Here is a 130484-nt window from a genome sequence, read left to right on the forward strand (position 1 = left end):
CAGGTGCGATCATACCAGCACTAATGCACCGGATCCCATCAGAACTCCGCAGTTAAGCGTGCTTGGGCGAGAGTAGTACTAGGATGGGTTATCTCCTGGGAAGTCCATGTGTTGCACCTCTTTTTTCGATTTTTTTTATTTCGTTTAGTTTTCACCGTGTTATAAATTTTATCGTTCAACTTTTGGCGAGATTATTGAAAAATATCGTGTTTTATTCTAGTTTCTCGGATTTCTCCAAAATTTGGCCTGAAAGATGGAAGACATATATACAATTAAACCGTATTATATATCAGGTGCGATCATACCTGCACTAATGCACCGAATCCCATCAGAACTCCGCTGTTAAGCGTGCTTGGGCGAGAGTAGTACTAGGATGGGTGACCTCCTGGGAAGTCCTTGTGTTGCACCTCTTTTTTCGATTTTTTTTTTCGTTTTGTTTTCACCGTGTTATAAATTTTAACGTTCAATTTTTGGCGAGATTAATGAAAAATATCGTGTTTTATTCTAGTTTCTCGGATTTCTCCAAAATTTGGCCTGAAAGATGGAAGACATATATACAATTAAACCGTATTATATATCTGGTGCGATCATACCAGCACTAATGCACCGGATCCCATCAGAACTCCGCAGTTAAGCGTGCTTGGGGGAGAGTAGTACTAGGATGGGTGACCTCCTGGGAAGTCCTTGTGTTGCACCTCTTTTTTCGATTTTTTTTTTTCGTTTTGTTTTCACCGTGTTATAAATTTTAACGTTCAATTTTTGGCGAGATTAATGAAAAATATCGTGTTTTATTCTAGTTTCTCGGATTTCTCCAAAATTTGGCCTGAAAGATGGAAGACATATATACAATTAAACCGTATTATATATCAAAAGTGCGATCATACCAGCACTAATGCACCGGATCCCATCAGAACTCCTCAGTTAAGCGTGATTGGGCGAGAGTAGTACTAGGATGGGTGATCTCCTGGGAAGTCCATGTGTTGCACCTCTTTTTTCGATTTTTTTTATTTCGTTTAGTTTTCACCGTGTTATAAATTTTATCGTTCAATTTTTGGCGAGATTAATGAAAAATATCGTGTTTTATTCTAGTTTCTCGGATTTCTCCAAAATTTGGCCTGAAAGATGGAAGACATATATACAATTAAACCGTATTATATATCAGGTGCGATCATACCAGCACTAATGCACCGGATCCCATCTGAACTCCGCAGTTAAGCGTGATTGGGCGAGAGTAGTAGGGAAGTCCCTATGTTGCACCTCTTTTTCGATTTTTTTTTATTTCGTTTAGTTTTCACCGTGTTATAAATTTTATCGTTCAATTTTTGGCGATATTAATGAAAAATATCGTGTTTTATTCTAGTTTCTCGGATTTCTCCAAAATTTGGCCTGAAAGATGGAAGACATATATACAATTAAACCGTATTATATATCAGGTGCGATCATACCAGCACTAATGCACCGGATCCCATCAGAACTCCGCAGTTAAGCGTGCTTGGGCGAGAGTAGTACTAGGATGGGTGATCTCCTGGGAAGTCCATGTGTTGCACCTCTTTTTTCGATTTTTTTTATTTCGTTTAGTTTTCACCGTGTTATAAATTTTATCGTTCAATTTTTGGCGATATTAATGAAAAATATCGTGTTTTATTCTAGTTTCTCGGATTTCTCCAAAATTTGGCCTGAAAGATGGAAGACATATATACAATTAAACCGTATTATATATCAGGTGCGATCATACCAGCACTAATGCACCGGATCCCATCAGAACTCCGCAGTTAAGCGTGCTTGGGCGAGAGTAGTACTAGGATGGGTTATCTCCTGGGAAGTCCATGTGTTGCACCTCTTTTTTCGATTTTTTTTATTTCGTTTAGTTTTCACCGTGTTATAAATTTTATCGTTCAACTTTTGGCGAGATTATTGAAAAATATCGTGTTTTATTCTAGTTTCTCGGATTTCTCCAAAATTTGGCCTGAAAGATGGAAGACATATATACAATTAAACCGTATTATATATCAGGTGCGATCATACCTGCACTAATGCACCGAATCCCATCAGAACTCCGCTGTTAAGCGTGCTTGGGCGAGAGTAGTACTAGGATGGGTGACCTCCTGGGAAGTCCTTGTGTTGCACCTCTTTTTTCGATTTTTTTTTTCGTTTTGTTTTCACCGTGTTATAAATTTTAACGTTCAATTTTTGGCGAGATTAATGAAAAATATCGTGTTTTATTCTAGTTTCTCGGATTTCTCCAAAATTTGGCCTGAAAGATGGAAGACATATATACAATTAAACCGTATTATATATCTGGTGCGATCATACCAGCACTAATGCACCGGATCCCATCAGAACTCCGCAGTTAAGCGTGCTTGGGGGAGAGTAGTACTAGGATGGGTGACCTCCTGGGAAGTCCTTGTGTTGCACCTCTTTTTTCGATTTTTTTTTTTTCGTTTTGTTTTCACCGTGTTATAAATTTTAACGTTCAATTTTTGGCGAGATTAATGAAAAATATCGTGTTTTATTCTAGTTTCTCGGATTTCTCCAAAATTTGGCCTGAAAGATGGAAGACATATATACAATTAAACCGTATTATATATCAAAAGTGCGATCATACCAGCACTAATGCACCGGATCCCATCAGAACTCCTCAGTTAAGCGTGATTGGGCGAGAGTAGTACTAGGATGGGTGATCTCCTGGGAAGTCCATGTGTTGCACCTCTTTTTTCGATTTTTTTTATTTCGTTTAGTTTTCACCGTGTTATAAATTTTATCGTTCAATTTTTGGTGAGATTAATGAAAAATATCGTGTTTTATTCTAGTTTCTCGGATTTCTCCAAAATTTGGCCTGAAAGATGGAAGACATATATACAATTAAACCGTATTATATATCAGGTGCGATCATACCAGCACTAATGCACCGGATCCCATCTGAACTCCGCAGTTAAGCGTGATTGGGCGAGAGTAGTAGGGAAGTCCCTATGTTGCACCTCTTTTTCGATTTTTTTTTATTTCGTTTAGTTTTCACCGTGTTATAAATTTTATCGTTCAATTTTTGGCGATATTAATGAAAAATATCGTGTTTTATTCTAGTTTCTCGGATTTCTCCAAAATTTGGCCTGAAAGATGGAAGACATATATACAATTAAACCGTATTATATATCAGGTGCGATCATACCAGCACTAATGCACCGGATCCCATCAGAACTCCGCAGTTAAGCGTGCTTGGGCGAGAGTAGTACTAGGATGGGTGATCTCCTGGGAAGTCCATGTGTTGCACCTCTTTTTTTGATTTTTTTTTTATTTCGTTTAGTTTTCACCGTGTTATAAATTTTATCGTTCAATTTTTGGCGAGATTAATGAAAAATATCGTGTTTTATTCTAGTTTCTCGGATTTCTCCAAATTTTGGCCTGAAAGATGGAAGACACATATACAATTAAACCTTGTTATATATCAGGTGCGATCATACCAACACTAATGCACCGGATCCCATCAAAACTCCGCAGTTAAGCGTGCTTGGGCGAGAGTAGTACTAGGATGGGTGATCTCCTGGGAAGTCCATGTGTTGCACCTCTTTTTTCGATTTTTTTTATTTCGTTTAGTTTTCACCGTGTTATAAATTTTATCGTTCAACTTTTGGCGAGATTATTGAAAAATATCGTGTTTTATTCTAGTTTCTCGGATTTCTCCAAAATTTGGCCTGAAAGATGGAAGACATATATACAATTAAACCGTATTATATATCAGGTGCGATCATACCAGCACTAATGCACCGAATCCCATCAGAACTCCGCTGTTAAGCGTGCTTGGGCGAGAGTAGTACTAGGATTGGTGACCTCCTGGGAAGTCCTTGTGTTGCACCTCTTTTTTTGATTTTTTTTATTTCGTTTAGTTTTCATCGTGTTATAAATTTTATCGTTCAATTTTTGGCGAGATTAATGAAAAATATCGTGTTTTATTCTAGTTTCTCGGATTTCTCCAAATTTTGGCCTGAAAGATGGAAGACATATATACAATTAAACCTTGTTATATATCAGGTGCGATCATACCAACACTAATGCACCGGATCCCATCAAAACTCCGCAGTTAAGCGTGCTTGGGCGAGAGTAGTACTAGGATGCGTGACCTCCTGGGAAGTCCTTGTGTTGCACCTCTTTTTTCGATTTTTTTTTCGTTTTGTTTTCACCGTGTTATAAATTTTAACGTTCAATTTTTGGCGAGATTAATGAAAAATATCGTGTTTTATTCTAGTTTCTCGGATTTCTCCAAAATTTGGCCTGAAAGATGGAAGACATATATACAATTAAACCGTATTATATATCTGGTGCGATCATACCAGCACTAATGCACCGGATCCCATCAGAACTCCACAGTTAAGCGTGCTTGGGCGAGAGTAGTACTAGGATGGGTGACCTCCTGGGAAGTCCTTGTGTTGCACCTCTTTTTTCGATTTTTTTTTTTCGTTTTGTTTTCACCGTGTTATAAATTTTAACGTTCAATTTTTGGCGAGATTAATGAAAAATATCGTGTTTTATTCTAGATTCTCGGATTTCTCCAAAATTTGGCCTGAAAGATGGAAGACATATATACAATTAAACCGTATTATATATCAAAAGTGCGATCATACCAGCACTAATGCACCGGATCCCATCAGAACTCCTCAGTTAAGCGTGCTTGGGCGAGAGTAGTACTAGGATGGGTGATCTCCTGGGAAGTCCATGTGTTGCACCTCTTTTTTCGATTTTTTTTATTTCGTTTAGTTTTCACCGTGTTATAAATTTTATCGTTCAATTTTTGGCGATATTAATGAAAAATATCATGTTTTATTCTAGTTTCTCGGATTTCTCCAAAATTTGGCCTGAAAGATGGAAGACATATATACAATTAAACCGTATTATATATCAGGTGCGATCATACCAGCACTAATGCACCGGATCCCATCAGAACTCCGCAGTTAAGCGTGCTTGGGCGAGAGTAGTACTAGGATGGGTGACCTCCTGGGAAGTCCTTGTGTTGCACCTCTTTTTTCGATTTTTTTTTATTTCGTTTAGTTTTCACCGTTTAATAAATTTTATCGTTCAATTTTTGGCGAGATTAATGAAAAATATCGTGTTTTATTCTAGTTTCTCGGATTTCTCCAAAATTTGGCCTGAAAGATGGAAGACATATATACAATTAAACCGTATTATATATCTGGTGCGATCATACCAGCACTAATGCACCGGATCCCATCAGAACTCCGCAGTTAAGCGTGCTTGGGCGAGAGTAGTTCTAGGATGGGTGACCTCCTGGGAAGTCCTTGTGTTGCACCTCTTTTTTCGATTTTTTTTTTTATTTCGTTTAGTTTTCACCGTTTAATAAATTTTATCGTTCAATTTTTGGTGAGATTAATGAAAAATATCGTGTTTTATTCTAGTTTCTCGGATTTCTCCAAAATTTGGCCTGAAAGATGGAAGACATATATACAATTAAACCGTATTATATATCTGGTGCGATCATACCAGCACTAATGCACCGGATCCCATCAGAACTCCGCAGTTAAGCGTGCTTGGGCGAGAGTAGTAGGGAAGTCCTTGTGTTGCACCACTTTTTTCGATTTTTTTTTATTTCGTTTAGTTTTCACCGTGTTATAAATTTTATCGTTCAATTTTTGGCGATATTAATGAAAAATATCGTGTTTTATTCTAGTTTCCCGGATTTCTCCAAAATTTGGCCTGAAAGATGGAAGACATATATACAATTAAACCGTATTATAAATCAGGTGCAATCATACCAGCACTAATGCACCGGATCCCATCAGAACTCTGCAGTTAAGCGTGCTTGGGCGAGAGTAGTACTAGGATGGGTGACCTCCTGGGAAGTCCTTGTGTTGCACCTCTTTTTTCGATTTTTTTTATTTCGTTTAGTTTTCACCGTTTAATAAATTTTATCGTTCAATTTTTGGCGAGATTAATGAAAAATATCGTGTTTTATTCTAGTTTCTCGGATTTCTCCAAAATTTGGCCTGAAAGATGGAAGACATATATACAATTAAACCGTATTATATATCAGGTGAGATCATACCAGCACTAATGCACCGGATCCCATCAGAACTCCGCAGTTAAGCGTGCTTGGGCGAGAGTAGTAGGGAAGTCCTTGTGTTGCACCACTTTTTTCGATTTTTTTTTATTTCGTTTAGTTTTCACCGTGTTATAAATTTTATCGTTCAATTTTTAGCGATATTAATGAAAAATATCGTGTTTTATTCTAGTTTCCCGGATTTCTCCAAAATTTGGCCTGAAAGATGGAAGACATATATACAATTAAACCGTATTATATATCAGGTGCGATCATACCAGCACTAATGCATCGGATCCCATCAGAACTCCGCAGTTAAGCGTGCTTGGGCGAGAGTAGTAGGGAAGTCCTTGTGTTAAACCTCTTTTTTCGATTTTTTTTATTTCGTTTAATTTTCACTGTGTTATAAATTTTATCGTTCAATTTTTGGCGATATTAATGAAAAATATCATGTTTTATTCTAGTTTCCCGGATTTCTCCAAAATTTGGCCTGAAAGATGGAAGACATATATACAATTAAACCGTATTATATATCAGGTGCGATCATACCAGCACTAATGCACCGGATCCCATCAGAACTCCGCAGTTAAGCGTGCTTGGGCGAGAGTAGTACTAGGATGGGTGACCTCCTGGGAAGTCCTTCTGTTGCACCTCTTTTTTCGATTTTTTTTATTTCGTTTAGTTTTCACCGTTTAATAAATTTTATCGTTCAATTTTTGGCGAGATTAATGAAAAATATCGTGTTTTATTCTAGTTTCTCGGATTTCTCCAAAATTTGGCCTGAAAGATGGAAGACATATATACAATTAAACCGTATTATATATCTGGTGCGATCATACCAGCACTAATGCACCGGATCCCATCAGAACTCCGCAGTTAAGCGTGCTTGGGCGAGAGTAGTATGGAAGTCCTTGTGTTGCACCACTTTTTTCGATTTTTTTTTGTTTCGTTTAGTTTTCACCGTGTTATAAATTTTATCGTTCAATTTTTGGCGAAATTAATGAAAAATATCGTGTTTTATTCAAGTTTCCCGGATTTCTCCAAAATTTGGCCTGAAAGATGGAAGACATATATACAATTAAACCGTATTATAAATCAGGTGCAATCATACCAGCACTAATGCACCGGATCCCATCAGAACTCCGCAGTTAAGCGTGCTTGGGCGAGAGTAGTACTAGGATGGGTGACCTCCTGGGAAGTCCTTGTGTTGCACCTCTTTTTTCGATTTTTTTTATTTCGTTTAGTTTTCACCGTTTAATAAATTTTATCGTTCAATTTTTGGCGAGATTAATGAAAAATATCGTGTTTTATTCTAGTTTCTAGGATTTCTCCAAAATTTGGCCTGAAAGATGGAAGACATATATACAATTAAACCGTATTATATATCTGGTGCGATCATACCAGCACTAATGCACCGGATCCCATCAGAACTCCGCAGTTAAGCGTGCTTGGGCGAGAGTAGTACTAGGATGGGTGACCTCCTGGGAAGTCCTTGTGTTGCACCTCTTTTTTCGATTTTTTTTTTATTTCGTTTAGTTTTCACCGTTTAATAAATTTTATCGTTCAATTTTTGGCGAGATTAATGAAAAATATCGTGTTTTATTCTAGTTTCTCGGATTTCTCCAAAATTTGGCCTGAAAGATGGAAGACATATATACAATTAAACCGTATTATATATCTGGTGCGATCATACCAGCACTAATGCACCGGATCCCATCAGAACTCCGCAGTTAAGCGTGCTTGGGCGAGAGTAGTATGGAAGTCCTTGTGTTGCACCACTTTTTTCGATTTTTTTTTGTTTCGTTTAGTTTTCACCGTGTTATAAATTTTATCGTTCAATTTTTGGCGATATTAATGAAAAATATCGTGTTTTATTCAAGTTTCCCGGATTTCTCCAAAATTTGGCCTGAAAGATGGAAGACATATATACAATTAAACCGTATTATAAATCAGGTGCAATCATACCAGCACTAATGCACCGGATCCCATCAGAACTCCGCAGTTAAGCGTGCTTGGGCGAGAGTAGTACTAGGATGGGTGACCTCCTGGGAAGTCCTTGTGTTGCACCTCTTTTTTCGATTTTTTTTATTTCGTTTAGTTTTCACCGTTTAATAAATTTTATCGTTCAATTTTTGGCGAGATTAATGAAAAATATCGTGTTTTATTCTAGTTTCTCGGATTTCTCCAAAATTTGGCCTGAAAGATGGAAGACATATATACAATTAAACCGTATTATATATCTGGTGCGATCATACCAGCACTAATGCACCGGATCCCATCAGAACTCCGCAGTTAAGCGTGCTTGGGCGAGAGTAGTACTAGGATGGGTGACCTCCTGGGAAGTCCATGTGTTGCACCTCTTTTTTCGATTTTTTTATTTCGTTTAGTTTTCACCGTGTTATAAATTTTATCGTTCAATTTTTGGCGAGATTATTGAAAAATATCGTGTTTTATTCTAGTTTCTCGGATTTCTCCAAAATTTGGCCTGAAAGATGGAAGACATTTATACAATTAAACCGTATTATATATCTAGTGCGTTCATACCAGCACTAATGCACCGGATCCCATCAGAACTCCGCAGTTAAGCGTGCTTCGGAGAGAGTAGTACTAGGATGGGTGACCTCCTGGGAAGTCCATGTGTTGCACCTCTTTTTCGATTTTTTTTATTTCGTTTAGTTTTCACCGTGTTATAAATTTTATCGTTCAATTTTTGGCGAGATTATTGAAAAATATCGTGTTTTATTCTAGTTTCTCGGATTTCTCCAAAATTTGGCCTGAAAGATGGAAGACATATATACAATTAAACCGTATTATATATCAGGTGAGATCATACCAGCACTAATGCACCGGATCCCATCAGAACTCCGCAGTTAAGCGTGCTTGGGCGAGAGTAGTAGGGAAGTCCTTGTGTTGCACCACTTTTTTTGATTTTTTTTTTATTTCGTTTAGTTTTCACCGTGTTATAAATTTTATCGTTCAATTTTTGGCGATATTAATGAAAAATATCGTGTTTTATTCTAGTTTCCCGGATTTCTCCAAAATTTGGCCTGAAAGATGGAAGACATATATACAATTAAACCGTATTATATATCAGGTGCGATCATACCAGCACTAATGCACCGGATCCCATCAGAACTCCGCAGTTAAGCGTGCTTGGGCGAGAGTAGTAGGGAAGTCCTTGTGTTAAACCTCTTTTTTCGATTTTTTTTATTTCGTTTAATATTCACTGTGTTATAAATTTTATCGTTCAATTTTTGGCGATATTAATGAAAAATATCATGTTTTATTCTAGTTTCCCGGATTTCTCCAAAATTTGGCCTGAAAGATGGAAGACGTATATACAATTAAACCGTATTATATATCAGGTGCGATCATACCAGCACTAATGCACCGGATCCCATCAGAACTCCGCAGTTAAGCGTGCTTGGGCGAGAGTAGTACTAGGATGGGTGACCTCCTGGGAAGTCCTTGTGTTGCACCTCTTTTTTCGATTTTTTTTTATTTCGTTTAGTTTTCACCGTTTAATAAATTTTATCGTTCAATTTTTGGCGAGATTAATGAAAAATATCGTGTTTTATTCTAGTTTCTCGGATTTCTCCAAAATTTGGCCTGAAAGATGGAAGACATATATACAATTAAACCGTATTATATATCTGGTGCGATCATACCAGCACTAATGCACCGGATCCCATCAGAACTCCGCAGTTAAGCGTGCTTGGGCGAGAGTAGTACTAGGATGGGTGACCTCCTGGGAAGTCCATGTGTTGCACCTCTTTTTTCGATTTTTTTATTTCGTTTAGTTTTCACCGTGTTATAAATTTTATCGTTCAATTTTTGGCGAGATTATTGAAAAATATCGTGTTTTATTCTAGTTTCTCGGATTTCTCCAAAATTTGGCCTGAAAGATGGAAGACATTTATACAATTAAACCGTATTATATATCTAGTGCGTTCATACCAGCACTAATGCACCGGATCCCATCAGAACTCCGCAGTTAAGCGTGCTTCGGAGAGAGTAGTACTAGGATGGGTGACCTCCTGGGAAGTCCATGTGTTGCACCTCTTTTTCGATTTTTTTTATTTCGTTTAGTTTTCACCGTGTTATAAATTTTATCGTTCAATTTTTGGCGAGATTATTGAAAAATATCGTGTTTTATTCTAGTTTCTCGGATTTCTCCAAAATTTGGCCTGAAAGATGGAAGACATATATACAATTAAACCGTATTATATATCAGGTGAGATCATACCAGCACTAATGCACCGGATCCCATCAGAACTCCGCAGTTAAGCGTGCTTGGGCGAGAGTAGTAGGGAAGTCCTTGTGTTGCACCACTTTTTTCGATTTTTTTTTAATTTCGTTTAGTTTTCACCGTGTTATAAATTTTATCGTTCAATTTTTGGCGATATTAATGAAAAATATCGTGTTTTATTCTAGTTTCCCGGATTTCTCCAAAATTTGGCCTGAAAGATGGAAGACATATATACAATTAAACCGTATTATATATCAGGTGCGATCATACCAGCACTAATGCACCGGATCCCATCAGAACTCCGCAGTTAAGCGTGCTTGGGCGAGAGTAGTAGGGAAGTCCTTGTGTTAAACCTCTTTTTTCGATTTTTTTTATTTCGTTTAATATTCACTGTGTTATAAATTTTATCGTTCAATTTTTGGCGATATTAATGAAAAATATCATGTTTTATTCTAGTTTCCCGGATTTCTCCAAAATTTGGCCTGAAAGATGGAAGACGTATATACAATTAAACCGTATTATATATCAGGTGCGATCATACCAGCACTAATGCACCGGATCCCATCAGAACTCCGCAGTTAAGCGTGCTTGGGCGAGAGTAGTACTAGGATGGGTGACCTCCTGGGAAGTCCTTGTGTTGCACCTCTTTTTTCGATTTTTTTTTATTTCGTTTAGTTTTCACCGTTTAATAAATTTTATCGTTCAATTTTTGGCGAGATTAATGAAAAATATCGTGTTTTATTCTAGTTTCTCGGATTTCTCCAAAATTTGGCCTGAAAGATGGAAGACATATATACAATTAAACCGTATTATATATCTGGTGCGATCATACCAGCACTAATGCACCGGATCCCATCAGAACTCCGCAGTTAAGCGTGCTTGGGCGAGAGTAGTACTAGGATGGGTGACCTCCTGGGAAGTCCATGTGTTGCACCTCTTTTTTCGATTTTTTTTTATTTCGTTTAGTTTTCACCGTTTAATAAATTTTATCGTTCAATTTTTGGCGAGATTAATGAAAAATATCGTGTTTTATTCTAGTTTCTCGGATTTCTCCAAAATTTGGCCTGAAAGATGGAAGACATATATACAATTAAACCGTATTATATATCTGGTGCGATCATACCAGCACTAATGCACCGGATCCCATCAGAACTCCGCAGTTAAGCGTGCTTGGGCGAGAGTAGTACTAGGATGGGTGACCTCCTGGGAAGTCCTTGTGTTGCACCTCTTTTTTCGATTTTTTTTTTATTTCGTTTAGTTTTCACCGTTTAATAAATTTTATCGTTCAATTTTTGGCGAGATTAATGAAAAATATCGTGTTTTATTCTAGTTTCTCGGATTTCTCCAAAATTTGGCCTGAAAGATGGAAGACCTATATACAATTAAACCGTATTATATATCTGGTGCGATCATACCAGCACTAATGCACCGGATCCCATCAGAACTCCGCAGTTAAGCGTGCTTGGGCGAGAGTAGTAGGGAAGTCCTTGTGTTGCACCACTTTTTTCTATTTTTTTTTATTTCGTTTAGTTTTCACCGTGTTATAAATTTTATCGTTCAATTTTTGGCGATATTAATGAAAAATATCGTGTTTTATTCTAGTTTCCCGGATTTCTCCAAAATTTGGCCTGAAAGATGGAAGACATATATACAATTAAACCGTATTATAAATCAGGTGCAATCATACCATCACTAATGCACCGGATCCCATCAGAACTCTGCAGTTAAGCGTGCTTGGGCGAGAGTAGTACTAGGATGGGTGACCTCCTGGGAAGTCCTTGTGTTGCACCTCTTTTTTCGATTTTTTTTATTTCGTTTAGTTTTCACCGTTTAATAAATTTTATCGTTCAATTTTTGGCGAGATTAATGAAAAATATCGTGTTTTATTCTAGTTTCTCGGATTTCTCCAAAATTTGGCCTGAAAGATGGAAGACATATATACAATTAAACCGTATTATATATCAGGTGAGATCATACCAGCACTAATGCACCGGATCCCATCAGAACTCCGCAGTTAAGCGTGCTTGGGCGAGAGTAGTAGGGAAGTCCTTGTGTTGCACCACTTTTTTCGATTTTTTTTATTTCGTTTAGTTTTCACCGTTTAATAAATTTTATCGTTCAATTTTTGGCGAGATTAATGAAAAATATCGTGTTTTATTCTAGTTTCTCGGATTTCTCCAAAATTTGGCCTGAAAGATGGAAGACATATATACAATTAAACCGTATTATATATCTGGTGCGATCATACCAGCACTAATGCACCGGATCCCATCAGAACTCCGCAGTTAAGCGTGCTTGGGCGAGAGTAGTACTAGGATGGGTGACCTCCTGGGAAGTCCTTGTGTTGCACCTCTTTTTTCGATTTTTTTTTTATTTCGTTTAGTTTTCACCGTTTAATAAATTTTATCGTTCAATTTTTGGCGAGATTAATGAAAAATATCGTGTTTTATTCTAGTTTCTCGGATTTCTCCAAAATTTGGCCTGAAAGATGGAAGACATATATACAATTAAACCGTATTATATATCAGGTGCGATCATACCAGCACTAATGCATCGGATCCCATCAGAACTCCGCAGTTAAGCGTGCTTGGGCGAGAGTAGTAGGGAAGTCCTTGTGTTAAACCTCTTTTTTCGATTTTTTTTATTTCGTTTAATTTTCACTGTGTTATAAATTTTATCGTTCAATTTTTGGCGATATTAATGAAAAATATCATGTTTTATTCTAGTTTCCCGGATTTCTCCAAAATTTGGCCTGAAAGATGGAAGACATATATACAATTAAACCGTATTATATATCAGGTGCGATCATACCAGCACTAATGCACCGGATCCCATCAGAACTCCGTAGTTAAGCGTGCTTGGGCGAGAGTAGTACTAGGATGGGTGACCTCCTGGGAAGTCCTTCTGTTGCACCTCTTTTTTCGATTTTTTTTATTTCGTTTACTTTTCACCGTTTAATAAATTTTATCGTTCAATTTTTGGCGAGATTAATGAAAAATATCGTGTTTTATTCTAGTTTCTCGGATTTCTCCAAAATTTGGCCTGAAAGATGGAAGACATATATACAATTAAACCGTATTATATATCTGGTGCGATCATACCAGCACTAATGCACCGGATCCCATCAGAACTCCGCAGTTAAGCGTGCTTGGGCGAGAGTAGTACTAGGATGGGTGACCTCCTGGGAAGTCCTTGTGTTGCACCTCTTTTTTCGATTTTTTTTTTATTTCGTTTAGTTTTCACCGTTTAATAAATTTTATCGTTCAATTTTTGGCGAGATTAATGAAAAATATCGTGTTTTATTCTAGTTTCTCGGATTTCTCCAAAATTTGGCCTGAAAGATGGAAGACATATATACAATTAAACCGTATTATATATCTGGTGCGATCATACCAGCACTAATGCACCGGATCCCATCAGAACTCCGCAGTTAAGCGTGCTTGGGCGAGAGTAGTATGGAAGTCCTTGTGTTGCACCACTTTTTTCGATTTTTTTTTGTTTCGTTTAGTTTTCACCGTGTTATAAATTTTATCGTTCAATTTTTGGCGATATTAATGAAAAATATCGTGTTTTATTCAAGTTTCCCGGATTTCTCCAAAATTTGGCCTGAAAGATGGAAGACATATATACAATTAAACCGTATTATAAATCAGGTGCAATCATACCAGCACTAATGCACCGGATCCCATCAGAACTCCGCAGTTAAGCGTGCTTGGGCGAGAGTAGTACTAGGATGGGTGACCTCCTGGGAAGTCCTTGTGTTGCACCTCTTTTTTCGATTTTTTTTATTTCGTTTAGTTTTCACCGTTTAATAAATTTTATCGTTCAATTTTTGGCGAGATTAATGAAAAATATCGTGTTTTATTCTAGTTTCTCGGATTTCTCCAAAATTTGGCCTGAAAGATGGAAGACATATATACAATTAAACCGTATTATATATCTGGTGCGATCATACCAGCACTAATGCACCGGATCCCATCAGAACTCCGCAGTTAAGCGTGCTTGGGCGAGAGTAGTACTAGGATGGGTGACCTCCTGGGAAGTCCATGTGTTGCACCTCTTTTTTCGATTTTTTTATTTCGTTTAGTTTTCACCGTGTTATAAATTTTATCGTTCAATTTTTGGCGAGATTATTGAAAAATATCGTGTTTTATTCTAGTTTCTCGGATTTCTCCAAAATTTGGCCTGAAAGATGGAAGACATATATACAATTAAACCGTATTATATATCAGGTGCGATCATAACAGCACTAATGCATCGGATCCCATCAGAACTCCGCAGTAAAGCGTGCTTGGGCGAGAGTAGTAGGGAAGTCCTTGTGTTAAACCTCTTTTTTCGATTTTTTTTATTTCGTTTAATTTTCACTGTGTTATAAATTTTATCGTTCAATTTTTGGCGATATTAATGAAAAATATCATGTTTTATTCTAGTTTCCCGGATTTCTCCAAAATTTGGCCTAAAAGATGGAAGACATATATACAATTAAACCGTATTATATATCAGGTGCGATCATACCAGCACTAATGCACCGGATCCCATCAGAACTCCGCAGTTAAGCGTGCTTGGGCGAGAGTACTACTAGGATGGGTGACCTCTTGGGAAGTCCTTGTGTTGCACCTCTTTTTTCGATTTTTTTTTTATTTCGTTTAGTTTTCACCGTTTAATAAATTTTATCGTTCAATTTTTGGTGAGATTAATGAAAAATATCGTGTTTTATTCTAGTTTCTCGGATTTCTCCAAAATTTGGCCTGAAAGATGGAAGACATATATACAATTAAACCGTATTATATATCTGGTGCGATCATACCAGCACTAATGCACCGGATCCCATCAGAACTCCGCAGTTAAGCGTGCTTGGGCGAGAGTAGTACTAGGATGGGTGACCTCCTGGGAAGTCCATGTGTTGCACCTCTTTTTTCGATTTTTTTATTTCGTTTAGTTTTCACCGTGTTATAAATTTTATCGTTCAATTTTTGGCGAGATTATTGAAAAATATCGTGTTTTATTCTAGTTTCTCGGATTTCTCCAAAATTTGGCCTGAAAGATGGAAGACATTTATACAATTAAACCGTATTATATATCTAGTGCGTTCATACCAGCACTAATGCACCGGATCCCATCAGAACTCCGCAGTTAAGCGTGCTTCGGAGAGAGTAGTACTAGGATGGGTGACCTCCTGGGAAGTCCATGTGTTGCACCTCTTTTTCGATTTTTTTTATTTCGTTTAGTTTTCACCGTGTTATAAATTTTATCGTTCAATTTTTGGCGAGATTATTGAAAAATATCGTGTTTTATTCTAGTTTCTCGGATTTCTCCAAAATTTGGCCTGAAAGATGGAAGACATATATACAATTAAACCGTATTATATATCAGGTGAGATCATACCAGCACTAATGCACCGGATCCCATCAGAACTCCGCAGTTAAGCGTGCTTGGGCGAGAGTAGTAGGGAAGTCCTTGTGTTGCACCACTTTTTTTGATTTTTTTTTTATTTCGTTTAGTTTTCACCGTGTTATAAATTTTATCGTTCAATTTTTGGCGATATTAATGAAAAATATCGTGTTTTATTCTAGTTTCCCGGATTTCTCCAAAATTTGGCCTGAAAGATGGAAGACATATATACAATTAAACCGTATTATATATCAGGTGCGATCATACCAGCACTAATGCACCGGATCCCATCAGAACTCCGCAGTTAAGCGTGCTTGGGCGAGAGTAGTAGGGAAGTCCTTGTGTTAAACCTCTTTTTTCGATTTTTTTTATTTCGTTTAATATTCACTGTGTTATAAATTTTATCGTTCAATTTTTGGCGATATTAATGAAAAATATCATGTTTTATTCTAGTTTCCCGGATTTCTCCAAAATTTGGCCTGAAAGATGGAAGACGTATATACAATTAAACCGTATTATATATCAGGTGCGATCATACCAGCACTAATGCACCGGATCCCATCAGAACTCCGCAGTTAAGCGTGCTTGGGCGAGAGTAGTACTAGGATGGGTGACCTCCTGGGAAGTCCTTGTGTTGCACCTCTTTTTTCGATTTTTTTTTATTTCGTTTAGTTTTCACCGTTTAATAAATTTTATCGTTCAATTTTTGGCGAGATTAATGAAAAATATCGTGTTTTATTCTAGTTTCTCGGATTTCTCCAAAATTTGGCCTGAAAGATGGAAGACATATATACAATTAAACCGTATTATATATCTGGTGCGATCATACCAGCACTAATGCACCGGATCCCATCAGAACTCCGCAGTTAAGCGTGCTTGGGCGAGAGTAGTACTAGGATGGGTGACCTCCTGGGAAGTCCATGTGTTGCACCTCTTTTTTCGATTTTTTTATTTCGTTTAGTTTTCACCGTGTTATAAATTTTATCGTTCAATTTTTGGCGAGATTATTGAAAAATATCGTGTTTTATTCTAGTTTCTCGGATTTCTCCAAAATTTGGCCTGAAAGATGGAAGACATTTATACAATTAAACCGTATTATATATCTAGTGCGTTCATACCAGCACTAATGCACCGGATCCCATCAGAACTCCGCAGTTAAGCGTGCTTCGGAGAGAGTAGTACTAGGATGGGTGACCTCCTGGGAAGTCCATGTGTTGCACCTCTTTTTCGATTTTTTTTATTTCGTTTAGTTTTCACCGTGTTATAAATTTTATCGTTCAATTTTTGGCGAGATTATTGAAAAATATCGTGTTTTATTCTAGTTTCTCGGATTTCTCCAAAATTTGGCCTGAAAGATGGAAGACATATATACAATTAAACCGTATTATATATCAGGTGAGATCATACCAGCACTAATGCACCGGATCCCATCAGAACTCCGCAGTTAAGCGTGCTTGGGCGAGAGTAGTAGGGAAGTCCTTGTGTTGCACCACTTTTTTCGATTTTTTTTTATTTCGTTTAGTTTTCACCGTGTTATAAATTTTATCGTTCAATTTTTGGCGATATTAATGAAAAATATCGTGTTTTATTCTAGTTTCCCGGATTTCTCCAAAATTTGGCCTGAAAGATGGAAGACATATATACAATTAAACCGTATTATATATCAGGTGCGATCATACCAGCACTAATGCACCGGATCCCATCAGAACTCCGCAGTTAAGCGTGCTTGGGCGAGAGTAGTAGGGAAGTCCTTGTGTTAAACCTCTTTTTTCGATTTTTTTTATTTTGTTTAATATTCACTGTGTTATAAATTTTATCGTTCAATTTTTGGCGATATTAATGAAAAATATCATGTTTTATTCTAGTTTCCCGGATTTCTCCAAAATTTGGCCTGAAAGATGGAAGATGTATATACAATTAAACCGTATTATATATCAGGTGCGATCATACCAGCACTAATGCACCGGATCCCATCAGAACTCCGCAGTTAAGCGTGCTTGGGCGAGAGTAGTACTAGGATGGGTGACCTCCTGGGAAGTCCTTGTGTTGCACCTCTTTTTTCGATTTTTTTTTATTTCGTTTAGTTTTCACCGTTTAATAAATTTTATCGTTCAATTTTTGGCGAGATTAATGAAAAATATCGTGTTTTATTCTAGTTTCTCGGATTTCTCCAAAATTTGGCCTGAAAGATGGAAGACATATATACAATTAAACCGTATTATATATCTGGTGCGATCATACCAGCACTAATGCACCGGATCCCATCAGAACTCCGCAGTTAAGCGTGCTTGGGCGAGAGTAGTACTAGGATGGGTGACCTCCTGGGAAGTCCATGTGTTGCACCTCTTTTTTCGATTTTTTTATTTCGTTTAGTTTTCACCGTGTTATAAATTTTATCGTTCAATTTTTGGCGAGATTATTGAAAAATATCGTGTTTTATTCTAGTTTCTCGGATTTCTCCAAAATTTGGCCTGAAAGATGGAAGACATATATACAATTAAAACGTATTATATATCTGGTGCGATCATACCAGCACTAATGCACCGGATCCCATCAGAACTCCGCATTTAAGCGTGCTTGGGCGAGAGTAGTACAAGGATGGGTGACCTCCTGGGAAGTCCATGTGTTGCACCTCTTTTTCGATTTTTTTTATTTCGTTTAGTTTTCACCGTGTTATAAATTTTATCGTTCAATTTTTGGCGAGATTATTGAAAAATATCGTGTTTTATTCTAGTTTCTCGGATTTCTCCAAAATTTGGCCTGAAAGATGGAAGACATATATACAATTAAACCGTATTATATATCAGGTGCGATCATACCAGCACTAATGCACCGGATCCCATCAGAACTCCGCAGTTAAGCGTGCTTGGGCGAGAGTAGTAGGGAAGTCCTTGTGTTGCACCACTTTTTTCGATTTTTTTTTATTTCGTTTAGTTTTCACCGTGTTATAAATTTTATCGTTCAATTTTTGGCGATATTAATGAAAAATATCGTGTTTTATTCTAGTTTCCCGGATTTCTCCAAAATTTGGCCTGAAAGATGGAAGACATATATACAATTAAACCGTATTATATATCAGGTGCGATCATACCAGCACTAATGCAACGGATCCCATCAGAACTCCGCAGTTAAGCGTGCTTAGGCGAGAGTAGTAGGGAAGTCCTTGTGTTAAACCTCTTTTTTCGATTTTTTTTATTTCGTTTAATTTTCACTGTGTTATAAATTTTATCGTTCAATTTTTGGCGATATTAATGAAAAATATCATGTTTTATTCTAGTTTCCAGGATTTCTCCAAAATTTGGCCTGAAAGATGGAAGACATATATACAATTTGTTGGATATTTGAATTGGCTTAATTTTGCTAAAACAAATATACTAACAAGATGTTGGAAAACATGTTACAACATCATATTTATTCAAGGAAATCTCGCGCATTTATGAGAGCATCTGCTATTTATGGAAATCCACTTAAAGAGCACGATCAATGGAGATTTGATCTGATCAGGAGCTTTAAGGATAAGACAAACTTAATGGAATAGCTGGATGACTTATCCTATCATATAAAGTCCTTTAAACACTTTTGGAAAGTCTTGATATATCCTTAATGAAGATTGAAAAAGTATCAGATCATCCTTTATGATTCTCAAGGAGCGTCTGAGCATTTGTGAAGAAAGAGGAGCGTGCCTAATCATTATATATACGAAGACCAAGCTCAAGAATATACATCTGATTGAAAAATATCAGTTACACATATTGAGTCTTTGTTGAGTCTTTGTTGAGTCTTTTATTATTTGATTGTAATTCTTGCTTGTGGATTCTATAACACGAGCTAAGAAGTAAGTTTATTAGTTTAAGGTTACTCCTAAGCTTTGAAGTACGGAGTTTACCGTGTGTGATTCACTTGAAGCTTTTAAGCAAAAGTGAAGTGTTGTCTTGGCAAGTTGTCGCCACATCTTTCCCAACATTGTATAATCAACACAGGTTGTGTTGTGTGAGTGGAAGTGAGATGGGATCTCATGTCTAGGAGTTCCTAGGCAGAAGTTGCATGAGTAGTGTCGAGGTTATAAGGCGTAAACCAGGGGTTTGCTGGAGGTCTTAGTTTAAAGGCGTAAATCCTAGGGTTTGCTGGAGGTCTTAGTAACTAGAGCTATTAGTGGATTTCCTTCCTGGATTGGTATCCCCCAGAGTAGGCAGTTGGCTGAACTGGGTTAACAATTACTTGTGTCATTTATTTATTTCCTGTCAGTTTTTATATGTTATATAAGATGTGCCAACAATAGAAACAACGTTAATCACAAAGTAGTTGTTGGGACATCTTAGGCAACATCATTCTAGTGATACCAGAATTTCAATTGGCATCAGAGCAGGCACCCTGTTCTGTTATTTTGGGTGAGCTCCAGGGAGAGTACTTTCTGGTACAATGGATAAAGAAGGAGGGTCAGTGTCTAAACGCCCCTTACTGACAGGTCCTGAGAACTATGATTATTGGAAATCTAAAATGGAGGCTTTCATAAAATCAATTGACAGCAGGACATGGAAGGCTGTGTTACGTGGATGGGAACCACCAATGGTTCTTGACAAAGATGGCAATAAAACTAATGTCAAGAAGCCACATGATGAATGGACTAAAGATGAGGATGATCTGGCACTTGGCAACTCCAAAGCCTTGTATGCAATTTTCAATGGTGTGGATGCTAACATGTTCAGGCTTGTTAAGAGATGTATTACTGCTAAGCATGCCTGGGAAATTCTGAGAAAAGCTCATGAAGGAACATCAAAAGTTAAGCTATCTAAGCTTCAGATGCTCAAAACCAATTTTGAGAATCTCAGAATGAAGGAGGAAGAAACCATTCATGACTTTCAGATGAATGTGCTTGACTTTGCAAATTCGTTTGATGCACTTGGAAAACCTATCTCAGATGAGGAGCTAGTTGGAAAAATACTCAGATCTTTGCCTAAAAGATTTGATATGAAGGTGACAGCCATTGAGGAGGCTCATGATCTCTCAAGCCTAAATTTAGATGAACTCATAGGATCACTTTAGACCTATGAAATTGGTTTGAACAGAAGGAATGAAAAGAAAGATAAGAATCTAGCCTTTGCTTCAAAAAGTGCTGCTGATGATTTACAAATTGAATCTGAAGGTGAAGAAAGCTTAGCTGAGTCTATGGCTATGCTTGGGAGACAGTTCAACAAGTTGATGAAGAAAGTGGATCAAAGGCACAAGCCAAATGGTCGATTCAACAACAACAAACAGTCCAGCTTTCAGAAAAAAACAAATGAAGATGAAAGAGGAGTGAAATGCCATGAATGTGAAGGTTTTGGCCATATCAGACCTGAATGTCCAACCTTTCTAAAAAGGCAAAAGAAAAGTCTTGTGGTTTCATGGTCTGATACAGATTCAGAGGAGGATGAATCTGCCAAATTTGTTAATGCTTTAACAGGAGTTTGTGTATCTGACTCAGAATCATGTGATGAGGAGGTAACTTATGAGGAACTAGCTGCTACTTACAAAGATCTTCACAATAGAAGTATAGAAGTTTGCAAAGCATTGGAGAAACAAAAAAAGATCAATGGCAAACTGCAAGCTGAGAGAAATGACTTACTCATGAACATTAATAATCTCAACATTAAGGTTGAAGATCAGAGTAGTCAAATTCAACAGTTGGAAATGGAGAAGTCTAACCTCCTGTGTAAAGTTGCTGAACAAGGTGAAGAAGTGACCAAGTTAAATGCTGACTTGGATCAAGTCACAAAAGTGGCTAAAATGATGACCAAAGGTACTGATGCCTTTGAGGAAATGTTACAAAGACAAAACTACGGGAAACCTAAGCCCATTGGTTTTGAACATGAAAGAGTAAAGCAACAGATGAAGTTCAACAATGCCACTATACATACTCCAATCAACAACACGTTTGTGTCAGGAGGATTGTCGCAACATCTTATGGAACATCCTGTGCCCAGGTTCTATAACTGGACATGTCATCATTGTGGAAGGAAAGGACATATTAGGCCTTTCTGCTATAGGCTGCACGGATATCCAAGGAGAGTTCATCAAGAATTCTACACTCCTGTCTTTCCTAATGTTACAACAAGACAGGAATGGAGAGAAAAGAAGAAGATCACAGGTCTAATAGCTCATACATCCTTAAGAGCTTCTTCAAGAGAAACATGGTACTTTGATAGTGGTTGTTCTAGACACATGACAGGTGTTGAACACTATCTTGAAGACTTGAAGTCATATGCTACCAGTTTTGTTACCTTTGGAGATGGAGCCAAAGGAGAGATCAAGGGAGTTGGTAAACTTGCAAACCATGGTCTACCAAAGCTAGATAATGTGCTGCTTGTAAAAGGGCTTAAAGCTAATCTAATCAGCATAAGCCAACTTTGTGATCAAGGCATGAAAGTTAACTTCACAAAAGCTGAATGCCTAGTTACAAACGAGCAAGGAGAGCTGTTGATGAAAGGAGTAAGGTCAAGAGACAACTGCTATCTCTGGATCCCTAGAGAAGAAGATGTACCAACATGTCTTATTAGTAAAGAAGATGAGGTAAGGTTGTGGCACCAAAAACTTGGCCACCTGCACCTCAAAGGCATGAAGAAGGCAATAGCTAAAGAGGCAATCAGAGGTCTTCCAAAACTCAAAATTGAGGAAGGAAGTATATGTGGAGAATGTCAAATAGGGAAGCAGACAAAGATGTCGCATCCAAAGTTACAACATCTTACCACAACAAGGGTTCTAGAATTACTACACATAGACCTGATGGGGCCAATGCAAGTGGAGAGCCTTGGAGGAAAAAGGTATGCGTTTGTCATGGTAGATGACTTTTCAAGGTTCACATGGATTGAATTTCTAAAAGACAAATCTGAAAGTTTTGATGCATTCAAAGAACTTTGTCTTCAACTCCAAAGAGAAAAGAACTCTGCTATTGTTAGGATACGAAGTGATCATGGTAAAGAGTTTGAGAATGCAAGCTTTCTTGAATTCTGCATCTCTGAAGGAATCAAGCATGAATTCTCAGCTCCAATCACACCTCAACAAAATGGTGTTGTTGAGAGAAAGAACAGGACAATACAAGAGTCAGCCAGAGTGATGTTGCATGCAAAACATCTTCCATATCAATTCTGGGCTGAGGCTATGCATACTGCTTGTTATATTCACAATCGTGTCACACTTAGAACTGGAACTTCTACTACACTATATGAACTGTGGAAAGGCAGAAAACCAACTGTCAAACACTTTCATGTGTTTGGAAGTAAGTGCTATATCCTATCTGATAGAGAGCACAGAAGAAAAATGGATCCTAAAAGTGAAGAAGGATTGTTTCTTGGATATTCAACAAACAGCAGGGCCTATAGAGTTTACAACCAGAGAACCAAGGTAATAGTAGAATCTATCAATGTTGCAATAGATGATTTGACATCTACTAAAACATCTGACACTGAAGATGATGTTGCAACAACTTTGCCAACATCTGAAGAAGCTGTTGCAGAAAAAGAATCAGATTCAGATGATGAATCAACTATTCCTACACCTCGTCCTGTGAGTAAAGTTCCTTCAATAAGAATACAGAAGAACCATCCCAAGGATCTCATCATAGGAAATCCTAACCAGGGAATCGCTACAAGAAGGACAAATGAAGTGGTTACTAATTCATGTTTTGTTTCAAAAGTTGAGCCCAAAAATGTAAAAGAGGCTCTCACTGATGAGTTTTGGATAGAAGCCATGCAAGAGGAACTAACTCAGTTTAGAAGAAGTGATGTGTGGGATCTTGTTCCTAGACCCAATGGTGTTAATGTCATAGGCACAAAATGGGTGTTCAAAAACAAGTCAGATGAAAATGGTGTTGTAACAAGAAACAAGGCAAGGTTAGTGGCTCAAGGGTACACTCAGGTTGAAGGACTTGACTTTGATGAAACATTTGCGCCAGTTGCAAGATTGGAATCTATTAGGCTACTTCTTGGTATAGCATGCATCTTCAAATTTAAGCTGTACCAAATGGATGTCAAGAGTGCCTTTCTTAATGGGTACCTACATGAAGAGGTTTATGTGGAGCAGCCAAAAGGTTTTGTAGATCCTGCTAATCCTGATCATGTGTACAAGCTGAAGAAGGCTCTTTATGGACTGAAACAGGCTCCAAGGGCTTGGTATGAGAGGCTGACAAATTTTCTTGTTAGTCAAGGATACAGAAAAGGAGGCCATGACAAAACCTTGTTTGTTAAAGAACAGGAAGAGAAGCTAATGATTGCCCAAATTTATGTTGATGACATAGTATTTGGAGGTATGTCTGAAAAGATGGTGCAACATTTTGTACAACAGATGCAATCAGAGTTTGAAATGAGTTTGGTAGGTGAGCTAACATACTTCCTTGGTCTGCAAGTCAAACAAATGGAAGACACCATATTTGTCTCTCAAAGCAAGTATGCGAAAAATATGATCAAGAAGTTTGGAATGGATACTGCAGCACACAAGAGAACACCAGCTGCTACACATCTGAAGCTAACCAAAGATGAGAATGGCATTGATGTTGACCAAAGCCTATACAGGAGCATGATTGGCAGTCTCTTGTATCTTACAGCTAGTAGACCAGACATCACCTTTGCTGTGGGTGTTTGTGCAAGATATCAAGCCAAGCCAAAGATGAGCCATCTTGTACAAGTCAAAAGGATTCTGAAGTATATAAAGGGCACCAGTGATTATGGGATTCTGTACTCCCAGACAAAGAATTCTACTTTGATAGGTTATTGTGATGTAGATTGGGCTGGAAGTGCTGATGATAGGAAGAGTACCTCAGGAGGATGTTTCTTTTTGGGTGACAATTTAATCTCATGGTTCAGCAAGAAGCAGAATTGTGTGTCTCTATCTACTGCAGAGGCTGAATACATAGCTGCAGGTAGCAGTTGTTCCCAGCTGATGTGGATGAAACAGATGCTGAAAGAATATAATGTCAACCAAGATGTCATGACATTATATTGTGACAACTTGAGTGCAATCAATATATCAAAGAATCCAGTTCAACACTCAAGAACCAAACACATAGACATCAGGCATCATTTCATCAGAGACCTTGTTGAAGAAAATTGTGTGGAACTCAAGCACATTGGTATAAGTGAACAGCTAGCTGACATTTTTACAAAAGCGCTTGATGCTAATCAGTTTGAATTTTTAAGGGGCAAATTGGGAATTTGCCTGCATGAAGAAGCATAGCAGTTACAGCAGTTGAGGCGTGCAAAAGGAAACCGTTTTCTCTCCCATCAATCAATGCACGCTAATTTAGGGAAATCATTATACACTTCCCTTAAATATGTCATCACACGCATTCAATTACTTTTCTCCCAAAATATAGTTTTTGTCCGAAAACCCTATTCTCACACTTCTCTCATCAAACTCCATCTATTCATCTTCTCAAACCTCAGAAAACTTCAACTAAACATGTCTGAATCATCACAAACTACAAAGTCTGGCCGTTCTACTCGATCAAAGGCAAAAATAGAATCCTCGAAGATCATTAAGGACGCCGTCCCTGTTACAACTGTTCGTGTTTCCAAACCCAAAGCTCAATCAAATGTCGCTGAAAAGAAAGGGAAAGGAAAATCTGTTGAAAAGAAGGAAACCCCAAAAGTAAGTGATGATATCTCTCTTTCTACTGTTAAATCTAGTAAAGGAAGTTCTAAAAAGAAGAGAAGAGATTACAAGTCTAGGATTCCTCTAAATATGTCTGATTTGGTTTTTGAATCAAATGTTAACACATCCGAGAAAACAACTGAAGTAGAATCTCAGAACCCTAAATCTGTGTCTGAAGTTGTTGAAACACTTATTTCAATTGCTGGTAACCCTAATCAAGATAATTTGGGATCTGATGCTGAGAAGAGAGATCTGAATGATGTGCCTGTTGATGCAACGACCCAAATTTATTATTCACTGTTTAAGTGTTTAATTATTTGGTGATGTGGTTTTTAAGTAAGATAGTAACTTTAAGTTATTTATCGAGAGTTTAGTTAACGCGCGAGTTAGTGAGAGTTAACGCGAGTTGGGCCAAGTTAGTGGGCTTGAGGCCCAATGGGCCTTGCTTCATGGTGGGGGGCGCCCATATGGCCAAGGATAGGGAGAGAAATATCATTATTTCTCTTTTGTTCTTGAAGTGTAGAGAGAAGGGAGAGCAAGAGGAGCTAGGGCAAGAGCTTGAAGGAGAGATTCGAGGAGCAATCTTCGTGAGTTCGTCGATCTAAGGTAAGAGAGTAGATTTCATATTCGTGGGTGACTCGAGGAAGGGGAGAATGTCGATTTCTCCTCACCCGAACTTCCTCCACCCCATTTTCGTTTTAGCTTAGAACGGATTTTCTTGATGGAAATCGTTCCTAAGGTTCTTAATATGCTTAACATGCTTTTAACATGATTAATGAACGAAAATTATGGTAAAAACGAGTTGTATGAAAGATTAAACTCAAGAACTTAGTGTTCTTGAGAGTTTTGATGAAAAAGTGTTTAATCTCTACTTTTTCGATGTTTATGATGTAGATCTGAGAAATGAACTGTCCTTTTGTGTTTATCTATGTTTGTTATGCTTGAATACAAACTCTTTTGGGATTTATAACATGAAAAATGGGATTTTTGGGTGATTTGGTGTAGAAATCGCAAGGTTTGAACTGTCCTGACAGGAGGCCTTCGCTAGGCCTTCGCTCAGCGAATTGAGTGGCGAATGACTCGCCACAAGCTCGCTACCTGTTCGCCATGTACCTGTAGTCCTCAGACTTAGTTCGCTGCAGCGAACTGAGATTCGCTTAGCGAATGGTTCGCTGATTGCTCGCTGCTGGTTCGCCACGAGCAGGTGTCCTCTGGTGAGGTTCGCTGAGGGCTCGCTACTGCTTCGCTTAGCGAACAGTACTGTGACAGCAACTTTTTTATAATTGTTTTAAGTGCAATTAAGCACTTGTAACATGGATTTAAGGTATCCTAACATGCAATTAGGTGTTTATAACCATGATTAATTGTATTGTGATGATAATTGTTGATTATATGTGTGGAATATAATTGTTGTTGATTGTGTTGATGATGTTTGTTAAAATGTCAAAGAAGTATATTAAGGTGTTAATCAACTTAATAAAGAAGGATATTAGAGTATGTTATTCTAATAAAGAAGTATATCGAATTATGTTATTCGATAAAGACGGATATTAAGGTATTGATTATCTTAATAAAGACGGACGTTGGATAGTGTTCCACGTTATTGTTGATGGGCTATATGCCAAAATTGTTGATAAAAATATTCATGAGTTTTGAGTGCATGCATCATGAATATTTAGGGATATTGGCTTGTCCAATAAAGAAGGATATCGAACTATATTTGTTTGATAAAGAAGGATATCGGAGGTGAGATACTCTGATAAAGACGATGGTACCACATGCATTAGAGGTGTCTAGAGGACATAACATGAATGTGAAGCATTAGATTGCATTTAGGGATTATGTGTGCATTTTATAATAAATGATGTTTGACACATACTTGGTAAATGTTGATTGTTAATCCGTATGTGAGGAGCAGAGTCCGTCATGACTATAAAATGAACAACGCAGGGTCCGTCATGACCATAATCTGAACAATGTATTTGTGGTGTTAGATTACATTAGGAACCTTATGTATATCCCTATTTGTAATTGAGTTATGTGATATTTGTTGATGTTTTGGTATTGTCCGAGACGACGTGAAACTATATGTTTGGTGTATTTTGTGAATGATTGATTATGTGATAAATGAAGTATATGCATGATATATGAATATGCATGAATGATCGTGATGTATATGTATAATGTATGATTATGCATGTTTTTATGAAGAAGTGTTTAAGTACCATTTACTTACACTTATATTTTGAGTATGTTGTCTAACTCTCTTTTATGTGTTATGTGCTGGACCGTTGGGGGTCCAGATTTACAGGTTTTGTGGTATTCGATGTCGAGTCGTCGGTGAAGCTCTGCTCTGATTTGTGACACGGGAAAGGGTTTTATATTGTATATAAAGTCTATTGTCTAGGTTGTTTTGTATAATCAATAAATACATTATTTGATTCAAAGATTTGTATAAACACTATTTTTACTAATTAATTACATTAGTATTATTTTGATAGAGGAGTGTAATACTCGAACCGATATTCAATAAATTAAATGTGATTTTCCGTTGCATATTTTGAAAAAGATTTTACTAAAGGTAGAAATATATAAATAATGGGTTTGGGTGTTACAATTGGTATCAGAGCCCCGTTGTCCTCGGACTGTGTGGGTTATGTGTCGATCAGAGCAGGTCTGTGCAGTCAGACCAAGTGAGTATTGTGTGTCAGTCGTGTTTGTCTAACAATTTTGTTGTGTTTGTTTTGTGAAATCACTTATGTTGTTCATTTAGGAACTATGAGTGGTGTGAATTGGATTAATCGATCCATTCTTTTGTTGAGTAGTGGTGTGGGTGCTATACTTCTATGTTTATAATAGTTATATATGCTTAGAGTTTAACCTTTGTGTAGTTTAAACTTGATTGATTGATGCTTATTTGCTAATTGTTGACGATCCGGCATGATATAAAACTGCATGTGATAATCCGGCATGATATAAAACTGCATGTAACGATCCGGCATGATATAAAACTGCATGTGGTAATGATTTGAAATAATTTTAAAAAAAAAAATAATATTATTTCTTGAAGATTTTGGTGAAAATATAGAGTTATTTTCTTTTGGGCAAGTGAAAACTAAAATTTTTCATGAAAATGAGAAGAGTAGGATGTTAGTGAATCCTTGTGTGTGTTTGTTATATGTTTTGTTTATAACATGTGCTAGATGATTACTAGGAACTTGAATTGCTATGTGTTTTATGAGTAAAAACATGGAGATCTCATAATTCTATGTTGTAATTGTGATGCATGATTCTAATTGTGCTTTCAAGTCTATAATGATGTTATATGCTTGATGTTTTGGATTTTGTGGATTAGTGAGTCGAGAAAACGAGAGTTTAGTGAGCGTAAGTTCAAAACCGTAGCAGAGCACCCAGATTTTTGGATGTGCTCGCTAGGCGAAGAATGAACCTCGCTGAGTCTCGCTAAGTCTTGCTAAGTCCTGTGAATGTTTTTGACTTGTCTCGCCGGGAGCTCGCTAGCTTTTGCTAAGCGAGGGAGCCAGACAAGAAATTTATTTTGTTGACGTCTTGTTCCGAGTTGATTGAATGTGAATATGAATTATTGCTATGCAATGTTCATTTTTCTTGTGTTGTTTTGATTTCCTAACTTTGAGAAGTGAGGGAAGTATAGGTTACTTGAATGCTTGCATGAATTTGTGTTAGTGTTTAGGTATCGTGGGTTAGGTTTTGTCCCTTGTATGTGACATGCGTGTAAACGATGCCGATACTAGTTTCTTCTTAGGAAGAATATGTTTAGAGGCGATAGAACCGTTAGGTGTGAGCACCAGAAGTTCTAATGGAAGAGTGTAGGTGGGTTTGAGATAAGTGGGGGAGAAGGTTATATCCCTCCGAGATGATTCGAACGTGAGAAGATGAGATGAGTAGAGATGTTCTTGAAGCGGAATATTCAGGAATTGGCGACGTTGTTCGAAGTGGAATGAATGGGAGCAACAAGTTATGAGAAACTACTAGAAGAAAAGTTGTCAGACCAAGTGTTTCCCCGTGGGGCGTTAGTGAGATTGGTTAAGTGAGATGAAGAGCATTCGGGATGATTGGAAATCGTGTGTTGCACTAAAAGTATGGAGGCGTGTTTTGTGGACCAAAGTTGAAGTACCTGTTTGATCGAAATGAGTCGAATATGAAGAAGAGGGAGTGATTAAGATTCTTGGGAGGTGATGATTTTGAAGTAAGTTGTCATCCAAGTGGATCGGATGTTGTAGCGGATTCTTGAGTAAGAAGATTTACGTGAGTCGTACATATGGTAGTATGTTGAATTGGTTGGACAATTTGGAATTCTAAGTCTAGTGTGTGAAGTGATTTTCATAAGAGATTTGAGAAGCTTAGAGAAAGAGATGTGAAGATTAGTGAACCGTTGGTGTTAATTAATCGAGGAAATTAAAGGAAGTAGGCTTTAAAGTAGATGAGAATGGAATTGAGAAATATCATAATAGGATTAGTAAGTTTGTTGAATCATTGGAAGTAAGGATTGTATGAATAATCGAGTTTATTCGAAGATGGAAGTGGGATAACGATTCGAAGGATTTTGGGAGAGGCATGTTGAAGAAAGAGTAATTGGATCTGGATAATGACCGGACAATTGGTGTCACATGTTGAACGAGAACGTAGAGTCTTGGAAGTTGAGATGAGGCTAAAAGAGAGGTATCATTTTTGAATGATGAAGAATAAGGAAGTTAGCCGTTGAGGAACGTGAGGAGAAGGAGTATATGAGGTCATGTTGGAAGTGACTTGTGTTAAGTGAGAATTTGCGAAAAGGATTATCGCACATGTGAGTAGATGTCGTGTTTTAGCACTTATAGTAAGGAGTTGAAGGCGATGCCTAAGGTAAGTGTCGGAGAGCATTTAGTAGTGCCCACAAGATAAGAGTAAGTAAATATTTACTAGGAAATTTGGATTTATGGAATAGGAAAGTCAGTGGAGACTAGTGTTGTTAGATGCATCGTGGATGTTGATGTGGTATGGTCACAATCAGTGACAATGAAGTAAAGGATTTTAAATTGTTTCAGCATGGATGATGGAACGGTAGTGACTTGGTGCATAACTTAAAATGTATTTGGACGAGAATTTTGGAAATTTTCTAGAAATGTCATATTGGGATTAGACAAGGAGTCATGAGTAAGAATACTAAGACAAAGGTTGATTAGAATTTAATGGATAGAATTAGATTGTATGACGAATATTTGGAGCTTTGTAGATTAAATACAAGAGTTTGATTTTGGTATCGAATGTACTAAGGGAGAGTTTAAAGATAGCTGTCCATAGAGAGATGATGATTGGTAGAGGTCGGAGGTGAATAAGAATTCGATGAGTGAATAAACGGAGAAGATTATGCTTGTTGCAATGCAAGATGATGAGGATCATTGATAGATGGATTATGGGCAAATTGAAGATGTCGTTTGGAATCAACGAGGTAGAGGTTATGATTGTTCGGAGAACCAATTTTAGGCGGTAGCCTAATTTTGAAGTGGCGAATTACTAAAAGATTAAGAAGTGGTATTGGAAATTGTTTGTGTTAAGGAATGCAAAGGTTGGTTAAGAGATTACTTGGGAATAGAATAGTCGTAACGAGATTCGACTCAATGATTGGAGATATGTTAGAAAAGGAATTTGACGGTTAGAGACGGTAGTTTTTAGCATGTGTCGAGGAAGATTTGAGAATGTGGGTCATCAAGTGATCGTTGGAATTGAATTATCGAGTGATATGTTTGGAATGAGATACGATATGAATAGATGATGTAACACGGTTAAGTGATCCATGAGGGAATCAGAGACTTATAGGATTTATGAGAATTATGGAGTTGTGGAAGTATTCCACGGAAGTATCTTTCGGAGAGTTCGATTGTTTGTACTTGTTTTGGGGTAGAGTTGTGAGTACCGTAGAATGTGAGTCTGTGGATGTTTCGTGCGAAGTTGAGGTTTTAGCAGTTTGATAAAAATGATTTATGCCGATATCATGATTGTTGACTATCTATCGACAAATTGAGGAACTGGCCGTCCTTGATCTCTTGTTGATAAATGGACAAAGATTGTGTTGGATGGGATAAACTAATTTTGTCAAACTTGGTAATGTGTAGTGTTTTGAGCGTTTCGTTGGAGGGTCGGATACAGGAGTTATCCGGAGTTGTTTAGACGCGTAATTTTCGAGGGCGAAAATCTTTTAAGTGAGGGAGAGTTGTAACGACCCAAATTTATTATTCACTGTTTAAGTGTTTAATTATTTGGTGATGTGGTTTTTAAGTAAGATAGTAACTTTAAGTTATTTATCGAGAGTTTAGTTAACGCGCGAGTTAGTGAGAGTTAACGCGAGTTGGGCCAAGTTAGTGGGCTTGAGGCCCAATGGGCCTTGCTTCATGGTGGGGGGCGCCCATATGGCCAAGGATAGGGAGAGAAATATCATTATTTCTCTTTTGTTCTTGAAGTGTAGAGAGAAGGGAGAGCAAGAGGAGCTAGGGCAAGAGCTTGAAGGAGAGATTCGAGGAGCAATCTTCGTGAGTTCGTCGATCTAAGGTAAGAGAGTAGATTTCATATTCGTGGGTGACTCGAGGAAGGGGAGAATGTCGATTTCTCCTCACCCGAACTTCCTCCACCCCATTTTCGTTTTAGCTTAGAACGGATTTTCTTGATGGAAATCGTTCCTAAGGTTCTTAATATGCTTAACATGCTTTTAACATGATTAATGAACGAAAATTATGGTAAAAACGAGTTGTATGAAAGATTAAACTCAAGAACTTAGTGTTCTTGAGAGTTTTGATGAAAAAGTGTTTAATCTCTACTTTTTCGATGTTTATTGAAATCTGGCACGCAGTGAACACAATGCTGCACAAGATGCTATAGCACACGTTGCAGCAAGACAGTCGCAGAACACAGTAAATAAATAAATAAATTGCAGAACAATAAATAAGACAGGTAATTGTTAACCCAGTTCAGTGCAACGTCACCTACTCTGGGGGATACCAATCCAGGAATGAATCCACTATAATAGCTCTAGTTCAAAGCCCTCGACCAACACCCGGTACTTGACTTCTCGCCTAGACAATACCCGTGCAATCCTACCTAAGAACCTCTTAGATAATGAGACCCCGTCCCAAATTCCCTCTAACAACACATACCATGTTGCTGTCAATAATAACGATCAAGATGGAGACACTCTCCTAGAAACTAGACCACACTCTTGCTTAAAAGCTCTTGAGTGAATCACACACACTAACTCCGTGCTTCAAAGCTTAGGAGTAGTTTACAATTAACAACCAAAACACAGTCCTAAACTTGCATCAAAGTGACACAAGAAAGGCTGACAAAAGACACAAACTCTAAACCCTAAAAACTCACACTTTGTAAAGAACACGGTTTAGAATACATGAGTAGAATAGCTTGAGGCTTCACATATTTATAGTCTTTAATTGTCTTGATGGGCAAGCTAGGTCTTCAGACAAATACAGCTGTAGAAATTTCGGCCCAACCCTAAATTAATTTCAAAAATATAATTTGTTTGTTTCATGTTGTACCAAACAAAAAAAAACACCAAAAATATAATATAATTATATTTTTGTTTTAAATCACTTTCCTTTGACCGACTTCAATAAAACTTGCTGAGTAAGTCTCGTCTTGCCTAGACGCACGTGCCTGAATATATAATTGAAGCAAATCTTGACTCAGATTTGAAATAAAAATTCTGCACGAAAACAGAGCTTCAGTATGCTGTACTATAATGCTACAGCATCTCAGTTCAGCATCTGGCTGGTTGGCTTTTGCAAAATGTAGCCAATCAAAACACCAACAATCTCCCCCTTTGGCAAATTTTGGCTAAAACAACCTTAGGCCAGTGCATAGAGAGATACAGTCTAAACTTTCCTTCGAGTCAACATAAGCACACAACTAGGAAAGAAAGTAGAACGATGCTAAGCTATTTGAACTTTCCTTCGAGTCAACATACGCACACAACTAGGAAAGAAAGTAAAAGAATTCATCAGATGAATAGATAGCTAGCACGTAAGCATCAGAGGCATGCAACAGCGGAACATAACACATCTTAGCCTCAAAGTACAGACAGAGAGAAATAAACTCTCACATAGTGGATTCAAGATCAGAGAAATAAACTCCTTAAAATTTAAGCAACGCCACAGAGAATAGGAAAAATAAATTCCTATATAAGCATGCATATTAAAAGTAGTAGAAAAATAAATTCTACCTACTCCCCCTCAATTTATGCATAAACATTCACTCCCCCTCAAAACATGCATATCACATAAAACATGCTATACTAGATGCTATAGCATTTTTCATCACATCATGCACACAAACACTTTTACTCCCCCTTTTTAGCCATAAATTCTGACAAATAAAGTCAGTACCACACAGTAGGAGCAGAACTTCCACAGAGTTATCAGATCATAGAGAAACATAGAGTGCAGAGAGAATCAGAGCATAGGAACTCATAAAGTGCATATGACAGACCATCAGGGCATAGAAAACCTGGAGTATCGGAGCCAAAAGACATGGATTGTACGTGTTACAACCCAGAGAGTCATCAGGGCGTAGCCCTACAAATTAAAATCCAAAAGGACATGCAAATAAAGCATAAGCAGGTCACATAGAAGGACTTGCGTCAGAGTCCTCCTCCTCTACCTCAGTATCACCACCTGCAATATCATTAAGAACACCAGGATTGACATTGAAAAAAACACCTTGAAGTCAACAATCATTTGCTTCCTAGGCAAAACATCAGTTGACTGATTGACAGATGATGCAGCACAGTCTGCAGCATGTGTACCCTCAACCAGTCTAAAATCAAAAGACAAATCACAACCTCTCTTTCTAGGCACATCAGCCTCAGTACAAATGCCAGGATGTTGAGCTAGAATAAAATCACACATCAGTGTAGGAAAGACTATAGGCATCTTCACAGTACATGACTTACCATGCAGAACAGTTTCATCAAAAATATAAGAACCAAAGGCAAAAGGTGATCTGGTCCCTACAACATATATAAACCGAGCCAAACCTGTGGCCAGAGTATTGGAATGAGTAGTTAGAGCCCAGTTGCAGTTTTCATCAATCCGGCTGCATTAATCAAATCAACAAGCTTTTGGCATTGTAAAAAATCTTCACTTAAATTCCTCTCCACAGCAAGCCTTCTTTTCATCACAAATTTCCACCTGTCAACATTTTTTAACATGATGAAAGGAAATGTTGTCAATGGGTACAGGGGATACATCTTGAGGGATCCTCTTTTTCTTCACAGACTTCTTTGAGGATGATGCAGGAGATGTTGTAGCATGTTGGTCTTCCTCAAACTCTGAATCACTAGAGGAAATAGTCTTCCTCTTAAAAAGCTTCTTCTTTGGCTCAGAGGACCCAGTAACCTTACTCCACTGTCTTTTAAGACCATATATTTTCTTTTCCTTGGTAGTCTTGACAGGAACACTATAAACAGGCACACTCTTACCAGCATTGCATCTTAACCTCCTAGTACTAGGAGCAGGAGTCCTCTCTGTAAGGGTGAGATTGTCCACATCAATAGCATTGGAATCTGCATTATTATCTTTCTTAGCAGATTCATCATGCACAGACAAAGTATTCAAACTCTTATCAGACTGAGAGATCACAGCAGTGTTACTATCAGAATACTTCCCTTTATCAGGGATAATAACATTATCTGGAGATTGAGGTACAACTATGTTCTCCAAATTTTCCTGTGCTGCAGATGCTGTAGCATCATGTGCAGCATCCTTCTCAGGAACAATCTTCTTGACATGTTCCAACATAAAGTCAATATCATCACCAATAGTAACATCTTCTTCTTTTCCATCTCCTTCCTTAGAATTTGTTAAATACAGCAGGGGAGAACACCACATAACTTCTACTAACAAATACTTTCTCTCCACACGAAACATCCTTATCATCAACAAACACACAATTCTTACCAAATCTTCAGATGTTTCAACATTACCCATAACAGCGTGCATTACTAAATAAGTTGAAGAGAAAACTGCACGCCACACTTGCAATAATTGCTATAACTCTTCAGATAGGCAAATCCCAAGTTTGCCTCGCAATTTTTCAAATTGGACCGCATCTAGAGCCTTAGTAAAAATATCAGCCAATTGTTCTTCAGTTGAAATATGCTCAAGAGTCACAATACCTTCTTCAACTAGGTCTCTAATAAAGTGGTGCCTAATATCAATATGCTTCGTCCTGCAATGTTGGATAGGATTCTTTGAAATATTGATGGCACTAAGATTGTCACAGTACAATGCCATAGCATCTTGTACCACATTGTACTCCAGCAACATTTGTTTCATCCATAATAGCTGAGAGCAGCTGCTACCGGCAGCTATGTACTCTGCTTCAGCTGTAGATAAGGATACACAATTCTGTTTCTTGCTGAACCAAGATATAAGGTTGTTGCCCAAAAAGAAACAAGCTCCTGAGGTGCTTTTTCTATCATCTGCACAACCTGCCCAATCAGCATCACAATACCCTACTAGCATAGAGTTCTCACCATGAGTATACAAGATCCCATAATCACATGTACCATTCACATACTTCAAAATTCTTTTCACTTGAGCAAGATGACTCATCTTTGGCTCAGCTTGGTACCTAGCAAATACTCCTACAGCAAAAGTAATATCAGGCCTGCTGGCTGTAAGATATAATAAGCTTCCTATCATGCTTCTATAAAGACTTTGATCTACATCAACTCCCTTTTCATCTTTGGTAAGCTTTAAATGGGTTGCTGCAGGTGTTCTTTTATGAGCAGCACTTTCCATACCAAACTTTTTCACTATATTTCTTGCATACTTGCTTTGGGAGATAAAAATAGTATCTTCCATCTGCTTTACTTGGAGCCCAAGAAAGTAGGTTAGTTCACCTACAAGACTCATCTCAAACTCAGACTGCATTTGCTGCACGAAATGCTGTACCATCTCACTAGACATTCCTCCAAAGACAATGTCATCAACATAGATTTGTGCTATTAGAAATTTGCCTTGATCTTCTTTCACAAATAGAGTCTTGTCATTTCCTCCTTTCCTGTAGCCTTGACTAATAAGGAACTCAGTCAATCTTTCATACCATGCTCGAGGTGCTTGTTTTAATCCATATAGAGCTTTCTTTAATTTGTAAACATGATTTGGAAAGCTTGGATCAACAAACCCCTTTGGTTGTTCCACATACACTTCTTCATTTAAGTACCCATTGAGGAAGGCACTTTTCACATCCATTTGGAATAACTTGAATTTTAGAATGCATGCCACTCCTAGAAGTAATCTAATGGATTCAAGACGAGCAACCGGAGCAAAAGTCTCATCAAAATCTATCCCTTCAATCTGTGAGTATCCTTGTGCAACCAGCCTTGCCTTGTTTCTGGTCACAGTTTCACTTTCATCAGACTTGTTCTTGTAGACCCATTTGGTACCAATTACATTTGCATTTTCAGGTCTAGGAACCAAGTCCCAAACTTCATTCCTCTTGAACTGATTTAGCTCTTCTTGCATAGCATTTATCCAGAACTCATCAGTCAGAGCTTCCTTCACAATTTTTGGCTCAAATTTAGACACAAAACAAGCATTAGTAACTAAGTCAAGCGTCCTTCTAGTAGTAATTCCTTGATTGGGATTACCAATAATCAGGTCTGTAGGGTGATTCTTTTGAGTACGAGTAGAAGGTCCTTTCTTTGGAGTAGCAGAGATTTGTTCAGGTGCAGTAACCTCTGTATCATTCTTGGATTCATTAGTAATTTCACAATCTACACCACCTGTTATAGATGCTGTAGCATCTTCTGTATCATCTTCAGCAGTTTCACTTGAGGTGTCATCTATTACCACATTTATAGACTCCATCATGGTTTTGGTTCTATTATTATATACTCTGTAGGCTCTACTATTTGTTGAGTATCCCAAGAATATGCCCTCATCACTTTTAGGGTCCATTTTGGTTCTTGGTTCTCTATCAGACAAGATGTAGCATTTACTACCAAACACATGGAAGTGCTTAACAGTAGGTTTCCTCTCTTTCCATAATTCGTACAGAGTAGTTGTAGTTCCAGATCTCAGGGTGACACGATTATGAATATAGCAGGCAGTATTCATAGCTTCTGCCCAAAAATCATGTGAAAGCTTCTTTGCATGTAACATTACCCTTGCAGACTCTTGTATAGTTCTATTTTTCCTTTCTACTACACCATTTTGTTGTGGTGTAATGGGAGATGAGAATTCATGTATGATGCCTTCAGAGGCACAGAAGTCAGAGAACCTGGAGTTTTCAAACTCCTTACCATGATCACTTCTGATCCTTAATACAACATTGTTTTTCTCCCTTTGAAGTTGAATACATAGATCTTTGAACACATCAAAGGTTTCTGATTTCTTTCTAATAAAATTTATCCAGGTGTATCTAGAAAAGTCATCAACAACAACATATGCGTACCTTTTACCTCCCAAGCTTTCAGTTTGCATAGGACCCATCAAGTCCATGTGTAGAAGTTCAAGAACTCTGGTGGTGGTAAGATGCTGCAGCTTTGGATGTGGCATCTTGGTTTGTTTCCCAATCTGACAGTCTCCACATATGCTACCTTCTTCAATTTTGAGATTTGGCAGTCCTCTGATGGCTTCTTTAGATATTGCTTTCTTCATGCTTCTTAGATTAAGATGACCAAGCTTTTGGTGCCATAGTTTTACTTGATCTTCTTTAGTGATTAAGCATGTTGACATATTTGCTTCTTCTTGGGGAACCCATAGATAGCAGTTGTCTTTTGATCTGACACCTTTCATCAAAATCTCACCTTCGTTATTTGTAACCAAACATTCAGACTTGGTGAAGTTTACTTTCATTCCTTGGTCGCATAGTTGACTAATACTTATCAAATTTGCAGTCAATCCTCTTACTAACAGCACATTGTTTAGTTTAGGCAAGCTATTACTTCTGAGCTCCCCTATCCCAACAATTTCTCCTTTTGCACCATCACCAAAGGTTACAAAGCTGGTTGAAAAAGACTTTATACCAACAAGAAATTTACTTATTCCGGTCATGTGTCTTGAACAGCCACTATCAAAGTACCAGTCTTCCCTTGATGAAGCTCTAAGTGATGTGTGAGCAATCAGAGCAGTAGTCTCTTTTTCAGGTTGAGTTGTATCACTTTTCTTCTCATTTTCACCTTTAGGTTTCCATTCTTGTTGAGTAGAGGCAGTTGTGGAAACAGGTTTATGTTGAGGACGTCTGTTAGGGTACCCATATAGTTTGTAGCAGTAAGGCCTTATGTGCCCTTTTCTACCACAGTAATGACATCTCCACGCATGGTGTTTTCTTCTATTTCTTGACATGGAATGCTGCTGATGATGCTGCGGCTTTTGATAAGGCATCCTTTGCTTTTGAGTTTCTCTAGGATCCATGTACATGAGGTCAGGACTATATTTTTTGAATTTGTTGACATTCTCATAGCTAAGCCCAATATTTCTAGGCTTTTGAACATTTTTCTCTAAGATTTCCTCCAGTTGACCATCAGCCTTATGAAGTTTGTCAAGATGCTCATCATCTTTATACAACATGTCAGAGAATTTTCTCAACCGCCAAATGTCAGCATTTAATTTTTCAATGACTTCCTTAGCTTCTTCAAGATCAGAGGACAGATAATTTACCTTCTTTTGAAGTTCCTCCATCTTTGAGATATTCTCAAATTTTTCTACTTTTAACTCATTGATGGTTACCTTTTGTTTCTCAATAACCCTGCAGATTTCAAGATCAGAGGATAGATAATTTACCTTCTTTTGAAGTTCCTCCATCTTTGAGATATTCTCAGATTTTTCTGCTTTTAACTCATTGATGGTTATCTTTTGTTTCTCAATAACCCTGCAGATTTCTTCACTCTTAAGACAAAGTTCCTTGTAGGATTCAGCAAGCTCTTCATAGGTTACCTCTCCATCATCAGATTCTGTATCAGATGTAACAATACCTGTTAAGACTGAGATATGTTTAGCAGTTACAGATGCTGTATCATCTTCTGAGTCATCATCCTCAGACCAACTGACAGTTAGCCCTTTCTTTGTTCTCTTCTGATATGTTGGACACTCAGGTCTGATGTGGCCATATCCTTCACATTCATGACATCGAATGTTTCTGTTTAAGCTTGATTTTTCTTCACCTTTTGGTTTTCCTTGATTTTCATTGCTGCGCATAGTGCCTGGAGCATTGTTTTTGAAATTTGATCTGGGTCTCTTATCCATTCGTTTCAGAACTTTGTTGAATTGTTTTCCCAATAACACCATGGCCTCAGAGATACTCTCATTAGATTCTTCTTCATCCTCCAGTTCTTCTTCATTATTTTTAGATGAGAAGGCAATGCTCTTATTTTTCTTTTCACTTCTTCCATTTGCAACACTTTCATAAGTTTGGAGTGATCCAACCAGTTCATCCAGCTTCATCTGAGATATGTTTTTGGCTTCTTCCATAGCTGTGACTTTCATATCAAATTTCTTTGGAAGTGATCTAAGCATTTTTCTTACTAACTTTTCTTCGGGAATTTTCTCACCCAAAGCATCAAATTGATTATCATAGTCTAGAATAGTCATATGAAAATCTTGAATTGTTTCCTCCTCCTTCATACGTAAATTTTCAAACTGAGTAGTAAGAATCTGTAATTTAGACATTTTTACCTGAGGAGTACCTTCATGAACAGTTTCAAGAATCTTCCAAGCTTCCTTTGCTGAGACACATTTTTTGATCAGTTTGAAGATGTGTTTGTCTACCCCATTGTATAATGCATATAATGCTTTTGAGTTTCCCAAAGCAAGCTCATCCTCTTCTTTAGACCAGTCCTCCTCAGCTTTTAGTTCAAGTGTTGGCTTTCCATCCTTGTCCATGACCACAGGGGGGTCCCATCCTTTCAGAACAGCCTTCCAAGTTTTGCTATCCATAGATTTTAGGAAAGCAATCATGCGTGATTTCCAATAATCATAGTTGGAGACACCAACTAGAAGCGGTGGTCTGCTTACAAGCCCTCCTTCTTTTTCCATGTTGCCAGACATTCTCCCTGGAGCTCACCCTATAACCAGAAAGGGTGCCTGCTCTGATGCCAATTGAAATCTGGCACGCAGTGAACACAATGCTGCACAAGATGCTATAGCACACGTTGCAGCAAGACAGTCGCAGAACACAGTAAATAAATAAATAAATTGCAGAACAATAAATAAGACAGGTAATTGTTAACCCAGTTCAGTGCAACGTCACCTACTCTGGGGGATACCAATCCAGGAATGAATCCACTATAATAGCTCTAGTTCAAAGCCCTCGACCAACACCCGGTACTTGACTTCTCGCCTAGACACTACCCGTGCAATCCTACCTAAGAACCTCTTAGATAATGAGACCCCGTCCCAAATTCCCTCTAACAACACATACCATGTTGCTGTCAATAATAACGATCAAGATGGAGACACTCTCCTAGAAACTAGACCACACTCTTGCTTAAAAGCTCTTGAGTGAATCACACACACTAACTCCGTGCTTCAAAGCTTAGGAGTAGTTTACAATTAACAACCAAAACACAGTCCTAAACTTGCATCAAAGTGACACAAGAAAGGCTGACAAAAGACACAAACTCTAAACCCTAAAAACTCACACTTTGTAAAGAACACGGTTTAGAATACATGAGTAGAATAGCTTGAGGCTTCACATATTTATAGTCTTCAATTGTCTTGATGGGCAAGCTAGGTCTTCAGACAAATACAGCTGTAGAAATTTCGGCCCAACCCTAAATTAATTTCAAAAATATAATTTGTTTGTTTCATGTTGTACCAAACAAAAAAAAAACACCAAAAATATAATATAATTATATTTTTGTTTTAAATCACTTTCCTTTGACCGACTTCAATAAAACTTGCTGAGTAAGTCTCGTCTTGCCTAGACGCACGTGCCTGAATATATAATTGAAGCAAATCTTGACTCAGATTTGAAATAAAAATTCTGCACGAAAACAGAGCTTCAGTATGCTGTACTATAATGCTACAGCATCTCAGTTCAGCATCTGGCTGGTTGGCTTTTGCAAAATGTAGCCAATCAAAACACCAACATTTATGATGTAGATCTGAGAAATGAACTGTCCTTTTGTGTTTATCTATGTTTGTTATGCTTGAATACAAACTCTTTTGGGATTTATAACATGAAAAATGGGATTTTTGGGTGATTTGGTGTAGAAATCGCAAGGTTTGAACTGTCCTGACAAGAGGCCTTCGCTAGGCCTTCGCTCAGCGAATTGAGTGGCGAATGACTCGCCACAAGCTCGCTACCTGTTCGCCATGTACCTGTAGTCCTCAGACTTAGTTCGCTGCAGCGAACTGAGATTCGCTTAGCGAATGGTTCGCTGATTGCTCGCTGCTGGTTCGCCACGAGCAGGTGTCCTCTGGTGAGGTTCGCTGAGGGCTCGCTACTGCTTCGCTTAGCGAACAGTACTGTGACAGCAACTTTTTTATAATTGTTTTAAGTGCAATTAAGCACTTGTAACATGGATTTAAGGTATCCTAACATGCAATTAGGTGTTTATAACCATGATTAATTGTATTGTGATGATAATTGTTGATTATATGTGTGGAATATAATTGTTGTTGATTGTGTTGATGATGTTTGTTAAAATGTCAAAGAAGTATATTAAGGTGTTAATCAACTTAATAAAGAAGGATATTAGAGTATGTTATTCTAATAAAGAAGTATATCGAATTATGTTATTCGATAAAGACGGATATTAAGGTATTGATTATCTTAATAAAGACGGACGTTGGATAGTGTTCCACGTTATTGTTGATGGGCTATATGCCAAAATTGTTGATAAAAATATTCATGAGTTTTGAGTGCATGCATCATGAATATTTAGGGATATTGGCTTGTCCAATAAAGAAGGATATCGAACTATATTTGTTTGATAAAGAAGGATATCGGAGGTGAGATACTCTGATAAAGACGATGGTACCACATGCATTAGAGGTGTCTAGAGGACATAACATGAATGTGAAGCATTAGATTGCATTTAGGGATTATGTGTGCATTTTATAATAAATGATGTTTGACACATACTTGGTAAATGTTGATTGTTAATCCGTATGTGAGGAGCAGAGTCCGTCATGACTATAAAATGAACAACGCAGGGTCCGTCATGACCATAATCTGAACAATGTATTTGTGGTGTTAGATTACATTAGGAACCTTATGTATATCCCTATTTGTAATTGAGTTATGTGATATTTGTTGATGTTTTGGTATTGTCCGAGACGACGTGAAACTATATGTTTGGTGTATTTTGTGAATGATTGATTATGTGATAAATGAAGTATATGCATGATATATGAATATGCATGAATGATCGTGATGTATATGTATAATGTATGATTATGCATGTTTTTATGAAGAAGTGTTTAAGTACCATTTACTTACACTTATATTTTGAGTATGTTGTCTAACTCTCTTTTATGTGTTATGTGCTGGACCGTTGGGGGTCCAGATTTACAGGTTTTGTGGTATTCGATGTCGAGTCGTCGGTGAAGCTCTGCTCTGATTTGTGACACGGGAAAGGGTTTTATATTGTATATAAAGTCTATTGTCTAGGTTGTTTTGTATAATCAATAAATACATTATTTGATTCAAAGATTTGTATAAACACTATTTTTACTAATTAATTACATTAGTATTATTTTGATAGAGGAGTGTAATACTCGAACCGATATTCAATAAATTAAATGTGATTTTCCGTTGCATATTTTGAAAAAGATTTTACTAAAGGTAGAAATATATAAATAATGGGTTTGGGTGTTACAGTTGATACTGAGATGGAAGACACTCCTACAGAGGTTGAGCCTAATATTGCTGATAAATCACCAACAATTGCTGAGATGGTGGCTGAAAAATCAACCCCTGCTGTTACTGAAGAAGTTGTTATGAAGGATGTTGAAACATCCTTGAATGTGAATGAAGAAGTTGAAACTGCAACTGCTGAGGAAGAACCTGTGAAGGAAACTGTTGCTGAAAAGGATGTTGAGACAACTGCCACAACATCTGAGTCCACAGATGAAGAAACTAGAACTGCTGATGAGGGTACTTCTGATAATGAAGGGGACACTCAATCTGAAGAAAGCAACCAGTCCATCCCTACAGATGAGCAAGAGGTTGAAGCTGACAAGCCTGCAGAAGCTGAGAAAGAAAAGGATGTAGTAGATGTTGATGATTATGTCACCACCAAGACTGCTGTAAAACCAACTAGTGGTATAACAAAAAGGCTGAGAAGCTGTACAGGGAAGGCTGTGGCCACTGCAAGCAAGACTCCTGCACCAAGAGTGAAAACAAAAGGTGTTGGACCGGTCAAAGGTTGGAGTAAGGTTCTCTCCCCTCCTGGCAAGAAAAAGGATACACTGAAGAGGAAGAAAGAGTCATCCAGTGACTCAGATTATGATGCTGCTGAAGATGTTGCTAACATCTCATCTCCCAATCCTAAGAAGGCTACTGCAAAGAAGGTTCCTCAAGGTATTGAAGAAGCCCCCTGTGATAACATCTCCTTTCATCGTGCTGCCTTTGCACTGAGATGGGACTATATTTACCAAAGGAGATTAGCTGTTGAAAGGGAACTGAACAAAGATGCTCTCAAATGTCAAGACATCTTTGACTACATCAAAGAAGCTGGTCTGATGAAGACAGTCTGTGTAACACCCTAACCCATACTACCCTTAAAAACGTAATTTTAAAAACTTTTTAACAAGTGTAAAGGCAGAGTGCCACGCGGTAATTAAAACACAAGCATACACACAGAGCGTCATGAAATTTAACATGAAAAGCAACAGCGGATTCAATCACACCAAGCATGCATATATATACATATATATGTAACGACCCGATTTTTAGTAAATCGATATTTTATATATTTGCATATATTTTGGGTTAGTGTTAAATATTTATTTACGCGACCTATGATTATTTAGCGCGAACTTAAGTTTGTGAGCGAAACCTTTGTCGTGTTAGTGGGCTTGGGCGTGTGATAGAAGCTTAGTGGGCTTAGGCAAGTTGGGCTTGAACCAAGAGAATTGGAGAGTAGTATAAGTACCAAGTCAAACCCATGAATAGGATCACAATTCATTTTTTCATGAGAAGTGAGGTTTGTAAGCTTAGAAGCAAAGCAAGAACCCTAGGAGAGCAAGAAGAAGAACTCGAGCAAGGAGAAGAGATTTAGAGGCCAAGAATCATCATTCAATCCAAGGTGAGAGTGGTTAAGCATAAGCTTGGGTGATCCAAGAGAGGGGAGGTGTCTAGCCTCCATTCCTAAACTCTCTCATCCAATTTCTTTGGGGTTTGGGTGAAGTTTCTTTATCATAAACATGTCTTTTCATCTTAGTATGCTTAATGAACATCTAGGAGGGAATATGTTTATGTTTGATGATGGTTTTGCATGTTTATGCAACTTTGCTTATTTTGCAAGAAATTGACATGATTTTGTATGTGTGATGTGTTTTGGTGTTTTTGATTGTTGATTCATGTATATATGTATGGTATATACATGATTGATCACTTGTTATGCATTTATAACATGTTTAGATGTATTTTTGAGTGGAATCAATGTTAAACCGCCTTAGAAACTCAAGAACAGATATTTTCTGGTGTAGTTCGCTACGGATTCGCTACGGATTCGCTTAGCGAATAAGTTCGCTACGGATTCGCTACGGATTCGCTTAGCGAATAAGTTCGCTACGAGTTCGCTACATGTTCGCCATGTGCCTGTAACCCTCTGATGTAGTTCGCTACCTGTTCGCTACAGCGAACGTGTTCGCTACGTGTTCGCTACGTGTTCGCTACGTGTTCGCTACGGGTTCGCTACGGGTTCGCTCAGCGAACAGCTCTGTGACAGCAATTTTTGTTAATGTTTGTAAAGTGTGTGTATCCATGTATTTGGTTTCGTTTTGGTTTGGAATTATTATATGTTTAATAATTGTGTTGTGTAATGGCATTTATATAAAATGTCAAAGAAGAATATTAAGGTTTGTATACTTTAATAAAGAGGGATATCAGCTTGTCTGATAAAGAAGTAAGTTGGATTAGGTTATCCATTTGTGAGTTTACCATATGTTTGGTATTTGCATGACATTCATACATTCATGCATTATTTAGGGATTTCAGACTTGTCTGATAAAGAGGATATTGGGCTTGCCCAATAAAGAGGATATCAAAGGTCAGGTTCTTTGATAAAGACGATGGTACCACATGCATTAGTCGTGTCTAGGTTGGCATGACATTGAATGTTTGGCATTAGTCGCATTTGAGTAAATGTGCAATTATGTGTTATGTGTTATGTGAGTTCTTTGTGTTGTCCGAAACGACGTGAAACTATCTGGTTGTGTATTTGTGAGTATGTGTTATTTGGTGTATTGCTTATTGAGGCATGTGTGTGAGTTAGTAATACGTGATAGGTTGAATATAGGTGCGTTTCTATATTCGTATGTATGTGATTATGTTTACTAACTCTCTACCTATTTGTTATGTGCTGGGCCTTTGGGGGTTCAGGTATTCAGGTCGAGGTTTCGATCGAGTTTTAGCTGCAGATCGTTTTGGTGTGGAGCACTTTTGGTGAGGAGCTAGTGTAGGCTACCTTTGTATAGTTTTGTTAAGTTAGTTTGGTTGTGATGTATATTAGTGCTCTGGTATGTTGTAACATCGAGTCGGGGATCGTTTGTATTCCGTCGTATATCGATGCGAACATCTTAACTTATGTTTTATGTTAATGAATTATCTTTTGAACTATTTTGTTCATTGCTTTGAAAATCCTTTATGTTATGTTTTCCGCTGCGACGTTTCGTGTCATGTGCACGATCGTTTTTTTTAAAATGTTTTTCCGTAGCGCTCCGGCTACTTATCTTTAAAAAGTTTTTAAGATCACGTTTTTAAGGGTAGTTAGTTCGGGGTGTTACAATAGTTGGTATCAGAGCAGGTCGGTTCATGTGAGCCATTAGGATTTTCTTTCTCTTGTATGAAGCATGTGTTGGGTACACTGTTAATACATTCTAACGTCGAGTTGTGGTTCGTTCAGGAATCATGGCTGCTACTAGGACCAACGCGTGGATCGCAGAAGCTTTAGCTACGTTGACTACTTTAGTGGCACGGGATAATGACCCTGGAAGGAATCAAGAATATGTGTATTGCTATAAGTGTGGCGAGCGAGGTCATAAGCCTTTTGAGTGTCCGAAGGAGCTGGACAAGTGTCTCAGGTGTGGAAGGATGGGCCACAAAACGGAAGCGTGCAGGGGGAAGTTGACTTGTTACGACTGTGGTGAAGATGGCCACAAGAGTGTTGAATGCAAGAAGCCCAAACAGGTCGTCGGAAAGGTGTTTGCATTGGGTGATGAAGATGGCAAGGCCAAGTCCAGTTATTACAAGGCCATGAAGGACAGGAAAGGTAAAGGACTGGAGCGCAGTAAGCCCTACGACATCGTGGAAAGAGGTAGTAGTAGTGGTAGGAAGAAGCAAGGAAATGGTCAATGCTACAAGTGTGGTGCGAGGGGTCATATTTCTTACGGCTGTCCGCTTAAGGATGACAAGTGCTTTAACTGTGGAAAGTTAGGGCACAAGGCTGAGGTTTGTCGTGCAACGAAGGTTGTTTGTTTCAATTGTGGCGAAGAAGGTCACAAGAGTCCGGCGTGCAAGAAACCGAAGATGCCTCGTTGAAGGTTCGTTCTCCGCTTTATCTCTTAGGTAATTTCGAGGGCGAAATTCTTTTAAGGGGGGTAGAGTTGTAACGACCCGATTTTTAGTAAATCGATATTTTATATATTTGCATATATTTTGGGTTAGTGTTAAATATTTATTTACGCGACCTATGATTATTTAGCGCGAACTTAAGTTTGTGAGCGAAACCTTTGTCGTGTTAGTGGGCTTGGGCGTGTGATAGAAGCTTAGTGGGCTTAGGCAAGTTGGGCTTGAACCAAGAGAATTGGAGAGTAGTATAAGTACCAAGTCAAACCCATGAATAGGATCACAATTCATTTTTTCATGAGAAGTGAGGTTTGTAAGCTTAGAAGCAAAGCAAGAACCCTAGGAGAGCAAGAAGAAGAACTCGAGCAAGGAGAAGAGATTTAGAGGCCAAGAATCATCATTCAATCCAAGGTGAGAGTGGTTAAGCATAAGCTTGGGTGATCCAAGAGAGGGGAGGTGTCTAGCCTCCATTCCTAAACTCTCTCATCCAATTTCTTTGGGGTTTGGGTGAAGTTTCTTTATCATAAACATGTCTTTTCATCTTAGTATGCTTAATGAACATCTAGGACGGAATATGTTTATGTTTGATGATGGTTTTGCATGTTTATGCAACTTTGCTTATTTTGCAAGAAATTGACATGATTTTGTATGTGTGATGTGTTTTGGTGTTTTTGATTGTTGATTCATGTATATATGTATGGTATATACATGATTGATCACTTGTTATGCATTTATAACATGTTTAGATGTATTTTTGAGTGGAATCAATGTTAAACCGCCTTAGAAACTCAAGAACAGATATTTTCTGGTGTAGTTCGCTACGGATTCGCTACGGATTCGCTTAGCGAATAAGTTCGCTACGGATTCGCTACGGATTCGCTTAGCGAATAAGTTCGCTACGAGTTCGCTACATGTTCGCCATGTGCCTGTAACCCTCTGATGTAGTTCGCTACCTGTTCGCTACAGCGAACGTGTTCGCTACGTGTTCGCTACGTGTTCGCTACGTGTTCGCTACGGGTTCGCTACGGGTTCGCTCAGCGAACAGCTCTGTGACAGCAATTTTTGTTAATGTTTGTAAAGTGTGTGTATCCATGTATTTGGTTTCGTTTTGGTTTGGAATTATTATATGTTTAATAATTGTGTTGTGTAATGGCATTTATATAAAATGTCAAAGAAGAATATTAAGGTTTGTATACTTTAATAAAGAGGGATATCAGCTTGTCTGATAAAGAAGTAAGTTGGATTAGGTTATCCATTTGTGAGTTTACCATATGTTTGGTATTTGCATGACATTCATACATTCATGCATTATTTAGGGATTTCAGACTTGTCTGATAAAGAGGATATTGGGCTTGCCCAATAAAGAGGATATCAAAGGTCAGGTTCTTTGATAAAGACGATGGTACCACATGCATTAGTCGTGTCTAGGTTGGCATGACATTGAATGTTTGGCATTAGTCGCATTTGAGTAAATGTGCAATTATGTGTTATGTGTTATGTGAGTTCTTTGTGTTGTCCGAAACGACGTGAAACTATCTGGTTGTGTATTTGTGAGTATGTGTTATTTGGTGTATTGCTTATTGAGGCATGTGTGTGAGTTAGTAATACGTGATAGGTTGAATATAGGTGCGTTTCTATATTCGTATGTATGTGATTATGTTTACTAACTCTCTACCTATTTGTTATGTGCTGGGCCTTTGGGGGTTCAGGTATTCAGGTCGAGGTTTCGATCGAGTTTTAGCTGCAGATCGTTTTGGTGTGGAGCACTTTTGGTGAGGAGCTAGTGTAGGCTACCTTTGTATAGTTTTGTTAAGTTAGTTTGGTTGTGATGTATATTAGTGCTCTGGTATGTTGTAACATCGAGTCGGGGATCGTTTGTATTCCGTCGTATATCGATGCGAACATCTTAACTTATGTTTTATGTTAATGAATTATCTTTTGAACTATTTTGTTCATTGCTTTGAAAATCCTTTATGTTATGTTTTCCGCTGCGACGTTTCGTGTCATGTGCACGATCGTTTTTTTTAAAATGTTTTTCCGTAGCGCTCCGGCTACTTATCTTTAAAAAGTTTTTAAGATCACGTTTTTAAGGGTAGTTAGTTCGGGGTGTTACAATATATATATATATACATAAGCCATATTCATCCCTAAGGATGTCACTTATACAAGAACTAGCATATCAAAAGGTAACACCGATATACGATGAAATCCAAGCGTAATCCCCGACTCGATGTTACATTACCAGAGCATTTACTATTTACAAACTCTAACCAAAAGCTAGTACTAAGAGGAGTAATCTATGCTAAGTCTCCTCACCAAAAGGTACTTCAACACCAAGCTAAAACAGCAGTCTAAACGTTGGCACAGTCCTCAGCCTGAATATCTGAACCCCCAAAGGTGCAAATAACACAAAGCAGAGAGTTAGAAAAACATAACCGCATATCATACGAGCATAAGAAAGGCCTTACACTTCCAAACTATCATACATATTCTAACTCACACCAAAACATCTCACTAAACAATTATCAATTAATAAGGTTCAACACAATTCAACCAGATAATGTCACATACCATTTATCAAATATATTCGCATTTACCCTAAGGTATCTAATGCCAATTAATTCACTGTCATGCCATCCCTAGACATGACTAAATGCATGTGGTACCAAGGTGTCTCACCAACGGTGGACCAAGAACAGTTTTATATCTTGCTGGATATGTCGGAACTTACCGAACCATCTTATCTCCCTTGGATAAGCCAACACAGTTTTATATCCTGTTGGATAGCAACTCCGGACTCATGGATTCATCTAATCCGATCCTCGACTTCATTATGGACACATAATCCATTTTCGTTATTGGAACCCAAGTTTCCAATGTTCACATACAATCATGAATGCATGTATGCATACACATATCAACCATATGATATTCTCTAGCTCGAAGCTACTCTTTTATGAATGCGGGAACACAATCCTAACACATTCACTTAACATTGCAAATTAATGCCAAAACATCACATTGCTCACTTTAAGCTACAACTTATTGCATACACGTTTATCAATCATATAACGATTAACAATAAGCATTAACAGTATCAACATGTATCAACAATCATGTAAGGATACCCTTAAACCATGTTACAAGTGCCTAATCACACTTACAAACATCAACAATAATTGCTGTCACAGAGGCCTTCGCTAAGCGAAGCCACAGCGAGACATGGCGAACCACGATCCAGGAAGTCACCTGCTCATGGCGAGCATTGGCGAGCTTCAACGAACTATTCGCTGAGCGAAGGCTTAGCGAGCCTACGCGAACATCACCAGGGAATCACCTGCTCATGGCGAGAATTGGCGAGCTTCCGCGAAGATGTTCGCTACAGCGAACTCCTGGTCGCTTAGCGAACTATACCAGAAAAATATCTGTTCTTGAGTTTCAATGAGGCGGTTTAACCTCAAATCAACTCAAAAATTCATTCAAACATGTTATAAATTCTTATAAACAGCTATTTCAAGCATATATGGTATCAAGGAACATTAATCATCCCTTCCAAACATCCAAATACCTCAAACAATCAAAATCATGCCAATTTCTTGGGTTTTAAGCAACTTTCATAAACTTTTTCAACATGATCCAAACACATGCATATTTTTCATGAAATCAAGCTAGTGATTAACACATACAAAGTGATGATGAAGAACATCACACTCACATACAAAAGCTTAACCAAAAGTCTAAAAGAAATTGAGTGGGAGAGTTCGGGAATGGAGACATAGACAATCTCCCCTCTCCTTGCCACTCAAGAATCATGAATTCTAATCTCTTACCTTAAGCAAAGATGATGATCCAAGCCTTTCCTCTCCTCTCTTGCTCGTGATTCTCCTAGCCAAAACCCTAGCTTAGCTTTGCTCTTGCTCTTACTCACTCAAAACTCAAAGAAATGAATTGTGATACTATTCATGTGTTTGACTTGCTACTTATACTACTTTCCATGGTCATGAACCAAGCCCAAATGGCTTAGGCCCATTGCCTCTCACGCCCATTAAGCCCAAAACAAAGGTTCTCGCGTCTAATAACTTACGTTCGGCTAAATAATTATTCGTCGCTCACTAAAATAATAAAAGCCAATTAATAAATAAAATAACATTTAATAAAATATACGAATACGAAAAATGGGTCGTTACAATCCTACCCCCCTTAAAAGAATTTCGCCCTCGAAATTACCTAGAAACAGATCGGGATAAGAATCTCTCATCTTGCTTTCTAGCTCCCACGTTGCATTCTCACCAGCCGGTCCTCCCCACACAACTTTCACGGATGCAATCTCTTTGTTTCTCAACCTCTTCACTTCTCTTCCTTCGATTCTCAAAGGCACAGTCTCGATGGTCAAGTCATCCCTCACTTGAACATCGTCCGATTCAATCACGTGTGTCGGATCAGACACATACTTGCGCAACTGTGATACATGGAAAACATCGTGCAAATTCGCCAATGATGGCGGTAATGCAATCCTATACGCAACTTTCCCAACTCGCTTCAAAATCTCAAACGGTCCAATAAACCTCGATGTCAACTTCCTTGACTTCAACGCACGTCCTACTCCAGTAGTCGATGTAACTCGTAGGAATACATGATCCCCCTCTTGGAATTCAATGTCCTTCCTCCTCTTATCATGATAACTCTTCTGTCGACTCTGAGACGCTTTCATCTTCTCACGAATCATCTGAATCTTCTCTGTTGTTTCTTGTACAATCTCTGGTCCAAGAATTGCACCTTCTCCAGTTTCATACCAACACAGAGGTGTCCTACACCTTCTCCCATACAAAGCCTCAAACGGTGCCATTCCGATACTAGAATGGTAACTGTTGTTGTATGTAAACTCTACCAACGGCAAACAAGAATCCCAATTCACGTTTTGCTCCAAAACACAAGCCCTCAACAAATCCTCTAAGGATTGTATCGTCCTCTCCGACTGACCATCTGTCTGAGGATGATAAGCTGAACTCAACCTCAACTTCGTTCCTAAAGCTTCTTGCAAGCTTTCCCAAAATCTGGAAGTAAATCTCGGATCTCTATCCGAAATAATACTTGTTGGAATACCATGTAGCTTCACAATCTGCTCCACATAAATCTCGGCCAACTTAGGCACCAAAGTACCTTTCCTGATAGCAATGAAGTGAGCACACTTCGTCAGACGATCTACCACTACCCAAATCACCTCGTTACCTTTCTTAGTCTTCGGTAAACCTCCCACAAAATCCATTGCAATGCTATCCCATTTCCATTCGGGTATAAACATTGGTTGCAACAAACCAAATGGCTTCTGATGTTCAATCTTCGATTTCTGACAAGTTAAGCAGGAATAAACAAATTCAGAAATTTGCCTCTTCATTCCCGGCCACCAAAATAACTTCCTCAAATCCTGATACATCTTGGTTACTCCAGGATGAATACTCAAACTACTTCTGTGACCTTCTTCCATGATCATTCTTTTCAATTCGGGTACATCCGGTACACAAACTCTTCCGTGAAATCTCATGACTCCACCTTCGTCAATCTTGATATTGGTCTCCCTGCCTTCATTGATGAGTACCATTTTCTCCATCAATTTCTTATCCGATTTCTGACGTTCTTTAATATCCTCGAGAAAAGGATTCGTCAATCTTAACATTCCAAGCTTCACACTTGAAGAAGTAACCTCACACACAAGACTCAAGTCTCGGAATTCTTCAATCAACTCTAACTCTTTCACCATCAATGATGTCATATGCAAAGTTTTCCTACTTAATGCATCGGCCACCACATTGGCTTTTCCGGGGTGATAACTCAAATCAAAATCGTAGTCCTTTAAGAATTCGAGCCATCTTCGTTGCCTCATATTCAACTCCTTCTGGTCGAATAAGTATTTCAGACTCTTGTGATCACTAAACACTTCAAACCTCGATCCATACAAGTAGTGTCTCCACACTTTCAAAGCAAACACCACTGCGGCTAACTCCAAATCATGCGTTGGATAGTTCCTCTCGTGAACCTTCAGTTGCCTTGAAGCATATGCTACCACATTACCCCCTTGCATAAGCACTCCGCCAAGTCCTAACTTCGAAGCATCGCAATACACGACGAACGACTCTTTGGCATCAGGTAAAATCAACACGGGTGCAGTAGTCAATCTTCTCTTGAGCTCTTGGAAACTCTTCTCACAAATACCATCCCAAACAAACGCTTGATCTTTCCTTGTCAACTTGGTTAACGGTAAAGCCAACTTCGAAAAACCTTCGATGAATCTTCTATAATAACCGGCTAAACCAAGGAAACTTCTAATCTCTGAAACAGATTCCGGCGTTCCCCACTGTGACACAGCGTCAACCTTCGCAGGATCTACCGCGATTCCTCCACTTGAAATTATATGCCCTAGGAAACTCACCTCTTTCATCCAAAATTCACACTTCGACAACTTAGCATACAACTTCTTCTCCTTCAAGACTTGCAAAACAATCCTCAAGTGCTCTTCGTGCTCTTCCTCGGATTTTGAGTAAATCAAAATGTCGTCGATGAACACCACCACGAATCTATCCAAAAATGAATGGAAAATTCGGTTCATATACTCCATGAAAACTCCGGGTGCATTGGTCACACCAAACGGCATAACTGAATACTCGTAGTGCCCATACCTCGTCCTGAATGCAGTCTTAGGTATGTCTTCCGTCTTTACTCTAATCTGATGGTATCCAGATCTCAAATCGATCTTACTAAACACGCAAGCTCCAACTAGTTGATCCATCAAATCATATATCCTCGAAAGTGGATATTTATTCTTGATCGTCACTTTGTTCAACTGACGATAGTCTATACATAATCTCATGCTTCCATCTTTCTTCTTCACAAGCAATACCGGTGCTCCCCATGGCGAAACACTCGGTCGAACAAACCTCTTCTCAAGCAGCTCTTCAAGTTGCTTCTTCAACTCATTCAACTCTGATGCTGACATTCGATACGGCGCCATCGATATCGGACTAGTTCCAGGTACTAGGTCGATAGAAAACTCTACCTCTCGCTTCGAAGGCACGTCAGATATATCATCCGGAAACACATCTGGGAATTCACAAACGATCGGTAATTCTTCTATCTTAACTCCTCCTTCGAGTTTCAATGATGCAAACATCATGAACATCTCGGCATGTTCTTTCAATGCTTCCGATACTTCCTTCCCGCTCATCAAATGCAAGTTCTCCTCCGGCTTCGGAAAAACAACGGCCTTCTCACGACAGTTGATATGAATTCGGTTGAAGATTAACCAATTCATACCAAAAATTACATCCATACCACTAAGTGGAATACACACTAAATCCATACCAAAGTGCCTATCAAAAATGGTTACGGGGCAATTACGACATACTTGTCGGGTAATCACTGAACCATTTGCAGGAGTTTCTATTTCCATCCTACCCGTCATATCCGTTAAAGGAATACTAAGACGCTTCGCACAATCCAAAGAAATAAAAGAATGCGTCGCTCCCGTATCTATAATCGCAATTAAAGGAGTGTCATAGATGAAACACGTACCTCTAATGAGATTGTCCTCAAGGCTAGCATCCTCTCCACTCAAAGCAAACACCTTGCCCATCACCTTCTTGGGCTTCTTACAAGTCAGACTCTTGTGGCCTTCATCACCACAATTGAAACACACCACTTTTCCTCTGCAAGCTTCGGTCTTGTGGCCCAACTTTCCACAATTCTTACACCTATCTCCCTTCCTCGGGCAATCATAAGACATATGACCCCGTTCTCCACAGTTATAACAACTTCCATTCATCGGCTTCTTACCACCACTTGTATTCCCTTTACCGCGGTTGTCATAAGGTTTTCCGCGCTCTTGCCCTTTCCCTTTTCGGTCGTTCACAGCTTTGTAGTAGTTCACCTTTGCCCTACCATCTTCGTCACAGATCCTACTCTTGTTCACAAGGGTCGCAAAATCCCTTATCTGTGAAAATCCAATCATATGCTTGATGTCTGGACGTAGACCACTTTCAAACTTCACGCACTTATCTTTCTCCGCTTCCAAAGTGTTGTAATGCGGACTAAACGCACACAAAGTCTCAAACTTGACGGCATAGTCAGCTACCGTCATATTCCCCTGTTTCAACTCCATGAATTCCACCACTTTCTTGTTCTTCACATCAACAGGAAAATACTTAACCAAAAATTCTCTTTTAAACATTGCCCATGGTATAGCCATACCACCGGGTCCTAGCCTCAACTTGGCATTCTTCCACCACACGTTCGCTTCCTCACGCAACACATATGTCCCAAGGGTTGTCTTCCCTTCCTCGGAACAATCCATTGCTTCAAAAATTATTTCAAGTTCCTCCAGCCACTTGTGAGCTCCATCCGGGTTGTAACCTCCGGTAAATGTTGGCGGTTTCTGCTTCATGAACCTTTCCAACCTCATCTCTACCTCTCTTCCAGGTTGATGATCTCTAACCACTATGTTGGTGAGTGCGGCCAAAGCTTCCGCAATCTGGGCATTCGTTCTCGCAGCAGCCATGATTCCTGAACGAATCACAACTAGACGTTAGAAAGTACTAACAGTGTTCCCTACACATGCTCATACGGGGAAAAGAAAAGTCCTAATTGGTTCACACGAACCGACCTGCTCTGATACCACTATTGTAACACCCTAACCCATACTACCCTTAAAAACGTAATTTTAAAAACTTTTTAACAAGTGTAAAGGCAGAGTGCCACGCGGTAATTAAAACACAAGCATACACACAGAGCGTCATGAAATTTAACATGAAAAGCAACAGCGGATTCAATCACACCAAGCATGCATATATATACATATATATATATATACATAAGCCATATTCATCCCTAAGGATGTCACTTATACAAGAACTAGCATATCAAAAGGTAACACTGTAACACCCTAACCCATACTACCCTTAAAAACGTAATTTTAAAAACTTTTCAACAAGTGTAAAGGCAGAGTGCCACGCGGTAATTAAAACACAAGCATACACACAGAGCATCATGAAATTTAACATGAAAAGCAACAGCGGATTCAATCAAACCAAGCATGCATATATATACATATATATATACATAAGCCATATTCATCCCTAAGGATGTCACTTATACAAGAACTAGCATATCAAAAGGTAACACCGATATACGATGAAATCCAAGCGTAACCCCGACTCGATGTTACATTACCAGAGCATTCACTATTTACAAACTCTAGTCAAAAGCTAGTACTAAGAGGAGTAATCTATGCTAAGTCTCCTCACCAAAAGGTACTTCAACACCACGCTAGAACAGCAGTCTAAACGTCGGCACAATCCTCAGCCTGAATATCTGAACCCCCAAAGGTCCAGCAAATAACACAAAGCAGAGAGTTAGAAAAACATAATCGCATATCATACGAGCATAAGAAAAGCCTTACACTTTCGAGCTATCATACATATTCTAACTCACGCCAAAACATTGTACTAAACAATTATCAATTAATAAAGTTCAACACAATTCGACCAGATAATGTCACATACCACTTATCAAATATATGCGCATTTACCCTAAGGTATCTAATGCCAATTAATTCACTGTCATGCCATCCCTAGACATAACTAAATGCATGTGGTACCAAGATGTCACACCAACGGTGGACCAAGAACAGTTTTATATCATGCTGGATATGTCGGAACTTACCGAACCATCTTATCTCCCTTGGATAAGCCAAAACAGTTTTATATCCTGTTGGATAGCAACTCCGGACTCATGGATTCATCTAATCCGATCCTCGGCTTCATTATGGACACATAATCCATTTTCGTTATTGGAACCCAAGTTTCCAATGTTCACATACAATCATGAATGCATGATTACTTTTAAACACATCAAATACATGACGCTATCTAGCTCGAAGCTATTCATTCACTGATGCGGAAACACAATTCCGACATCTAACACATTAGAATAACACAATATCCTATCACTCAATTCATAATTATTCACATGATAATTATCTGCATACTCATTTTTATACACACAAGGTTTCATTTACACTTATGTCATAAAACATACATCATTCTCTTAACATTGCAAATTAATGTTAAAACATAAACATAGTCACTTGAACTACAAGTCATTGCATACGCGTGCGAATCATATAACGATTAACAATAAGCATTAACAACATCAACATGTATCAACAAACATGTAAGGATACCCTTAAACCATGTTACAAGTGCCTAATTGCACTTAAAACAATTATCAAAAAGTTGCTGTCACAGTGCTGTTCGCTGAGCGAATCCGTAGCGAACCCGTAGCGAACACGTAGCGAACACGTAGCGAACCCGTAGCGAACACGTTCGCTGTAGCGAACAGGTAGCGAACTACATCAGAGGGTTACAGGTACATGGCGAACACGTAGCGAACACGTAGCGAACCCGTAGCGAACTTATTCGCTAAGCGAATCCGTAGCGAATCCGTAGCGAACATATTCGCTAAGCGAATCCGTAGCGAATCCGTAGCGAACTACACCAGAAATATCTGTTCTTGAGTTATCTAAGGCGGTTTAACATTGATTCCACTCAAAAATTCATCTAAACATGTTATAAATTCATATAAACAGCTATTCTAAACATATATGGTATCAAGGAACATTAATCATCCCTTCCAAACATCCAAATACCTCTAATAATCAAAATCAAGCCAATTTCTTGAGTTTTAAGCAACTTTTATAAACTTTTTCAACATGATCCAAACACATACATATTTATCATGAAATCAAGCTAGTGATTAACACATACAAAGTAATGATGAAGAACATCACACTCACATACAAAAGCTTATCAAAAGTCTAAAAGAATTGAGTGGGAGAGTTCGGGAACGGAGACATAGACAATCTCCCCCCTCCTTGTCACTCAAGAATCATGAATTCTAATCTCTTACCTTAAGCAAAGATGATGATCCAAGCCTTTCCTCTCCTCTCTTGCTCGTGAATCTCTTAGCCAAACCCTAGCTCTTGCTCTATCTTGCTTCTACTCACTCAAACTCAAAGAAATGAATTTATGAAACTATTCATATGTTTGACTTGTTACTTATACTACTTTCCAAATGTCATGAACCAAGCCCAAATGGCTTAGGCCCATGCCTCTCACGCCCATAAGCCCAAAACAATGGTTTTCGCGTCTAATAACTTACGTTCGGTTAAATAATTATTCGTCGCTCACTAAAATAATAAAAGCCAATTAATAAATAAAATAACATTTAATAAAATATACGAATACGAAAAACGGGTCGTTACAAACACCGATATACGATGAAATCCAAGCGTAATCCCCGACTCGATGTTACATTACCAGAGCATTTACTATTTACAAACTCTAACCAAAAGCTAGTACTAAGAGGAGTAATCTATGCTAAGTCTCCTCACCATAAGGTACTTCAACACCAAGCTAAAACAGCAGTCTAAACGTCGACACAGTCCTCAGCCTGAATATCTGAACCCCCAAAGGTCCAGCAAATAACACAAAGCAGAGAGTTAGAAAAACATAACCGCATATCATACGAGCATAAGAAAGGCCTTACACTTCCAAACTATCATACATACTCTAACTCACACCAAAACATCTCACTAAACAATTATCAATTAATAAGGTTCAACACAATTCAACCAGATAATGTCACATACCATTTATCAAATATATGCGCATTTACCCTAAGGTATCTAATGCCAATTAATTCACTGTCATGCCATCCCTAGACATGACTAAATGCATGTGGTACCAAGGTGTCTCACCAACGGTGGACCAAGAACAGTTTTATATCTTGCTGGATATGTCGGAACTTACCGAACCATCTTATCTCCCTTGGATAAGCCAACACAGTTTTATATCCTGTTGGATAGCAACTCCGGACTCATGGATTCATCTAATCCGATCCTCGGCTTCATTATGGACACATAATCCATTTTCGTTATTGGAACCCAAGTTTCCAATGTTCACATACAATCATGAATGCATGTATGCATACACATATCAACCATATGATATTCTCTAGCTCGAAGCTACTCTTTTATGAATGCGGGAACACAATCCTAACACATTCACTTAACATTGCAAATTAATGCCAAAACATCACATTGCTCACTTTAAGCTACAACTTATTGCATACACGTTTATCAATCATATAACGATTAACAATAAGCATTAACAGTATCAACATGTATCAACAATCATGTAAGGATACCCTTAAACCATGTTACAAGTGCCTAATCACACTTACAAACATCAACAATAATTGCTGTCACAGAGGCCTTCGCTAAGCGAAGCCACAGCGAGACATGGCGAACCACGATCCAGGAAGTCACCTGCTCATGGCGAGCATTGGCGAGCTTCAACGAACTATTCGCTGAGCGAAGGCTTAGCGAGCCTACGCAAACATCACCAGGGAATCACCTGCTCATGGCGAGAATTGGCGAGCTTCAGCGAAGATGTTCGCTACAGCGAACTCCTGGTCGCTTAGCGAACTATACCAGAAAAATATCTGTTCTTGAGTTTCAATGAGGCGGTTTAACCTCAAATCAACTCAAAAATTCATTCAAACATGTTATAAATTCTTATAAACAGCTATTTCAAGCATATATGGTATCAAGGAACATTAATCATCCCTTCCAAACATCCAAATACCTCAAACAATCAAAATCATGCCAATTTCTTGGGTTTTAAGCAACTTTCATAAACTTTTTCAACATGATCCAAACACATGCATATTTTTCATGAAATCAAGCTAGTGATTAACACATACAAAGTGATGATGAAGAACATCACACTCACATACAAAAGCTTAACCAAAAGTCTAAAAGAAATTGAGTGGGAGAGTTCGGGAATGGAGACATAGACAATCTCCCCTCTCCTTGCCACTCAAGAATCATGAATTCTAATCTCTTACCTTAAGCAAAGATGATGATCCAAGCCTTTCCTCTCCTCTCTTGCTCGTGATTCTCCTAGCCAAAACCCTAGCTTAGCTTTGCTCTTGCTCTTACTCACTCAAAACTCAAAGAAATGAATTGTGATACTATTCATGTGTTTGACTTGCTACTTATACTACTTTCCATGGTCATGAACCAAGCCCAAATGGCTTAGGCCCATTGCCTCTCACGCCCATTAAGCCCAAAACAAAGGTTCTCGCGTCTAATAACTTACGTTCGGCTAAATAATTATTCGTCGCTCACTAAAATAATAAAAGCCAATTAATAAATAAAATAACATTTAATAAAATATACGAATACGAAAAATGGGTCGTTACAGTCTGTGACTTCAGTCCCTGCTATGAGCTGCTGGTGAAAGAATTTCTTGTAAACATCCCTGAAGAATGTGATAATCCACTGAGCAAGGACTACCACAAAGTTTTTGTCAGAGGTAAATGTATCAATTTTTCCCCTGTTGTGATTAATAATTACTTAGGAAGATCTATAGAACCTAAGGCTGAATTAGAGGTTGCTAATGATGTTGTGAGTGCTGAGATAACTGGTGGTAAGGTTAAAGTCTGGCCTACAAAGAAGCTGATACCCACGAGTAAATTGAATGTCAAATATGCCATCCTCAATAGGATAGGGTCAACCAATTGGGTACCAACCAAGCATGCAACCAATGTTGCAACCAACCTGGGTAGATTTATATATGCTGTAGGAACCAAAGTTGACTATGACTATGGGACCTTTATTTTTGATCAAACCATTAAGCATATTAGATCAACTGCTGTGAAGATGCCAATAGCATTTCCATCACTATTATGTGGAATCATTTTGACCCAGTATCCAGAAATCAAGGTTGTGACTGATACACCTAAGAAGAGGGATTCTGGCTTTACATTTCATCATAAGCTTTTTGGTAATCACAATGTTACTAATCATGTTGGGACATCTGCTGCTGGAGCTGGTGTTATGACCAAAAGAGAGATTATTGCTGGTTTGAAAATTCAATGTCAGGATATTGATAAACAGCAGGCTGAGCTTGAGGAGAGGAAGAAAGTGTTCTTGAAGATGATTGAAGGATTGGAAGCTGATGAAATACCTGTCAAAGCTAGTGCAAAAGTGGCTGCTACAGGTGATCAAAACAATGCAGATGAGGATGAAGATTATGAAACTGCTACAGATGAGGATGAAGCCTCTGATAGCAGTGATGCTGAATGATTTTGTAATCTGTTTAATGTTTTACTGTACTTTGTTATTTGTTTTGTGGGTGTTTGTGCCCTGGATTTTAGCACCTTTTGAGTGCATGGTCTGTACTTTGTTTAAATTCTGCACTTTGAATACTTTACTTTCCTGTTTTGGCACATTTTGTGGCTAAAAAGGGGGAGTAGCATTTTGGTTTTTTTTACCCTGAGATGATGCACAAGCTGATAAAGTCAGGGGGAGTTTGCTACTGAATGGATGCCGCCCTGATTGGACGAACAGGTGCTAGAAGATGTGCTCCCATATGTTACAACAACTTTGATGACATATGATATATGAGTAATCATTTGCTCTGATACCACGTTTTATTTTTGCTCGAGGCTTTTTGATGATAACTCCGCTGCTGCTGCCTCTGATGCATATATTTTTCACCTATGTAAAATTTTGTTTAAATGATGCTCTAACATTCCTTCTTTTGTGTGACCATGGTGATTTGAAGGATTGCGCTTTTTAATCTCTCAAGGGTAATGGCCTGAAATTGTTTTAGCCAAAAATTGCCAAAGGGGGAGATTGTTGGATATTTGAATTGGCTTAATTTTGCTAAAACAAATATACTAACAAGATGTTGGAAAACATGTTACAACATCATATTTATTCAAGGAAATCTCGCGCATTTATGAGAGCATCTGCTATTTATGGAAATCCACTTAAAGAGCACGCTCAATGGAGATTTGATCTGATCAGGAGCTTTAAGGATAAGACAAACTTAATGGAATAGCTGGATGACTTATCCTATCATATAAAGTCCTTTAAACACTTTTGGAAAGTCTTGATATATCCTTAATGAAGATTGAAAAAGTATCAGATCATCCTTTATGATTCTCAAGGAGCGTCTGAGCATTTGTGAAGAAAGAGGAGCGTGCCTAATCATTATATATACGAAGACCAAGCTCAAGAATATACATCTGATTGAAAAATATCAGTTACACATATTGAGTCTTTGTTGAGTCTTTGTTGAGTCTTTTATTATTTGATTGTAATTCTTGCTTGTGGATTCTATAACACGAGCTAAGAAGTAAGTTTATTAGTTTAAGGTTACTCCTAAGCTTTGAAGTACGGAGTTTACCGTGTGTGATTCACTTGAAGCTTTTAAGCAAAAGTGAAGTGTTGTCTTGGCAAGTTGTCGCCACATCTTTCCCAACATTGTATAATCAACACAGGTTGTGTTGTGTGAGTGGAAGTGAGATGGGATCTCATGTCTAGGAGTTCCTAGGCAGAAGTTGCATGAGTAGTGTCGAGGTTATAAGGGGTAAACCAGGGGTTTGCTGGAGGTCTTAGTTTAAAGGCGTAAATCCTAGGGTTTGCTGGAGGTCTTAGTAACTAGAGCTATTAGTGGATTTCCTTCCTGGATTGGTATCCCCCAGAGTAGGCAGTTGGCTGAACTGGGTTAACAATTACTTGTGTCATTTATTTATTTCCTGTCAGTTTTTATATGTTATATAAGATGTGCCAACAATAGAAACAACGTTAATCACGAAGTAGTTGTTGGGACATCTTAGGCAACATCATTCTAGTGATACCAGAATTTCACAATTAAACCGTATTATATATCAGGTGCGATCATACCAGCACTAATGCACCGGATCCCATCAGAACTCCGCAGTTAAGCGTGCTTGGGCGAGAGTAGTACTAGGATGGGTGACCTCCATGGAAGTCCTTGTGTTGCACCTCTTTTTTTGATTTTTTTTTATTTCGTTTAGTTTTCACCGTTTAATAAATTTTATCGTTCAATTTTTGGCGAGATTAATGAAAAATATCGTGTTTTATTCTAGTATCTCGGATTTCTCCAAAATTTGGCCAGAAAGATGGAAGACATATATACAATTAAACCGTATTATATATCAGGTGCGATCATAACAGCACTAATGCATCGGATCCCATCAGAACTCCGCAGTAAAGCGTGCTTGGGCGAGAGTAGTAGGGAAGTCCTTGTGTTAAACCTCTTTTTTCGATTTTTTTTATTTCGTTTAATTTTCACTGTGTTATAAATTTTATCGTTCAATTTTTGGCGATATTAATGAAAAATATCATGTTTTATTCTAGTTTCCCGGATTTCTCCAAAATTTGGCCTAAAAGATGGAAGACATATATACAATTAAACCGTATTATATATCAGGTGCGATCATACCAGCACTAATGCACCGGATCCCATCAGAACTCCGCAGTTAAGCGTGCTTGGGCGAGAGTACTACTAGGATGGGTGACCTCTTGGGAAGTCCTTGTGTTGCACCTCTTTTTTCGATTTTTTTTTATTTCGTTTAGTTTTCACCGTTTAATAAATTTTATCGTTCAATTTTTGGTGAGATTAATGAAAAATATCGTGTTTTATTCTAGTTTCTCGGATTTCTCCAAAATTTGGCCTGAAAGATGGAAGACATATATACAATTAAACCGTATTATATATCTGGTGCGATCATACCAGCACTAATGCACCGGATCCCATCAGAACTCCGCAGTTAAGCGTGCTTGGGCGAGAGTAGTACTAGGATGGGTGACCTCCTGGGAAGTCCATGTGTTGCACCTCTTTTTTCGATTTTTTTTCGTTTTGTTTTCACCGTGTTATAAATTTTAACGTTCAATTTTTGGCGAGATTAATGAAAAATATCGTGTTTTATTCTAGTTTCTCTGATTTCTCCAAAATTTGGCCTGAAAGATGGAAGACATATATACAAATAAACCGTATTATATATCAGGTGCGATCATACCAGCACTAATGCACCGGATCCCATCAGAACTCCGCAGTTAAGCGTGCTTGGGCGAGAGTAGTACTAGGATGGGTGACCTCCTGGGAAGTCCATGTGTTGCACCTCTTTTTTCGATTTTTTTTCGTTTTGTTTTCACCGTGTTATAAATTTTAACGTTCAATTTTTGGCGAGATTAATGAAAAATATCGTGTTTTATTCTAGTTTCTCTGATTTCTCCAAAATTTGGCCTGAAAGATGGAAGACATATGTACAAATAAACCGTATTATATATCAGGTGCGATCATACCAGCACTAATGCATCAGATCCCATCAGAACTCCGCAGTTAAGCGTGCTTGGGCGAGAGTACTACTAGGATGGGTGACCTCCTGGGAAGTCCTTGTGTTGCACCTCTTTTTTCGATTTTTTTTTATTTCGTTTAGTTTTCACCGTTTAATAAATTTTATCGTTCAATTTTTGGTGAGATTAATGAAAAATATCGTGTTTTATTCTAGTTTCTCGGATTTCTCCAAAATTTGGCCTGAAAGATGGAAGACATATATACAATTAAACCGTATTATATATCTGGTGCGATCATACCAGCACTAATGCACCGGATCCCATCAGAACTCCGCAGTTAAGCGTGCTTGGGCGAGAGTAGTACTAGGATGGGTGACCTCCTGGGAAGTCCATGTGTTGCACCTCTTTTTTCGATTTTTTTTCGTTTTGTTTTCACCGTGTTATAAATTTTAACGTTCAATTTTTGGCGACATTAATGAAAAATATCGTGTTTTATTCTAGTTTCTCTGATTTCTCCAAAATTTGGCCTGAAAGATGGAAGACATATATACAAATAAACCGTATTATATATCAGGTGCGATCATACCAGCACTAATGCATCAGATCCCATCAGAACTCCGCAGTTAAGCGTGCTTGGGCGAGAGTAGTACTAGGATGGGTGACCTCCTGGGAAATCCATGTGTTGCACCTCTTTTTTCGATTTTTTTATTTCGTTTAGTTTTCACCGTGTTATAAATTTTATCGTTCAATTTTTGGCGAGATTATTGAAAAATATCGTGTTTTATTCTAGTTTCTCGGATTTCTCCAAAATTTGGCCTGAAAGATGGAAGACATATATACAATTAAACCGTATTATATATCTGGTGCGATCATACCAGCACTAATGCACCGGATCCCATCAGAACTTTGCAGTTAAGCGTGCTTGGGCGAGAGTAGTACTAGGATGGGTGACCTCCTGGGAAGTCCTTGTGTTGCACCTCTTTTTTCGATTTTTTTTCGTTTTGTTTTCACCGTGTTATAAATTTTAACGTTCAATTTTTGGCGAGATTAATGAAAAATATCGTGTTTTATTCTAGTTTCTCTGATTTCTCCAAAATTTGGCCTGAAAGATGGAAGACATATATACAAATAAACCGTATTATATATCAGGTGCGATCATACCAGCACTAATGCATCAGATCCCATCAGAACTCCGCAGTTAAGCGTGCTTGGGCGAGAGTACTACTAGGATGGGTGACCTCCTGGGAAGTCCTTGTGTTGCACCTCTTTTTTCGATTTTTTTTTATTTCGTTTAGTTTTCACCGTTTAATAAATTTTATCGTTCAATTTTTGGTGAGATTAATGAAAAATATCGTGTTTTATTCTAGTTTCTCGGATTTCTCCAAAATTTGGCCTGAAAGATGGAAGACATATATACAATTAAACCGTATTATATATCTGGTGCGATCATACCAGCACTAATGCACCGGATCCCATCAGAACTCCGCAGTTAAGCGTGCTTGGGCGAGAGTAGTACTAGGATGGGTGACCTCCTGGGAAGTCCATGTGTTGCACCTCTTTTTTCGATTTTTTTTCGTTTTGTTTTCACCGTGTTATAAATTTTAACGTTCAATTTTTGGCGAGATTAATGAAAAATATCGTGTTTTATTCTAGTTTCTCTGATTTCTCCAAAATTTGGCCTGAAAGATGGAAGACATATATACAAATAAACCGTATTATATATCAGGTGCGATCATACCAGCACTAATGCATCAGATCCCATCAGAACTCCGCAGTTAAGCGTGCTTGGGCGAGAGTAGTACTAGGATGGGTGACCTCCTGGGAAATCCATGTGTTGCACCTCTTTTTTCGATTTTTTTATTTCGTTTAGTTTTCACCGTGTTATAAATTTTATCGTTCAATTTTTGGCGAGATTATTGAAAAATATCGTGTTTTATTCTAGTTTCTCGGATTTCTCCAAAATTTGGCCTGAAAGATGGAAGACATATATACAATTAAACCGTATTATATATCTGGTGCGATCATACCAGCACAAATGCACCGGATCCCATCAGAACTCCGCAGTTAAGCGTGCTTGGGCGAGAGTAGTACTAGGATGGGTGACCTCCTGGGAAGTCCATGTGTTGCACCTCTTTTTCGATTTTTTTTATTTCGTTTAGTTTTCACCGTGTCATAAATTTTATCGTTCAATTTTTGGCGAGATTATTGAAAAATATCGTGTTTTATTCTAGTTTCTCGGATTTCTCCAAAATTTGGCCTGAAAGATGGAAGACATATATACAAATAAACCGTATTATATATCAGGTGTGATCATACCAGCACTAATGCACCGGATCCCATCAGAACTCCGCAGTTAAGCGTGCTTGGGCGAGAGTAGTACTAGGATGGGTGACCTCCATGGAAGTCCTTGTGTTGCACCTCTTTTTTTGATTTTTTTTTATTTCGTTTAGTTTTTACCGTTTAATAAATTTTATCGTTCAATTTTTGGCGAGATTAATGAAAAATATCGTGTTTTATTCTAGTTTCTCGGATTTCTCCAAAATTTGGCCTGAAAGATGGAAGACATATATACAATTAAACCGTATTATATATCTGGTGCGATCATACCAGCACTAATGCACCGGATCCCATCAGAACTTTGCAGTTAAGCGTGCTTGGGCGAGAGTAGTACTAGGATGGGTGACCTCCTGGGAAGTCCTTGTGTTGCACCTCTTTTTTCGATTTTTTTTCGTTTTGTTTTCACCGTGTTATAAATTTTAACGTTCAATTTTTGGCGAGATTAATGAAAAATATCGTGTTTTATTCTAGTTTCTCTGATTTCTCCAAAATTTGGCCTGAAAGATGGAAGACATATATACAAATAAACCGTATTATATATCAGGTGCGATCATACCAGCACTAATGCATCAGATCCCATCAGAACTCCGCAGTTAAGCGTGCTTGGGCGAGAGTAGTACTAGGATGGGTGACCTCCTGGGAAGTCCATGTGTTGCACCTCTTTTTTCGATTTTTTTATTTCGTTTAGTTTTCACCGTGTTATAAATTTTATCGTTCAATTTTTGGCGAGATTATTGAAAAATATCGTGTTTTATTCTAGTTTCTCGGATTTCTCCAAAATTTGGCCTGAAAGATGGAAGACATATATACAATTAAACCGTATTATATATCTGGTGCGATCATACCAGCACTAATGCACCGGATCCCATCAGAACTCCGCAGCTAAGCGTGCTTGGGCGAGAGTAGTACTAGGATGGGTGACCTCCTGGGAAGTCCATGTGTTGCACCTCTTTTTCGATTTTTTTATTTCGTTTAGTTTTCACCGTGTCATAAATTTTATCGTTCAATTTTTGGCGAGATTATTGAAAAATATCGTGTTTTATTCTAGTTTCTCGGATTTCTCCAAAATTTGGCCTGAAAGATGGAAGACATATATACAATTAAACCGTATTATATATCAGGTGCGATCATACCAGCACTAATGCACTGGATCCCATCAGAACTCCGCAGTTAAGCGTGCTTGGGCGAGAGTAGTAGGGAAGTCCTTGTGTTAAACCTCTTTTTTCGATTTTTTTATTTCGTTTAGTTTTCACTGTGTTATAAATTTTATCGTTCAATTTTTGGCGATATTAATGAAAAATATCATGTTTTATTCTAGTTTCCCGGATTTCTCCAAAATTTGGCCTGAAAGATGGAAGACATATATACAATTAAACCGTATTATATATCTGGTGCGATCATACCAGCACTAATGCACCGGATCCCATCAGAACTCCGCAGTTAAGCGTGCTTGGGCGAGAGTAGTACTAGGATGGGTGATCTCCTGGGAAGTCCATGTGTTGCACCTCTTTTTTCGATTTTTTTTATTTCGTTTAGTTTTCACCGTGTTATAAATTTTATCGTTCAACTTTTGGCGAGATTATTGAAAAATATCGTGTTTTATTCTAGTTTCTCGGATTTCTCCAAAATTTGGCCTGAAAGATGGAAGACATATATACAATTAAACCGTATTATATATCAGGTGCGATCATACCAGCACTAATGCACCGGATCCCATCAGAACTCCGCAGTTAAGCGTGTTTGGGCGAGAGTAGTACTAGGATGGGTGACCTCTTGGGAAGTCCTTGTGTTGCACCTCTTTTTTTGATTTTTTTTTATTTCGTTTAGTTTTCACCGTGTAATAAATTTTATCGTTCAATTTTTGGCGAGATTAATGAAAAATATCGTGTTTTATTCTAGTTTCTAGGCCATATCGACAACAAGGATATTATGTTTACAACAAAAGTAAGGGATTAGCAAGGTCACATATGCCATCACGGGCTTAATACAATTCAAACGAATAACCCGACCCGGTAAATACCTAATCAGAGCAATTCTATACAACCCATTCAAAAAGATATATAAAATATATCTAAGGAGTAGTCTACGCTAAACTCCTCACCAAAAAGCGCACTACCACGAGCACGAGCAGCCTCTAACTCTGATCGGGATCCTCAACCTGAGAATCTGAACCCCCAACGGTCCAGCACATAACACAAAGCATGAGAGTTAGATCACATAATCAAAATATAAGTGCAAGTAAAAGAGTACTTAAACACTTCTTCAATAATCATGCATATATCATACATTCATCCATATTCATCAACAATCTATCACTCAATTATAAGTACATAAATACATATAATCGAACACTCACACAATCAATTATCACAATTAGCCAAGTATGTGTCACATATAACTTATCACATAAATGTACACATAACCTAATGCATTCTAATGCGTCAACTTCATGCAATGTCACCCTAGACATATCTAATGCATGTGGTACCGTTTCGTCTTTATTAGAGTATCTCACCTCTAATATCCGTCTTTATCGGATAAATATAATCCGATATCCGTCTTTATTGGAATATCCAATATACAACAACAAAATTCATGAATGCATGTATATGTTTTTCATGAATTCACCAACAATTATTTAGCATAAAGCTCGTCATTTACTATGTGGAACACTATCCAACATACGTCATTATTAAGATTAACAAAACCTTAATATTCGTCATTTACAACTTCATACATGATTAACAATCGTTATAAGCATCAACAATCATCAACAAGCATCAACAATCATGTAAGAATACCATTAAACCATGTTACAAGTGCCTAATTACACTTATAAACATCAACAAAAATTCCTGTCGCAGAGGCCTTCGCTAAGCGAAGGCTTAGCGAGACATGGCGAACCTCACCAGTAAGTCACCTGCTCATGGCGAGCATTGGCGAGCTTCAGCGAACTATTCGCTGAGCGAAGGCTTAGCGAGCCTACGCGAACAACGCCAGAGAGACACCTGCTCGTGGCGAGCTGCAGCGAGCTGTGGCGAGCTGTTCGCCACACGTTCGCTGAGCGAACACCTCCTGTCAGGACAGTTCAAAACTTGCGATTTCTACACCAAATCACCCAAAAATCCCATTTTTCATGTTATAAAGCCCAAAAGAGTTTGTATTCACCCATAACAAACATAGATAGACACAAAAGGACAGTCCATTTCTCAGATCTACCTCATAAACATCGAAAAAGTAAGGATTGACACTTTTTCATCAAAACTCTCAAGAACACAAAGTTCTTGAGTTTAATCTGTTATAAAACTCGTTTTTATCCATTATTTTCGTTCATTAATCATGTTAAAAGCATGTTAAACATATTAAGAACCTTAGGAACGAATTCCATCAAGAAAATCCGATCTAAGCTAAAACGAAAATGGGGTGGAGGAAGTTCGGGTGAGGAGAAATCGACATTCTCCCCTTCCTCGAGTCACCCACGATTAAGGAACCTACTCTCATACCTGGATTCGAAGAAAATACGAAGATTTGATCTTGATTCTCCTCACTTTCCTTTGCCCTAGCTCTTGAGCTCTCTTCTCTCTCCAACTTGTCAAGAACAAGAACAAATGAAATGTTCTCTCTTGACTTGGCCATATGGCCGCCCCACTCATGCTCACAAGGCCTATTGGGCCTCAAGCCCATTGGCTTGGCCCAATTCAAGTTAACTCTCACTACTCGCCTAATAACTAAAGTATTCGATAAATAACTCAAGTTATTAACTTAATTCTATGTTAATAAAATATTTTAACACATAAAAATTAATAATTTGAAAATTGGGTCGTTACACATCACAAGATCTACACGCCTGAACAACAAAAGATAGGTCTAATACACACCCTATCATGAATAGTCCATCCTCCACTTCTAGGGACCATTCAATCAATGTGAACTTCTCCAAGTTCAAACAAATTTTCAGTATTCCTTACTTGCCCATAACCAGAAAGTATCTTCCCTAAGATCTCATCCAGAAAACAGAACAGGATGCCTGCTCTGATACCAATTGAAATTCTGGTATAGCAGAACCAGATGTTGTACAAAATGTCGAGACATCTGGTCTGACATGAACAATACGGCAAGGCATATAAAATTAAAAACGGGTACTGAGAAATAATGTTTGATCAGATGTTATAACATTCAACTTAAAGAGAATGTCGTACTTAATGTTGGAACATCTTACGAAACATAATAAAATCAACAAGTAAATAAACTGCACAGGAAATTGTTAACCCAGTTCAGCCAATCTGCCTACTCTGGGGGATACCAATCCAGGAAGGAAATCCACTAATAGCTCTAGTCACTAAGACCTCCAGCAAACCCTTTGAATTTACGTCTTACACTAAGACCTCCAGCAAACCCTCGGTTTACGTCTTACACTAAGACCTCCAGCAAATCCTAGGTTTACGCCTTATGACCTCGACACTACTCATGTAACTTCTGCCTAGGAACTCCTAGACATGAGATCCCATCTCACTTCCACACAACCAACACAACCTGTGTTGTTCATATAATGTTGAATAAAATGTGGTGACAATCACCGTGACAAACTTTACTCTTGCTTAAAAGCTTCGAGTAAATCACACACAGTTAACTCCGTACTTCAAAGCTTAGGAGTAACCTTAAAACATTACAACTCAATTAAACACTGTCCTACTCAAGTATTAAACTAATACGTGAGAGGCTCACAAACACTATCTCTTTGCTTAAAAGCTTCAGAGATATTACAAAACTCTACTCATTACCTAAAGGTTTCTGAGTGAGGACATAGTGACCATCTCACAACCCGAGTGGTTCACTTACACCAACTCTCCTAGAGAGTGGCTTAAAGACACGAAACCCTAAAGACTACATCTTTGATGAACAATAGTTTCGGTTCATAAAATCTTGGTCTTGAGTCTTCTTTATATAGACAGAGCTAGCACACTCCTGATCATCCAAGATAAGCTTCAGAACACAACTGGTCTTTGAGTCACGTCCAGCTAAGCAAATTAGACCTTAATAAAAACTTTCCTAAAATGGTTTATCCTCTTTAGGAAATAAACAATGTGTTGAATCATTCCATTAAGTCTTGATAAGAACATATCTTCACTGATAACGTCTTGATCAGATCAAATCTTGATATACACGTTTGTAGAGTGGATTTCCATATATAGCAGATACGTGTATTAAATGCGCGAGATTTGGGCAATCTGGCTGTCGTACCCAAACATGTTTAAACATCTGGTCCAACATCTTTTGTACCCAACATGTTGAAACATTTGGTCCAACATCTTGCTTGTATATTTGTTTTAGCAAAATGAGGCCAACACACAAATATCCAACGGCCGTTCATCAGTGGTATTCAGTTGTGTGACACCAGCTGTCAAACCATGTTCAAGACCCATGACATCATAAACCTTTTGAATGTCTTGATTTGCCATCTTTACATCCCAATCCCGAAGTGATGGGTGCTTGTATTTTCCAGTTAAAAATGGGCTTCTCTTCCCCATTTTATCCAAGTAGTTAATCTGCAGAATAAAAACAAAACATACATATCAGGAAAACAGAAGATGCAAAAGCAGTTACTGAATGTGAACAAGAAATCAGGAAGCTAATAACATGCAAAACAAATTATAACATTGAAACCATAGACTAATGGTTTCAGGTCAAAATCCTTTCACAACTAGCTAGCTATGTAATTCCCCCTACCATACAGGCTATACAAAACACATAACACATTCACTATACAAAACACCTAAAAAAAGAGAAATATAGCATTGAAACCATAAGTATGGTTTTATGGTTTCAGTAAGTTATACACTGAAACCATTTACCAATAATAATGGTTTCAGTTTCAAGTGTGTAAAATTATAGAAAACACCTAAACAAATAAAACACATAACACATTCACTATACAAAACACCTAAAAAAAGAAAACACACAACACACACAACACACAACACATTCACTATAGAAAACACCTAAACAAATAAAATTATAACATTGAAACCATAGACTAATGGTTTCAGGTCAAAATCCTCTCACAACTAGCTAGCTATGTAATTCCCCCTACCATACAAGCTATACAAAACACATAACACATTCACTATACAAAACACCTAAAAAAAAGAGAAATATAACATTGAAACCATAAGTATGGTTTTATGGTTTCAGTAAGTTATACACTGAAACCATTTACCAATAATAATGGTTTCAGTGTGTAAATTATTGAAGAATATGAAGTAAGATGAAGTTATAGTTAGAATGTTTACCAATAGGAAATGAAAGTCTGCAAGTGGATTTGCAACACCTGGACTTCGCAGTCCTTCTTTCATATAATCTAGGATATGTGCGCACCAATTGTACGATGAAACACCGACTGCATCTTCTAAGATGTGGGCATAGTGAAGAGAGACATCACTGTGGTTAGTCGGGCACAATATGTTGTGAATTGTGTAACATATTGCGCCCTTCACCCAAGCAGTTGGTTTCTCAGTTGTCTTCAAGACTCTCTCCAATTCTACCAACTTCACATATTGAGAAAAACCTTCATTCAATCCTAATTCTGCCCTAAACCTTTTTATTGCCTCATCCGAGCAAACACCTGTGTTTATCTTTTTTCCGACCATTGGAAGCTCGTATACGCGGTGGACATCATGCTCTTTTAATTCAAGCACTTTTGTCGTAGTCAATCTGATGCACATGTTATCCTTGTCAAAGTTGTTTACGATCCAATCCACAAAGAATGTGTGGATTCTTGTCCAATTGCAAATGTGCAGCATTCCTCCAAACCCGTATTCGTTCAATACCTCAATTATCTTCTTTTTTGTTTTTTTTTCCATTGATAGATTGCATAATATCATACACTTTAGGTATGCTCAATTTGCGTCTCAACCTATGTTCAACCTCGGTAGGTTTCTGCTTCTGTTCAGTTGCTTTTGCAGCTTGCATTTTGTAACACCCAAACCCATTATTTCTATATTTCTACCTTAGTAAAAATCTTTTTCAAAATACGCAACGGAAAGTAATGTTCGATATTATAAAAGTTGTGGTTCGAGTATTACATTCTTCAATCAAAATAATACTAATGTAATTAATTAGTAAAAATAGTGTTTATACAAATCTTAAATCAACTAATGTATTTATTAGCTATACAAAACAACCTAGATAATGGACTTTATATACAATATAAAACCCTTTCCCGTGTCACAATCAGAGCGGAGCTTCATCGACGACTCGACATCGAATACCACAAAACCTGTAAATCTGGACCCCCAACGGTCCAGCACATAACACATAAAAGAGAGTTAGATAACATACTCAAAATATACAAGTGTAAGTAAATTGTACTTAAACACTTCTTCATAAAAACATGCATAATCATACATTATACATATACATCACCATCATTCATGCATATTCATATATCATGCATATTACTTCATTTATCACATAATCAATCATCTACAATTATATACCAAACATATAGTTTCACGTCGTCTCGGACAATACCAAAACATCAACAAATACATTGTTCAGATTATGGTCATGACGGACCCTGCGTTGTTCATTTTATAGTCATGACGGACTCTGCGTTGTTCATTTTATAGTCATGACGGACTCTGCTACTCACATACGGATTAACAATCAACATTTACCAAGTATGTGTCAAACATCATTTATAATAAAATGCACACATAATCCCTAATGCAATCTAATGCTTCACATTCATGTTATGTCCTCTAGACACCTCTAATGCATGTGGTACCATCGTCTTTATCAGAGTATTTCACCTCCGATATCCGTCTTTATCAAACAAATATAGTTCGATATCCTTCTTTATTGGACAAGCCAATATCCCTAAATATTCATGATGCATGCACTCAAAACTCATGAATATATTCATCAACAATTTTGGCATATAGCCCGTCAACAATAACGTGGAACACTATCCAACGTCCGTCTTTATTAAGATAATCAATACCTTAATATCCGTCTTTATTAGAATAACATAATTCTAATATCCTTCTTTATCAAGTTGATTAACACCTTAATATACTTCATTTATACTTCATACATGATTAACAATCGTTATAAGCATCAACAAGCATCAACAAGCATCAACAATCATGTAAGAATAAGACACTGATTGAAAATACATGCAAAGGAAGATCGCAGATGAAAAACTGGAGAAAACTGCAACATTTTCGCCTGGGGCGAAATATATTTCGCCTGGGGCGAAATAACTGCAGAATGACTGGTTCTCACTGACCAATTTTCGCCTGGGGCGAAATATATTTCGCCTGGGGCGAATTCTCTGCAGAATGAACTGGTTCTGATTTCTGCAGGACAGCCTCTCATTGCAACGATCATAACTTGGGCTACGAAAGTCCAATGGAGACGCACATATACTCGTTGGAAAGCTAACAAACAGGGCTACAACTTTTATGTTGGCCACTAAAACCAGTTCACAACGAAAAGAGGTCAAAATTGCACGTAAAGGTTCAGACCTCATAGATAACAATTTTCTACATTTCTCATTTCAAACTCTAAACTCTCAAGACTCTCACATAAACCATTTTTCATGTTATAAACTCCAAATAAGTTCATATTCAAGTGCAACAAGCATATCTAAACACAAAAGGACAGTTCATTTCTCAGATCTACGTCATAAACATCGAAAAAGTAAAGATTGACACTTTTTCATCAAAACTCTCAAGAACACAAGTTCTTGAGTTTAATCTGTTATAAAACTCGTTTTTAACCATTAAATCCGTTCATTAATCATGTTAAAAGCATGTTAAACATATTAAGAACCTTAGGAACGATTTCCATCAAGAAAATCCGTTCTAAGCTAAAACGAAAATGGGGTGGAGGAAGTTCGGGTAAGGAGAAATCGACATTCTCCCCTTCCTCGTATCACCCACGAATATGAAATCTACTCTCTTACCTGGATTCGAAGAAAACACGACGAAGATCTCGAATCCCTAGCTCTACCCTTGCTCTAGCTCTTCAAGCTCTCTCTTCTCTTCTCTCAAGAACATAAGAACATGAGAAAAATGAATTCCTCTTCTCCCTCTCATGGCCATAAGGGCGCCACACACACACCTCACAAGGCCCATTGGGCCTCAAGCCCAATTGGCTTGGCCCAATTACACGTTAACTCACTCTACTCGCCTAACTTAATTAAAATGCCACGTTAAATAAAATATTTTAACACATAAAAATAACAATATGAAAATTGGGTCGTTACAACTCTCCCCCACTTAAAAGATTTTCGCCCTCGAAAATTACGCAACTAAAGCAACTCCGGATAACTCCTGTATCCGACCCTCCAACAAAACGCTCAAAACGCTACACATTACCAAGTTTGACAAAATTAGTTTATCCCATCCAACACAATTTTTGTCCATTTATCAACAAGAGATCAAGGACGGCCAGTTCCTCAATTTGTCGATAAATATTCAACAATCATGATATCGGCACAAACCATTCTTATCAAACCGCTAAAACATCCACTCCGCACGAAACATCTATAGACTCACATTCTACGGTACACATAACTCTACCCCAAAACAGGTACAACTAATCGAACTCTCCGAAAGATACTTCCACAACTCCATAACTCCACAAATCCTATAAGTCTCTGATTCCCTCATGGATCACTTAACCGTGTTACATCACTTATTCATATTCGAATCTTATTTCAACTTATCACTTGATAGTTCAATTCCAACAATCACTTGATGACCAACATTCTCAAACTTCATTGACACAAGCTAAAAACTACCGTCTCTAACCGTCAAATTCCTTTTCTCACATATCTCCAATCATTGAGTCGAATCTCGTTACGACTATTCCATTCCCAAGTAATCTCTTAACCAATATTTGCATTCCTTAACGCAAACATTTTCCAATACCACTTCTCCTTAATTCCTTAGCAATTTGCTACTTCAAAATTAGGCTACCGCCTAAAATTGGTTCTCCAAACAATCATAACCTCTATCTCATTAGTTTCAAACGACATCTTCAATTCGCCCATAATCCATCTATCGATGTTCCTCATCATCTTGCATTGCAACAAGCATACTCTTCTCCGTTTATTCACTCATCGAATTTTTATTCATCTCCGACCCCTACCAATCATCATCTCTCTTTGGATAGTTATCTTTAAACTCCTCCTTAGTACATTCGATACCAAAATCAAACTCTTGAATTAAATCTACAAAGCTCCAAATATTCGCCATACGATCTAACTCTATCCATTAAATTCTAATCAACCTTTGTCTTAGTATTTTTACTCATGACTCCTTGTCTAATCCCAATATGACATCTCTAGAAAATTTCCAAAATTCTCGTCCAAATACATTTTAAGTTATGCACCAAGTCACTACCGTTTCATCATCCATGATGAAACAATTTAAAATCCTTTACTTCATTGTCACCGATTACGACCATACTACATCAACATCCACGATGCATCTAACAAAACTAGTCTCTACCGACTCTTCCATTCCATGAATTCAAATTCCTTAGCAAATACTTACTCACTCTTATCTTTTGGGCACCACAAAATGCTCTCCGACACTTACCTTAGGCATCGCCTTCAACTCCTTACTATAAGTGCTAAAACACAACATCTACTCACATGTGCGATAATCCTTTTCGCAAATTCTCACCTAGCACAAGTCACTTCCAACATGACCTCATATACTCATTCACAACACGTTCTCCAACGGCTAACTTTCTTATTCTTCATCATTCAAAATGATACCTCTCCTTTAGCTTCGTCTCAACCTCTAAGACTCTACGTTCTCGTTCAACATGTGACACCAATTGTCCGGTCATTATCCAAATCCAATCACTCTTCGACAAGCCTCTTACAAAATCCTTTGAATCGTTATCCTACTTCCATCTTCGAATAAATTCGACTACTTATACAATCCTCACTTCCAACGATTCAACAAACATACCAATCCTATTATGATATTTCTCAATTCCATTCTCATTTACTTTAAAACCTACTTCCCTTCATCGATTAATTAACACCAACGGTTCACTAATCTTCACATCTCTTACGAAAATTACTTCACACACTAGACTTAGAATTCCAAATTGTCCAACCAATTCAACATACTACCATATGCACGACTCACATAAAGCTTCTTACTCAAGCATCTGCTACAACATCCGATCCACTTGGATGACAACTTACTTCAAAATCATCACCTCCTCAAGAATCTTAATCACTCCCTCTTCTTCATATTCGACTCATTTCGATCAAACAAATACTTCAACTTTGGTCCACAAAACACGCCTCCATACTCTTCATCTCACTTAACCAATCTCACTAACTCGGTCCGACAACTTCTCTTCTAGTAGTTTCTCACAACTTGTTGCTCCCATTCATTCCACTTCGAACAACGTCACCACTTCCTGAATATTCCGCTTCAAGAGCATCTCTACTCATCTCATCTTCTCACGTTCGAAACATCTCGGAGAGATATAACCTTCTCCCCCACTTATCTCAAACCCACCTACACTCTTCCACTATAACTTCTGGTGCTCACACCTAACGGTTCTATCGTCTCTAAACATATTCTTCCTAAGAAGAAACTAGTATCGACATCGTTTACACGCATGTCGCATACAGGGGACAAAACCTAACCCACGATACCTAAACACTAACACAAATTCATGCAAGCATTCAAGTAACCTGTACTTCCCTCACTTTTCAAAGTTAGGAAATCAAACAATCACAAGAAAAATAAACATTGCAAGGCAATAATTCATACTCACATTCAGTCAACTCAGAACAAGACGTCAACAAAAAATAAATTTTGTAACACCCAAACCCGTTATTTAATTAACTCTGCCTTTATAAAATCTTTTTCGAAAAATACGCAGCGGAAAAATTGAAAATCTGATTTATAAAGCGCTGGTTTGAATATCACAAACTTCATTCAAAGATAATACTAATACATTTATCTAGTAGAATATTCGAATGAACTAAAAACAAAACCTCGCATCGAACGATGCGTTATTAGTTATACAAAACGGATACTTTTCAAATGAAAGCTTAAGACCAACAGAGTATACTAAGAGGACTACATGCATATACATATAAAAACCCCTTTTTCCCGTGTCTCAATCAGAGCAGAGCTTCACCATTGCACTCGGACGAGGCTAACACATAACCTGTCAACCTGGACCCCCAAAGGTCCAGCAATTAACACAAAGCAGAGAGTTAGAAAACATAAACATAAATATAAGTGTGAGTAGTATACTACACACTTCACACGCTATCATACATTTCTAACTCACGCACATACATCGTCAAATACGACTACCAATCAATCATTCATTTACAAACACACCAATCATATAGTTTCACGTCTTCTCGGACACTACTAAAGTGTTCATTTTATAGTCATGACGGACTCTACACTTGTTCATTTTATAGTCATGACGGACTCTACACTTGTTCATTTTATAGTCATGACGGACTCTACACTTGTTCATTTTATAGTCATGACGGACTCTACTCACATACCAAGTCATGGCAACAATCACAGTATTAAACAATTAGTAAATTCCAAAGCTTAACACATACGGAAAACACATTACAATCCAATCAGATATTGTCACATAACAATTATCAAATACATGTGCATTTACCCTAATGCATCTAATGCCAATTATCCAATGTCATGTCATCCCTAGACACGACTAATGCATGTGGTACCAAGGTGTCTCACCAACGGTGGACCAAGAACAGTTTTACATCATGCTGGATAAGCGTCTCACCAACGGTGGACCAAGAACAGTTTTACATCATGCTGGATAAGCGTCTCACCAACGGTGGACCAAGAACAGTTTTATATCATGCTGGATATGTCGGAACTTACCGAACCATCTTATCTCCCTTGGATAAGCCAACACAGTTTTACATCATGTCGGATGCTGCTATTCACCCCATTTAAGATGAACCCAGTTTTACATCTTGTTGGATGCGTCGGAACTTACCGAACCACCTTATCTCCCTTGGATAAGCTCAATAACAGTTTTATATCATGTAGGATATGGTTATCATCAACCATCTCTCCCATAAAGAGGAGTCACACAGTTTTATATCATGTTTGGATATGGGCTCCAGATCTCGGATAACATAATCCCATCTTCGGCCACTTTTCATAAACATAGTCCATTTTCATCAATTATTGGAATTCACATGATTCCCATAACACAATTATTCATGAATGCATGATTACTTTTAAACACATCAAATACATGACGCTATCTAGCTCGAAGCTATTCATTCACTGATGCGGAAACACAATTCCAACATCTAACACATTAGGATAACACAATATCCTATCACTCCAATCATAATTATTCACATGATAATTATCTGCATAACCATTTTTATACACATAAGGTTTCATTTACACTTATGTCATAAAACACACATCATTTCCTTAACATTGTAAATTAATGCTAAAACATAAACATAGTCACTTGAACTACAAGTCATTGCATACGCGTGCGAATCATATAACGATTAACAATAAGCATTAACAACATCAACATGTATCAACAAACATGTAAGGATACCCTTAAACCATGTTACAAGCGCCTAATTGCACTTAAAACAATTATCAAAAAGTTGCTGTCACAGTGCTGTTCGCTGAGCGAATCCGTAGCGAACCCGTAGCGAACCCGTAGCGAACACGTAGCGAACACGTAGCGAACACGTTCGCTGTAGCGAACAGGTAGCGAACTACATCAGAGGGTTGCAGGTACATGGCGAACAGATAGCGAATCCGTAGCGAACTTATTCGCTAAGCGAATCCGTAGCGAATCCGTAGCGAACTTATTCGCTAAGCGAATCCGTAGCGAATCCGTAGCGAACTACACCAGAAATATCTGTTCTTGAGTTTTCTAAGGCGGTTTAACATTGAATCAACTCAAAAATTCATCCAAACATGTTATAAATTCATATAAACAGCCATTCCAAACATATATGGTATCAAGGAACATTAATCATCCCTTCCAAACATCCAAATACCTCAAATAATCAAAATCATGCCAATTTCTTGCAAAATAAGCAAAGTTGCATAAACATGCAAATCATTGATCAAACATCTACATATTCCCATTTTCAACTCCCCAAAGTTGTTTACCTCATCTACCATGAGTTCACTACACATGTTAGGATCAAAAGAATCCATTTTCCATTAAGAAAATCACCCACAAAACCCACAAGAAAATAGAGTGGAAAGAGTTTGGGAATGGAGGAATCGACATCCTCCCCTCTTCCGAATCACTCACGAATATGTAATCTAACTCTCGTACCTTAGCTCGACGAATCCACAAGCTTGCTCTTCTCTTTCTCCCCCATGAGCTCCTTGCCCTAGCTAAGCTCTTCAACTTCTCAAGAATTGCAACTTATGAGACTATTCATGGTTGACTTGGCTACTTATAGCTCTCTCTCTATTCTCATGGATCAAAGCCCACTTGGCTTAGGCCCAATGCCTATTCCACGCCCAAAGGCCCAAACAACATAACTTCTCGCTCATTAACTTACGTTCTCGCTAAATGATTATTCACCGCTTAATAATTTAATTATAAATCACGCCCTCGCGTAATAAAATAATTAAATAACGAATACTAAATTTTGGGTCGTTACAACTCTACCCCCCTTAAAAGATTTTCGCCCTCGAAAATTACCCGACTAAAACACAACTCCGGATAAATTCCCTCATCCGATTTTCTAATTCCCAACTTGCATTCAATCCAACGGGTTTTCTAGTCATAATACCTTAGCCGATACGGTCTCTTACACAAACTCCGATTCAAATTCACACTTCTTCCGGATTCGTACCAACAAAACATACAAACTCCAAACCAAACCAAGTTTGACAAAATCAGTCAATCCCAATCGACACAATCTCGTCTACTCATCAACAATAGATCAAGGACAGCTAATCCCTTGATTTGTCGATAGATAGTCAACAATCGTGATGATGGCATAAACCATTCTCATCAAACTACTTAAAACTTTCTCTTAACATCTTACGGTACTCGCAGCACCACTCCAAAACAAAACCACTTAACCCAAAATACTCCGAAAGACCCTTCCGTTGCACACTTCACAACTTTTCAAATTCCATAAGTTCTTAACTGCGTCGAATCTCACTCCAACCATTCATTCGGTAGCACAACTCCTACGCTCATCTGCTGTCTAACTTCTCAAATTTCTTAACACATGCCAAAAATATACTATCCAACCGTCAAATTCTTTTCCTTGCAATTCCCCAAATCATTGCGTCGAACATTCAACATAACTGTTTTATTTTCCAAATAATCTCTTATCCAATTTCTGACTTCCTTAACATGACCTTCCCGATATCATTTCCCGTCGAAATATTCTTATCCAAAATATTACCTTAAGTCACTCGTCGACTCACTATCATCCCACCGTTCACGACGAAAATATCCATAATCATTTATTTCCTTCCCACATAGTATTACTATACTACTCTAACATATACGATGTTCCCAACATCACTTAGTCTCCACCGACTTTTCCAATAAGTCGTTGTCAATCTCATTCTTACTTCCGAATGGTACAAAACACTTTCTCTGATACTTTCATATTTCCAATTATTCAAATACGACACTTCACACTTAGCTTTATTTCAACCTCCAAAGGTTCATCCACCCTCGACACTAATTGTCCGATCACCATCTAAATGAAAATATTTCCTTCTCGACAAACTCTTTCAAAATCCATCAAATTGTTATCCCATTTCCATCTCGGAATAACTCTACTACTCGTACAATCCACTACCACTCGATAACTTAACAAGTATACCAATTTCTAACACGGTATTTCTTAATTCCATTCTCATCTACTTCTGAGAATTCACTTCTTTTTCCTTGGTTAAATAACACTAACGGTTCTCCAACCTTCACATCTATTTTCTAAGCTTCTCAAATCTTTCCAAGAAATGACTACTCGGTTCTAACACACTCAGCCGCTATAAATCCTTCCTAGGCTCTTCTCGATCACCTAGTAATTCCATATTTAATCTCAGCTACTATCAAAAGTTGATTTCCAAACAACCATGATCTCCGTCTTGTTGATTCCAACACAACTCTCATCAGATTCCTCTGAAAACTTTTCATCAACAAAGCTTCCATCTTTATCACTCTTCCTCCTCTTTGAGGATGAACCATCAAGTGAAAGACAACCAAACAATGGAACATTCTTCCTACGAGTTCCGCTAGAAACACCACCAGTCCCACTTATTGTAGTCGGGTTTTCAGTTCCCTAACCACACCTTCCATCCTTGACATCAACCTCCCACTTAACTTAACCCTCAAGGTATTCACCATTCGCATACTCGTCGTATGATCATCACTAGGTTTTCTTACCCTTGATGCACACGTCTTCTCCGTTTCCCAGCAACGGTGTTCACTTAACATTCAATCTGCTCCATCGTTCCCCAATGGCCACATTCTCCCTACGGCTAAACAACTTCATTCCGACTCACTCCGAAATGATCATCTGATACTTCCTCCAAAATATTCTCCAAATAAGAATTCCACTTCGAACAATGCTACTCAATCTTAAACAATCCACATCAAGAACATCTCTATTCGTCCTTACTTCTCGCGTTCGAAACATCTTGGAGAGACAAAATCTTCTCCCCCACTTATCTCAAACCCACCTTTACACTTCCACTAGAACATCCGGTGTAAGCACCTAACCGTCCTATCGATTCCAAATTTATTCCTCCCAAGAGAAATCTAATACCGACAGCATTCACATGCATGTCGTATGAAAAGGGTAAACATAAGGTAAGATATCTAAGCATCTACTCAAAACCCCTGTGCAGTCCTCTTGACAAACACACCACTGCAAAATACATAAACACACTATTCCCGTCTATGCTAACGTAACAACCTACGTAACAACTAGCATACATAATTACTACCACATGTCTATACATATATTTATAACTAAACTATATGTAAGACAATGAAACATCCATGTACACAAGACATCGAGTCAAGTACATGCATTACATTTCGTTTGTCCGCATACTTACAACATCTACTCAAACATGTATAAAACATAGCATGTTCTCAAACAAGTTCTCATCATGAGAATACATTCACATAGTTCAATTAAAGAACCACACTAAGTACTAGTAATCAATCTACCACATGTTATAAACAAACATATAACAACACACATTAGGATCTACTTACATCCTACTCCTTTCTCACTCTAGTGAAAAATTCATTTTCACTTACTCAAAAGAAAATAATCTTATATTTTCAACAAAATCTTCATCACATGCAGTTTTACATCATGCTGGATCATCAACTGTTAGCAATAAGCATCTACAAACCAAAAGTTCAAACCACACAAATTTTTAAAACTTAAGCATAAAAATACTCAACCACTACTTGACTTGATAACTTATAACAATGATAAGTATCAATCGCATCAAGTACACACAACAAGAAAAGACAGACACAACTGGCACACACGCTCACTCGATCTGACTGCACAGACCGGCTCTGATTGACACGTAACCTCACAGTCCGAAGACGACCTGCTCTGATACCACTTTGTAACACCCAAACCCGTTATTTAATTAACTCTGCCTTTATAAAATCTTTTTCGAAAAATACGCAGCGGAAAAATTGAAAATCTGATTTATAAAGCGCTGGTTTGAATATCACAAACTTCATTCAAAGATAATACTAATACATTTATCTAGTAGAATATTCGAATGAACTAAAAACAAAACCTCGCATCGAACGATGCGTTATTAGTTATACAAAACGGATACTTTTCAAATGAAAGCTTAAGACCAACAGAGTATACTAAGAGGACTACATGCATATACATATAAAAACCCCTTTTTCCCGTGTCTCAATCAGAGCAGAGCTTCACCATTGCACTCGGACGAGGCTAACACATAACCTGTCAACCTGGACCCCCAAAGGTCCAGCAATTAACACAAAGCAGAGAGTTAGAAAACATAAACATAAATATAAGTGTGAGTAGTATACTACACACTTCACACGCTATCATACATTTCTAACTCACGCACATACATCGTCAAATACGACTACCAATCAATCATTCATTTACAAACACACCAATCATATAGTTTCACGTCTTCTCGGACACTACTAAAGTGTTCATTTTATAGTCATGACGGACTCTACACTTGTTCATTTTATAGTCATGACGGACTCTACACTTGTTCATTTTATAGTCATGACGGACTCTACACTTGTTCATTTTATAGTCATGACGGACTCTACACTTGTTCATTTTATAGTCATGACGGACTCTACTCACATACCAAGTCATGGCAACAATCACAGTATTAAACAATTAGTAAATTCCAAAGCTTAACACATACGGAAAACACATTACAATCCAATCAGATATTGTCACATAACAATTATCAAATACATGTGCATTTACCCTAATGCATCTAATGCCAATTATCCAATGTCATGTCATCCCTAGACACGACTAATGCATGTGGTACCAAGGTGTCTCACCAACGGTGGACCAAGAACAGTTTTACATCATGCTGGATAAGCGTCTCACCAACGGTGGACCAAGAACAGTTTTACATCATGCTGGATAAGCGTCTCACCAACGGTGGACCAAGAACAGTTTTATATCATGCTGGATATGTCGGAACTTACCGAACCATCTTATCTCCCTTGGATAAGCCAACACAGTTTTACATCATGTCGGATGCTGCTATTCACCCCATTTAAGATGAACCCAGTTTTACATCTTGTTGGATGCGTCGGAACTTACCGAACCACCTTATCTCCCTTGGATAAGCTCAATAACAGTTTTATATCATGTAGGATATGGTTATCATCAACCATCTCTCCCATAAAGAGGAGTCACACAGTTTTATATCATGTTTGGATATGGGCTCCAGATCTCGGATAACATAATCCCATCTTCGGCCACTTTTCATAAACATAGTCCATTTTCATCAATTATTGGAATTCACATGATTCCCATAACACAATTATTCATGAATGCATGATTACTTTTAAACACATCAAATACATGACGCTATCTAGCTCGAAGCTATTCATTCACTGATGCGGAAACACAATTCCAACATCTAACACATTAGGATAACACAATATCCTATCACTCCAATCATAATTATTCACATGATAATTATCTGCATAACCATTTTTATACACATAAGGTTTCATTTACACTTATGTCATAAAACACACATCATTTCCTTAACATTGTAAATTAATGCTAAAACATAAACATAGTCACTTGAACTACAAGTCATTGCATACGCGTGCGAATCATATAACGATTAACAATAAGCATTAACAACATCAACATGTATCAACAAACATGTAAGGATACCCTTAAACCATGTTACAAGCGCCTAATTGCACTTAAAACAATTATCAAAAAGTTGCTGTCACAGTGCTGTTCGCTGAGCGAATCCGTAGCGAACCCGTAGCGAACCCGTAGCGAACACGTAGCGAACACGTAGCGAACACGTTCGCTGTAGCGAACAGGTAGCGAACTACATCAGAGGGTTGCAGGTACATGGCGAACAGATAGCGAATCCGTAGCGAACTTATTCGCTAAGCGAATCCGTAGCGAATCCGTAGCGAACTTATTCGCTAAGCGAATCCGTAGCGAATCCGTAGCGAACTACACCAGAAATATCTGTTCTTGAGTTTTCTAAGGCGGTTTAACATTGAATCAACTCAAAAATTCATCCAAACATGTTATAAATTCATATAAACAGCCATTCCAAACATATATGGTATCAAGGAACATTAATCATCCCTTCCAAACATCCAAATACCTCAAATAATCAAAATCATGCCAATTTCTTGCAAAATAAGCAAAGTTGCATAAACATGCAAATCATTGATCAAACATCTACATATTCCCATTTTCAACTCCCCAAAGTTGTTTACCTCATCTACCATGAGTTCACTACACATGTTAGGATCAAAAGAATCCATTTTCCATTAAGAAAATCACCCACAAAACCCACAAGAAAATAGAGTGGAAAGAGTTTGGGAATGGAGGAATCGACATCCTCCCCTCTTCCGAATCACTCACGAATATGTAATCTAACTCTCGTACCTTAGCTCGACGAATCCACAAGCTTGCTCTTCTCTTTCTCCCCCATGAGCTCCTTGCCCTAGCTAAGCTCTTCAACTTCTCAAGAATTGCAACTTATGAGACTATTCATGGTTGACTTGGCTACTTATAGCTCTCTCTCTATTCTCATGGATCAAAGCCCACTTGGCTTAGGCCCAATGCCTATTCCACGCCCAAACAACATAACTTCTCGCTCATTAACTTACGTTCTCGCTAAATGATTATTCACCGCTTAATAATTTAATTATAAATCACGCCCTCGCGTAATAAAATAATTAAATAACGAATACTAAATTTTGGGTCGTTACAAATTTCTTGTCTGGCTCCCTCGCTTAGCAAAAGCTAGCGAGCTCCCGGCGAGACAAGTCAAAACATTCACAGGATTTAGCAAGACTTAGCGAGACTCAGCGAGGTTCATTCTTCGCCTAGCGAGCACATCCAAAAATCTGGGTGCTCTGCTACGGTTTTGAACTTACGCTCACTAAACTCTCGTTTTCTCGACTCACTAATCCACAAAATCCAAAACATCAAGCATATAACATCATTATATACTTGAAAGTACAAATTAGAATCATGCATCACAATTACAACATAGGATTATGAGATCTTCATGTTTTTACTCATAAAACGCATAGCAATTCAAATGCCTAGTAATCATCTAGCACATGTTATAAACAAACATATAACAAACACATATCAGGACACATTAATATCCTACTCTTCTCACCATTTTAAAAATTAATTTTCACTCACCCAAAAGAAAATAACTCTATATTTTCACCAAAATCTTCAAGAAATAATATTAGTTTTTAAAATTATTTCAAATCATTACCACATGCAGTTTTATATCATGCCGGATCGTCACATGCAGTTTTATATCATGCCGGATCATCAACAATTAGCAATAAGCATCAATCCATCAAGTTTAAACTACAAAAAGGTTAAACTCTACGCATATACAACTATTATAAACATAGGAGCATAGCACTCACACCATTACTCACAAAAAGAACGAATAATTTAATTCAATTCACATCACTCATAGTTCCTAAATGAACAACATAAGTGATTTCACAAAACAAACACAACAAAATTGTTAGACAAACACGACTGACACACAATACTCACTTGGTCTGACTGCACAGACCTGCTCTGATCGACACATAACCCACACAGTCCGAAGACGACCTGCTCTGATACCAATTGTAACACCCAAACCCATTATTTCTATATTTCTACCTTAGTAAAAATCTTTTTCAAAATACGCAACGGAAAGTAATGTTCGATATTATAAAAGTTGTGGTTCGAGTATTACATTCTTCAATCAAAATAATACTAATGTAATTAATTAGTAAAAATAGTGTTTATACAAATCTTAAATCAACTAATGTATTTATTAGCTATACAAAACAACCTAGATAATGGACTTTATATACAATATAAAACCCTTTCCCGTGTCACAATCAGAGCGGAGCTTCATCGACGACTCGACATCGAATACCACAAAACCTGTAAATCTGGACCCCCAACGGTCCAGCACATAACACATAAAAGAGAGTTAGATAACATACTCAAAATATACAAGTGTAAGTAAATTGTACTTAAACACTTCTTCATAAAAACATGCATAATCATACATTATACATATACATCACCATCATTCATGCATATTCATATATCATGCATATTACTTCATTTATCACATAATCAATCATCTACAATTATATACCAAACATATAGTTTCACGTCGTCTCGGACAATACCAAAACATCAACAAATACATTGTTCAGATTATGGTCATGACGGACCCTGCGTTGTTCATTTTATAGTCATGACGGACTCTGCGTTGTTCATTTTATAGTCATGACGGACTCTGCTACTCACATACGGATTAACAATCAACATTTACCAAGTATGTGTCAAACATCATTTATAATAAAATGCACACATAATCCCTAATGCAATCTAATGCTTCACATTCATGTTATGTCCTCTAGACACCTCTAATGCATGTGGTACCATCGTCTTTATCAGAGTATTTCACCTCCGATATCCGTCTTTATCAAACAAATATAGTTCGATATCCTTCTTTATTGGACAAGCCAATATCCCTAAATATTCATGATGCATGCACTCAAAACTCATGAATATATTCATCAACAATTTTGGCATATAGCCCGTCAACAATAACGTGGAACACTATCCAACGTCCGTCTTTATTAAGATAATCAATACCTTAATATCCGTCTTTATTAGAATAACATAATTCTAATATCCTTCTTTATCAAGTTGATTAACACCTTAATATACTTCATTTATACTTCATACATGATTAACAATCGTTATAAGCATCAACAAGCATCAACAAGCATCAACAAGCATCAACAATCATGTAAGAATAAGACACTGATTGAAAATACATGCAAAGGAAGATCGCAGATGAAAAACTGGAGAAAACTGCAACATTTTCGCCTGGGGCGAAATATATTTCGCCTGGGGCGAAATAACTGCAGAATGACTGGTTCTCACTGACCAATTTTCGCCTGGGGCGAAATATATTTCGCCTGGGGCGAATTCTCTGCAGAATGAACTGGTTCTGATTTCTGCAGGACAGCCTCTCATTGCAACGATCATAACTTGGGCTACGAAAGTCCAATGGAGACGCACATATACTCGTTGGAAAGCTAACAAACAGGGCTACAACTTTTATGTTGGCCACTAAAACCAGTTCACAACGAAAAGAGGTCAAAATTGCACGTAAAGGTTCAGACCTCATAGATAACAATTTTCTACATTTCTCATTTCAAACTCTAAACTCTCAAGACTCTCACATAAACCATTTTTCATGTTATAAACTCCAAATAAGTTCATATTCAAGTGCAACAAGCATATCTAAACACAAAAGGACAGTTCATTTCTCAGATCTACGTCATAAACATCGAAAAAGTAAAGATTGACACTTTTTCATCAAAACTCTCAAGAACACAAGTTCTTGAGTTTAATCTGTTATAAAACTCGTTTTTAACCATTAAATCCGTTCATTAATCATGTTAAAAGCATGTTAAACATATTAAGAACCTTAGGAACGATTTCCATCAAGAAAATCCGTTCTAAGCTAAAACGAAAATGGGGTGGAGGAAGTTCGGGTAAGGAGAAATCGACATTCTCCCCTTCCTCGTATCACCCACGAATATGAAATCTACTCTCTTACCTGGATTCGAAGAAAACACGACGAAGATCTCGAATCCCTAGCTCTACCCTTGCTCTAGCTCTTCAAGCTCTCTCTTCTCTTCTCTCAAGAACATAAGAACATGAGAAAAATGAATTCCTCTTCTCCCTCTCATGGCCATAAGGGCGCCACACACACACCTCACAAGGCCCATTGGGCCTCAAGCCCAATTGGCTTGGCCCAATTACACGTTAACTCACTCTACTCGCCTAACTTAATTAAAATGCCACGTTAAATAAAATATTTTAACACATAAAAATAACAATATGAAAATTGGGTCGTTACACATTTTCCCCTTTTGTTGTCGGGTAGTATGCGAAGATGAAGCCTTCGAGTCTGATGACTGCGATAGGCCAAGGCTGAAGCTTGGTCCTGACTCGTCAACCTGCATTGAATGAAACCATTATCAATCAAAAATCCCATACTAACAGATCAACAAACATTGTCATATCACATATATCCACTGAAACCAAAATCCTTGCCTAATGGTTTCACTTAGATAGCAGACATTATCACATATTCCCACAAAAGCATACACTATTATCAACAAACACAGTTCAATCCTCAAATGTGGAAACCATTCAAGTATACAAAAGTTCAAACATATACACATATGAGTAATAATCCACAATTCCAAAATAATCAAACATAATTCCCAAAATATAATTAGGAAACCATTTAGTACATCCAATGGTTTTAATCTTGTGAAATTAGAAAATAATCAAACCAAAATAAAACCTAATTCCCAAAATCGAAGTAAAAATCTAGCTCTAACCTGTTTTCTTTTCACCATTTTGTGTTTGGTTCGTTCAAATTATGTATATGTTGGTGAATGATGATGAACTATGATGAATGGTTTTGAATGATGGCGACGGTGAAGATGATGAAATGTGATGAACTGATGATGAACAACGGCGATGTTGAAGATGGAAGGCGTTAATGGCGACGACGACGGATGAAGTGATGTTGGGCTTTGATTTCCGGCGAGGATGATGGCGATGAAATATGATTTATTCGTTGATGATGATGGCGATGGTGATGATGTTGAGCTTTGATTTCCGTAAAAACCCTAAAAGGACGAGATGAGAAATCAACCTTAGAATTGGTACGAACGCAGACGGCGGAGTTGGAGTGAAGATATTTTGTCTGAAAGATTTTGTCTATTAGGTTAGGGTGAGGGTGAGGTGTACGAAGTGGGGGTGTATGAAGCAAGGACATGGGGGTGTATTCAGCAGTTTACTGTAGCTTATGGACGGTGCATAAGCTTGGGCTTATGCACCATATTTTTTTTTCTTCTAAATATCCTCACACAAAAAAATAAATAAATTCAAATCTTCAAAAAGTGGGACATATAAGTCATTAGCCTAGAAATTTCGTCCCTTTTCGCCTCTGTATGGAGCGTTATGCTTTTCATCAAATCAAACACACAAACCCCACTTTCCATATTTTTATATTCCCTTTTTGTCCTTCTCTTCTCTCAAGTTCTCTCTTTACACACACACACACATAAAATAGCACAAATATCAAATTGGGTTCTTCAACACATTTCTTCCACTAGGGGATTTTGGGTAACTGCCCATATTTCCCACTTCACACTCTCCTCCTCTCAGGTTTCTTCAATCTCACTTTCAATGTAAGTACTTTTCCTTTCAAATGCTTTCAATTTCTTACAATTACTGCTTCATGTAATGATAATTCTCATTTTTTTGTGTGCAGAAACTGAGAATAAGTGAGTTTGATTTATAAAGATAGTTTTTTTTTATTTTTAAGATTAGGGTTTTGTGATTAGGGTTTTTGGGTATAACTGCAAAGTTGTAAATGTCACTTTTTTTTTGTTAATGACTCTGTCAATATTGTTATTTGCTGCAATTGGTTTAAATGTTGAATCTTTGATTATTTTTGTTGAAAAATTGGGGTTTGGATTGTTCTAGGGTCTGGGTGTTCTAATATGATCAAGCAGATACTTGGTAAAATACCGCGGAAGCCTTCAAAATCATCGCATAGTGATTCGAACGGTAATGGAGGGTTGGTCAATGGTGGTTCTGGTTCATCATTGAATTCATCTTATGGTAGTTCCAATGGTACTTTGAAATCTAATTCAGCTTCTTCTTCAAAATCTTTAAGTTCTGGTTCGGGTGAGTTGTATTCTGGGAATGGGAGTTCTGCACCGCTGTCAGCAAATTCGAGTAAAACAAACCAAGCTAAGAAGTCAGCTCCTGTGATTGGATCCCAAGTTAGTTTGATAATGGCTCATGGTAATGGTGTTTACGAGGCTTTGCCGGGTTTTCGAGATGTTTCTAGCTCAGAAAAGCCTAATCTTTTTATAAGGAAGTTAAATATGTGTTGTGTTGTATTTGATTTTAATGATCCTGCCAAGCATCTTAAAGAGAAGGATATCAAGAGGCAAACATTGCTTGAGCTTGTTGATTATATTTCATCTGTTAATTCAAAGTTCAATGAAGCGACGATGCAGGAGATCACCAAGATGGTGGCGGCAAATTTATTTCGAACTCTACCATGTTCGAATCATGATGGTAAGTTTGCAGAAGCATATGATCCTGAGGAAGAGGAGCCTGCGTTGGAACCTGCGTGGAGTCATCTGCAGATTGTGTATGAAGTTCTCTACAGGTTTGTGTCTTCATCAGAGACGGATGCAAAGCTTGCTAAACGATACATTGATCATTCATTTGTATTGAGACTGCTCGACCTCTTTGACTCTGAGGACCAAAGAGAAAGGGAATATTTGAAGACTATTCTCCACCGTATTTATGGGAAGTTCATGGTACATCGGCCGTACATTAGAAAAGCTATCAATAACATCTTTTATCAGTTCATATTTGAGACAGAAAAACACAATGGAATTGCAGAATTGCTGGAGATTTTGGGCAGTATAATTAATGGATTTGCTTTGCCTTTAAAGGAAGAGCATAAGCTGTTCCTTACCCGTGCATTGATCCCACTTCACAAGCCGAAGTGTGTCTCAATGTATCATCAACAACTTTCGTACTGCATTACGCAGTTTGTTGAGAAAGATGTCCGGTTAGCTGATACTGTGATTAGAGGCCTTTTGAAATACTGGCCTGTAACTAATAGTGGAAAGGAGGTAATGTTCCTTGGTGAACTAGAAGAAGTTTTAGAAGCCACTCAAGTATTTGAATTTCAGAAATGTGCAGTGGGATTGTTTCGTCAAATTGCTAGATGCCTCACCAGCCTACACTTTCAGGTGCTTAACAAATTTTCCTAATCTCCTTTTTCCTATGTGACATCTGCATGCACATTTCATTAGCATCTTTCAATACCAATGATCTCTGTTTCTTTCTGATATTCCTTCTTTACTATTCTCCATTTTCTTTTCTTATGCATCTCTGCTCTGCTATTTCTTGATATTTTTTCACTTTTCTGGGGATGAGATTGTTTTGACAATTTCATATGGGGCCCGGTATCTGCCTATTTATTCCTCTTCGCTTAACTATTGGCAAAGAGCTTACAAACAAAGTGATTATTGGCATTGCATGTTATTTGAACATAGAGATTAATCTATTGAATAAAAATGTTTTGCACTTGAGCTAATTTTGTGTGAGCTAATTGTAATGGATAATAAATTATTTACATTGAGGGAAGCAACTACAAACATGACCTCAATATATCGGGGTATCATCAGCAGTCTCTGCACTGTATTACAAACACAGTTGTGGCTGTGGCCGCAGCACCTGTATGTTTCCGCTGTTGTCCAGCGTATTTATAATCCAAATCATGCTATAACCGTGACTGCAACACCATTTTACATACTTGATATTATATTTCCATAACTATTCAGCCATTGATCTTAATTATTTTAGTGTCGATATTTCTTTATTATGATTTAATTTTTTCTGTTATCCTTTATGCACAAGTAATGATGTTTTGATACTTTTAATATATATATATATATATATATATATATATATATATATATATATATATATATATAATCCTCTTAAAAATGGGTATTGGGCCTAACTCATCCTTACAAAACCGGCTTGTAAGGTGAGGATTGCCTCTAGTTTATAAACACTTAGTCAAGCCATCTCTCAACCGATGTGGGACTTCTTAACACACCCCCTCGCGCCCAGCACTATTGGGCTTGGTGCGCATATATAAATGGTGGGTGGCCCGATAGCGGAAACCTGATAACAGGTGGCCCAACGGATCGTGGAGAGGCTCTGATACCATCTTAAAAATGGGTATTGGGCCTAACTCATCCTTACAAAACCGGCTTGTAAGGTGAGGATTGCCTCTAGTTTATAAACACTTAGTCAAGCCATCTCTCAACCGATGTGGGACTTCTTAACAAATCCCATAGCGGTTAATAACAAGCGGCTTGCCATCCCCAATGGCATTGGTAATGGTATGTGGTGGTGTGGGTGGTAGCCACTCACTCCCAATAGCTCAATGCATTAAAAAAATTAGCAGTGCGATGGCAGATGGAATACAACTACGCTTACTGCAGGCAGGGGGTCAGGTCCGGTCTGGTTCCAACTACAGGGCTTCCTTTTTGAGGTCTTTGTAAGTTTGTATCTCCAAGGTTAGAGAACTCACTGTCCATCGGGATGGAATCCAAACTCTGTCACTTTAATGTATTCCATGTGTTGGTGTTACATAAGCTTCTTCCTCCATTTTATTCTTTTGTCGCCAATACCCAGCACTGCATCTGGTGCATGTGTCTTTTTGTTTTAAAGAAAACTCTTAGAACTGATTCAGAAATTAAAAGGCATTAATAGCCCACATAAAGACATTGTTTTCTTTTATGTGCACCAGCGTAGTCAAGAGTACACAATTGTGGCGCAATAGCGCCGGTTGGAGCATTTGAGTCTCGTGACGATACATGGTAGGAAATGTGGAAGTCACGGCATGATAGCACTGCCCCCACCCTGGTCTGTGAATTGTGAGCTCCCTCTCTCTGCCCTATCTCTGTTACTGTGTTCTTTTCCTTCCTGTCTACTAGCTGCAAATGCAAGTCTGATTCTACACTCTGTGCAACTGTCAGACAGTTGCAGGGAACACCCCCTTTCCACCAACCACTCTCTCCTCCAGCTGCAATTTGTGTCCATTCTGGGAAAAGCTGCCTTTTATTTTTCTAATAAGGAGTGTCACTTACCTTAGCTAGCTGCTGGACAACAAATGTAGTTATTTGTTCATACTTTATACTTGAGCTGGTCATTTTTTTACGAATATGGTCAAACTTGTTGAAGGGAATATTGGTGTTTGCAGATAATAACAAAGTTCAAGAGACATATAAATTGGAAATTAATGAAGATGAGCTTGTCTATGACGGCTCAAGGACTATTTATACGGTTGGCCCTCTCAGTCGTAAGAAACAAGTCCGGTTGAGAGGGTCAAACGTATGGACAATCATTGATCCTTCATAGACAATCCCCTCTTCCGTAAAGAAATCCACCTGCTCAAATATAAAGTATAAGCGAATAACTACAAATAAATATAGATATTTTAGCAACAAAGCAACAACATAATGAAGGATATACATGGTATGGCAAGAATTGTTCATCGGTGTTGGGTTTAGCAACAGCTTCAAAATGATTAAAAAGACGTTCCGGCTTTCTTCATATCAATCCCATGGCAGGCCAGCTTTCTTCCTATCGACCCAATGCCAGGCCTAGCATTGCGACACGTCTGACATAAAATATAAACTACTGACCTCAATATAATAAATCGAGGTCTGGCTTAGACATTGCCCCGCTATAGCGTTTTGGAATTGGCTGCTACGCGCCACTATCCGGCATTAATATCAGTATGCTTTACTTTTTTCTTTTTTCTTTTTTGTAATTGACAATAGCTATCTTTTGTTTGCTTGTTCTTTATGCATTTGTTATTTACTTACATTTTTTAAAAGTTTGTTATTGATTTGTTTTTGTATAAATGTATGAAACTTCAATTTCAAATTACTGTGTTTTATAAATTTTTTAAATCATATGTTCTTCACTACGGTAACCAGCACTGTTATGCTATCTGCGACCACTATAGCATTTTTGGGGGTTGGCCTCTCCATTCCACATTCTACCATTAACAACTATTATTAGCTGCTGGTTAACTCAAGACATTTTTATATTTCGATTTTCCACTAAATACATGGAGTTTGCTCCACTTATTTATTGGTAAAAATCAGAAAGTTGTGCATATTCCTGATGAAACATTAATTTAAGAGGAATTATGTGCAAACTTTCAAACATGGGACTTTATTATTTTGTTTTATTTTAGAAGCTATATTTTTTTCTCACTCTATACAGGATAGCTGTGTTTGAGTCGTGATAGCTAAACTGAAAGAAGACAATGTTGAAATAAATCTTCTTGCAAGACTTGGTAAGGACTAAGGATGATTAACGAATTGACATCAGGGAAACCAAGTTTTTTAAAGGGAAATCAAACATACCAGGGTTATAAAATCTCATAAGCAATAGGATAATCTTAACTGTCATACTTTGGATTCCTCTGGTATCACACCTATGAAATTAACTTTATCACAAAATCCAAAAAGATTTTTTTTTCATACATTCTTCAATTAACAGTTTGATATCTTTATTTTGGAGAAAGTGTACAGGCAACATAATGATTCATTCCTGATAAAAAAGGAGTTGCTCTGGCCGGCTCTTATTTGTTGACAAATTTCTCGCAGAACTTGAAAAGACAATACAAGCAATCAGTTTTATCTCTCTCAAATTCCCCTTGTTTCATTGTTTGGACAGAAGTGCTGTTACATAAAATTGACGCTAACAGCCTGTGTTGTTATGGGTCTTTTCTTTTGATTCAGACAGCTTCATGTGCTTTTGAAGTATAAAAAATATCAGTGATCTTTTCATAATTATGAGCATGCTTTGCCTGCTCTAGGATTTGCTATCTATCATTGTGTTATTTTGTTCTCGTTGTATTAAGGGTTTTGGAACGTAGTAGGATTGTAAAGCACTTTGTAAGTGAGCTGTTTGTGGTGCCATTGTATATATAGCAGGTGGTGTAGTCTTCTGTTTTTAAATTAAGAAAGGTTGGTTTTGCGAGTGGGGGAGGTGACGGGATGGGGACCATTCATTATTGAACTTGTAGGTTTGAGTCAGTGTCACTAGCTTTAATATGCAACACATAATTATGTACAAAATAGAATATTGAATGTAGACTTGATTCTGTCTGCAGGTAGCTGAAAGGGCACTGTTTCTTTGGAACAACGATCATATTAGAAATTTGATAATTCAAAATTGCAAAGTAATACTACCTATAATCTTCCCTGCATTGGAGAAAAACGCACGAGGTCACTGGAACCTAGCTGTTCAGAGTTTGACTCTGAATGTGAGGAAAATATTCTCGGAGGCTGATCAGACACTTTTTGATGAATGCATGATCAAATTCCAGGAAGATGAAAGCAAGGAACGAGAGAAGCAAGAGAAGCGGGAGTCCTCGTGGAAGAAATTGGAAGATGTGGCTATTGCATCTGCATCTATAAGCAATGAAGCAGTTCTTGCCTCAAGGTTCGCTTCCTCCCTCGCTGTTGCTACGGTACAAAGCAACTATTAATTATAGGTTATTGAAAGCCATTAGGAATTCAAATTGTTAAATCTACCTCATGACTAAGAACTGAATGAATGCTTCTAGTTGGAGGTATCTTATTTAACAATGAAGATACTGTAAGAAATTAAGATTATGTGGGATTTTGTGGACAATATGGTTAGCTGCTAGTGGTTTTATTTCTGGGCTTTCGTGAGATGTTTAAGTGCTATAAGGGATGTATGTAATTTATAATTTGTCAGTGCTTTTTTTATCTTTCTATACATTTCGTTTGTGCTATCCATCATTCTGCTTTTCACATTGGTAATTTCTAATGTTTCCAGCTTTCTGCTGCAATAGATATTATGCCAGGTTGATATGCATTTCCTTCTGTTGCTGTTTGGTGGTATTCTTCTAATAAGTGGCGGATCTAGGACCCCGGGTCAGTGGCTGCAAAATTTTAACTACAATTAATAATTTATACATAGTAAAAAAATAAAATAAATTAAAACATAATTATTTAAAGGATTTAATTTGTACACACTAACAAGTGTAAAATAATTTTACACATGCATCCAATGAACACACTCTATGACGCTATACTGTGAAATTTTGGTTGACTGAACAGATGAAAAATGCCACATAGATATTACACAGAGTCAATTAATGCTCACTCTTTGCGCGTTCACAGTAGGGACTAATGTTGAAATTGATAAGTTCATAAATAGGGTTTATTTATTTTTGTACCTATAAAAATTATCGACATCAATGGTATAATATAGTACATTTTGAAATAAAATGTGTACCGAATTATTTACTAAAAATTAATCGCATATTTAAATTATACCATTTTAACTAAATTATATGAGGACTTGGGGTATGGTATGCCTAGCTGAGATGTTGATACCTCCTTGATTTAACTTGATTTATTTTGTACCAAAAAAACTTGATTTATTATTTAATATATCAAATTTGCATGAAATGCTTATATTAATTACCATGCCATGGTGAGGTCATTGCAAATAACCAACGGAGACAGAGACACACGCCTTCGCAGTTGCAAAACAATCAATTTCTAAAAACAGAAGGTGCAAGGTAGAATTTTCAGGGTGTGCAAAAGTAAATAGCTTAGGATAATTGGTATAATTATTAAGGGCCCGTTTGGTGCACAGGATAAGAGACAGGATATGATAACTATATCATATCCTGTCTCAATCCAGTGTTTGGTGACACAACAGGATATGATAAGTTAATCCTGAAGCTTATCCTATCCTGTTTCTCTAGTTAAAATCCTTATCCTGAATTTGAGCTGGGTTACCAGCAGGATAGGATAAGAAAAAAAAATCGTTGATTTATTCTATAAAATATATTTTAAAATAAAAAATTGAAAATTAATAAAATAATTTGATAGTAAATTAATAATAAAATAATTAATTTTTAAATATATATGTGATTTTCTCACAAGGGTAATTTTGTGATTTATATAATCTAAAAAATCAAAATTCTCCTAAAATTACAATATTTTAAATTAAAATAATTATTAAAAAATTGCAAAATAAGAATATTAATTTAAATTTAATAACAACTTAAATATAATTCTTTTGCAATGGTAGTTTTATTATGGGTAAATGATCATTTACCCCCCTGCAAAATAAGGAAATTTTCGTTTACCCCCCTGCACAGATTTTTTTTCTGTTTACCCCCCTGCAAAAAATAGATTCTCTCATTTCGCCCCCTGGGTGTACAGCAGGACAAGTGACTGTGCAAATTTGCTGACGTGGCTTGTACACATGGAAAAAAATCATTTATATTTATTTTTAAATTCCACGTCAAATAATATTTAAAAAAAAAAATTAAAATTAAAATTATTTTTCCTACAAAATTTAGAAAACGAATTTTTTTTTTCAAAATTTTAAAAAACATTTCCTAGAAATAACTTTTTTTTTTCATGCAAAATTATTGAGTATTTTTTTCCTAAAATAAAATAAAAAACGAATTTTCTTATTTTACTCCAAAAATAAAGATTTATTTTCAAATCTTTTTGAATTACAAAAAACAGAATCTTCGCCGTAATCGTTTGCTTCCACCGTCATGATTGTATTCGTCGTCGTCTTCTTCAGTCGCCGAAATCATCTTCTACTTCATTATTGTCTTCTGCTTCTTTATATTTTTCTAGTTTTAGGGCAAATGGTTTTGATAGAAGAAGAAAACACCAATAAAACTTGTTTTTCTATTTTATATTTTTTTTGAAAATCTTTTTCTATTTTTTTTAATTCAAAGAGAATAACAAAAAATAAAGTTTTGTTTTTAAAAAATAAAGATTATGTTTTTTTTAATTCAAAAAGTTTGAAAATAAATCTTTAAAATTTTTATTTCGGAAATAAACTTTATTTCGGAGTAAATCTTTATTTTGGGAGCAAAATAAGAAAATTCTTTTTTTTTTTTATTTTGGGAGGAAATTTTTTTTTTGTTGGAAATTTTTTTAAAACCATTTGTATGAAAAAAAAATTAATTTTTTTTGTAGGAATTTTTTAAAAAAATTTTGGGGAAACAAAACAGAATTTTTTTTTATTTTGTAGGAAAAAAATATTTTTAATTTTTTTAAAAAATATTATCTGACGTGGAATTTAAAAAATAAATATAAATGATTTTTTCCACATGTACAAGCCACGTCAACAGGTTTGCATAGTCACTTGTCCTGCTGTACACTCAGGGGGCGAAATGAGGGAATCTATTTTTTGCAAGGGGGTAAACAGAAAAAAAATCTGTGCAGGGGGTAAACGAAAATTTGCTTATTTTGCAGGGGGGTAAATGATCATTTACCCTTTTATTATTTACATATATCATATATTTATTTAGCTTATCTAACATGTATAATTGAGTTATTTATTTGATCATGATTCATATAAAAAACATAATTTGTTTATTTTCTCATGATTTGTATTTAAAATTTAAAGTTATTTGATTACTTTTTCTTTTTGTACAATTACTTATTTATATTTTTATTTATAAAATTCAAAGTATTACAATATAATTTTTAACATATAACAATTGTTTTACGAGGGTAATTTTGTCATTTAAATATGTAATGTATCTTATCATATTGGTATGAACAAATATGTATTAAAAATATGATATAATAGTTATCATGTTTGTTATCCTGTGTGCACCAAACACATGATAGGATAACTGTTATCCTGCTGATATCCTATCCTATCACTATCCTGTTGTATATCCTATCCTGCCACTATCCTATCCTGCGCACCAAACGGGCCCTAAAAGTTGAGCGTGGTCAGTTGCACACACTGAGCCAAGTGCGGATCCGCCCCTGCTTCTAATCCTATTTTATTCTTGCATTTTGAGTTGACCGGCGGCAAGTGCGCGGACTCGGGTTCTTTCTAGACCAGTGTTTTAACATAGGTTACATCTATTCATTTAAAATGCATACTCGTTGCTGATTTGATGTATTTATATTTATGATTTTTTTTTTATCCCGATTTCATATATTTATGCATACTCGTTGCATAGGATTTTTTTTTTCTCTTCCTAATTTATCAGTTACGCGACTTTGGGCCTCTAATTTGGCCCCTTAGTTTACTCTCTTTCTAATTTCATAGCTTTCTACTTAGATTTTGACCAAATGAGCCTCAATGACAAGCCACGGTAGTACAAACTAAGACAAGATTGCAAAGTGTGAAGAGATCTAAGACAAACTAACACCTAACAGACATAATTTGCTAATTGTGAGTAACATTCTAACATGTAAAATAATACTATCATATACAACTACTGTTTCACATTGTAAGGGACTGGAAAAGGAAAAAAATATTGACAAAAACAGGAATTAAGTGAGATGAACATATATATATATTAGAAGGGTTAAATAGAGGTACAGCAGTTAAAAAATACTATTACAAAATCAGCGCTAAAGCAACTAAAGATTCATTTCACTGCTCAAAATAAAAAACAGGCTCTAGAGTTGCTGAGGCAAAACATTTTCTAACAACATGAAGAAAGCCATAAATAAAGATAATCAAATGACATATTATGCTAGCAGACTGAATTACTTATGATCTGATGCATGCATGTTTCCCCATCTTCCACTGCCATATGCTGTTGCAGAAGCAAATCTAATTCCTTATTCTGTTCCTCCAAAATCTCACCATTTCTCTTGACCATCCTATACACTTCCATCTTTTTGTCACGAACACTGGTAAGGCCATTCTCAAGGGCAGTCTCAAGGGCCATAAGCTCTTTGAAATTCAATGAGGTAATGTTCTCTCCCTTCAAGTACCTCAGCTCAATTTCCATGTTTTCATTCTCCTTTTTGATCCTATCAATTTCATTGCTAAGGCTCTCATGCTCAGCATTCCATAGTGTTTTCCCTGTGGCTCTCTGGTATCTGTCTAGGACATCAATCAATGTGGTGGAGGGACTGATGTATTCATGGATCTTTCCAGATTCACCAGAGAGAATAAGGGAAACTTGAGAATCACAAAGAATACTTATTTCTTTTGCCTTCTTAAGGATTCCATTCTTCCTCTTTGAATAAGTAACTTGCCTGTTGCTTGAGTTTTCAATCCTTTTCAACTCAAACTTACCCCTTCCCATCTTCTTCTTTTTTTAGCTCTTGTTGATATTAAATCTATGTGAATGATACAGTTATAACAAAATGATTTTAAGAATCCAAAATTTCAAAGCAAACTAAAGTAGTCAAAAAGAAAGGCGTATATTGTGCAGAGAAAGTAATATCCTTTTTGAGCATAGAGTCAAATTTACTTTTTGAAGTATCTTCTGTTTGTTTTCATTTTGGAGAAGCCAACAACACAGTTTGCTTTGCAGACACCATATTTGTGTGCTAATAACCTCTTCCTGCAGAACATGTATGGCTTGATATGGCATAGTAGTAGTACCAACAAGGCAACAACTATAACTTGGGCACAAACAGTCAAACCCAATGTGTATGGTTTTGTACATAAGACATGCATCTAAAATTTTAAAAAGAAGATAAATATGAACTAATTCACATACTTCTTTAACACTCAATTCCAATTTCCACCTATAGATAGGGTAAAGTGTATCATACTTGCTCATAAAATAATTATAAACTTCAAGAAGATAAAAATACACAAAACACCAAAATAAGCTTCAAGAAAGACCACATGGCTTACACAAAATTATCAACACTAACTGTCCACTTCTTCACCAAAATAGGTTTCAACATATCAATCCAAAAACACTCACTTAATTTGCTCCAGTATGTATACTTGACTAGTTTAAAATTATCGATATTAAATTGAAAATGCTAATTACAAATTATAACAAATTCATTTAAAGAAAATAAGCCATAACAATTTTTTTTTGAAACCAACATTAGAAAAACCAATCCAAAATAGTCAAAAAGAAAGGTAGTAAGTAGTATATATTGCAGAGAGAGTAATTTCCATTTTAAGCATAAAGTCAGATTTACTTTTTGGAGTATCTCCAACTTATATCCATTTTGGTGAATCCAAGTTTGGTTTGCAGAAAGCATCTTCTGCTACATATCATAATCAAGTTGTCTTGTCTCTTACAATCTTTCTTGCAGGTCACTCTTCCTTTCCCCTGCAGAAATTTGTACCAACAGTTAATATTAATAATTCACAATATACATATCCATATACATATATACGTATATGACTAAGTATAACCACACAAGAATAATATTTCATTATATAAACATGTGATGTGACTTCTCATTTGGTTCACAACTTTAACTCTTCTTCAAATTAATTTCAAGTTCAAGTTGTAGCAAGAGTGAAAAATGTACAAAACTCAGCTGCAGCATCTATGTCAACGGCAAAGGTGGAGTTTGCCTGAGTACAGTCACATGAATGAAGGTCTACAACACAAGCCAAGCTATAAGGCATCTGTTGTTGTCAATGGAGTTACCTTTACTTCTTCTGATACCTTCAATTCCTCCAAAGAAGCTCAAAACCAAGCTGCTATGAAAGCTTTCTTCAACTTTTCTTCTCCTCCTCCATCAGGTACTCTTTCTCTTCATGTGTTTGTTTTGTTTCTCTACAAAGTTAATTTTTTTTATCTTGCCCTTTTGGTAGTTGAGACTTATAGTATTCTGAAATGACTTATAGTTGAGACTCTTTACTTATATGACTTATGGGTTTCATATGATATATAGAGGGTCCATTTGTTACAAAAACTTTTTTTTTTATCAAAAATCATTTTTTGAAAAATGAAATAGTTACTTTTAGATGTTTTCTTCTGTTTTTTTTTATGAATTTTTTTTAAAAAATTGAGAATATAAAAACTGATTAAAATAGAAGCTGTTTTCATTCGCTTCTCTAGAAAATCATTTATTATTAAAAAACAAGTGATGGTGTTGAGCTTAGTTTTGTGTTTGAGTTCTAAAATTGTTTACTTATGAGTTATGAGCTTCATATCATAGAAATATAGGTGATTGGAAGTTAACATTATTAAATTATTAATGATTAATGACTAATGACTAATGACTAATGACTGGGAGTATAATTTTCCACCAGATTTATGGTTGAGACTTGAGAGTGGTCATTTTATTCAGTAATTATGAGAAAAGATTTTAGAATTTACAAACTGTTTGATTAGAAGAGATGATATGAAATGTTGTTGTTGTTTCATAATATACAAAACAAAATCCTGTCATGGAATTAAGCATAATTTTCTGTATTTTAGAATCACTTTTTTCAAGTCACTTTTCCCTTTAAAACTATAGTGCCTAGCAGTGACTGAAAGATAAGGAAAACAATATGATGATAGGATAGTTACATTATTATATTTATACAAATTTACTCTAATGTTTGTGTTTCATGACTTCCATGTTGGCTCTTCAGCACCAACAAAAGAGAAAGTTGAAGTTTCCAAACCTCAAAAGAGTTCAGTTATTGTAACTGGTAAACAATTTCTTTCACTTTATTCACTAATGTGTTTACAAGTCTTACATATTTTTGTTTACTATTCTTCAAGTGATTACTACTTTCCTTTTTTATTTCAACATTGACATATCTAACAATAATCAACATATTCTCCCAGATACAGATCGTTTGAGCAAAAATCATCTGAACAACTATGCTCGAAAGAACAATCTTGATCCACCTGTTTATAAAACTATAGCTGAGGGGCTACCTCATGACATTCACTATAAGGCTACTGTTTTTATTGATGGAAAGTCATTTGAAAGCCCAACATTTTTCAACACGATAAGAGACGCAGAGCAGGCTGCTGCAAAAATTGCTTTGATGGAATTGCCAATTTCAGTTGACGTGTTTCAGAAGGCAAGTGTCTTGTAATTTCTTATGCAATTCCAAAATCACTTTTTCTTTGGATATTTTATGATAATCAAATTTCTAACTAGATGTTGAATGTCACATAACATATTTCTGAGCTTAAGTTGGCAAAAATCAAAATTGAGTTACAAAAGACATTTAGATGTTAATAGATAATTATTTAGCTTATTTTCATAAGCTCTCGAGGATAGTTTATGGAAATATCTTATGAATTATATGATTTTTTATTTTTTTTACTTCACTATTAGTTTGTATTATAGAAATAGCTTATACATAACTACTTATATGATAAGTTGTTTATCCAAACAAAGTCTAATAGTATACCAACTGTGTTTGAAGGTCAAACTAATTGAAGTTTACTTGTATGTTCCTGCTTTATCTGCATTATTACAAATAGTTTTAATTGAATTTTGGTTTGTGTCCTTTTTATTCAGGATGAATCTTGTCCATCAAAGAGTTTACTACTAGAATTGACACAGAGAGAAGGTTTTTGCAAACCAACATATAAAACTACAGAGTCTGGTTCTTCTCATTTGTTTTTCTCAACTGTGGAAGTAGAGGGCTTGGAATTTCATGGAAAGGCATCCAGATCCAAAAAACTGGCAGAGAATGATGCTGCAAAGATTTCTTACATCGCCTTAAAAGAGTGTAAGTTCATTCACTTCATTTTTCTTTTTGTTCATAAGAATCACTACCAAGTTTGTCCTCTATGTTTCAGTAATAATTTGAGAATATATATTATCATATGTTTCAGTACCATGTTGGTGTTGAACACCAAACATGCCTTAAATTTGAAGTGTATGTATATGATTGTGCTTTGATAATATTGATGTGTTACACAGGCGGACTTGATATGTATGCTTCTTTTTGTTCCTCTTTCGAAGAAAATCAAGAGCTACAATCAACCGATAAATCAGACATTGTTAAACCCAAGCAGAACCTCAGCTTTGAAGGTTTGTTTCTTCATCCAAAATCATATCTTACTTATCAGAAACTTTTTATGAATTATCATGAAGCTATTTTACTTTTTTCAAAGTTGTAATTTGCTGACCATTGAGCATATTAATGACTTTGTGTTTATTCTAACAGATGAACTTTTGGATAAGGAGATATTACCTAATGATGTCAAAATTAACAATGGCATACACAATGAATCTTTTCCACTTCCCCCTAAGAAAAAATTTAAGCTGAGAAACATGAGCTCTTCATCTACTGACCTTCCTTCTGTATCGGTTTCTGAGTCAAACAAGGCAACAAGTAGTTACCTGATTTTTAACAGGTTGAAGGTGTTTACAAGTTTTCCAGATACTGTATTCCCAGATGGGAATAATGGTTCTGCCAATTGGTGACTATAAATGGGTTGCAGCGAGTCTGGAATTTCCAAATGACGATAAAGACTTTTGATTCTTATGAAAGTTTCATTTCATATATGACTTTTGTTTTCAGGTATTAGAAACAATGTTAAATATAAGATGCTAACTTGACTTCAATGTAAGACTTTTGATGGCTTATTTAGATGTTGTGCATGTTTGAATTCAATTTCGGGAGGGACAAAAACGGTTGCCAATGTGTTACCATTGTTGCTAGCAAGAATAATAGCCAGTGTGAATTGTGAAATGCTATCGTATGACAAAAATGAAAACACAATGCTATAATCTTTTCGTATTTGTACTAGGTAAGATCATCTAAAAATCTGAACTAGCAAGCTGGTACAAAGTATGACAGAAATTAATACAAGTTAGAAAAACAACTACAGCTCTTGGATTCTTGATCCTCCAAAGTATGACTTAATCACATGTTTACAATGTATATCTTGTTCTAATTTATCTTTATAATGTTTACACCATTGACCCAACTTTCATACTTTCTTATAATTTTTCTTTAGCTTGCTATCTTGTGTACATGATCATTGGTTGATAATGATATAGTATAAAGAATCCACTAAACCCTAAACTTGAACTCTAGTTAGCAACAATGAGATCACAATCTTACATAAAAACTAATATGTTTGAGACTACCGCATTTTTCGCTTTCTAGATAACAAATATGTTTGAGAACCAGATCACCCCTAATATATCCGTTACATTTTTACTACCTCCCACTATCCCTTTAAACATTTCTCAAAAAGCAGTAGATACCCCCATCCACTTCAATGTCTCTTTCCACACACTTGATAACATCGGACAATTAAAGAAGACGTGATTAGCGTTTTCCTCGCACACATCTGCCTACACAAAGAGAGGAGGAATTCAGTTAAAAGACGGAAATTTGGATGTTTTAAAAGTTGATGTTTTAAAACATGAAGACTTGCGATGTTAAAAGACTTGCGATGTTGTTTTGCCTAATTTTTATTAGAATTTATATTTTGAAATCCTTAATTTCTTCTGAAGGTGACAAATGATTATGAACATCCGGTGATGGTTGTCGGAGACTTTGTTTCAAGACGAGGATAGATCCTCTCATGTGATCCAAGTTTCGCATGAGGAGTGTCTAATGCATCTTTACAAAACCGACTAGATGAGGAGTGTCGCTATTTATCAACACACATTTCATGCTTTATTTTTACCATATGTGGTACTTATGTTGTTCTTCAATGGTAAACTCACATTACTGCTCAAACACTCCATTACACATATATGAAAGAGAAGCAGCATAACTTTTAAAAAGAGACAAAATAGAAGAAAAACAAACAGAAAACCAAAATTATAAAAGTGACCTGATAAAAAAATAGGGTTCATGTCAAAATATATCACACTACATAAATGCTACAATAAAAAATAAAAATAAAAAGAGTACACAAAAGACCAAAATAGTCTTCAAAACAAACCAGACCATGTGGCAAACAAAAAGTATCAACACAAAACTATCCTTCTTTCTTTCATACCAAATGCATTTATCAAACTGCATATCATGTACTATTGATTTTCTTCACATATATAGTTAATATTATTAATTTCAATGTAATTTCAACCATAATATATACTACAATCTATGTAAAAAATGGACAACAATATATCATATTAATAAGTGCTTCACGTTAATTCTTCTCCAAATTAATCAATCTAATTAGTAGTGAGAGTGAAAATGTACAAGATGAAGCTGAAGGAGCTGTGTGACCGGAGACGGTGGAGTTTGCCGGAGTACTATGCCATGAATATTGATGGTCCACCGCACAATCCGAGATTTAAGGGGTATGTTTTTGTCAATGGTGTCACATTTACTTCTTCTGATACCTTCAATTCCTCCAAAGAAGCCAATAACCAAGCTGCTATGAAAGCTTTCCTCAAATTTTCTTCTACTCCATCAGGTACTCTTTCCCTTCATGGATTTTTTACAATGAACTTCATGTAATAGAAAGATAGATAGGTGATTTTTTATAACAATTTATTCATTTCTTTTTTGAGAGTGGTAACTTTATTGAGTAATTATGAGAAAAGTTTTTAGAATTTATCAAATGTTTGATCATTGAAGGGTTACTATTTTTTCATAATTGACAAAGTTTTCTGTAATTTAAAATCACTTTTGTTAGAAAGTTTTCTTGTACATTTTCCCTGTTACTATTGTGTCTTGAAATACAATTTGATGATCGTAGGTTACATCAAATTCACATTTTGCATACAATTTTACTCTAATGTTTGTGCTGTGTCATCCATCTAGGCTCTTCAATACCAAAATATGAATATGGTTTTAAAGAGGAAGTTGAAGCTGTCAAACCCAAACCTAAGCAAAGTCCAATTCCACCACAATCTCAAGTTATTATGAATGGTAAACAATTTCTTGAATAAAGCATTTTATTATATATGAAGCAACTACTTATGAACTTGAATTATTGGATGCTGGTTGAGTCTTCAGAAAATGTTGTTAACTTTATTTCACATTTTCTTCAAAAAAAAAAAAAAACTTTATTTCATATTACTCACTAATGTTTTTGCAAATCTTTGATATATTTTAAATCTATATATCTAACAACAATAATCACTTATTCTTCCAGATACGTATCGTTCGAGTGAGCTTCAGCTGCAAAACTATGCTCGAAAGAACGATCATGATCCACGCGTTTTTACGGTTAAAACGGAGGGGCTACCTCATGACACTCGCTATAAAGCTAATGTTGTTATTGATGGCAAATCATATGAAAACCTGACTTTATTCAACACTATAAAAGACGCAGAACAGGCTGCTGCAAAAATTGCCGACATGTTTCAGCAGGCAAGTGTCATTATAATTTCTTATGTGATTCCAAATTTACATTTATGTGTGGATATATTTTATGATCATCAAATCCATAACTAGATATTCGAGGTTATATATCAAAATAGAACTTGATCTCATTGACCTATTAGCGTGTTAGTCTTTTTATATAAGAAACTCTTTCGCGAAAAATAGTGAACCAGACCTTTAAACAAACTTTTAGGCCTTGTCAGATTCGTAGGTAATTATATCAACTTTGTTTGAAGGTGTCAAACTTTTTCGAGTTTATTTGTATGTTTGTGTTTTATCAGCATTAAAAATAGTTGAATTGAATTTTGACTTGTATCCTACTTATTCAGGAAGAATCTAGTTCATTCAAGAGTTTACTTCATGAATTAACACAGAGAGAAGATTTTTCCAACCCAACATATAAAACTACAAAGATTGGTCCTCCTCATATGCCAACTTTTTTCTCAACTGTGGAAGTACAGGGCTTGGAATTTCATGGAAAGGCGTCTACATCCAAAAAACTGGCAGAACAAGATGCTGCAAAGATTGCTCACACTGCCTTAAAAGAGTGTAAGTTCATTCACTTCATTTTCCTTTCATACATAAGAATCGCTTTGATGGAGAACTGCGATATAAAACCATAAATTTGGCCTTTATTATTACATCGACACAAGTCATAATTTAAAAAAGTAAGAGCGATTGAATGTAACCATATGTGTCAATGTCGGACAGTAGACACACTTTAATCTAAAGTGTTTGTGACTATAATTTGATATTATTAATGTCTTGCATAGGTGGAATTCATATGTATGCTGCGTTTTCTTCCTCTATCAAAGAAAATGAAGCAGTACAATCAACTCATGAATCAGACTTTGTTAAATCCAAGCAGAAACTCAACTTTGAAGGTATGTTAATTTCTAAATCATCAATCACTTTTTTGAATCATCTTGAAATATTTTACATTTTTCAAAGGTGTAATATACTAATCATTGAGCATGTTATTGACATTGTGTTTATGCTAACAGATGAAGATGAACCTTTGAATGAGGAGATATTAGACTTTTTTAAATCCAAGCAGAAACTCAACTCTGAAGGTATGTTAATTTCTTAATCATCAATCACTTTTTTGAATCATCTTGAAATATTTTACATTTTTCAAAGGTGTAATATACTAACCATTGTGCATGTTATTGACATTGTGTTTATGCTAACAGATGAAGATGAATCTTTGGATGAGGAGATATTATTTGCTAATATCAAAGTTAACAATGGCAAGCACAATGAATCTTTTCGACTTCCCCCTAATAAAAAAATGAAGATGAGCAACATGAGCTCTTCATCTTCTTCACCCAAATCATATCAATTTTCAGATGCCGATGATACAAGTCCGGATCAAGCCTCTGGATCGACTAGCATTGAGTCGCGACCAATTGCACTCACTAAGGCCAAACGTACCAAAAAGCGTTGGCTTGCGGATTTTTATTAGGAATAAGGTTCTAGAAGAATAGCAATCTAATTTGTTAGTATTTTCCTGATTTGTGGAATCATTGTACACTTAGCAATGATTGATTTGGCTATATAATTGAGAATCTCTATAAAAGAAATTTGAGTCACTTATCTTCTGATATGGAGTTATTCCTACTCTAAAGAAACTTTCCATTGATCTTGCATCAGTTTGGTGCTTTCATCACCTGTCTTAAAGCCTTCTTGCGTTGATCGCAGCAATGAAGATATCCTTCAACAATTGCGCGAAATGCAGCAAAGCTTGGAACAATCATTCCAAACCTTCGACCATGATCAAATATTGATAGAAATATGGATCAAGATATGGGCCTTGAAGCTGAGCCCAAACCAAAGAAAGGAGGAATGATGAGGTGGACAAGTGATGATGTGCATGGGAGTGAGTGCTATAAAGGTGGTGTTAGTGAGGGAATAATATTCATGCTAGAAGTGGTTATTTTGTGGGGTCACTTTGTGACTTGGGGAGCACTTTGTTGCTTTTGTGGCTATTAGCATCTTGCTGATAGTTTGTTACTTCCTTTATTTCAGTGATATTTGTATTCATTTCCTCCATTAATATCAATATAAGCTTTCCTTTATTTACAACTAGGGGTAACCCCGTGCGTTGTACGGGTTTGATTAAAATATATAATTAAAATATTTTTATAAATAAAAAATAATAATTGTGATAACTATAATCACATATATTTAAATAATAGATATTATTTTAAAATATGATTATATTTAATATTAGTATATGGGTAAAAAAAAGTTGTTTAGAAATATTAGATTTTTTATTAATTTATATCGTAGTTTGTTCATATTTTAATGTAATAGATCTCTTATAATATTTCATAAGTTTGAAAGAATGTATCATTTTTTTATTTTATTAGTGTAATAATATAAGATTTTAGTTTTCTTTATATGAGTTGCAATTTTATAGTCAAATGTCACTTTGTTTTTTTATTTTTGATGTATCCCTTATTTTATTATTTTCAATAAGAGTTGGAGGCATACCAAATTATACTTGTAGACAATATTGCTCATGAGAAATGTTAAAATAAGTTTTGATTATAGAATATGATTCATATATGGTGGCTTTGACTATTTGTTCCACGTGATCTCATTTTTTGAAAATTATGTCTCAAACACCGTATTTGCTTACTACGTTCTATGCAATTTAAGGTTTCAAATAGCTTATCTACTTACTCATCTCTCGTTCTCTTGGAGTTTATTCTCACTTATTCACTTGTTGAAATTTTATTCCAACTTTATTAGTCCCAATTTTTTAGTCTATTGTTTGGTTCACATTTTTTTTTGCTTGGTCCTTTTGTTTTTGGTTTGTTTTTCTTTTTCCTGGTGAGGTTTGTGTCTCTTCAAAATTATTGTTAGTTTTTGTCCCTCTTATTTAATATTTTCTTGAACATTTATTTTATTTTTCTTATTATATTATATAAACTTGAATATTTGTTGTTGTCGATATATAACTTTGGACGAAGATTTTATATATTTGAATTTAGGTTTAGTTATTTGGTTAAGGTAAAGAAAGTCTTATAGATGAATTTAAGATTTAACATGTGTCATTTTCTTATTTGCTTAAAAAAATGTCATCTTATTCTTATAAATATTCCACTATTTTATTTTCAGCCGTAACGTAAACATTCTTTTAGAATATGTAATTAATTTATCCAAAAAGTTATATTATTACGTAAATTAAATTAATAATTTTTGAATTATTGGTGAATTTTAGTTGTGTGTAAATATGTTTAAATATATGTGTGATTATATTTTCTAAATATATGTAAATATATTTTAACATCTACGGTTTTAATAATTTCTAAAATTTATTTTGACAAATGAGCATCAACAATTTTTATTTAATAATTTTTGTCTTTTTTTAATTTAATTTAGAAAGTTTTTAGTACAATTCTAAGTGGGAGGAAAAAGTATTTAGCACAATTTCTAAACTAACATGTTTTTAGCACAATTCTTTTCATCGATTCATTTTATGGTTGTAAGAATAAGATATCATGCGTAGATTAAAATAGGACCATCTATTAAAATTCATATATATTCATATTGAACCATCCAGATTTAGGCATGTGTTATACGATAAATGCATGAAGATTATATATTTGGACAACCTCTAAGTCAAGTTGAATCAATATACTTCTTGCATGTATTACAATTATAAGAACCACATGACTTGAGTATCAACTACAAAAAAAAAAAAAAAACTTATTTTAATTTCTACTTTGTTATTGTTTCTATATTTCTCTTGATTGAGATCAAGTAGATTACCTACACATTGTAGACAATATAGTATTTAAAAATGAGACACATATTTATATTTCTAAATTATTTGGATTGTCTTCTTTTAATTGAATGCCTCCAACATCAATATACCCTCGATCTATATAAATTTTAAGGGACTTCAAAATCGATAAATAGAAATCTCTTTTATCCTCTTCAACTTATTCACATGAAAAAATTTAATTATATTCCCATTAATCAACAATTTTTTATACAAATCTTTTACCTTATATAAAATAATAAATGAAAAAGAAAATAAGAAACAAATAAGCTAAAACATTAGACTAATAAAATAATAAATGAAAAAAGAAAGTTGTCTAATTACAAACATTATATCAATTAAAAAAAATGATGGTTTACAAACTGCCATCAGAGTTAAATACACATCCTCACATGAGGTGCCATTTCATAGGTTTACAAACATTCATAGGATGCAACGTAAGGAAAAATAGAAGTATGTTTTATCCTGTTCTCCTCCTCCACATGAAAAAATAGTCATATTCATATTAATCGATTCAACTCAAAGTTTAATTAATCATCGAACAAAACACCGGTTGATATTTAAAAAAATATCCAACCTAAAAAAGAAATATAAAAAATGATTAGAGATGTTCTAAACTCAGAGTAATAGAAAAATTCTAATTTACAAACATATTAATAGGCAACTATCACATATATGTATATCAATTTCTTAATCAATCAAATGTAGACATACCTGATACTCTAAGAGGTTAGACACCATCACCTACCAAGGACAAAAATCAATATACTTATGATGTAACTATATATATGCACACAATAGCTTTTAAATCAATTCAAGACACGTTTGCTTCAAAAAAAAAAAATCAATTCAAGACACTATAATGTGTAACTTTAACATATGGAAGGTGAAGAAGCATAACTTTTTCTCATGGAGATGTTAGACAAAGAAACCATAGAGTTTTTGCTATGAGATAGATAAATTAAAATTTTGTTAAAACATAGAAGGTAGACTTCCTGATATGGTGGTGGTGATAATTAGCTTTTGGGCCGTTAACTTTATATAGAGCTTGTGTTTGATAATTAGCTAAATTAACATATTCAATATTAGTGTCTCCAAGAATTCTTTGTTTTCAATTGCATTAATAGGGAATTGTAACATACAATATATATTTTAATAATATATTGCAATGCAATTAAAACAATAACATGATGCACCATTCCACCTTTCATTGCTTGCAATTCATTTTTGTCTCAATTCAACAACAATAAATTGTGTTAGTTTTTTTTAATATATTATTTATTATTTATTATTAGAGTAACTCTATTATATGAAAAAATATGAAAAGGTTTTAATAGAGATTGTAAACTTTTCTTATAGAGTGTCACATCATCACAATGCTTGCTTGTGAACAACTCAATCTTCCTTTTAAAGGATTGTTTGATAAATTTATTTGTCATAGTTAAAGAATAAAAGTTAAGGAATACGAAAGAATGGTAGTTTAAAAGTTGGTGTGACAAAGTTAATTTTTTTTTAAATAATAGCACAATAGTAATTAATTAATAAACAATATAACTAAAGTATTTTTTTTCATAAAGTTTATTTATTTATTTTGTCAAGCATGGAATTTTTTTGAGGAGTAATTTTTTTATTTGGTTTATTTATTTAAAGTAAAATTTTACAAATTGCAAATCATATTTACGCATGCATGATTTATATTTTATGTTTGGTAGTGTAAAATATGAAAGAGCATATATCTATTCATTGTTCTTTTGTAATTTGATCTTTTTTTTCTTTCATTATTATTGGGAGCCATTATTATTGTAACATATAGATAATTATTTTGGAGGATGAATGGACACACAAAATAAATTGTGGGACAAATTTTAAATAGATATGAGAAGCTCTCTAAAGCATGCCACATCATCACAATGCTTGCTTTTGAGCAACTCAACCTTCCTTTTACTAGTAAAAGATTCCATTCCATTACTGTTTCTTTTCCCTGATTCTACATTCATAACCTATCAAATATCCACCTAACTTTCATCCCAAGTTACCCTTTTCCGTGAACAGATTTCTTATAACACCTTTCATCAAAAACCACCACCTCGTTTCCAACAACCTAAACCACCCAACACCCTCCTTCAATCCTTCGACGACTCCAACCATTTGGACTGGATTTTCAAGGCCGGACAGTTTTTTGAACTAAACCAAACCCCTCCACACCAACATTTTTCCTTCATTCCATTCTTCATTTGTAAATGCAACGAGATCTGGCTCGAGGATTATTATTAGGAATAAGGTCTAGAAGAATACATATTACTCCTTCAGTTATGCTAGTAATTTGGCTGTTTTACCCTCATTCTAGAATAGCAATCTAATTTTTTAGTATTATCTTGATTTGTGGCTTGCAATGAAACTTAGGAAAGCAGAAAATTTTGGACAAAACTTATGTACTTATCTTCTCATGTGGAGTTATTCCTACTCTAAAGGTATCTTTCTATTGATCTTGCACCAATTTGGTGCTTTCATCTGTAATAAATTAATAATTTAGAGATCGATATATTATATGAGATTAGAACACACTTACTTGATAATCATAATCACAAAGCAATGTTACCGGAATTGCACCAATATCGAAAACATCGATATATTAGACAAGGTCTTCCTTTGCCTATCACTTGCTCCGATCTTTGAGGTCTTTGATGGGTAAGACAACAAATGAGCTTACTGTGTTTGTACGTGACGGCAAAGGGGACCTAGCCAATCTTATATATAAAAGATCTCAACCTAGTACCACCCATCATGGACCCTAGAGTTGGGCCTACACTTTATTTCTACACAAATCAAAATTAGTGTTCAAGCCCATTATTACTGATCACAATTATCGGGCTTAAGCATCATCAAATGGATCACAACAACATCAACCAGTTTTTATTAAAACCAAAAGCCACAATTGATTGCAGCCCACACAATATTAGAAAATATTCTAACATTCTCCCACTTGGGCAAAATCAATTGTGTATATTTAATTTAAAGAAAACGAATCTCGGGTTGATAATATATTTATTAACGTGGCCACAATGATCCCAAGATGCAATATCTAATTAAGACTCCGTCCAACAAAAGTTAAATGATATCGAATCATAGCGGTAATTATATCATTATCGATACAACACCTTCCATAGTTACAAATACCACCAAACTCCGTCGACTAGTCATCTGTGTAGAGTGTAGCGAGAAAATGATATGTTTGTGATCTCAACCATACTATCATTTTCTTCGTCAGTCCTCAATTTCTCTCAAATGCATTAAAGCCAGAGAAATTCAATGGTCCATAAGATACCACAAGTCCAAGCTCCAAAACAATGTTGACTACCGCGGTATAATGATCTAATCAACATCGAGCTCCAATATTTTAGACATAATTTCTCTCAAATGCCTCAAAGCCAAAGAAATTACATGGTTCTTAAGATACCGTAATGCCTCAGCTCCAAAATAGTGTTGATCACCGGCTAAGTGATCCCGACAACACTGAGCTTAATTTATTTATTTATGTTTACACATAATGTCTCAGCTCCAAAATAGTGTTGATCACCGGCATAGTGATCCCAACAACACTGAGCTATAATATTTGTTTATATAATGCCTCAGCTCCAAAATAGTGTTGATCACCGGCATAGTGATCCCAACAACACTGAGTTATAATGTTTATTTATATTTGATTAAAATAATTTCAACATGATGAAGGAGTTAATATAAAATTTTAAATTCCCACTAAACAAGTATATCAAAAGAATATAAGTTATCTCCCACTAATCAAGTGATATATGATGTTCAACATTTCAATGGAAACATAACTGGAGAAATTCATTTTTTTGAATCAAAACCAAATTGGATTAGTATTATCATAAGAGGTCAATATAATAGTACAATCACCTTTGGGCAGAATGCACCAACTAAGGTCAAAACCTTAGTCAAAACCTCAGATGAGTTAATCAATGAGTATACATTGAACTTTGAAAGTTGTCACCTTTAGGCAGACAAATTCCTCCGATCAATACATCCTCCAATAACTTCATCTCAAATTAATTTTTAATCGTAACATATAATAATCACATTTGGGCAGAAAATTACATGTTATAATTAAAATCATTCCTCAAACTACAAAGAAAATCTCATCAATCAATATAAGCGGTCCCACTTTGGTGGTAACGGCCTATACCAACCCACAAAATCTCTTGCATAGGAATCAATAATTAAAAGTTTTCAGATATAACTATATGTATTTAGTTGGGGAGAGAGATCATTACTATGAAACAGTCAACTCATAAGAGATCATTACTGTAAAACAGTCAACTCAATATAATAAATAAATAATTTATGCAGCGGAATAATATGAGACTTTATTTGAGTATTATTGAGGATATAAAGCAAACAGTCCCGAACTTTTATAAATAACATAGGACTCCGCAATATAAGTCTCTATAAACATTTATAAATAGTTGACATGTAAAACTCTCCCACTTGATAGAGAATTATAGTTGAATTACAATCCAAAAGTGTTAAAATATTTAAACAAATATTCTACTATTTTCTCTATCACACAATGGACATGTCAAACAATGTCACACTAAATTTATATTTTTCCAGAATAGAACTCTCAAATTATTAAACTTGAAATACTCCCACTCAATATAGTAAAATTTAAAATAATGGAGTATGTAACAAATTAATTAATGATTATATTGAGAGTTTCTAATTTAGAATATTCTGGAAAAATAACAAAACTTTAGTATATAATTGCACATTTATTATTTCAAAAGGAGTAGACGATATTGAAAACAAATTTCTCCTTATATGCAATTATATATAATAAGTCACAAGAGAATAAATACTTGCACAACTAACCTCCAAAAGTGCGACATCCATCCTTGCAATTAGAGTCAATGAACTTTAATGATTTGAGAGTATAATGAAGTTTTTACAGCGTCATCTCAAACAGCTCACAAATCAACAGTAAACCGTTATATCATAATAAAAGACTATAATAATAATCAATGCAAGAGTAATTCAATTTTTAATTACCTTAAGAGTTGCTCAGATTATTATCTCTAATGATATTTTACGATTGAGCATGTAAGTAACAAGATAACTTATAATTCGTAAAATTAACCAAACACGGTAATTCATGCATCTAGCAAATATGGATCATATATGCGATTGATCAACATTATTCTAGGATTGGCTGGTTTAATTAACAATATCTGCTGCATCATTATTCAATCAACTTTGGAGTACATATAGAAACTGTAACGACCCAAATTTATTATTCACTATTTAAGTGTTTAATTATTTGGTGATGTGGTTTTTAAGTAAGATAGTAACTTTAAGTTATTTATCGAGTACTTTAGTTAACGCGCGAGTTAGTGAGAGTTAACGCGAGTTGAGCCAAGCTATTGGGCTTAAGGCCCAATGGGCCTTGGCATGTGAGGGGCGCCCATATAGGGCAAGGTAGAGAGAGAAAGCTCATATTTTTCTCTTTGTCTTGGAGCTTAGAGAGAAGGAAGAGCATGGGTGAGCTAGGGCAAGAAGGAAAGTGAAGATCCAAGAGCAAATCTTCGAGTTTTCTTCGAATCCAGGTAAGAGAGTAGATTTCATATTCGTGGGTGATACGAGAAAGGGGAGAATGTCGATTTCTCCGTACCCGAACTTTCTCCACCGCATTTTCGTTTGGGTTTTTGGGTGATTTTCTTAAAGAAAATGATAGAGAATGTTCATAACATGTTTAATATACTTTTAACATGTAGTATGAACGAATTTGTGGGTTAAAATTGGGTATTTGTTATGTTTTGATTTGAGTTGTTGTGTTCTTGAGCTTTTGAGCTAAAAATGGTAAATCTCTACTTTTTCGTAGTAAAAATGGTAGATCGGTGAAATGAACCGTCCTTTTGAGTCTATACATGTTGGTTACACGTGAAATCAAACTTATTTGGGATCTAGAACATCAAACTTGGATTTTTTTTGAGTAGATTTCTATCCTCTGTGTTAGTAGGAGTCATCTGCATGATAGTAGGGGTTCTACGTGTTAGTAGGGGTCTTACATGATAGTAGGGGTTCTACATGATAGTAGGGGTCTTACATGATAGTAGGGGTTCTACATGTTCTACGTGTTAGTAGGGGTCTTACATAACAGTAGGGGTTCCTGCATGTTAGTAGTGTTCCTGCATGTGTAGTAGGGGTCCTCTGGTATAGTAGGGGTACTCTGTGTTAGTAGGGGTATTACCTGAACTGTTGTTTGATGGTTTTAAATGCTACTGATTGTTTATAACCATGATTAATTTGTATTGTGATGAATTGTTGATTATATGTGTGGAATATAATTGTTGTTGATTGTGTTGATGATGTTTGTTTAAATGTCAAAGAAGTATATTAAGGTGTTAATCAACTTAATAAAGAAGGATATTAGAGTATGTTATTCTAATAAAGAAGTATATCGAATTATGTTATTCGATAAAGAAGGATATTAAGGTATTGATTATCTTAATAAAGACGGACGTTGGATAGTGTTCCACGTTATTGTTGATGGGCTATATGCCAAAATTATTGATGAATATATTCATGAGTTTTGAGTGCATGCATCATGAATATTTAGGGATATTGGCTTGTCCAATAAAGAAGGATATCGAACTATATTTGTTTGATAAAGAAGGATATCGGAGGTGAGATACTCTGATAAAGACGATGGTACCACATGCATTAGAGGTGTCTAGAGGACATAACATGAATGTGAAGCATTAGATTGCATTAGGGATTATGTGTGCATTTTATAATAAATGATGTTTGATACATACTTGGTAAATGTTGATTGTTAATCCGTATGTGAGAAGCAGAGTCCGTCATGACTATAAAATGAACAACGCAGGGTCCGTCATGACCATAATCTGAACAATGTATTTGTTGATGTTTTGGTATTGTCCGAGACGACGTGAAACTATATGTTTGATGTATTTTGTGGATGATTAATTATGTGATAAACGAAGTATATGCATGATATATGAATATGCATGAATGATGGTGATGTATATGTATAATGTATGATTATGCATGTTGTTATGAAGAAGTGTTTAAGTACCATTTACTTACACTTGTATATTTTGAGTATGTTGTCTAACTCTCTTTTATGTGTTATGTGCTGGACCGTTGGGGGTCCAGATTGACAGGTTTTTGTGGTATTCGATGTCGAGTCGTCGGTGAAGCTCCGCTCTGATTGTGACACGGGAAAAGGGGTTTTATATGTATATAAAGTCTATTGTCTAGGTTGTTTTGTATAATCAATAAATACATTATTTGATTCAAAGATTTGTATAAACACTGTTTTTACTAATTAATTACATTAGTATTATTTTGATAGAGGAGTGTAATACTCGAACCGATATTCAATAAATTAAATGTGATTTTCCGTTGCGTATTTTGAAAAATATTTTACTAAAGGTAGAAATATATAAATAATGGGTTTGAGTGTTACAATTGGTATCAGAGCCCCGTTGTCTTCGGACTGTGTGGGTTATGTGTCGATCAGAGCAGGTCTGTGCAGTCAGACCAAGTGAGTGTTGTGTGTCAATCGTGTTTGTCTAACGATTTTGTTGTGTTTGTTTTGTGGAATCACTTATGCTGTTCATTTAGGAACTATGAGTGGTGTGAATTGGATTAATCGATCCATTCTTTTGTTGAGTAGTGGTGTGACTGCTATACTTCTATGTTTATAATAGTTGTATATGCTTAGAGTTTAACCTTTGTGTAGTTTAAACTTGGTTGATTGATGCTTATTTTCTAATTGTTGACGATCCGGCATGATATAAAACTGCATGTGACGATCCGGCATGATATAAAACTGCATGTGGTAATGATTTGAAATAATTTTAAAAGAAAAACTAATATTATTTCTTGAAGATTTTGGTGAAAATATAGAGTTATTTTCTTTTGAGTAAGTGAAAATTAAATTTTCAAGATAGTGAGACGAGTAGGATGTTAGTGAATCCTAGTGTGTGTTGTTATATGTTTGTTTATAACATGTGCTAGATGATTACTAGGAGCTCGAATTGTCATGCGTTTTATGAGTAAAAACATGAAGATCTCATAATTCTATGTTGTGATTGTTGATGCATGATTTTAATTATACTTTCAAGTCTATAATGATGTTTTATGCTTGAAGTTTTGAATTTTGTGGATCGGTGAGTCGAGAAAACGAGAATTTAGTGGGCGTAAGTTCAAAACCGTAGCAGAGCACCCAGATTTTGGATGTGCTCGCTAAGCGAAGAATGAACCTCGCTGAGTCTCGCTAAGTCTTGCTAAATCCTGTGAATGTTTTTGACTTGTCTCGCCGGGAGCTCGCTAGCTTTTGCTAAGCGAGGGAGCCAGACAAGAATTTTATTTTGTTGAAATCTTGTCCTAAGTTGATTGAATGTGAAATTCTTGTCTTCTTGTGTTTGTTAGGACTAGAATAAATGTGAATATGAATTATTGCGTTGCAATGTTCATTTTTCTTGTGTTGTTTTGATTTCCTAACTTTGAAAAGTGAGGGAAGTATAGGTTACTTGGATGCTTGCATGATTTTGTGTAAGTGTTTAGGTATCGTGGGTTAGGTTTTGTCCCTTGTATGCGACATGCGTGTAAACGATGTCGATACTAGTTTCTTCTTAGGAAGAATATGTTTAGAGACGATAGAACCGTTAGGTGTGAACACCGGAAGTTCTAGTGGAAGAGTACGAGTGAGTTTGAGATAAGTGGGGGAGAAGGTTATATCCCTCCGAGATGTTTCGAACGTGAGAAGATGAGATGAGTAGAGATGTTCTTGAAGCGGAATATTCAGAAATGGGTGACGTTGTTCGAAGTGGAATGAATGGGAGCAACAAGTTGTGAGAAACTACTAGAAGGGAAGTTGTCAGACCAAGTGTTTCGCCGTGGGGCGTTAGTGAGATTGGTTAAGTGAGATGAAGAGTATTCGAGTCGATTGAGGATCGTGTGTTGCACTAGAAGTATGGATATATGGTTTGTGTGGAGCGAAGTTGAAGTACCTATTCGATTAGAAGAAGTTGAATATGTAGAAGTGGAAGTGATTAGGATTCTTGAGAGGTGATGATTTTGAAGTAAGTTGTCATCCAAGGGGATCGGATGTTGTACCGGATGTTGGAGTAAGAAGTTTTACGTGAGTCGTGCATATGGTAGTAGGATGAATTGGTTGAACAATTTGGAGTTCTAAGTCTAGTGTGTGGAGTGACTTTCGGAGGAGATTTGAGAAGCTTAGAGAAAGAGATGTGAAGATTAGTGAACCGTTGGTGTTAATTAATCGATGAAGGGAAGTATGTTTTAAAGTAGATGAGAATGGAATTGAGAAATATCATAATAGGATTGGTATGTTTGTTGAATCGTTGGAAGTGAGGATTGTATGAATAATCGAGTTTATTCGAAGATGGAAGTAGGATAACGATTCGAAGGATTTTGTGGAGGCTTGTCGAAGAAAGAGTGATTGGATTTGGATAATGACCGGACAATTAGTGTCGCATGTCGAACGAGATCGTAAATTCTTGGAGGTTGAGATGAAGCTAAGTGAGTAGTAACGTCTTAGAATGATGTGAAATAAGAAAGTTAGCCGTTGAAGAACGTGCAGAGAATGAGTATACGAGGTCATGTTGGAAGTGACTTATGCTAGATGAGAATTTGCGAAAAGGATTACCGCACATGTGAGTAGATGTTGTGTTTGAGCACATATAGTGAGAGGTTGAAGGCGATGCCCAAAGTAAATGTCGGAGAGCATTTGGTAGTGCCCAAAAGATAAGGGTGAGTAAGTATTTGCTAAGGAATTTGGATTCATGGAATGGAAGAGTCGGTAGAGACTAGTTTTGTTAGATGCATCGTGGATGTTGATGTAGTATGGTCACAATCGGTGACAATGAAGTAAAAGATTTTAAATTGTTTCATCATGGATGATGGAACGGTAGTGATTTGGTGAATAAGAAACCGATGAGTGAATAAATGAAGAAGAGTATGCGTATTGCAATGCAAGATGATGAGGAACATCGATAGATGGAGTGTGAGAGAATTGAAGATGTCATTTTGGAATCAACGAGGTAGAAGTTATGATTGTTTGGAGAACCAATTTTAGGCAGTGGTCTAATTTGGAAGTAGCGAATTACTAAGGGATTAAGGAGAAGTGGTATTGGAAAATGTTGGATTAAGGAATGCAAAGGTTGGTTAAGAGATTACTTGGGAATAGAATAGTCGTAACGAGATTCGACTCAATGATCGGAGATATGTGAGAAAAGGAATTTGACGGTTAGAGACGGTAGTTTTTAGCATGTGTCAATGAAGTTTGAGAATGTTGGTCATCAAGTGATTGTTGGAATTGAACTATCAAGTGATAAGTTGGAATAAGATTCGAATATGAATAAGTGATGTAACACGGTTAAGTGATTCATGAGGGAATCAAAGATTTATGAGAATTATGGAGTTGTGGAAGTATCTTTCGGAGAGTTCGATTGTTTGTACCTGTTTTGGGGTAAAGTTGTGAGTACCGTAGAATGTGTCTGTGGATGTTTCGTGCGAAGTTGACGTTTTAGCGGTTTGATAAGAATGGTTTATGCCGATATCATGATTGTTGAATATTTATCGACAAATTGAGGAACTGGCCGTCCTTAATCTCTTGTTGATAAATAGACAAAAATTGTGTTGGAGGGGATAAACTAATTTTGTCAAACTTTGTAATGTGTAGCGTTGAGCATTTTGTTGGAGGGTCGGATACATGAGTGATCCGGAGTTGTTTTAGTTGCGTAATTTTCGAGGGCGAAAATCTTTTAAGTGAGGGAGAGTTGTAACGACCCAAATTTATTATTCACTATTTAAGTGTTTAATTATTTGGTGATGTGGTTTTTAAGTAAGATAGTAACTTTAAGTTATTTATCGAGTACTTTAGTTAACGCGCGAGTTAGTGAGAGTTAACGCGAGTTGAGCCAAGCTATTGGGCTTAAAGCCCAATGGGCCTTGGCATGTGAGGGGCGCCCATATAGGGCAAGGTAGAGAGAGAAAGCTCATATTTTTCTCTTTGTCTTGGAGCTTAGAGAGAAGGAAGAGCATGGGTGAGCTAGGGCAAGAAGGAAAGTGAAGATCCAAGAGCAAATCTTCGAGTTTTCTTCGAATCCAGGTAAGAGAGTAGATTTCATATTCGTGGGTGATACGAGAAAGGGGAGAATGTCGATTTCTCCGTACCCGAACTTTCTCCACCGCATTTTCGTTTGGGTTTTTGGGTGATTTTCTTAAAGAAAATGATAGAGAATGTTCATAACATGTTTAATATACTTTTAACATGTAGTATGAACGAATTTGTGGGTTAAAATTGGGTATTTGTTATGTTTTGATTTGAGTTGTTGTGTTCTTGAGCTTTTGAGCTAAAAATGGTAAATCTCTACTTTTTCGTAGTAAAAATGGTAGATCGGTGAAATGAACCGTCCTTTTGAGTCTATACATGTTGGTTACACGTGAAATCAAACTTATTTGGGATCTAGAACATCAAACTTGGATTTTTTTTGAGTAGATTTCTATCCTCTGTGTTAGTAGGAGTCATCTGCATGATAGTAGGGGTTCTACGTGTTAGTAGGGGTCTTACATGATAGTAGGGGTTCTACATGATAGTAGGGGTCTTACATGATAGTAGGGGTTCTACATGTTCTACGTGTTAGTAGGGGTCTTACATGACAGTAGGGGTTCCTGCATGTTAGTAGTGTTCCTGCATGTGTAGTAGGGGTCCTCTGGTATAGTAGGGGTACTCTGTGTTAGTAGGGGTATTACCTGAACTGTTGTTTGATGGTTTTAAATGCTACTGATTGTTTATAACCATGATTAATTTGTATTGTGATGAATTGTTGATTATATGTGTGGAATATAATTGTTGTTGATTGTGTTGATGATGTTTGTTTAAATGTCAAAGAAGTATATTAAGGTGTTAATCAACTTAATAAAGAAGGATATTAGAGTATGTTATTCTAATAAAGAAGTATATCGAATTATGTTATTCGATAAAGAAGGATATTAAGGTATTGATTATCTTAATAAAGACGGACGTTGGATAGTGTTCCACGTTATTGTTGATGGGCTATATGCCAAAATTATTGATGAATATATTCATGAGTTTTGAGTGCATGCATCATGAATATTTAGGGATATTGGCTTGTCCAATAAAGAAGGATATCGAACTATATTTGTTTGATAAAGAAGGATATCGGAGGTGAGATACTCTGATAAAGACGATGGTACCACATGCATTAGAGGTGTCTAGAGGACATAACATGAATGTGAAGCATTAGATTGCATTAGGGATTATGTGTGCATTTTATAATAAATGATGTTTGATACATACTTGGTAAATGTTGATTGTTAATCCGTATGTGAGGAGCAGAGTCCGTCATGACTATAAAATGAACAACGCAGGGTCCGTCATGACCATAATCTGAACAATGTATTTGTTGATGTTTTGGTATTGTCCGAGACGACGTGAAACTATATGTTTGGTGTATTTTGTGGATGATTGATTATGTGATAAATGAAGTATATGCATGATATATGAATATGCATGAATGATGGTGATGTATATGTATAATGTATGATTATGCATGTTGTTATGAAGAAGTGTTTAAGTACCATTTACTTACACTTGTATATTTTGAGTATGTTGTCTAACTCTCTTTTATGTGTTATGTGCTGGACCGTTGGGGGTCCAGATTGACAGGTTTTTGTGGTATTCGATGTCGAGTCGTCGGTGAAGCTCTGCTCTGATTGTGACACGGGAAAAGGGGTTTTATATGTATATAAAGTCTATTGTCTAGGTTGTTTTGTATAATCAATAAATACATTATTTGATTCAAAGATTTGTATAAACACTGTTTTTACTAATTAATTACATTAGTATTATTTTGATAGAGGAGTGTAATACTCGAACCGATATTCAATAAATTAAATGTGATTTTCCGTTGCGTATTTTGAAAAAGATTTTACTAAAGGTAGAAATATATAAATAATGGGTTTGAGTGTTACAGAAACAACTAATATCCATGCCCAAAATATATAATAAGTCACAAGAGAATAAATACTTGCACAACTAACCTCCAAAAGTGCGACATCCATCCTTGCAATTAGAGTCAATGAACTTTAATGATTTGAGAGTATAATGAAGTTTTTACAGCGTCATCTCAAACAGCTCACAAATCAACAGTAAACTGTTATATCATAATAAAAGACTATAATAATAATCAATGCAAGAGTAATTCAATTTTTAATTACCTTAAGAGTTGCTCAGATTATTATCTCTAATGATATTTTACGATTGAGCATGTAAGTAACAAGATAACTTATAATTCGTAAAATTAACCAAACACGGTAATTCATGCATCTAGCAAATATGGATCATATATGCGATTGATCAACATTATTCTAGGATTGACTGGTTTAATTAACAATATCTGCTGCATCATTATTCAATCAACTTTGGAGTACATATAGAAACAACTAATATCCATGCCCAAAATATCTGATGCATTAATTTTAGATTTCCAAAAAGAAAATATATTGAATTAGCCAAAACCTAGATCCATTCATCATGAACAGGAACCATACGGCATACATAAAACCAATATTTATAAAATTGCATCACGATCCAAAGCACAATCACACCTTATTAATAGTCACACAAAATTTGATCAAATAAAAAATGTGATCAAAGTTCAAATATTAGAAAATAGATAGATGGACCAAACTCTTATCACATAAAAGTTAGGGAGTAGACTATATCAAAATTGTGACAATATCAAACATTCCTTAGATGGTGCCAAAATTAATCAGAATATTAATTATTAATCATATGCCCAAGAAAACAAAATATTGGAAATTTTATATTCTTCACCTGATTGACTGAAACTGGATCACGATGACACGAAGTGAATTCCGGCTCGTTCTTGCTCAATATTGTTGAAGCAGTGTATCACAATAAAGAAAATAAAGAATGACAAAACAAATAATTGATTTTAAGAGTACCGTCACAAAGCCATACTACATTAACCTCTGGAACAATATAAAGCGCATTGCCTCAAGTCCCATATGATGTTGTTTGCCAGTTTGCTTATCATACTAATTGTGCAGTATTAATAACAAATAATTGTTTTATCATACAAATTTCAAGGACAAATACTGCAGCCCATGTTCATATAATGACACCTCATCGTAAAACTAATAATAACACAAAGGTATAATCCTGTTTTATACTTTTGTCAATGGCGGCATAACACATATGATCCGAAACCACATACCAAAATTGTATGCAATTTTATCAGAGAACAAATTCATGTAAAATTGTGGTAGGTAGGGTCATTAAAAGTTTCAATGCCACCTGATTGATAAAACGTGATTGATTGAGAAAAACAAAATATAGCCGAATAAAATTTCTCATTGATCAAACATGGCTATGAATCTATGATTCATTATATAGTAGCATAACATGAAACAAAAAGGCAAATTCGAAATTAGGGTTCTATAATATAATATTATGCACCGCACATCTTTTTCTTAAGATTGGCTTAGCTATACATTTGGTCCCTTACGTTTATTTTAGGTTTCAATTTGATCCCTTACGTTTTAAAAGTATCAATTTGGTCCCTTACGTTTATTTTAGGTTTCAAATTAGTCCTTTCCGTCAATTTTGTCATATGTGGCAGTCAATTTGCATATGTGGACTGACACGTGGCACTTGGACACGCTGACACGTGTACTGTTCAAACGGTGTTAGTGACAAAACTAACGGAAAGGACTAACTTGAAACCTAAAATAAACGTAAGGGACCAAATTGATACTTTTTAAACGTAAGGGACCAAATTGAAACCTAAAATAAACGTAAGGGACCAAATGTGTAGTTAATCCCTTAAGATTCATTGATAAAACAATGTTTCATTCAAGCAAATTAATTGGTTGAGCAAAAAATTTGATTCGTGCAAATTAATTATAAGCCCTGGTACTGCAAATAAAATCGATCGCAGCATATCCACAAATTGGAGAAAATATCACTGACATGAAAACCGATTTGCCAAAGAGATTAATGATAGCCATGATATGCACAAAAGCGGGTATTAGGTGATCTTTCAACTCATCAAAATTAGGGTTCTAAATCATATAATAGAAGCTCTGATACCACATGTAATAAATTAATAATTTAGAGATCGATATATTATATGAGATTAGAACACACTTACTTGATAATCATAATCACAAAGCAATGTTACCGGAATTGCACCAATATCGAAAACATCGATATATTAGACAAGGTCTTCCTTTGCCTATCACTTGCTCCGATCTTTGAGGTCTTTGATGGGTAAGACAACAAATGAGCTTACTGTGTTTGTACGTGACGGCAAAGGGGACCTAGCCAATCTTATATATAAAAGATCTCAACCTAGTACCACCCATCATGGACCCTAGAGTTGGGCCTACACTTTATTTCTACACAAATCAAAATTAGTGTTCAAGCTCATTATTACTGATCACAATTATCGGGCTTAAGCATCATCAAATGGATCACAACAACATCAACCCGTTTTTATTAAAACCAAAAGCCACAATTGATTGCAGCCCACACAATATTAGAAAATATTCTAACATCATCACCTGTCTTAATGCCTTCTCACATTGATCGCGGCAATGAAGATATTCTTCAACAATTGCGCGAAATGCAGCAAGGCTTGGAACAATCGTTCCAAACCTTTGACCATGATCAAATATCCACCTAACTTTCATCCGAAGTTACCCGTTACCCTTTCCGTGAACAGATTTCCTATAACACCTTTCATCAAACACCACCACCCCCACCACCTCCTTTCCAACCACCTAAACCACCCAACATCCGCCTTCAATCCTTCGACAACTCCAACCCTTTGGACTGGATTTTCCAGGCCGGACAGTTTTTCAAGCTAAACCAAAGTACCAAACCCCTCCACACCAACGTATGTTCTTCATTCCATTCAAGCTAAATTCTTTCTGGGGCTATTGGTTTGGCCAAGTTGGCCGAAACTAAAATTCTCGAAGCCAAACCACATTTTTTAACACTATAAAAGAGGTAATGCAGGCTGCTGCAAAAATTGCTTTGACATAATTGCCAATTTCAGTTAACTTGTTTCCTTGTAATTTTTTATATGATTCCAAATTGAAGTTTTTCTTGCATATTTTATGATCATCAAATTGATAACTAGATGTTGAATGTTTAATTATAAAATTGAGCTCAAAAAAAAAATTATAAAGTTGAGCTCGACGACTCTTCAAAGAGTCAAATATATATTCATAATTTATGGGTTAAATAAAATAACAATGTCTTTTTTGATGTAAACAAATACTAGTATGTTATTTGGAGAGGTATTATAATTTGTGCCACTCGGTGAAAATCAATGTTAAACTTGCTTGTTAACACGTAAAATTGCCAATTTTGCGTGTTTAAATTAGGTATGAAAATTGCGTTAAATGTAAACTCATTTTTGGTATACTAGTGAAAAAATTGATTTTAAAAGAGTTAACTCGTGGTGAAATCAGTAAAATCAAGGTAAAATTGAGTTGATTTTTTTTAATTTTATCCGATTTTAAAGAAACTTTACCCGATTTTGAATAACTTGGCTCTTTTCCTTTGAGTTTGTTTTAATTTTTAATAACCCTAGAAACCTATTAAAATCTTGTTTTTGGATTTTTTTTTATTTAATTTTTATGATTTGGTGAGATAATTTAAATTGTTTGTGAAGATGTGAAAACACAAGAAGGTGGTTGAATTGTGTTTTAAGATAAACTAAAATTTTTTCAAGTTTAAGCTTTGTTCTTTAAAGCAGCGGATAACACAACACAATACCATGGTAGAGAGAGAGAGAGAGAGAGAGAGAGAGAGAGAGAGAGAGAGAGAGAGAGAGAGAGGTAGGTAATTTATACTGGTTCCTCTCAAACCCCGAGAGTAGTCCAGTCATCTTGCACTTCCAAGGGATTTCCATTATAATCACATAAGATTACAAATGCTCAAACACATAGCAAGAGACTTCTACACAATGTTCAAGCACCTAGCAAGAGACTTCTCAATATAAAGTATAAATAAAGATTGTTGTGATAATAAAAGCACTAATGAAACCTTAGAGTTAAAATACAATGACTTGAAATAGACTTCAAAGTATTTAATTTTGATATGAATAAAATTCAAAGGTTCAGAACTTGAGTGTTTGTAATAATCAAAGTGAGTGTGCAAATGATAGATAACGTATTCGTCAATGATCTTCACAATGGAGTGTTGTTTATATAGTCGAGTAGTACGCTCCATGTGTAGATGACCGTTGTGCAAAGACGTTGTAGCCAACTGATTTGGACTGAGCGATGAAAGTGACTTGTCATACCAAAGTGGTAATGAGTTTACCATACTTTGTGTCTTAGGAAGCTATTTATACCAAAGAGGGAAACTTTCACAGTTTGACTTCCACGCTCCTCCAA

At 36.4% G+C, this 130484-nt stretch overlaps 6 protein-coding genes, 63 non-coding genes and 22 pseudogenes across 70 annotated transcripts; 89 read left to right on the plus strand and 2 right to left on the minus strand.

The window, feature by feature from the left end:
• The first annotated feature begins 1 nt into the window (after nt 1).
• LOC123912276 lies at nt 2–120 on the plus strand. The gene has a single exon (XR_006811173.1). It is a non-coding gene; the product is annotated as a 5S ribosomal RNA (ribosomal RNA).
• A 171-nt stretch (nt 121–291) lies between these two features.
• LOC123912506 lies at nt 292–410 on the plus strand. The gene has a single exon (XR_006811391.1). It is a non-coding gene; the product is annotated as a 5S ribosomal RNA (ribosomal RNA).
• Nucleotides 411–579: 169 nt separating this feature from the next.
• Nucleotides 580–698, plus strand: LOC123912478. The gene has a single exon (XR_006811363.1). It is a non-coding gene; the product is annotated as a 5S ribosomal RNA (ribosomal RNA).
• A 172-nt stretch (nt 699–870) lies between these two features.
• On the plus strand, nt 871–989 carry LOC123911792. The gene has a single exon (XR_006810699.1). It is a non-coding gene; the product is annotated as a 5S ribosomal RNA (ribosomal RNA).
• A 171-nt stretch (nt 990–1160) lies between these two features.
• On the plus strand, nt 1161–1260 carry LOC123911883 (annotated as a pseudogene).
• A 171-nt stretch (nt 1261–1431) lies between these two features.
• On the plus strand, nt 1432–1550 carry LOC123912205. Its single transcript, XR_006811094.1, has one exon. It is a non-coding gene; the product is annotated as a 5S ribosomal RNA (ribosomal RNA).
• A 171-nt stretch (nt 1551–1721) lies between these two features.
• LOC123912277 lies at nt 1722–1840 on the plus strand. The gene has a single exon (XR_006811174.1). It is a non-coding gene; the product is annotated as a 5S ribosomal RNA (ribosomal RNA).
• Nucleotides 1841–2011: 171 nt separating this feature from the next.
• On the plus strand, nt 2012–2130 carry LOC123912507. The gene has a single exon (XR_006811392.1). It is a non-coding gene; the product is annotated as a 5S ribosomal RNA (ribosomal RNA).
• A 169-nt stretch (nt 2131–2299) lies between these two features.
• Nucleotides 2300–2418, plus strand: LOC123912480. Its single transcript, XR_006811365.1, has one exon. It is a non-coding gene; the product is annotated as a 5S ribosomal RNA (ribosomal RNA).
• Nucleotides 2419–2591: 173 nt separating this feature from the next.
• LOC123911793 lies at nt 2592–2710 on the plus strand. Its single transcript, XR_006810700.1, has one exon. It is a non-coding gene; the product is annotated as a 5S ribosomal RNA (ribosomal RNA).
• A 171-nt stretch (nt 2711–2881) lies between these two features.
• On the plus strand, nt 2882–2981 carry LOC123911884 (annotated as a pseudogene).
• A 171-nt stretch (nt 2982–3152) lies between these two features.
• Nucleotides 3153–3271, plus strand: LOC123912206. The gene has a single exon (XR_006811095.1). It is a non-coding gene; the product is annotated as a 5S ribosomal RNA (ribosomal RNA).
• A 173-nt stretch (nt 3272–3444) lies between these two features.
• Nucleotides 3445–3563, plus strand: LOC123911736. Its single transcript, XR_006810642.1, has one exon. It is a non-coding gene; the product is annotated as a 5S ribosomal RNA (ribosomal RNA).
• A 171-nt stretch (nt 3564–3734) lies between these two features.
• Nucleotides 3735–3853, plus strand: LOC123911786. The gene has a single exon (XR_006810692.1). It is a non-coding gene; the product is annotated as a 5S ribosomal RNA (ribosomal RNA).
• A 171-nt stretch (nt 3854–4024) lies between these two features.
• LOC123911795 lies at nt 4025–4143 on the plus strand. The gene has a single exon (XR_006810701.1). It is a non-coding gene; the product is annotated as a 5S ribosomal RNA (ribosomal RNA).
• Nucleotides 4144–4311: 168 nt separating this feature from the next.
• Nucleotides 4312–4430, plus strand: LOC123912305. The gene has a single exon (XR_006811200.1). It is a non-coding gene; the product is annotated as a 5S ribosomal RNA (ribosomal RNA).
• A 172-nt stretch (nt 4431–4602) lies between these two features.
• LOC123912542 lies at nt 4603–4721 on the plus strand. Its single transcript, XR_006811426.1, has one exon. It is a non-coding gene; the product is annotated as a 5S ribosomal RNA (ribosomal RNA).
• A 171-nt stretch (nt 4722–4892) lies between these two features.
• LOC123912149 lies at nt 4893–5011 on the plus strand. The gene has a single exon (XR_006811028.1). It is a non-coding gene; the product is annotated as a 5S ribosomal RNA (ribosomal RNA).
• Nucleotides 5012–5183: 172 nt separating this feature from the next.
• LOC123912382 lies at nt 5184–5302 on the plus strand. Its single transcript, XR_006811273.1, has one exon. It is a non-coding gene; the product is annotated as a 5S ribosomal RNA (ribosomal RNA).
• Nucleotides 5303–5476: 174 nt separating this feature from the next.
• Nucleotides 5477–5576, plus strand: LOC123911861 (annotated as a pseudogene).
• Nucleotides 5577–5748: 172 nt separating this feature from the next.
• LOC123912212 lies at nt 5749–5867 on the plus strand. The gene has a single exon (XR_006811103.1). It is a non-coding gene; the product is annotated as a 5S ribosomal RNA (ribosomal RNA).
• Nucleotides 5868–6038: 171 nt separating this feature from the next.
• LOC123911871 lies at nt 6039–6138 on the plus strand (annotated as a pseudogene).
• Nucleotides 6139–6310: 172 nt separating this feature from the next.
• On the plus strand, nt 6311–6410 carry LOC123911887 (annotated as a pseudogene).
• Nucleotides 6411–6581: 171 nt separating this feature from the next.
• LOC123912374 lies at nt 6582–6700 on the plus strand. The gene has a single exon (XR_006811266.1). It is a non-coding gene; the product is annotated as a 5S ribosomal RNA (ribosomal RNA).
• Nucleotides 6701–6871: 171 nt separating this feature from the next.
• LOC123911858 lies at nt 6872–6971 on the plus strand (annotated as a pseudogene).
• Nucleotides 6972–7143: 172 nt separating this feature from the next.
• LOC123912153 lies at nt 7144–7262 on the plus strand. Its single transcript, XR_006811032.1, has one exon. It is a non-coding gene; the product is annotated as a 5S ribosomal RNA (ribosomal RNA).
• Nucleotides 7263–7433: 171 nt separating this feature from the next.
• LOC123912188 lies at nt 7434–7552 on the plus strand. The gene has a single exon (XR_006811074.1). It is a non-coding gene; the product is annotated as a 5S ribosomal RNA (ribosomal RNA).
• Nucleotides 7553–7725: 173 nt separating this feature from the next.
• LOC123911859 lies at nt 7726–7825 on the plus strand (annotated as a pseudogene).
• Nucleotides 7826–7997: 172 nt separating this feature from the next.
• Nucleotides 7998–8116, plus strand: LOC123912154. The gene has a single exon (XR_006811033.1). It is a non-coding gene; the product is annotated as a 5S ribosomal RNA (ribosomal RNA).
• A 171-nt stretch (nt 8117–8287) lies between these two features.
• On the plus strand, nt 8288–8406 carry LOC123912170. The gene has a single exon (XR_006811052.1). It is a non-coding gene; the product is annotated as a 5S ribosomal RNA (ribosomal RNA).
• A 170-nt stretch (nt 8407–8576) lies between these two features.
• LOC123911828 lies at nt 8577–8695 on the plus strand. The gene has a single exon (XR_006810741.1). It is a non-coding gene; the product is annotated as a 5S ribosomal RNA (ribosomal RNA).
• Nucleotides 8696–8865: 170 nt separating this feature from the next.
• LOC123911872 lies at nt 8866–8965 on the plus strand (annotated as a pseudogene).
• Nucleotides 8966–9138: 173 nt separating this feature from the next.
• On the plus strand, nt 9139–9238 carry LOC123911878 (annotated as a pseudogene).
• A 171-nt stretch (nt 9239–9409) lies between these two features.
• LOC123912261 lies at nt 9410–9528 on the plus strand. Its single transcript, XR_006811159.1, has one exon. It is a non-coding gene; the product is annotated as a 5S ribosomal RNA (ribosomal RNA).
• A 172-nt stretch (nt 9529–9700) lies between these two features.
• On the plus strand, nt 9701–9819 carry LOC123912171. Its single transcript, XR_006811053.1, has one exon. It is a non-coding gene; the product is annotated as a 5S ribosomal RNA (ribosomal RNA).
• Nucleotides 9820–9989: 170 nt separating this feature from the next.
• Nucleotides 9990–10108, plus strand: LOC123911829. Its single transcript, XR_006810742.1, has one exon. It is a non-coding gene; the product is annotated as a 5S ribosomal RNA (ribosomal RNA).
• A 170-nt stretch (nt 10109–10278) lies between these two features.
• Nucleotides 10279–10378, plus strand: LOC123911873 (annotated as a pseudogene).
• A 173-nt stretch (nt 10379–10551) lies between these two features.
• Nucleotides 10552–10651, plus strand: LOC123911879 (annotated as a pseudogene).
• Nucleotides 10652–10822: 171 nt separating this feature from the next.
• Nucleotides 10823–10941, plus strand: LOC123912378. The gene has a single exon (XR_006811270.1). It is a non-coding gene; the product is annotated as a 5S ribosomal RNA (ribosomal RNA).
• A 172-nt stretch (nt 10942–11113) lies between these two features.
• Nucleotides 11114–11232, plus strand: LOC123912172. Its single transcript, XR_006811055.1, has one exon. It is a non-coding gene; the product is annotated as a 5S ribosomal RNA (ribosomal RNA).
• Nucleotides 11233–11404: 172 nt separating this feature from the next.
• LOC123912190 lies at nt 11405–11523 on the plus strand. Its single transcript, XR_006811076.1, has one exon. It is a non-coding gene; the product is annotated as a 5S ribosomal RNA (ribosomal RNA).
• A 173-nt stretch (nt 11524–11696) lies between these two features.
• On the plus strand, nt 11697–11796 carry LOC123911862 (annotated as a pseudogene).
• Nucleotides 11797–11968: 172 nt separating this feature from the next.
• On the plus strand, nt 11969–12087 carry LOC123912472. The gene has a single exon (XR_006811357.1). It is a non-coding gene; the product is annotated as a 5S ribosomal RNA (ribosomal RNA).
• Nucleotides 12088–12258: 171 nt separating this feature from the next.
• On the plus strand, nt 12259–12358 carry LOC123911874 (annotated as a pseudogene).
• A 171-nt stretch (nt 12359–12529) lies between these two features.
• Nucleotides 12530–12648, plus strand: LOC123912191. The gene has a single exon (XR_006811077.1). It is a non-coding gene; the product is annotated as a 5S ribosomal RNA (ribosomal RNA).
• Nucleotides 12649–12821: 173 nt separating this feature from the next.
• Nucleotides 12822–12921, plus strand: LOC123911888 (annotated as a pseudogene).
• Nucleotides 12922–13092: 171 nt separating this feature from the next.
• LOC123912389 lies at nt 13093–13211 on the plus strand. The gene has a single exon (XR_006811280.1). It is a non-coding gene; the product is annotated as a 5S ribosomal RNA (ribosomal RNA).
• A 171-nt stretch (nt 13212–13382) lies between these two features.
• On the plus strand, nt 13383–13501 carry LOC123912192. The gene has a single exon (XR_006811079.1). It is a non-coding gene; the product is annotated as a 5S ribosomal RNA (ribosomal RNA).
• A 173-nt stretch (nt 13502–13674) lies between these two features.
• Nucleotides 13675–13774, plus strand: LOC123911860 (annotated as a pseudogene).
• Nucleotides 13775–13946: 172 nt separating this feature from the next.
• On the plus strand, nt 13947–14065 carry LOC123912155. Its single transcript, XR_006811034.1, has one exon. It is a non-coding gene; the product is annotated as a 5S ribosomal RNA (ribosomal RNA).
• A 171-nt stretch (nt 14066–14236) lies between these two features.
• LOC123912173 lies at nt 14237–14355 on the plus strand. The gene has a single exon (XR_006811056.1). It is a non-coding gene; the product is annotated as a 5S ribosomal RNA (ribosomal RNA).
• A 441-nt stretch (nt 14356–14796) lies between these two features.
• Nucleotides 14797–14915, plus strand: LOC123912274. The gene has a single exon (XR_006811171.1). It is a non-coding gene; the product is annotated as a 5S ribosomal RNA (ribosomal RNA).
• Nucleotides 14916–15088: 173 nt separating this feature from the next.
• On the plus strand, nt 15089–15207 carry LOC123912174. Its single transcript, XR_006811057.1, has one exon. It is a non-coding gene; the product is annotated as a 5S ribosomal RNA (ribosomal RNA).
• Nucleotides 15208–15377: 170 nt separating this feature from the next.
• LOC123911830 lies at nt 15378–15496 on the plus strand. Its single transcript, XR_006810743.1, has one exon. It is a non-coding gene; the product is annotated as a 5S ribosomal RNA (ribosomal RNA).
• Nucleotides 15497–15666: 170 nt separating this feature from the next.
• On the plus strand, nt 15667–15766 carry LOC123911875 (annotated as a pseudogene).
• Nucleotides 15767–15939: 173 nt separating this feature from the next.
• On the plus strand, nt 15940–16039 carry LOC123911881 (annotated as a pseudogene).
• A 171-nt stretch (nt 16040–16210) lies between these two features.
• LOC123912496 lies at nt 16211–16329 on the plus strand. Its single transcript, XR_006811381.1, has one exon. It is a non-coding gene; the product is annotated as a 5S ribosomal RNA (ribosomal RNA).
• A 172-nt stretch (nt 16330–16501) lies between these two features.
• On the plus strand, nt 16502–16620 carry LOC123912175. Its single transcript, XR_006811058.1, has one exon. It is a non-coding gene; the product is annotated as a 5S ribosomal RNA (ribosomal RNA).
• A 170-nt stretch (nt 16621–16790) lies between these two features.
• Nucleotides 16791–16909, plus strand: LOC123911831. Its single transcript, XR_006810744.1, has one exon. It is a non-coding gene; the product is annotated as a 5S ribosomal RNA (ribosomal RNA).
• A 170-nt stretch (nt 16910–17079) lies between these two features.
• On the plus strand, nt 17080–17179 carry LOC123911876 (annotated as a pseudogene).
• A 172-nt stretch (nt 17180–17351) lies between these two features.
• On the plus strand, nt 17352–17451 carry LOC123911882 (annotated as a pseudogene).
• A 171-nt stretch (nt 17452–17622) lies between these two features.
• Nucleotides 17623–17741, plus strand: LOC123911771. Its single transcript, XR_006810676.1, has one exon. It is a non-coding gene; the product is annotated as a 5S ribosomal RNA (ribosomal RNA).
• Nucleotides 17742–17913: 172 nt separating this feature from the next.
• LOC123912176 lies at nt 17914–18032 on the plus strand. Its single transcript, XR_006811059.1, has one exon. It is a non-coding gene; the product is annotated as a 5S ribosomal RNA (ribosomal RNA).
• Nucleotides 18033–18202: 170 nt separating this feature from the next.
• LOC123912551 lies at nt 18203–18321 on the plus strand. The gene has a single exon (XR_006811435.1). It is a non-coding gene; the product is annotated as a 5S ribosomal RNA (ribosomal RNA).
• Nucleotides 18322–18491: 170 nt separating this feature from the next.
• On the plus strand, nt 18492–18591 carry LOC123911868 (annotated as a pseudogene).
• Nucleotides 18592–46421: 27830 nt separating this feature from the next.
• Nucleotides 46422–48469, plus strand: LOC123904077 (DNA-binding protein HEXBP-like). Its single transcript, XM_045953767.1, has 2 exons — nt 46422–46961; nt 48395–48469. Exons 1-2 carry the CDS (start codon nt 46422–46424, stop codon nt 48467–48469), a joined length of 615 nt encoding a protein of 204 aa, XP_045809723.1.
• A 14403-nt stretch (nt 48470–62872) lies between these two features.
• On the plus strand, nt 62873–62991 carry LOC123912298. The gene has a single exon (XR_006811194.1). It is a non-coding gene; the product is annotated as a 5S ribosomal RNA (ribosomal RNA).
• A 443-nt stretch (nt 62992–63434) lies between these two features.
• LOC123912275 lies at nt 63435–63553 on the plus strand. The gene has a single exon (XR_006811172.1). It is a non-coding gene; the product is annotated as a 5S ribosomal RNA (ribosomal RNA).
• Nucleotides 63554–63725: 172 nt separating this feature from the next.
• On the plus strand, nt 63726–63844 carry LOC123912177. The gene has a single exon (XR_006811061.1). It is a non-coding gene; the product is annotated as a 5S ribosomal RNA (ribosomal RNA).
• A 167-nt stretch (nt 63845–64011) lies between these two features.
• On the plus strand, nt 64012–64130 carry LOC123911713. The gene has a single exon (XR_006810620.1). It is a non-coding gene; the product is annotated as a 5S ribosomal RNA (ribosomal RNA).
• A 167-nt stretch (nt 64131–64297) lies between these two features.
• LOC123912543 lies at nt 64298–64416 on the plus strand. Its single transcript, XR_006811427.1, has one exon. It is a non-coding gene; the product is annotated as a 5S ribosomal RNA (ribosomal RNA).
• Nucleotides 64417–64588: 172 nt separating this feature from the next.
• LOC123912179 lies at nt 64589–64707 on the plus strand. The gene has a single exon (XR_006811063.1). It is a non-coding gene; the product is annotated as a 5S ribosomal RNA (ribosomal RNA).
• Nucleotides 64708–64874: 167 nt separating this feature from the next.
• On the plus strand, nt 64875–64993 carry LOC123912394. The gene has a single exon (XR_006811285.1). It is a non-coding gene; the product is annotated as a 5S ribosomal RNA (ribosomal RNA).
• A 170-nt stretch (nt 64994–65163) lies between these two features.
• On the plus strand, nt 65164–65282 carry LOC123912469. The gene has a single exon (XR_006811355.1). It is a non-coding gene; the product is annotated as a 5S ribosomal RNA (ribosomal RNA).
• A 167-nt stretch (nt 65283–65449) lies between these two features.
• On the plus strand, nt 65450–65568 carry LOC123912544. Its single transcript, XR_006811428.1, has one exon. It is a non-coding gene; the product is annotated as a 5S ribosomal RNA (ribosomal RNA).
• A 172-nt stretch (nt 65569–65740) lies between these two features.
• On the plus strand, nt 65741–65859 carry LOC123912180. Its single transcript, XR_006811064.1, has one exon. It is a non-coding gene; the product is annotated as a 5S ribosomal RNA (ribosomal RNA).
• Nucleotides 65860–66026: 167 nt separating this feature from the next.
• LOC123912396 lies at nt 66027–66145 on the plus strand. Its single transcript, XR_006811286.1, has one exon. It is a non-coding gene; the product is annotated as a 5S ribosomal RNA (ribosomal RNA).
• Nucleotides 66146–66315: 170 nt separating this feature from the next.
• Nucleotides 66316–66434, plus strand: LOC123912232. The gene has a single exon (XR_006811127.1). It is a non-coding gene; the product is annotated as a 5S ribosomal RNA (ribosomal RNA).
• A 170-nt stretch (nt 66435–66604) lies between these two features.
• LOC123912387 lies at nt 66605–66723 on the plus strand. The gene has a single exon (XR_006811278.1). It is a non-coding gene; the product is annotated as a 5S ribosomal RNA (ribosomal RNA).
• A 172-nt stretch (nt 66724–66895) lies between these two features.
• LOC123912471 lies at nt 66896–67014 on the plus strand. Its single transcript, XR_006811356.1, has one exon. It is a non-coding gene; the product is annotated as a 5S ribosomal RNA (ribosomal RNA).
• A 167-nt stretch (nt 67015–67181) lies between these two features.
• LOC123912345 lies at nt 67182–67300 on the plus strand. The gene has a single exon (XR_006811239.1). It is a non-coding gene; the product is annotated as a 5S ribosomal RNA (ribosomal RNA).
• Nucleotides 67301–67470: 170 nt separating this feature from the next.
• Nucleotides 67471–67589, plus strand: LOC123912210. Its single transcript, XR_006811100.1, has one exon. It is a non-coding gene; the product is annotated as a 5S ribosomal RNA (ribosomal RNA).
• A 169-nt stretch (nt 67590–67758) lies between these two features.
• On the plus strand, nt 67759–67858 carry LOC123911885 (annotated as a pseudogene).
• A 170-nt stretch (nt 67859–68028) lies between these two features.
• Nucleotides 68029–68147, plus strand: LOC123912297. The gene has a single exon (XR_006811193.1). It is a non-coding gene; the product is annotated as a 5S ribosomal RNA (ribosomal RNA).
• Nucleotides 68148–68318: 171 nt separating this feature from the next.
• Nucleotides 68319–68437, plus strand: LOC123912231. The gene has a single exon (XR_006811125.1). It is a non-coding gene; the product is annotated as a 5S ribosomal RNA (ribosomal RNA).
• Nucleotides 68438–71523: 3086 nt separating this feature from the next.
• On the minus strand, nt 71524–91035 carry LOC123904078 (annotated as a pseudogene).
• Nucleotides 91036–91488: 453 nt separating this feature from the next.
• Nucleotides 91489–97929, plus strand: LOC123908120 (serine/threonine protein phosphatase 2A 59 kDa regulatory subunit B' gamma isoform-like). 2 transcript variants are annotated; one of them, XM_045958656.1, is made up of 3 exons: nt 91489–91731; nt 92030–93321; nt 97278–97929. In XM_045958656.1, exons 2-3 carry the CDS (start codon nt 92047–92049, stop codon nt 97653–97655), a joined length of 1653 nt encoding a protein of 550 aa, XP_045814612.1. In that variant the 5' UTR covers nt 91489–91731; nt 92030–92046; the 3' UTR covers nt 97656–97929. The 2 variants fall into 2 exon arrangements, with proteins under 2 accessions (XP_045814612.1, XP_045814613.1); XM_045958657.1 differs by having other exon boundaries at nt 91519–91731; nt 91815–93321.
• Nucleotides 97930–101675: 3746 nt separating this feature from the next.
• Nucleotides 101676–102252, minus strand: LOC123904079 (agamous-like MADS-box protein MADS9). The gene has a single exon (XM_045953768.1). It carries the CDS (start codon nt 102234–102236, stop codon nt 101676–101678), a length of 561 nt encoding a protein of 186 aa, XP_045809724.1. The 5' UTR covers nt 102237–102252.
• A 776-nt stretch (nt 102253–103028) lies between these two features.
• Nucleotides 103029–106561, plus strand: LOC123911708 (double-stranded RNA-binding protein 1-like). The gene is made up of 6 exons (XM_045963182.1): nt 103029–103651; nt 104492–104551; nt 104691–104932; nt 105379–105592; nt 105787–105897; nt 106034–106561. The coding sequence occupies exons 1-6, from the start codon at nt 103429–103431 to the stop codon at nt 106291–106293; spliced, it is 1110 nt and encodes a 369-aa protein (XP_045819138.1). The 5' UTR covers nt 103029–103428; the 3' UTR covers nt 106294–106561.
• Nucleotides 106562–107952: 1391 nt separating this feature from the next.
• Nucleotides 107953–109355, plus strand: LOC123911428 (double-stranded RNA-binding protein 1-like). The gene is made up of 3 exons (XM_045962835.1): nt 107953–108251; nt 108602–108709; nt 108936–109355. The coding sequence occupies exons 1-3, from the start codon at nt 108029–108031 to the stop codon at nt 109235–109237; spliced, it is 633 nt and encodes a 210-aa protein (XP_045818791.1). The 5' UTR covers nt 107953–108028; the 3' UTR covers nt 109238–109355.
• Nucleotides 109356–109593: 238 nt separating this feature from the next.
• LOC123904080 lies at nt 109594–110630 on the plus strand. The gene is made up of 4 exons (XM_045953769.1): nt 109594–109714; nt 109939–110049; nt 110170–110238; nt 110359–110630. Exons 1-4 carry the CDS (start codon nt 109594–109596, stop codon nt 110628–110630), a joined length of 573 nt encoding a protein of 190 aa, XP_045809725.1.
• Nucleotides 110631–130484: the final 19854 nt, after the last annotated feature.

Source organism: Trifolium pratense, linkage group LG2 (assembly GCF_020283565.1).
Source record: "Trifolium pratense cultivar HEN17-A07 linkage group LG2, ARS_RC_1.1, whole genome shotgun sequence".
Lineage (NCBI taxonomy): Eukaryota > Viridiplantae > Streptophyta > Magnoliopsida > Fabales > Fabaceae > Trifolium > Trifolium pratense.

Excerpts from the sequence above, each read along its gene's own strand:
- LOC123904079 (XM_045953768.1), bottom strand. The coding sequence starts at position 102,236 with ATGGGAAGGGGTAAGTTTGAGTTGAAAAGGATTGAAAACTCAAGCAAC.
- LOC123904077 (XM_045953767.1), top strand. The coding sequence starts at position 46,422 with ATGGCTGCTACTAGGACCAACGCGTGGATCGCAGAAGCTTTAGCTACG. Across the intron at positions 46,962-48,394 it reads AGTTAGGGCACAAGGCTGAG|GGATTTCAGACTTGTCTGAT; the intron begins GTTTGTCGTGCA and ends TGCATTATTTAG.
- LOC123904080 (XM_045953769.1), top strand. The coding sequence starts at position 109,594 with ATGCCAACTTTTTTCTCAACTGTGGAAGTACAGGGCTTGGAATTTCAT. Across the intron at positions 109,715-109,938 it reads TCACACTGCCTTAAAAGAGT|GTGGAATTCATATGTATGCT; the intron begins GTAAGTTCATTC and ends TGTCTTGCATAG. Across the intron at positions 110,050-110,169 it reads GCAGAAACTCAACTTTGAAG|ATGAAGATGAACCTTTGAAT; the intron begins GTATGTTAATTT and ends TTATGCTAACAG.
- LOC123911708 (XM_045963182.1), top strand. The coding sequence starts at position 103,429 with ATGTACAAAACTCAGCTGCAGCATCTATGTCAACGGCAAAGGTGGAGT. Across the intron at positions 104,933-105,378 it reads CAGTTGACGTGTTTCAGAAG|GATGAATCTTGTCCATCAAA; the intron begins GCAAGTGTCTTG and ends CTTTTTATTCAG. Across the intron at positions 105,898-106,033 it reads GCAGAACCTCAGCTTTGAAG|ATGAACTTTTGGATAAGGAG; the intron begins GTTTGTTTCTTC and ends TTATTCTAACAG.
- LOC123911428 (XM_045962835.1), top strand. The coding sequence starts at position 108,029 with ATGTACAAGATGAAGCTGAAGGAGCTGTGTGACCGGAGACGGTGGAGT. Across the intron at positions 108,252-108,601 it reads ATTTTCTTCTACTCCATCAG|GCTCTTCAATACCAAAATAT; the intron begins GTACTCTTTCCC and ends TCATCCATCTAG. Across the intron at positions 108,710-108,935 it reads ATCTCAAGTTATTATGAATG|ATACGTATCGTTCGAGTGAG; the intron begins GTAAACAATTTC and ends TTATTCTTCCAG.
- LOC123908120 (XM_045958656.1), top strand. The coding sequence starts at position 92,047 with ATGATCAAGCAGATACTTGGTAAAATACCGCGGAAGCCTTCAAAATCA. Across the intron at positions 93,322-97,277 it reads TCACCAGCCTACACTTTCAG|GTAGCTGAAAGGGCACTGTT; the intron begins GTGCTTAACAAA and ends TTCTGTCTGCAG.